At 38.9% G+C, this 140,240-nt stretch overlaps 8 protein-coding genes, 6 long non-coding RNA genes and 1 pseudogene across 15 annotated transcripts in view; 6 read left to right on the forward strand and 9 right to left on the reverse strand.

The window, feature by feature from the left end:
• Positions 1–686, forward strand: part of LOC121050801 — a 1,516-nt gene extending 830 nt beyond the window's left edge. Inside the window, exon 3 of the long non-coding RNA XR_005803936.1 lies at positions 640–686. This is a non-coding gene — a long non-coding RNA (uncharacterized LOC121050801). The remainder of the gene's footprint in view (positions 1–639) is intronic.
• On the reverse strand, positions 677–2,426 carry LOC112175557. 2 transcript variants are annotated; one of them, XR_005803935.1, is made up of 4 exons: positions 2,386–2,415; positions 2,152–2,320; positions 1,763–2,015; positions 677–989 (listed from the first exon to the last, which is right to left on the reverse strand). It is a non-coding gene; the product is annotated as an uncharacterized LOC112175557 (long non-coding RNA). The 2 variants fall into 2 exon arrangements; XR_002926514.2 differs by having other exon boundaries at positions 2,152–2,426.
• A 960-nt stretch (positions 2,427–3,386) lies between these two features.
• Positions 3,387–4,812, forward strand: LOC112178242 (WAT1-related protein At2g39510). Its single transcript, XM_024316418.2, has 6 exons — positions 3,387–3,553; positions 3,714–3,830; positions 3,902–3,993; positions 4,186–4,337; positions 4,426–4,562; positions 4,686–4,812. Exons 1-6 carry the CDS (start codon positions 3,387–3,389, stop codon positions 4,810–4,812), a joined length of 792 nt encoding a protein of 263 aa, XP_024172186.2.
• A 10,126-nt stretch (positions 4,813–14,938) lies between these two features.
• On the forward strand, positions 14,939–23,322 carry LOC112180259 (disease resistance-like protein DSC1). The gene is made up of 9 exons (XM_024318787.2): positions 14,939–15,517; positions 17,050–18,130; positions 18,293–18,664; positions 18,775–19,941; positions 20,036–20,769; positions 20,893–21,024; positions 21,306–21,551; positions 21,795–22,113; positions 22,871–23,322. Exons 1-9 carry the CDS (start codon positions 15,030–15,032, stop codon positions 23,156–23,158), a joined length of 4,827 nt encoding a protein of 1,608 aa, XP_024174555.1. The 5' UTR covers positions 14,939–15,029; the 3' UTR covers positions 23,159–23,322.
• Positions 21,666–24,094, reverse strand: LOC112180260. Its single transcript, XR_002928172.2, has 2 exons — positions 23,744–24,094; positions 21,666–22,060 (listed from the first exon to the last, which is right to left on the reverse strand). It is a non-coding gene; the product is annotated as an uncharacterized LOC112180260 (long non-coding RNA).
• A 23,340-nt stretch (positions 24,095–47,434) lies between these two features.
• On the reverse strand, positions 47,435–53,005 carry LOC112178243 (WAT1-related protein At2g39510). The gene is made up of 9 exons (XM_040511527.1): positions 52,918–53,005; positions 52,697–52,817; positions 52,489–52,555; positions 51,750–52,027; positions 51,560–51,670; positions 51,395–51,485; positions 48,012–48,173; positions 47,658–47,806; positions 47,435–47,561 (listed from the first exon to the last, which is right to left on the reverse strand). Exons 4-9 carry the CDS (start codon positions 51,998–52,000, stop codon positions 47,474–47,476), a joined length of 852 nt encoding a protein of 283 aa, XP_040367461.1. The 5' UTR covers positions 52,001–52,027; positions 52,489–52,555; positions 52,697–52,817; positions 52,918–53,005; the 3' UTR covers positions 47,435–47,473.
• Positions 53,006–54,139: 1,134 nt separating this feature from the next.
• LOC112179797 lies at positions 54,140–61,057 on the reverse strand. Its single transcript, XR_002927901.2, has 3 exons — positions 60,916–61,057; positions 60,478–60,551; positions 54,140–54,273 (listed from the first exon to the last, which is right to left on the reverse strand). It is a non-coding gene; the product is annotated as an uncharacterized LOC112179797 (long non-coding RNA).
• Positions 61,058–61,080: 23 nt separating this feature from the next.
• On the forward strand, positions 61,081–65,303 carry LOC112179796 (ubiquitin-fold modifier-conjugating enzyme 1). Its single transcript, XM_024318278.2, has 3 exons — positions 61,081–61,489; positions 61,585–61,646; positions 65,025–65,303. The coding sequence occupies exons 1-3, from the start codon at positions 61,157–61,159 to the stop codon at positions 65,152–65,154; spliced, it is 525 nt and encodes a 174-aa protein (XP_024174046.1). The 5' UTR covers positions 61,081–61,156; the 3' UTR covers positions 65,155–65,303.
• A 1,882-nt stretch (positions 65,304–67,185) lies between these two features.
• Positions 67,186–67,941, reverse strand: LOC112175804 (putative ripening-related protein 1). The gene has a single exon (XM_024313553.2). It carries the CDS (start codon positions 67,773–67,775, stop codon positions 67,215–67,217), a length of 561 nt encoding a protein of 186 aa, XP_024169321.1. The 5' UTR covers positions 67,776–67,941; the 3' UTR covers positions 67,186–67,214.
• A 6,597-nt stretch (positions 67,942–74,538) lies between these two features.
• On the reverse strand, positions 74,539–77,130 carry LOC112175806. Its single transcript, XR_002926649.2, has 4 exons — positions 76,369–77,130; positions 76,207–76,292; positions 75,351–75,429; positions 74,539–74,841 (listed from the first exon to the last, which is right to left on the reverse strand). It is a non-coding gene; the product is annotated as an uncharacterized LOC112175806 (long non-coding RNA).
• Positions 77,131–81,584: 4,454 nt separating this feature from the next.
• Positions 81,585–92,211, reverse strand: LOC112175805 (annotated as a pseudogene).
• A 1,928-nt stretch (positions 92,212–94,139) lies between these two features.
• LOC112175906 (putative disease resistance protein RGA4) lies at positions 94,140–99,697 on the reverse strand. The gene is made up of 2 exons (XM_024313646.2): positions 95,118–99,697; positions 94,140–95,026 (listed from the first exon to the last, which is right to left on the reverse strand). The coding sequence occupies exon 1, from the start codon at positions 99,003–99,005 to the stop codon at positions 95,118–95,120; it is 3,888 nt and encodes a 1,295-aa protein (XP_024169414.1). The 5' UTR covers positions 99,006–99,697; the 3' UTR covers positions 94,140–95,026.
• Positions 99,698–104,753: 5,056 nt separating this feature from the next.
• Positions 104,754–106,151, forward strand: LOC121050844. Its single transcript, XR_005804179.1, has 3 exons — positions 104,754–104,902; positions 105,146–105,190; positions 105,910–106,151. It is a non-coding gene; the product is annotated as an uncharacterized LOC121050844 (long non-coding RNA).
• An 8,683-nt stretch (positions 106,152–114,834) lies between these two features.
• On the forward strand, positions 114,835–116,329 carry LOC112178244. Its single transcript, XM_024316420.1, has 4 exons — positions 114,835–114,969; positions 115,111–115,399; positions 115,807–115,887; positions 116,034–116,329. The coding sequence occupies exons 1-4, from the start codon at positions 114,835–114,837 to the stop codon at positions 116,327–116,329; spliced, it is 801 nt and encodes a 266-aa protein (XP_024172188.1).
• Positions 116,330–132,992: 16,663 nt separating this feature from the next.
• LOC112180884 (putative disease resistance protein RGA3) lies at positions 132,993–137,922 on the reverse strand. The gene is made up of 2 exons (XM_024319457.2): positions 133,524–137,922; positions 132,993–133,404 (listed from the first exon to the last, which is right to left on the reverse strand). The coding sequence occupies exon 1, from the start codon at positions 137,220–137,222 to the stop codon at positions 133,524–133,526; it is 3,699 nt and encodes a 1,232-aa protein (XP_024175225.1). The 5' UTR covers positions 137,223–137,922; the 3' UTR covers positions 132,993–133,404.
• Positions 137,923–140,240: the final 2,318 nt, after the last annotated feature.

The following is a 140,240-nucleotide window of genomic DNA, read 5'->3' on the forward strand; positions in this document are numbered from 1 at the left end:
CTTTATTTTTGATGTGGATATATTCGAAATTTAATGAAGATAAGGAGTAGTTGCCAAAAAAAATTGAAGATAAGGAGGGATAAGAAATTAACCAAATATAATAAGATGATAAATATATTCTTGTTGTGCAGATTTAGCCAAATATAATAAGATGATAAGAAATTAGCCAAATATATCAATCACATATGTATTACTCTGTCTATAGGTTTATATTATGATCTTTTCTTGGTATTGTGTATGTTTTGGTTACCTTTGATTGTTGTAATCATGTCAGATTCTTTTCAAGTTTGCCATTTTGATTGTTGCATTAATTCGATGTTTGTTCTGTGAAGGTTCAATTTTGCTTTGTAATTTGTGTATCAGTGCTCTCAGATTTATTAGAGATTCACATGTATGTTGACATCTTTGGGATTTTGGTTGTTAGCTTTGTAATTTGTGTATCAGTGCTCTCAGATTTATTATTTGCTTCTGCAACAAAAACAGAGTAGAAGTTCAAAGTGACAGTTTAGTCATTAAAACTTTTTATTGGTTTTCATCCAAGAGGACTTCTAAGACACTTAGTAATTGTTCCAGAGGGAAGATGCAGGGAAATGAACAAATTATGCTTTGAATTCCAACTACCTTTATTCTGTTTTGCAGGTATTGGTATTGGACTTGGTCTAAGAAGATAATAGTGTTGATGAAAGTATGGTTTTAACCATTTTTTCGTACATGAAAAGGGAAGTTTGATACATCTTAGGAATATTGACATCTTCCCATGAATAACAAGGAAATATCAGAATAACTTGAACTATAAAAAGGACCCTTTAGAAAAGTTAACGTTTGCTAGTTCAATACAATATCAGTTGTTGACTGAATCTTCTATAGACGAATAAGCTTCAGCAGTATCCAAAAGCAAATAAGCTTCAGCAGGGTTGTCATCCAAAATCTGATCCTCTTTACTCAGCATCCACCCTACGTCCGAGGTCCCAAGTTCCAATCTCACCTTCCTAAACACAGTTTATCAAAGAAACAAATAGTCAACAACAATGTTCTCTGGACATAGCAGATGCATGTGTATCACCCATTCCTACTACTAATGAAGTTTAAAAGAACAAGTATTTTCTTCTTGTTTTTTTTTTATTTGGGTAGAAGATGTCATCTGCAACCTCCATATAGGCAAAATGGCAAACTTGAAAAGAATCTGACATGATTACAACAATCAAAGGTAACCAAAACATACACAATACCAAGAAAAGATCATAATATAAACCTACAGACAGAGTAATACATATGTGATTGATATATTTGGCTAATTTCTTATCATCTTATTATATTTGGCTAAATCTGCACAACAAGAATATATTTATCATCTTATTATATTTGGCTAATTTCTTATCCCTCCTTATCTTCAATTTTTTTGGCAACTACTCCTTATCTTCATTAAATTTCGAATATATCCACATCAAAAATAAAGCAGAATAGGAAAGTTAAACTGTCAAGCAAACATTTCCAGGGAGGCTGCAACAAGTCATTTTCCAATTAATGCAATACAGCTCCTGATTTGGCTACTCAAGGGATTCGTCCTTTTTTTTTTTTTTTTTTTTTAAAAAAAAAAAAAAAAAACCCCACACCATTCCCACTCTTGATGAGGCTCGAACTCCTGACCTCTTATATATGAGACCAAAGCCTTACCACCCCACCAAACACACACACCCTAAGGGATTCGTCCTTAATACAATAAGCCAGTCAAATTATAACGTTATAATATGAAGATTCTTACTTGAGTCAAAACAAAACACCAGATAGTTGAACATCATGTTCACTATTTTGTTGTGTTTCTGAACTGACACCGATGCTTTCAAATTCCTACAAATGGTTTGAAAATAGATGTAATTCATCAAAGTTATAAACCCACTATTTTGTAGAGACTCATTTGTTCTTCCATATAGTATCATATAGTTCTTCAATAGAGCCAGCCAGTACAATCTGTTCTTCGATAGAGCCAGCTTGTACAATTTTCACTATCCATTAACCTGCAACAGAGTATCCAATTAGAATCAAGTAATCAACTTTTGTCACCAAAAGAGGTTCAAGAAGCTAAACGAGAACACAATCGAAATCTAATTGATCGAACTCTTTGGATTAGAACAGTAAAACAAAATTATATACCGCCCAAATCAGAGATCCAGTACCCATCGTCGAATGCCTATGGGTACTGAAGAAATCCAGAACATCGCTTCGAATCCAATACCCATCGCTTGCTTCGAATCAAATACACATCGCTTGCTTCGAATCAAATACCCATCGCTTCTAATCAAATACCCATCGCTTCCAATCCCTATAATTCAGTAAAAGAATGCAGAAGGAAACCCGTATTGGAAGAGAGAGAGAGAGAGAGGAAACCTGTATTGGAAGAGAGAGAGAGGAACCCCGTATCGGAAGGAAGAGAGAGAGAGGGTAACCCTGTATTGGAAGGAAGAGAGAGAGAGAGAGGAAACCCGTATTGGAAGAGAGAGAGAGAGATGATTTGGATGTTAGACGGCTATGGTTTTCTCCCCGACGGGTTTCAACTAACCAAAATTTTTTTTTTTAAATGGACAGCTGTCAGTTTTTTATTGGCTGTGGTCAGCCCATCCTGACCAGCCCTGGTCAGCGAAGTTCTTTCCCGTACTTACCTGATCGATTCTGTTCATACCAGTAAGTTTCCTTCTCTATCTCGTAAATAATGGCTTAATTAATCAGTTGAAACTATTTCCTTTGACTGATCGTGAAAAAGCTCGCAACTAGCAGCATGAAACATTTCTCTGACGCTTTTCTTTTTATTTCCACAATTTTGTATAGCTTTTTTCTTTTTGAAAGGAAGGATGACCAAACAATTCTGTGTAGATTAGCTAGGTAATAGCTTTTTCACTGTAGAACAATAACAACAATATTAATAATTGATACGAAACTTCTACTATACATGCATGTATGATAAACAAAACCTGTTTTGACTTCACAAGGACATAACCAAATAGAGAAACTAAACAAGTAAGTGAGCTTTTTAATTAGCATTAGACTGTACAGGGATAACTAAAACAGATAAATCAAGAGCTGATGTTGCATGTGGAATAATCCGAACTCATAATGTGGAACCAACTTTTTTGACTAGTTACTTTAATTCGATACATTTACTCTTCAAGTTTGGTTGGTTAATATATGCATGTAAGTAAATACAGCTAGCTGCTAATTACTTCATTAACTCAGCAGTAGATTTTAGCTATGGCTTTTACCCAACTCAAGACACTTGACATTTCACTTTACCCTCTTCTAGCCTATATATACATAGTCAAGTACCAACATATACACACAGTCAATTACTCTCATGCTCACTAGTTTCTTACCAAAACCCTCCCTTGCTAAAAATGAGTTCCATGACTACAATTCTTGTCATTGCAATATGCTTTGTTCAAGCCTTGTATGCAGGCCTCTCCATCATTTCAATCCTTGCACTAAGGCAGGGCATGAGCCACTACACCTTTGTGGTGTATCGTATGGCCATTGCAACTGCCTTGGGAAGTCCACTGGCATGGTATCTAGAGAGACATTCTAGGCCTACAATGACCATCAAGGTCATGGAAAAGATCATGCTGCTAAGCTTGTTTGAGTGAGTATTTTTTCCTTCATTGCAACAATTTTTTCCTTTGTTTCAGTGAGCCTGTTTCTAATCCTCTGTTTTTAATAATTGGCAGCCCTGTACTGGACCAAAACTTGTACTATGTGGGCATGGAGAACTCCAATGCCACATTCACATCGGCCATGTGCAACATGCTTCCGGTGTTTGCATTTGTCATGGCCTGGATTTTCAGGTATATTCACACTCAACACTCTAACTCAATCTAACTCAGACTCTTACTCACCAATTGTTTTCCTAATGCAGGTTGGAGAATGTGGACTACAGACACCCGAGGGGATTGGCCAAGGTTCTAGGAACCTTGGTTTATGTGGTAGGAGCAATCCTCCTTACCATGGGCAAGGAACCATGAGAAAAATCATTCTTCACAGCCCAAAGTCAAGGGTGCTATCTTCCTAACACTAGCCTGCTTCTGCTGGTCCTGTTTCATAGTCCTACAAGTAAGTGTATGCAACTCTTAATCAATCAAAATTTATATTCGATATCTATTGTTAGTTATTGACACATGCATCTGATTTACACACATGCAGGCCAATGTACTCAAGTCCTACCCCTGCAAGCTCTCTCTCATGCTTTGATTTGCTTCTGGGGTATGGTGGAAGGAGCAGTGGTGGCTATTGTGGTTGAAAGGGAAAATTCAGAAGCATGGTCCATACACTTCGACTTCAAGTTGCTCGCAGCTGTTTATGGGATGAGGAAAACTTTTAATGGTCTTTTACTTCTTATGCTACACTTTATAAGTTTTAACTTGCGTTTGAAATAATTTGCAGGCTCTTCTATCAGGGGCTGTATATTATGTCATGGGGCTGGTTGTGACGAAGAAGGGAACAGTTTTCTACTCTGCCTTTAACCCCTTGGCCACCCTGCTTGTGGCGATTTTGGGATCATTTTTTCTGGCAAAACAATTGTATACTGGAATTTATGAATGTTTTCCCGCTCCTATGTATATGTTTTCATTACTGTTTTACTGAAGTAATTTTTCCCTCAACTACGTATTTATATCTATGATTTCATTACTCTATTACTGTAGTCTCATCGGAGCTGTAACCATTGTGGGAGGCCTCTATCTTGTTCTTTGGGGAAAAGCAAGAGATCAGCCTCCCTCTTTGAATGCCAATGTGGAAGAACCAACTGGAACCCCAACAATAGACGATTAAGTTTGAAGTTTGTTTAGCAAGACAAGGCGGATTCTGAATAGCAAGAACCACAGAGATTAACAGATATCGCAGTGCTAAAAGATTCCTAGCCACTTCACGAATATTATCAGCTCTTAGTCTTTTTTTTTTTTTTTTTTTGAAGTGTAAGGATCATCATTGTCCTGTTTTAAGTACTCATCAGCTAGCTTAAAGTATTAACTATTTGTCGAAAAATTAGACCACCACTGTTCTAGCCCCTTCAGCATTTTTCATATGATTGTGCCTAAAGAAATCTTGATTGCTTAACTATAACAAAATGATTAACCAATTTCCAGAGTTCTAGTTAGGTTTGGAGGGACCTGTTCAATAAGAACATGAATTCGGACATTTGAATTTGGCTTCTGAATGTTATGCAGCTTTTATAGAAATTTTTTTTAAAAAAAAAAGTTTGGGGTTTGGACATTTTAGACTCTATTGCAGAATATTGGTTTGATGAATCTCTGCTTTGCTCCCTGAAAATTCATTGAACCAGACTGGATAATCAAATCAGTAAGAACTTGACGCAAATATGGATAATCGGGTTGGGGATCATTAGTCGGATTTATTCTTATTCAACATCGATCATAATATTGCTCTATGTTGTGCAGTTTGACTAGATGAGCAATGTGATTAGTGCTGCATATAACTGTGCTTATCCATTGGCATGTCTGTGTAGAATTAGTGCATGTTTTTTTTTTTTTTTTTGGGCAATAGTTGCTACTTGCTAGCTAGATAATCAATCCATAAGGTGGACTATAGCCTGAAAAATTGGTGACTACTAGCTGGTGCATGTGTTAGTTTAGAAGAGAGCAAGCAAAGACCTCTCAAATATAAACCATTCAAATATTTGCAATAAGCCAATAACGAATTAATGAGAAATTCTAATAGATAGGAATCGAATAATGGACCTACATTTCTAGTCCAGTTTGTTCTTGAAACACACACACACACTTACCACAGAGGCCAGAGCCAGAGATCAATCATATTTGTACAAGGACACAACAACTTTTTATCTAAGGTTTGGCTTGTATGGAACTTGTTCGATATGAAAATTTCAAATACATTGTATACTTCTGAATATGGACATTTGAATTTGGCTTCTGAATATTATGCAGCTTTTATAGAAAATTAAAAAAAAAAATTGGACATTTTAGACTCTATTACAGAATATTGGTTTTATGAATCTGTGCTTTGCCCCCCTGAAAGTTCATTGAACCAGACTTGATAATCAAATATGTAGAAATTCTATTTCCTTGATTTGAACAATTACATTATGTACAATATATAGGAGTATGTATTGTCAGTTTTACATGAAGCAATAATGGTGAATTAACTATATTAATAACAATATCAAAATTGATGGAAGAAATCAAAATTGATGCAAAACGTTATAGCCAAATTATTGGCTATTCAATGGAGAAGATTGATTGTCTTTAACAGCCCCCCTAAAACTTGGTCTTTCTGGATGGACAAGTTTGCCAGAGAAAAGAAGATGGCAAGACTTGTGAAGCAGCTTTGTGAGTAAGTCAGTTGGCTGGTCTTTGGAAGGAATGAAGCAAACTCGGTGACTACCGTGAGCTACCTCTTCACGAACATAGTGGTAATCAAGTTCAATATGCTTGGTGCGGGCATGGAACACAGGATTGGAAGCCATATAGGTGGTGCTTAGATTATCACAATGTAACAAAATTGGAAATTGAATCCGGGCACCAAATTCATACAATAAATAACCCAACCAAGTTGTTTCGTCACTAGCATGGGCAAGAGACCTATACTTGGACTCAGCACAGCACTAGAGCGAGCGATTGTTGGTTGCTTTTTAGAACACCAAGATATGAGGTTGGAACCAAGATACGCAAGATAGCCAGATGTGGAGCGACGAGAATCAGGACAACTAGCCTAGTCAGCATCAGAGTAAGCCGAAAGAAGAATGGGTTGACGTTGGGGAGTAAACAACAAACCATGGCCAAGAGAGCCTTTGATGTAACAGAGAATGCGTTTCATAACAATAAGATGAGGTTCACGTGGTTGACTAAACTGGGATACCAAGTTAACTGAAAAGGCTATATCAGGGCGAGTGATAGTGAGGTACTATAAGGAACCAACAAGCTCACGGTACACCGTAGGATTTGCTAGCACAACCCCATTGGTAGAAGTAAGAAAAGACTTGGCGGACATGGGTGTATTCGATCACAGGCTTGTTGAACAAGAGATCATATTTGGACAGAAGATCATGAGCATATTTAATCTGGTTAAAGTGCAGGCCATGAGAGTGAGTAGTAACCTGCAACCCCAGAAAATAATGAAGAGGACCGAGATCCTTGATGTCCAAACCGCGCCCAAGAACATCAATAAAACTTTGGAGAATATGATCATTGCTACCAGTAACAACAATATCATCAACGTAGAGTAGAAAGTAAATTGTGTGCAGCCCATGACGATAAATAAACAAAGAAGAGTAAGCAATACTCTGAATGAACCCAACAGATAAAACAAATGTACTCATGCGAAGAAACCAGGCATGGGGTGCCTGTTTCAAGCCGTAAAGGGCTTTGTTGAGTTTGCAGACATGAGTGGGCCGGGACAGATCAACAAAACCAGGTGGTTGAACCATATATACTTCCTCCTTTAGAATGCCATGAAGAAAGGCATTCTTGACATCTAATTGACGAAGGGACCAACCCCAAGACACAGCAAGAGTAATCACAGTACGAATAGTAGAGTAATCACAGTACGAATAGTAGCAGGTTTAATTACGGGACTAAAAGTTCATCATAATCAATACGTTGCTGTTGATGGAAGCCTTTGGTAACGAGTTGAGCCTTGTAACGTTCAACCGAGCCATCAGACTTCCGCTTCACCCTAAACATCCATTTGCAAGCTACTGAATTGTGTGTGGGGGAGGAAGGCACCAGAGTCCATGTGTTGTTCTTCAACAGGGCACTGATTTCCTCTGTCATGGCTGCACGCCATTCCGGTTTCTGAGAAGCTTAAGAGTAGCAAGTGGGTTCAACCGTATCAACCAAGGTTAGGAGAACTCGAGGAATGGGATAGCGGACAATACCATCAGTGCGTTCCCGGAGTTGAAAAATGCCATCTCGAAAGCGGGTAACCATATGGTGGGATGGAGGAACAGTAGCTGGTGGAGAAGTCGGGACCGGCGGAGGAGGTGCAACCAACGGTGGATTGACAACTCGATTCGGAGGAGCGACTAGCTGCTGAGAAGATGGAATGTGGGATAGAGCAGCATCGTGGGACGCAGCGATCTGAGGAGGCGCTGAGGCCGGAGTAGGCGATCTGGGGAGGGAAGGCGCGATCACCGGCCAGGCGGGAATAGAGGGCTGAGATGCGGTCGTTGGTGGGGGAACAGAGTGACGGCGTGTGTATTGAAGCAGAGGAGCGACGCGGGTTGGAGTCGGCGATAGTGGTTGTGAGGCGCCGGAATGGCCAGCAGTGGGTGGCAAGTGGAGGTTGCAGACCAATGATGGTGGAGAGGGTGGTACTTGGGAAGAAGAGATCGGAGTTGGAGGTTGTGCGATCATTGTTGAAGAAGGGAGGGAGGACGCGGCTGATGTTGATGATGCATCTAATGTGGAGAGAGTGGGCCCTGCTTGGCCTGGGTCAGATGGGGATGATAATGGGCTCGGCAGTTGGGCCTGCAGAGGGAGTGGACTGGATAATGAGACAAAATCCAGTGGATCAGAATGGGAATTTACCTGTAACTCTTTGAAAGGAAAATGATTTTCGTTAAATAAAACATGATGGGAGACATATACTCGACCAGTGGTGGGATTTGGACACCAATAGCCCTTATGATTAGGACCATAACCAAGAAAGACACACTCCACACTTCGACTAGAGAGTTTGTTGGAGACATCCAAACATCACTATGAATAATATGAAAAAGAGTGGTAGCAGATACATTATTGGAAGGGAAAGGCAACTAAAGTGATTTGCTAAGGGAACAATCAAGACAAAAATTAAGAAAAGTAGATTGAGTGCCAAGAGTGGACTTTAACAAAGCTAAAACTAGAGATGAGAGGTGGCCTAACGATTATGCCAGAGAGAGGAATGAATGGTGGCAAGAGCATGAGGTGTGGTGGGGACGGAGGACAAAAGAAGTGGATAAATGCCATCTTTACAGGGGCCCTGAAACAATAGACAGCCAGTTAGTAAACAGCGGATTTGATACAAGTTAGGAGCAAAAAGAAAGTAGACAAGATTATCTTGAGTGAAACATGCGACAGACAATAGATTTTTACGAATGGAAGGAATATGTATGACATTGTCCAAGAAAAAATGAGAGTTGCCCAATGATAAAGGAAGGGTACTAGAATGAAAAACTGGCATTGAATCACCGTTACCCATATAACTGTTGTGTGGGTCACCATAAGGTTAAGAGTTATTGAGAGGCATGGCTGTCATGTGGTGAGTAGCTCAGGTATCGGGATACCAAACTCGGATCACCAAGAAAATGGGCTCCGGCAAATGGAGTGGCTGTGGTTGGACTGAAAAAGCGATGTAAGAAATGAGTTATCCCATGCTGATTGGTGTGGCAATTAGAACACCATTGTGGGCCGGGACCAAGAAGCCTGTTTGACCAAGTTGGGTGGGCTGGCCAATTAGCTGGAGAAAAGGACGCGTTTGCGTTCTGAGGAGCCGCGTGTTGCTGAAACGCATGATGAGGCCGCGCACCACCACTACGGAAACGTTGTGCGTTGCGGCTACCGTACTGCGGCCGACATCCGTCACGCTGAGTCTGAGAAGCACGAGGCTGGGTATCTTGTGCTGGCTGTGATAGAAAAGGGCGGTGGCTGTGGTTGGATCAGAAGAACAGGTCTGTTGAGCTTCAAAGGCAAGGATTCGAGCACGGAGGGCAGAGAAATCAGGTAGAGCTGAGGACTGAGCAAGAGCAGTACGAAGCATTAGGTAATCAGGACCAAGCCCATGAAGTGTGGCAAAAACCAAGTCAACATCATAGACAGGTTGGTTGATGGAGACCAAAGAATCAGCAATCGATTTGGCTTGTTGAAGGTATTCATCCACAAACTGCGAACCCTTTTGAAGATCAAAAAGTTGAAGCTTGAGGCTTGTGGCGCTGGCAACGGAATGTTGAGAGAAGTGACTGGCGAGGCAGTCCCAGATGCCCTTGGATGTATCAAACCCAATGGTAAGACGAGCCACATTTTCGGTCAAGGAGGTGGTGAGGATACTGACAATTTGCTGGTCGGTGGTGAACCACTTTTAATGCTCGGGATTAGGAGTGGTGGTAGCAGGTCAGCCTTCACTACCAGTGGTTGTGGTGGTGCGGGAAGGTTCAGGAATAGACCCATCAACATTAACGGGGATTGAGATGAGACATAGTGGGGACAGACTACGACAATTCCTGTCGTTCCTGCTGAACATCCTTGTTCTTATCTCCCCCCAGCGACGGGAAGACTATCTCATCAAAGTGACATCCGCAAATCTAGTGGTAAGGAGATCGCCTAGCAAGGGCTTTAAGTGGCGGACGATTGTTGGAATCTCAAATCTAACGTAGTTGCCTATTCGTCTGTAAGGACCCATCATAGAGCATTGTGGTGGTGCAATTGTCACATAAATGACACACTCAAATATGCGCAAGTACAATACTTGTACCCAGTCACTAGCTGTAACACAGAGGTACATTGAATGGCGGTGGGTCATAGAAGAATTAGCATAGCTGCATCCGATATTGCATCACCCCAAGCGGATATAAGGAGATTAGTGAGCATTACTAATGTCCGGACTACCATCGTAGTCGTTTCTGCGAGACCATTTGGGTGTGTACATGGGAATATGATGTCCAACATCAGTCCCATTGCAATAACCATCGAAAATCTTTGATGTAAACTCTTTAGCATCGTCAAGTCCAATTGACGGAATAGGATGATCCGAGGAGTGAGCTCGTTGTCATATGATATGTGCTAAGAGTGTAGCATAGGCAGCATCTATAGGTGGACAATGGCACAACACGTGACTAGCGTGTTTGAGTGTCAACCAACATTATGAGATATTTAAAAGTCCGCAAGTTGGTTGAATCAGTCCACGGAATCCCTACGGATTCTATATAAGAACAGAATGAGTATTGTCATATCTTTAGCATAGGACAGTCTCAGTCCTAATTTCCCTAAGGAACGAGCTTTGTAAAACGAGCGAGAGGCTTTAGAATCAACCAATGAGGATTTTGGTTAGGCATAAGCATTTGAAACGCTATTTCAAAGGAATGCACATAGAGTATGTAGAAATTATTCTGAACAGTTGTGGCTTCTTTGCCAGCAGTGGTTTGAGCGTTCTAATTGACAGAGCTCTTGTAAGTATCTCAAGGTTTGGTGAGCTCGAGATACATGATTTCCTACAGGAAATTGGTAGGGATATCGTTTGCAAAGAACCTTGGAAGCATAGTAGATTATGGAGTTATGAAGATGTTCAGGATACCTTAACACAAAATAAGGTGAGATGTACTATCCTGCAGGATTTCTTATATTCATCTATCTCATATATACTAATCTTAGCATACATCTTCAACTTTAACTTGACAAATTTCTTAAATAAGGCTCCTGGACATTAACTCTCACTTAAATTTATCTGTTGGTTATTCAGGCTATGGAAGTTGAAGGCGTAATGATTGAATTGTCTGACTCAAAAGATATACATGTAGATGCTGAAGCTTTTTTTAGTATGATGAACCTGAGATTGCTCAGAATCACTTACCCCCCATATGTGAACCCTTTAATTGAGATCTTCAGAAAATTTTTTGAAGGGGAATTATGGCCAGAGCGGATATACGGTTACCTACCAAATTTCGACTGTAAATTACACTTGAATAGGGACCTAAAGTTTCTTTCTCATAAGTTGAGGGTTCTCGCTTGGCATGGTTGCCCCCTAAAGTCTTTGCCGTCCAACTTTTACCCAAAGTGTGACCTTGACATGCGTCATAGCCACATCGAACAACTTTGGCAAGAACCCAAGGTACATATGAACAATACTTCCGTTCTGAAATTATTTCACATTTCAGAAGGAATGAAGTTCATTTCAGACAACATGGTGTGAAATAAAAAGAAGTCCTATAGACAAAGCTTTTAATGCTTTGTCCAATCTTTTTGTTTCTGTGGTAGAAATGGGGTTGTCATGAGAGCTTCCACCTTTGAAATCCATACATGTCAACCATGAACAGAGGTCAGAGGGAACACCGGGCTAGCCGGCCTTCGACCCTCCGATGCCTAAGTCAGTTACATGTAAGAATGTAGACTAGGTATGAGTAAATGGAGAGTGGTGGCTTATCTTGAATGTGTGAAGAGACATGTATTTATAGTGTGGGGATGGGCTTGTCACCCCTTTTATTTCCAATGTGCATGGGACTAACTGTGGTCCACCTGACACCACTAGTGTATGGTATCTGTATCGGTATCGGCATCGGTTTAAGTGGCTAATGAGCCTTGTGCTTCCGATACTTGTGCCTGAGAGGTATCTATACCGACACTTTTCTTGTGATGTGCCTATCTAAGAGTAAAATGCAATGGGGCATGTGTGTATATATATTTTGTAGGTTTCAATCATCCCATTATCCAAAAAAAAAAAAAGATAAAGAGAAATGATCGATATCTTTTCTCATATTTTATCATGGCATTAGAACACTGATACTTTTTTTTTTTTTTTTTTTTTTTGAGGGGGAAGACATCAAACTAACACTGATACTTTCTTAAATTCTGTGGGTATATAAAGAATAGAAAATGCTTAAGATCCCAAAAAATAATACAAAAAACCTATACCAAATGATTTGACATGTGCCACATCATCATCTTAATCTTAATACTTTCCGGCATGTTTTTCTATTAAATTCTATTTGATCTAAGATAAAATTTTGTATCTTATTTTATAATTTCAAAAAAAACAAAAATTGTATTTTATTTTATTTTGATATTTTGTTTATCAGAAAAGAGATGGTACGATAAATTTGTCTTAACTCTTAACTGTGCTACCTATGGATTTTCTGGGCATGCTATCATCGTGACTTGAATTCGATAGATAAGTTGATGATGAAAACAGATGCGCAATACATCATTATAGTTGAAAAGGCTTGGAAAGTGTTCTCTAAGATTATAATTCGATGCCTAAGAGCTTCTCATGTTTAAACATTGTTAATTTTGTTCGAATTAGGGTTTAATATATCAGCGGCTAGTTGAGGACAATTTCTCCAATCAAATTCCTATAATTCGTATCACTGCCAAAGGGTACCCAGGTACTGCCACAGGGTAAATTCTGAACAAGCCCACTACTTCCATTGTTTCCCAGAACAAGATTATAGATATCCTAATGACTCAATTAGATATGCCTCGATCATTACAAAATAATGAAGGCTGATTCTTCATCAATTGAGCCTTGTCTGGATTGCAAAGGTGTTTGTGCTTTGTATGATTTGGATACAAAGACAGAGAGCATTTTGCAGGAGCTTCCCAAATGTGGCTTTTTTGACCTCTGCTCACTAAATCTGGGGCGGCTCCCTCCTCAGTTTTCATAATCTTGTTCTGTCAATTCCATTGGAAAGTAGACATCTAGGGTTTTTCAACAAGATACAACACGTTCCATAATTCTAACTGAGTCCAAAGATATGGCCTTCTGAATTCAGATTCACCTTTGGCTACTCAAATAGCAATATCCGAAGTTGCAAGTGCCCAATGACAGTGATTCCAATTGGTATTAAACCAGACACTTCCATATTTGCATCCATATAATATTATCTCCCATATTCCATTAGAATCTTAAACTATGCTGCTCCAAAAGCAATTGGTCTTCAAGAAGCAGAGCACTTCCTCTTTTTTCTGTCAAATCACTGTATTGTCATGGATATGATTACTTGGGAAAGTTCATAGCAAAGAAAATTGTACAATTTGTTAGAGTAATAGAGAAGAAGACGCTGCATGACTCTGAATCCGTGAGGACTTTTGAGGCAAGCAAGAAGCAACAAGAGGACTAGTCTTGATGAGAAAAGTAGTTGTTCTGCAATTTAAAATACGCTTGGTTTTGGTAAAACCTTGATTATCAGTTTTCTGATTTTGTAAGTTAATCTTATCATGTCTTTTAATTAGATAAGGAAGTTATTTTATTATTATTATTATTATTATATTTTTACGCTAATTTAAAAATGAAGATAATTAGATATGTTGAAAATTATTCAATTGAAAGTGATGACATGGTAGATGCCACGTAGGACACCACGTAATTTGGTATTAGTTTTTGTATAACTTTTTGGTGTATGTAGCACTACTCGGTTACATTGTATCCCACTATCCCCCTTAAAAAAATAATAATAATAAATAAAAGAATACAATGTATACCACAGAGCCGCATAACCAAAACCTAGCACCACTCTATGTTAAATTTTAACCCAAAACAATCTCTGTTTGATCAAGCGGAGGATAAATAATAAGAGAGATAAAAAGAAGCAACAGGGGATTAAAAGTATGAGAGAACAAGTTTATGAAATCATGGCAAATGAATGTGAAAAAACAATATAGCTTCAATAGATTTAGTTTTATAGTAGAAAATGATCTTTTATGCTTCAATGATCTCATCAAGCGCGTCTGATGTCCTCTATTAATTTTTTGCTATTATGGTCTTCCAATAACTATATGTAATTAAATATTTATTGATTGTCTGAGGAAAAAGGAAAAGAAATGTTAACTTTCTAAAAGAAAATATAACCAAAGAAAAACCGGTGAAAATTGTTCAATGAGGTGGGGAAGGAAGATTGAAATTGAGATAGAAATTAAGCTAGGGACTCCCCTTCATTGTCTCGAAAAAAAAAAAAAATCTAAACAAGAACAAGGAAGCACATCACATGGGATAGGTTGAAAGGCTAGCGAAGAGAGTCATTATTTCACTTTCACTATTTCTTTTTCTTTTTGACCTCCTTGTTTACCGGCGGGTCTTTCATGGAATCTTCATGGGGACATTGATGGAACATCCCTTAAGCTTTCGGTGCATTGTAAGGCATCTTCGTGGAAATTGTCACTCATCCATGCTTTGGTTGATTTGCCTTGTAATATCTTGTCAAGTATTAATATCGACCCGCTTACTTTACTCATGTCTACCCAGCTGCCTTTTTCATCTTCTCACTACGTACTCTAGATTCAGTTGATTTCTTCCAAGCTTGAGTCAATCTTGTGCTTGTTAATATAATGGACCTTGCTTCCTCTTCTTCTTCTTCTTCATCTTCATTGACCTATGATGTCTTCCTCAGTTTTAGAGGCGAAGACACCCGAGAGAGCTTTGTCTGCCATCTTCCCAAAGCTCTGGAACTGAAGGCACTCAAAATCTACATTGATAAACAAGGTCTTAAGAAAGGCGACAACCTTTCGGATCTACTGAAAGCCATTGCCGAATCAAAGCTTTCGATTGTAGTTTTCTCTGAGAACTACGCGAGTTCCACATGGTGCTTGAAAGAACTGGTGCAGATTATGGAATGCAAGGAGAAGCAGAACCAGATTGTGATGCCCGTTTTCTACAAAGTAGATCCTTCCCACATTCGTAAACAGACGGGAAGTTTTGCCAAAGCTTTTGCCAAGCATGAAGGCGACCGCAAAAAGGATAAGAAGGAAGTGCAGAGCTGGAGATCCGCTTTAAGGAAAGCCGCCAACTTAAGTGGCTGGGATTCCAACAAATATGAGTAACTTATTCTTCCTCCTCTTAATTAATTATGAGTTTTTTTTTTTTTTGTCAAACAAAAAAATTTAATTAGGAGTAAATGGTCTTAACTCGAGTTGCTTATATTATTATTGTTGATGTTGCTAGTCTATTTTTTTTTTTTTTTTGAAGGGGTTTGGAACCCAGCCTTATTGGGAGGCTCAGTAATGTTTTAAAACACTGAGACGTAGGGTGAGGCATTTTCCGGTGAGCCACAGTAAGGCATTCGCCTTGAGGCGTAAGGCGTAAGGCGTAAGCCTTACGTATAAATGACATATATTTATGTAATTATTACTCGTATATATACCACAGTAAGAGTAACTAAAAGAACATTACTAATTGTCATTCACTCACATTACTAATTATTAAGCAAACAAAATGGTCACAATCGACAATCTGGGGATAACAATTAAACAACATTTAGTAGACTTTGTCTACATCAAGGAAACAAAATGGGCACAATAGAAGTAGTAAACTCGAGAAGTTTTTACTTTTTAACAAACAACCAGCCATTCTCTGGCTCCCACCCACAACACAACAACAATAGTAACCAAAAGCAAGCCTAATAAAGGCCTAAATTCTCAACATTTGGGCAAGGAGTCTGATGAAATCTGGGCAGCGAATTTGAACAATATCAACCAACATCTATGCATTCAGTTAATGATACAAAGCAATTCCGAATTAGTTGTAATAATCAACAATCTTATATTCACAAAGTCTTTAAAAAGCAGAGCCTAAACATTCAAAGTGCGAAAATCAATTGGAATCGTACCTTCAAATCTTGTCTGCAAGTCGAACTCCAGGTTTGCAAGTTAAGTCAAACTCCAAGTCTGCAAATCGAACTCCAATAATCAAAATCGAACTCCAATAATCAAAATCCAAGTCTGCAAATCGAACTCCAATAATCAAACTCGAAGTCTGCGAATCGAACTCCAATAATCGAACTCCAAGTATGCAAATCGAACTCTAATAATCGAACTCAAAGTCTGCAAATCGAACTCCAAGTCAGCAACTCGAACTCCAAGTTTGAAAATAGTCTCCTTTACAGCCAAATAATTAAGAAAGCTAATGGGTTCTAAGAGATTTGCATCAGCTTGCTGTCTTTTGGAACTTTGGAAGTGCGTAGGCTGAAATGGAGAGTCGAAGTGTCGAACGATGTCCTTTGCTCAATGTAGCGACCTAGATATATAGGTCTTTAAACCTCAAAAATAAAAAATGGCGTCGTCTCTGAAAAAGACCCCAAAAAAAAAAAACGCACTATCATCCGAAGCCTCGTCGCCTTATCATCAAAACTCACTCAATTTAAGGGCTGATTTCCTCTTTTTAAGCCTAAGGCGCGCTCCTGCCCCACATTCATCTGAGTCAGCTCAATAGTATCGGCAACATCTATAACATTCTTAATTTTAATTATGATGAATACCCCTCTTTTGGTAAGGTGTCGGTGATATTGTGTATTTTCTTAGCAACAGTGTCCTTCTCTGAGACTTGACTGCATTTGTTTTTTAATTTTTGAAGGGATGATGCCGACCTCATTGAGCGTATTGTAAATGATGTATTTGATAGAGTGAATTGGATCTCGCCACGTAGGGAGGGTGGCTTGGTTGCAATGGATTCTCATCTGCATCAGGTGGGACGACTATTATCCGCTGCTCCTGATGATGTTGCCTATGTTGGAATCTGGGGAATGGGGGGCTTGGGTAAAACAACCATTGCCAGGGCTGTTTATTACAAAATTTCTCATCAATTTGATCACCGTTGCTTTTTGGAAAATGTGAGGGAAGGCTTTAGCAGTTACGGTCAAGTACAAATGCAACTTCAATTTCTATCTGGAATCTTTAAGGGAATAGTCAACAGTTTCGATGGGGGTTACATGACTATGTTGGAAAGGCTAAGTCGGATAAAAATTCTAGTTGTTCTCGACGATGTATCCCGTTCCTTGGAAATTGATGCCTTACTCGGAAGCCCACAGGAACGTTCACTTGGTTGTGGTAGTAAAGTCATTGTAACAACTAGAGATGAACAAGTACTAGGTGGATTTAGGAAATACAAGCCCAAGCCATTAAGTGATCCTGACGCTCTTGAACTCTTCAACCAGAATGCCTTCAGAAAAATGCCACCCTCAGAAGAGTACGTTCATCTCTCAAGACGTGCAATCAAATATGCTCACGGTCTGCCTTTAGCACTTAAAACCTGGGGAGCTCATCTTCGTGACAGAAGTCCATCTGTGTGGAAAGATGAGTTGGAGAAAATAAAGAAAATCCCAGACCTAGATATTCACCACGTGCACCATGTGCTTAGAAGAAGCTTTGATGGACTAGATGAGTACCAAAAGAACATATTTCTAGATATCGCATGTTTTTTCAAAGGAATGCACATAGAGTATGTAGAAATTATTCTGAACAGTTGTGGCTTCTTTGCCAGCAGTGGTTTAAGCGTTCTAATTGACAGAGCTCTTGTAAGTATCTCAAGGTTTGGTGAGCTCGAGATACATGATTTCCTACAGGAAATTGGTAGGGATATCGTCTGCAAAGAACCTTGGAAGCATAGTAGATTATGGAGTTATGAAGATGTTCAGGATACCTTAACACAAAATAAGGTGAGATGTACGTACTATACTATCCTGCATGATTTCTTATATTCATCTATCTCATATATACTAATCTTAGTATACATGCATCTTCAACTTTAACTTGACAAATTTCTTAAATAAGGCTCCTGGACATTAACTCTCACTTAAATTTATCTATTCGTTATTCAGGCTATGGAAGTTGAAGGCGTAATGATTGAATTGTCTGACTCAAAAGATATACGTGTAGATGCTCAAGCTTTTTTTCGTATGATGAACCTGAGATTGCTCAGAATCACTTACCCCCCATATGTGAACCCTTTAATTGAGATCAGAAAACTTTTTGAAGGGGAATTATGGCCGGAGCGGATATACGGTTACCTACCAAATTTCGACGGTAAATTACACTTGAATGGGGACCTAAAGTTTCTTTCTCATAAGTTGAGGGTTCTCGCTTGGCATGGTTGCCCCGTAAAAACTTTGCCGTCCAACTTTTACCCAAAGTGTCTTGTTGACCTTGACATGCGTCATAGCCACATCGAACAGCTTTGGCAAGAACCCAAGGTGCTTCCGTTCTGAAATTATATTCTAGTTTCTTTCAAATGCTAATTTATGAATTTCAGATGCGCGCCTTTGATATTAATGCATGTCTTGCTGGTTTTTGTGACATGCAGGCTGCGAAAGAATTGATAAGCATCAATTTAAGTTCCTGTAAAAATCTTAAGGAAATCCCCCTCTGCACTGAGGCGCCGAAGCTTCAGAAACTAATTCTTAACTATTGTACAAGTTTAGTGGAGGTTTCCCCATCCATTTCAGCTCTTACAGGCCTTGTTTTCTTGAGTTTATATGGTTGCACTGAACTTAAGAGTCTTCCAAGCAACATTCATATGATGAAATTTCTCAAGACCCTTGTTCTTTCCGGCTGCTCAAATCTTGAGATGTTTCCCGAGATTTCAGAAGATATGGAGGCACTATCGGAGCTTAGGTTAGATCGCACTGCGATTAAGAAACTACCATCCTCAATTGAACGGCTTCGGGGACTTAAATCCCTTGATCTTTACGGCTGCTCAAATCTTGAGATGTTTCCCGAGATTTCAGAAGATATGGGGGCACTATCGGAGCTTATGTTAGATGGCAGTGCAATTAAGGAAATACCATCCTCAATTGAACGGCTTCGGGGACTTAAATCATTAAGTATGAAAAACTGCACAAGCCTTGTCTGTCTTCCCGACAGTATCTGTAATTTGGCAGACCTTACATATCTCTACCTCGAAGGGTGCTCAAAACTTTGCAACTTGCCTGAGAATTTGGGGAATTTAAAATCTCTGTGTGAACTTAAAGTAGAGGATACTGGTATAAAACGACTCCCGGCCTGTATCTTGCATTTGAAGCTTGGAAGATTAAAGTTTCATTATTGCAAACAAATGGAAGCCCCCCTTTCATCATGGCCATCATCGATTGAAGATCGTTGTACTGTTGTGGTGCATCTTGATTTTAGTTATTGCAATCTGAAGGTGTTATCGGATGCCATTGCTTATTTTCGTTCATTAAAAGTATTGAATTTATCAAGAAATAACAATCTGAAGAGCTTGCCTGCAGCCATGAATCAACTGGGTTACTTAGAACGGCTTCAATTGGAAGATTGCAAGAGACTGAGATCAATACCAGAGCTTTCATCAAGAATAAGTTGCATAAATGCGCATAATTGCACAGCTTTGGAAGCTGTTTCAACACCACAGTCTCCCTACGATATCGGTCGATGCTTCATATTTTCTAATTGCAGTCAGCTGATACAGAGAGATTTTTTCAGAGATATTGTAGAAACTCATTTCCCTCCTCAGGTATAGACATAAAGCTGACCATGCCACTTTCTTTTCTTTTGATATTTTGGCCTTTGCGAAATAAGTTAATCTGTTTTTTTCTTTGTTGTTGTAGGGTAATTGTTCCCGACCCTTTTATTTCTCCATTCCTGGAACTGAAATTCCAGAGCAGTTCATCCATCAGGGTAGGGGGTCTTCCGTAACTGCCCAGCTACCACAAAATTGGTTTCACAGCAACAAGTTTTTGGGGTTCGCTATTTGCGCGGTTACTAATCAGCCCCAGGGTGTTGATTATTGGAAACTGTCTGCTCGATGTTTCTGTACCTTCAAAGGAGATCATTGCGAGTACCGTTTCAGTTTCTCTTTGTTCAATATTTATTTTGACGGTTTCTACCGCGACTGGCTTGTGTCAAATCACATGTTAGTGGGATATGTGCCATGGTCTGAATTTGGCATTAATGGAGAGGAAGTGAATGAACGCCATTACACTGAGGCCAAATTTGAGATAGAATTATTGCACCGTGAAACATTGGAGGAAGACGGGGTACTATTCGACCCTTGCATCGAAAGGTGTGACCCTTGCATCGAAAGGTGTGGAGTTCGATTCGTTTTTGCCAACAACGAGGATGAGGAAGTTGCCCATCAAGATTTTGGGGAACCAATGGTACAAGGTGATAATTCTGAGATCAGGAGCCTTGAGGGCTGCTCAGCTGAACGCAGTGGTAGTGACATCACAAGTGACACCTCTGATGAGGAGGAGCAATACCTTAAATTATCGGAAGTTTTTGAAGGTGCAAACAGAGAACCGAGTTACATCAGAAATGAGGACAATGAATCATCTCGGAAGAGGTTAAATATCTATGTCTATAAGCTGATTATAAGATTGACCATTTTTTTGCATGATAACTTCATATATAATTATATATGAATGAATTCAGTGGCTATTTATAAGAATTTTGACGTATGTTGCAGGAAAACTCTGGAAAGTTGGACACAAGAAGTCAGAGTTACATCGGGTCTGATGCAAGGGGACCTGGATGATGGTTTTAACTGGTTCTGCCATAACAGACATTTAATCCCTGACAAAGGAACTACGGATTTAAGGTACAAGGACTTTTTCATCATATCAAATCCATCTGATTTTTTCTTTTTATCAAACACCAGAACTTGACTTGAGCTTACCCATACAAAGAAGTTTTTAACCTGTTACCTATTTGGATGAAGTGTCTCTTTTCATCACTGGAGCTCGTAAGTTAACGCTTTATGACTCAACAGTTCTTCATGTAGCTTAAGGTCCCACATGAAAAATTATGTCACAGAAGCCGAGCACTTACAAATCAGATCCATTTCTTCTCTCCTATAACATTAAATTACTATGTTGGCAGATGCGGGTATGTTTGTACACATCGACCCGGCTGTTGGGCCAGAGCTAATGTGCGATCTTTCATTGACGACCTAACAATCCTTGAAATTACTTACATTGGGAGGCACACTTGTTGGAAAACTCTTCCAATGCCAATGTTGACACACCAAGTAAGAGTTACAACAGGTATGGAGACTGAAGGTCCTTCTGATGGCTTTAGGTGGGTGAAGTATGCCCAAACAGACATACCAGGAGCTAAATCCCCAAGGTACATATTTCGGACATTTCATTATATCAAATCTGGCTACACTACATAAAACTATCATGTAAGTAGGTCGTATTGTAACAGCTTCTAAGTAAATGTAGTAATGCACGAACAATATAATTCATTTTTGACTTTGTACTTTTTGATGTTGCTTAAGGTCTCGTATGAAACTAATGTCACACAAAGTGAATATTTACAAGCTTGATCTATTTTATTTTGTAACATTAGATTGTTTGTATTTAGCAGAGTCTATTATGTATGTTCTCCTCAAAATGTCGGAGGCTGCATGGCAATAAAGGAAGTACAGCGCTCCAATGATAAAGAAATCCTTCAAATTACTTACATAGGAAGGCACACATGTACACTAGCCTCCACCAGCAATGGAGGAAGGGTTGATAGCAGTACCTCCGCGGCCAATGGTGCATCGAGTGTTCATGACCAAGTTGTCCAATCACCAAGTTCACCAGGAGCCAATGGTCATGGAGGAAATGTAACCAGAGTAGCCGACAATCCTGTTAATGACAACAATATGATCGTGTTACAAGATGCAAGCTCACAGGATATGGTACGTTTTTCATTACCATATTTTGATAAGTTCAGCCAACTTTCTTATTATATATGATCCTAACACTGACAAGTTGAAATGCTAACTCTTTTACTTTGAATGAATTCTGCAGCAAATAGAAGCATGCTACACTACTGCACTTGATCATGTTGATGTTGATAGTAGTTCATGTTGATATGCATTCTGGATATGTTGCTGCTTAAACTATTTTTCTGTTTTCTCCTCAAAACTATTGCACTTGATAATTACTGTTCTTCTAGATCATGTTGATTTAGTTCTGTAGCAAAAACAAGCATACTACACTACAACTTCTTGTTACTGCTTAGTTCTCATCACTCATTTGCTCTGTTTTTTAACTGTGACTTAAATTCAATGGAATCACATAGAAAATTGGTCTTTGTCTGACAATATTAAGTCGAAAATTCCACATCAGTAGAAATAGCAATTAACAAAGGTCAAAGGGGAGTCTTACACAGGATATGAGGTTCTGAGGAGAATGCAAAGAGCTAACATTATTGTACTTTACACTTTATTCTCAAAATGCATCATTACCTTTTTTATTTGCTCTGCTTTGCTTGCGGATGGTTTTTAAAATTATTTTTTCTTTCATCAAGCAATAGAAGTAGTTACAACATATTATTACAAGCCAGGATACTGCATGGATGAAGCATGTAGCACATTTGAACCGGACAGTAAATGGGACTGAAATAGATATGAAGACCGCAGTAAACTGAAAATGTTAGTGTGGTTTGTGCAGGAACCGACACCCTCAAATGTTGCAAGTGTTTCATCTCAACCAGTGATCTCATCACCATCTCTGACTCAAGTTAACCTTCAACCTCAGTCTTGTTCGCAGCCCATTGTTATAAGATCATCTCCTAATTCCAGAACAATTGTATCTCCCAACACAGGGATGTTAATGAAGACCAAGTCAGTAGCACAGAAGGCTAAACCCATGCCTAAACCTGTGACAAAAACCAGCACAAGAGCAAGAGCCCAACAAGGACCAAAGGAGGATTCCGACAACAAAATGTGGAAGCCCTGAACTAAACTTCAATTTTGGATTTGTTTTGTTCATTTTTGTCAATTAAAGCTGGTCTCAGCAACAATGCAGCTATTATGATATATTTCTTTGTAAACATGTCTCTGTTTGCATGTATTTAATTTATTTTGATACAGCTTCAAATACTAGACTGAATCTCCCAACTTAAATGCATGTTCGTTTTAATATGCAGCTTCAAATTGATTTTTTATTTATTTTTATGATTTACAGAGAAATGAGTGAGAATTATTGAGTTTGTTTTATTTTTATGATTTAAGGAGAAACATATGAGAATCTGTAGATTGAGTTTTTTTTTTTTTTTTTTTCTGATTGGGAAAATCTACCGTACAGACTGTACAGAACCCATATTGAAACCAAGACCAGAAATTCAATACTTCAAACAAAATCGAAGATTACAACAACCCAAGATTACAAATCAATATCACAACAAAAACCCAGAAATCTATCACAACAAAAACTCCATCATTCAAACCCACACACTCAGATATCAGATTATAAAATGCAATAACCAGATACAAAAACTGCACGGAATCGAAGAAAACCCAAAGCAAAAGACAGATCCAATACCTTGAGAAATTGGGCGCGCAGAGAGAGATGAGAGAGAGAGAGTTGGGATTTGGGTGACGGAAATGAATGGGAGGCTGCTGTGCTCGCTGCTCAGATTCAGGGTTGCGTTCCAGAGAGAGAGAGAGAGTTGCGTTTTTTGTCGTTGCTGAATGACGGAAAGGGTCGGAGTGGGTTTGTTTGGAAGTAAACGGGTTCCAATGGGTTCCAGTGGGCTTAGCACGCAAGGCCCATTAATTTGTGGGTTTTTTGCGTGCGGGCTTTCTTAGCACGAATTTAATAAATGGACGGGTTCGTGCGGGCTTTTACCGTGCTGGTTTCGGGCGGGTTTGCGGGTCACGGGCTCAAATGCCAGGCCTACGTACAGTATCTGACGTTTTACCCATTATAAACTTTTGTACCTCAAGTTTCAAAAACTTTAGAACGATACTTTAGGTTCTAAACCTAACCGAAGATTTGTACCTGGAGACGTTGGCTCCATTACAGAGGCTGCCAAACGGCATATTGAAGGGTATTTTTGTCCCTTAAGTTATTCCCTCCATTTGAGTCCTTATACGTTGGCGCCAAATTTTATTCATGGATCCAATCACTCGTTTACCGCCAAATTTGAAGAGAATGGTTATTCCCTCCATCAGATGTCCAAACTATATATAATTGATACCTTATGTTTTTAACTATACTCAAAATTAGTACGTATAATGATTTATTGTCTAGAGGGATTCGGCAAAACGGTGGGAATAACTTGATCAGACAAATATAGCCCTCAATATATTGCACTTGATCAATTATTTAACGATCAAGTAGACGGTAGTGAGTTATGTGAAAAACAGGTTCAGAACTGAGTGAGTCAAGTGATATTGTTGAAAATACAGTGAGTTAAGTGTTGAACATGTTATAACTCAGTAATCACTCCTGATTTTTCCCCTATTATATATAATCCAAACACTGGCAAGTTGAAATGCTAACCCTTTACTTCGAATGAATTCTTTTACGGTCTTGCTTCTAATTGTTTCAATAGAATTATACAATCATCAGGTTTTAAACACTTTCAGAAGGTCAATGATATGGAAGATAAAGACATGGCTAGCTGTTTATGCAAATTATGGTGGTGTTGGAGGCTTGGGACTTCAATAACCTCAAGAAAAGGACCCGAGAAATTAATAATGGATTCTGATCAACCAAATGAATCCAACTCCATTCCAAGCCATAATCCATGAAGATCCTCACCAAGAATGCTAGTGATGTGCTGGGAAGAGCCTACACTTGTGTTTTATTTAAGATACTAGAGCTACTAATAAGGATCAATCTAAGCTATATGGCAATATATGTGGCGGTCTTGACTTTGCTGGCATTTAAGAATAATTAATCTTAATGTTTTTTTTTTTTTTGAAGGAAAATCTTAATCTTGATGTTTTATCCAGTCATGATCGTTTTATTCACTCCCTTGTTCAACATTTTGATTCTTTAATCTAGAATAACCGAGTCTCTTGCCTTTCTCCTACATATCCAACAGGATCATTTTCAGAAAAGCAGCACAAATTAAAGTTAATTATGTGTTTTTTCATTTTACTTTAAATTTCAAAGGGATAGAAAGCCTATAGCTTTTTCAACCTGGATCAGTTTTGGACATGTGGCCTTGTCCGTTCAATTCAATTTTTTTTTCCCCTTTCCTTTTGGACCATTGGAGGGTTGTTTACTTAGTGAGACGTTACAACTTTGCTATGACTGCTGCACAAGCTTCAGGTTGATGGAAATGAAATTAGTTCAAGCTTTATTGCAATATTATTGAAAAATGTCCAACGATCGAATCAAATAGAACTAAATGTATTCAAGAAATCTTCTATTGTATTCGAATTGCGGCCTCAAGAGAGTGAAGGTTCCCACTTTAGTGGCCAAATTCTAAAGTCCTTGCTTTTTTTTTCTTTGATGCGTTGAACTAGTGAAGGGAGGGACCAAAATGATCGAATTGATCGACTTCTTACTGGATTCTAGCCATCAAAAAAAGGAAGCAATAAAAACCACCAGGCACAATATTTGAAACTATTTTTCGCAACTCTCATGCTTTTTTATGTATAAAATCATTTTTCGGACCGTGTCATTTTTCCCATGTAGTTATTGGTATGGCTGAAAGGGATTGCAATTTTCGGTTCCTCTCTCTTTCTACTTTCTCTCCCGTTATCTATAGCCCATCCTTGTGGGTTCTTGAATTCGATTAGAGACGGACATGATTTGCCCACTATATTGACTGATGAGGTTTAAATATATTATAAGTAAATAATGTTAATTACTCATCAAATATATCATACAACCTGCCAATCTATTAACAACACAAAATTGATGACATGTGATCAACTTCAATACTCAGAGAACAAAGATAGACAAACTACTGTCACGGACTCCATATGAATTATTCGTGCCTGAAGTTATTGAAACATGTTTGAAACAAGAACATCGATGTTTATAAATGAACATATGTAAAGCCACTCAAATTATCACTCTCACATGCAACGTCACTTAACATTCTGTAACATATTTCAAACTTCAATATGACGACCGCAATTCTTTGCTTTTTTTTTTTTTTTCTCTTTGATGGGTGGAACCCTAGGTGGGTGCCGCTCGAGATCGCTCCGAAAAACTCAGAGGTCCTGGCTGTTTTTTTTTTTTTTTTTTTTTTTTTAAAATTTTGTTTTATAAAAACTGCCTACTTAACCACATTGAACGATGATATATGAAGAAAGAGATTTATTATATAGTAAATTGTTACCTCATCACCACTTGAGTCAGTATTTTCTTCATCGTTTCCTCATCTATGTGTATCACCGGCCTTCATCATAATTATGAGATTAAGTTAAATTTATAGGGCTGGTCTTGAGAAATCGAGGGCTCAAGTAAATCCATGGTAGTGATGGTACTCGAGATTTTTTTTTTTTTTTTGGTTATAATGGGAGGAAATCTAACCTCTGATTTAGCTTAATGCGAATGCAATTCTCAATGAGAAATGTTATTCACACATTGCTAAATGATAGATACATATCTCCTACTTAATACACAATCTATTAACTTTTTTGTTTTAATATTTTACTAGAAACACAACCCCAAACTTCCTAAACTAACCTCATTCACAATACACAATATCTTTTCACTAAATACATATCCTTTTTTTTTTTTTTTTGCTGAAATAAATTGAGATAAATATCTGGTAAGAGACTATCTATTTTTTTTCTTATACAAGAGAGACTACCTATTGCATTGTTGCAGTTGAAAAAAAAAAACGATGGGCATATTACACTAGAAGACTCAGCATCAATTCCTCAATGGCTCAATGTGAAAGTTTCGGTAAATCATCACATGGTCATCACTAAAGTTAATACAACGACACCCAAAGAATGTTTTAATTGGTTTTCACTTGTTGGGTTGAACATACTCAGATGCCAATGGGGAATTGCTTGTCATTGAAGACTTGACCAAGACAATACTCATATGCCAATTGTTGAGATTTGTGAACTATTGATGATGAAATTGGAGCGAAACAAAACAATACATCACAAGAGTTCTTGAGGAATTTTTCAACAGTTTTCACTTGCTCTTGTTTGTCCATATCATTTGGACAGTTAATACATTTTTGAAACTAGATTGATAAGAAGGCTCAATCCCATGCATACTAAATTATTGAGAATCAAATTCATGATATCCATCTGCGGTAGACCTGGAAACAAAAACAAAAAACAAAAAACTGCAGATGTTTCTTAATTCCAACTATATATGTTTCTTTATTGTTAATATAAATATCTCTTTTGGTAATTTAACTTACCCATAAAATGTGATGTTAGGTGTGTGAAAAAAGGGGTGTGTATTTAGTATTTAGAGGTGTGTGAATAAAATTTCTCATTCTCAACCTGCCCTCACTACTTGAACAAGTTTTTGTTAACTGACCTATATCAAAGAATATTAAAAGAATATGAAATAAAGATTTCATGTCATAGTAGATGAATGCATTTCAATTTAAAGCTTTTTCTATAATTATGAAAAATCCCATAATGGAAAACCAAATTCATAAAATACATATAGCAATAAAATTGCATATGAAAAAACTTTAAACTTGAGTATCAACTAATTACAAAAAAGAGACAGAATTGAAGAAATTGGAGCAGTGAGTGAAATGGGTGGAAAAGTTGCTAATTTCCTCTTTACTTTAATTATTTTTTTAGGAGGTTTCATCATTTTTTTTTGGGGAGGTTTTCATTGGCAAAGGTTTATCCATTTTTATTATTTTATTTTTATGCTGGGCATTTTCTTATGAATAGAGATGGTAAACGGGTCGGCCTGGCCTGGGCCGGCCCACTTAATTAGGATTCGAGTCATGTTCGGGCCGGCTCGTTTCTCATCGGGCTCAAGGTCGGGGGCCCATATACTCAAACATTAGGCCTAACCCGGCCTAATGCCCACAACATGCTGGGCCGTGCTGGTGCTAGGCCAATAGGCAGGTCGTGCTGTGCTCGTATCGTGACAAAAAATAAAATTAGTCGAAGCCAATATTATAAATATAAGTTGCAACTCATGTACCACCGAAAACTATTCATTAAAATTTAATGTTATAAGTGTTGTAGAGAAACTGAAATTGAGTGGAAATTGCTGCATATTCTCATTGATAATAGGGGACTCTTTATATAGAGGATTACAATGTATAGAATTTCAATCATACAAGGAAAGTAATCGTACATTGAATAGGAATCTAGATCCTTCTAATTTAACCATATTACCACTAGGTCAAGTAACCTAGAGTTTGGGCCAAACACAAATTAGGGTTTACTTGAACACTCCCACTTGTGTTGCCCAAAAGCGGTGCTTCTCTCGTTGCCTCGTTAAAAACCTTGCCGAGTAACAAAAACCTAGTGGGACAAAAATAACCTCGGTCGAAGGGAAAAAAGAGCACAACACACCCTTCATGTTTCAAGGTGAACATGTAGACATCTCCCCCTAATGTCTGCGTCTCCCCTTGATGACTACGATCATGGGAGTTCAGATAATTTCCGCAAGCCAATTCTTGCCACATGTTTCTCGAACGTGTATTTGGGCAATGACTTAGTAAAAAAATCTACCACATTATCCTCAGATCGAACCTAGTTCACTTTGGTATTTGAGGAGAGTTTGTGTTGCTGATTATGCTTGGTGTTGTCGTTTTTGATGTAGCCTTGCTTCATTTGTTCAAAACGAACAGCATTATCCTAAATGCTCATAGGCTCATCTTGTGGTAGACTTCAAACCACAATTGTTCGAACATGCGTGATTATGGATCCAATCCATAAACATTCACGAACCACTTACGAACCACTTCGTGAAGAGTAATAATCTCTGCATGGTTCGAAGATATAGCAACTACGGTCTGTTCTGTAGACCTCCAAGATATCACGGTCTTTTCCCATGGTGAACACTTAACCAGTTTGGGAGCAACCTTTGTGTGGGTCAGAGAGGTACCTAGCATCAGCAAAACCTTCCAAAACACTTGTATCGTTTTGGGATGGGGATAGAGAACACAGGCCAGCATTGGCGGAGTTTCTGGTGTGTGATGGGTCCGAATCCATCTTCTCTTTGTAGGGATAAAACAAGCCCATATCAATCGTACATCTCAAGTACTGAAAGATATCTTTTACACCAATTAAAATGGTGTCGCGTTGGCGCAGAGCTATACCTTAGCTAACAAGTTCACTGCAAACGAGATGTCCGGTCTTGTGCATTGACCTAAGTACAATAATGCGCCTATTGTACTCAAGTAAGACACTTCTGCCTCTAGCACATCTTCGTCATCATCCTTCAGACGAAGAGGATCCTTTTCAGGATCAAGACTACGGACGATCATGGGGGTTCTTGAAGGTTTGACCTTGTGAAAATGCCTAAGCATCTATCGACACGATGCTCAAGTTCCAAACTGAGACATAATCGTGTTCATCCATAATCCTTCATCTCAAACTCTGATTTCAAGTGTTCAGCGGTTTCCCTTAACTCTTTAAGGGCGTCTAATGAAGATCATGTCCAACATGAACCGCGATGGAATCCGAAACTTGTTATGGAAATGCGTGGGCATATCTCTTCCCAATCAAGTAGTCATTTTAGCGAGCGTTTCAACCTCTCTGTAAAAGCGCTCCGTGGTCTAGAGCCACTTGACTTGGGTAAATGAAGTTCACCATGAACCTTTATGTATATACCGTATCTAGATCCCCATAGAGATACGTACTGACCATATTTGTAAGCTGCATGTTCAGTTATTCGGAAACTACCAAACTGACAGGGTAGTGGAGTGCAATGACATCCAATACGAGAGAATATGTCTTATCATAGTTGATTTCAGGGCGTTTTATGAGAAGCCTTGCGCCATAAGGCGAGATTACCATATCTTTTTCTCACTACGCTTTCTAACGAAGACCCATTAGTCAACAGGTTTTATGTTAGGAGGTGTTGGCATCACTAGCTTGAAAATCTTCCTCTTCGTTAGAGAATCCATCTTAACCTGGATCGCATCTTTCCATTTAGGCTAAATCTCTCTACGTTGGCATTCATTCATCAATGGAGCATGGTTCGATATCATCTGACTCAACAAACTCATGCGCAACAAAATGCGCAGCTACATCATCAATTATGATGGAGTTTCTATCCCACGTCTCAAGTACACTAGTGTAATTTTTATAGAGCTCTATATTCTTATGAATAGGTTCTGACGTTGAGGCGTCTCCCAACGATAACCGTAACTCGGAAGATTCTCATGAGACAGATTTTGAGTCTTGATGATCAAAGGATTGGAATGTGCCAAAGTGTCCTTCGAACCTACGGGCCTCCCACGCATCCTAGCTGGGGCCATGGCCTGTAACGCTAGAGTGCCACTCTCTTTGGTGTTGGCGCCATGCCTACCTCCTTGTAGGGTGGCGCTACGTCCTCTCACAGGGACGTCCTTCCTTGCAGGCTTGTTTGCAGCATATTTGTGTGATCTAGTCACTTTAACTGGGATCGAGATGAGACATAGTGGAGACAGGCCACGACAATTCCTGTCGTTCCTGCTGAACATCCGTGTTCTTATCTCCCCCTAACGACGGGAAGACTGTCTCATCAAAGTGACAACCCGCAAATCTAGCGGTAATGAGATCGCCTTGCAAGGGTATTAAGTGGCGGACGATTGTTGGAGTCTCAAATCCAATGTAGTTGCCCATTCGTCTGTAAGGACCTATCATAGAGCGCTGTGGTGGTGCAATTGGCACATAAATGCCTCACTCAAATATGCATAAGTACGATACTTATACCCAGTCACTAACTGTAACGCAGTGGTACATTAAGTGGCGGTGGGTCGTAGACGAATTAGTATAGTTCCATGGGATATTGCATCACCCCAAGCAGATATAAGGAGATTGGTGAGCATTACCGATGTCCGGACTATCATCGTAGTCATTTCCGCAAGACTATTTGGGTGTGTACATGGGAATATGATGTCTAACATCAGTCCCATTGCAATATCCATCGAAAGTCTTTAGATGTAAACTCTCTAGCATAGTCAAATCCAATTGACTGAATAGGATGATCTGGGGAGTGAGCCCATTGTCATATGATATGTGCTAGGAGTGTAGCATAAGTAGCATTTATAGGTTGACAATGGCACAACACGTGACCAACGTGTTTGCGTGTCAACCAACATCATGAAATATTTAAGCGTCCGCAAGTTGGTTGAATCAATCCCCAGAATCCCCATGGATTCTATGTAAGAACAGAATGAGTATGTTCATTTCCTTTGCAGAGGACGGTCTTAGTCCCAATTTCCCTAAGGAACGGGCTTTTAAAATGAGCGAGAGGCTTTAGAAGCAACCAATGAGTATTTTGGTTAAACCTGAGCATCTGAAACGCTATTTGAAGCAAGTTGGTGATTGCAACATCACCTGGGGCGCCATCACCATGATGGACGCTATCCATGGCATTATGGATAGGGAATGCACCAGCCCTAGGCTGGTGGTGGACGGATGCGGTGCCCTAGGCAGCTGCGTCGGTCACACTTAGTCCAGAAATCAACTTTTGATTCATGCTTCTTTTCACTCAAAGGAAATTATGTCCATGTGAAGTCTTTAGTAGACGGATCATCATATCATGACCAGGATGACCTATCCTGTCGTGACAAAGCCAATATGTGTCTAAATCCAAGAGATCTTCTCTCGTAACTTTATTGGATTTAATAGCTCGAATAGTGACATAAAATCCACTAGAGAGACACATAAACTTCTCTAAGATGCGCCTTTATTCGCAATCATTAGAGGTATTGCAAAGGAACTCATTTCCATTCTCTACATGTGTTTTCGCATGGAATCCGTTAGCTATTTATAATGTGATTCGCCCTAGAAGCGTAGAGAGTCTCTGTGACAGTAATTAAGGTGTCATTTGGCAAGTGGAACTTGGGCTATTCCATGTCCTTGAATTAATACTGATGGCCCAGCCATCGTAGTCACAAAAGTCATATGCTCATAATCAAAATGCAGTCATAAAGAACTCTAAATTTTATTCATAAGCCAACGGAGTTACATCATTGTCTCTTTGACTAAACAAAATCTAATCCAAAATGATAGCTAATGCAAAACAATGGTAGTCGTCTAACTTCTTTCGGTAATTCCAAAATAAATGTGACCAGGTGAGTAGAGAGATGTCGGTAGAGCAAGGCTCGCTTAAGTACCACTAATCTCAGAACCTTCCTAGTCATCACACTTACTTTGAGTGAGCCTACTTTGAAGAAAAGCTAAACCATTGGCATTTACTACAAAAATATATGGCAATTGCCTATTACATCTCTTGGAAAAATAAAGACTTAAACAGAATTGACGATCTATTGATTCCAACCAGATTTGTAGTCTTCAACCCTTCACTCTAGATCATCTTCTTGATCTTCTTGTTCCATATTGTGAGCTTCCCTTACTTCACAATATGCTTTGTAGGCGGTGACAATTTCTCCACGAACTCTACAAATGTGTGCCCAATGATCAGACAGTCCACATCGAGAACATACATCTCTTTGCTCAAACTCCATTGATTGAGGCGCTTTGAAAGCGTCATTTAGATGGCTCTTAGTTTTGGTGGCGCCACCAACATGGCCAGAGGCGTTGCCTCCCTCTCTCTTTCCACATTTACCTCTTCAGTTCCGTGTTTGCCTATTTTGGCGATTACCTTCCCAAGTAGAGCGATTATATGGAAAAGAACATCCGAATATATTCCTAAGATTAGGGTTTCGCTCTTGGCGCCCTCTCTTTGGGCCGCAACTATAATTGGATTCAGGAATATGCTCTGTTCCCACTGATCTCTAATTATAGTTCTTCACAAGGATGTTGTCATGCTTTTCAGCAGCATTCATAGCTCCAATGAGCTCATGAAACCTTGTGATCCGTCCTGCGACAACATCGATTCGATAGTTCTTAGCAACCATCAATGCAAAGACGGGGAAGGTAGAGAGAGTCTTCTCAATCAACATCGCATATGTGATCTCTTTACCACAAATTTTCATTAAGGATTTAATGTGAAGTGCTTCCAAGTTGTAGTCAAGAACTGAATTGAAATCATAGAAATGGAGGCTATGCCATCTCACTTCTAGGTCAAGAAGTAGGGAGTCACGGACGTTGCCAAATCTATCTTTTAGTGAGACCCACAGCCTTCGGGGGTCTTCTTCATTCATACACTCATACTGGAGCGAATCATCCATATGACGAGTCATTAGGATGATGGCTTTCGCCTTATTTGTCTATAAGGCTGCTCTATTTGCTTCCAAAGCTTGAGCTTGCTCAACAGTTAGCAAGTCTTGGCTAGGCTCAAGAATCGTATCCTAGATTCCATCGGCCTTGAGATGCTGGCGGATATCACGAACCCACATATGATATTCAGAGCCAGTTGTTCCCAATGGAGCAAAGTCTAATTTGTTCAGGTTACTCATCCTGAAAAAGAACAAGAAATTATGGTTAGTTTTCGAGCGAAAAAGGCTACCACGAAAACAAATAAAATTTCTAACCGTAGTCACTTCCAAGAAATTAGGAATTTCCGAGCGTAGTCGCTTCCAAGAAATTCAATTCCAAGAGGGGTTGGATTAAATCGAAACAATGATGTTTGCGGTCGATCATTTTATCTCAACAAACTTTAAGTTTGGAGAACTCCACAAGATTCAAGCTTGGAGTGAGCACGAACCCCTACAGTTCGGCTTAATTTGGTCTCCCCTATGATAAAGAAAAGGGGGTAGAAAAAGGGAGGTTACAAGTCCCTGAGAAAAAGAAGCAAAAAAGAATAAAAAAACTTCAAAAAGAGGAACTTTTAGTTAACCATACCTCTTAGGATGGCAGAGCGTATTCGATCCTCGTTGTAGGATTGCAGACGAACTTCAGTCCTAGGCGAATCAAACTTGTTGAAATTCGGAGCAAATTCGCTTCTGAACAGCTCCCACTCCGATTGGTGTACAGGTCTCAAAACGACTCCAATGGGCTTAAATTTGGAGATTAGATAGAAGAGACAGACATGAACAACTTTGATGAAGGAAGAATTGTGATATGAAGTTCTAAACTAGGCGTTTCAGGGCTTGCAAACTGACTGATATGCACAGGAACGAGCATGCTGAATAGCTCCCACCTCGAATAGTGTACAAGTCTCAAAACGACTCCAATAGGGCTGAAATTTGGAGGTCAGATAGAAGAGACAGAGATGAACAACTTTGATGAAGAAAGTATTTTGATAAGAGGTTCCAAACAAGATGTTTCGGCGCGTGAAAGCAGGATGATCTGCACAGAAACGAGTGAGCTGCTGTGTTGCAGGGGCAGCAGGCGTGCGGTAATGCTGCAGGGGCAGTAGGCGGCACACGGGTGCGCAAGGGCTGCAGGGGCAACATAGGGCATGGCTAACAAGGGCTAGGAGCTTGTGGCAGTTTTGGTGAGAAGAGTTTTCGGGTTTTTTGTTTTTAGGGCTAGGGTTAGGGCTCGTGCTAATAACTTGTTGTAGAGAAACTGAAATTGAGTGGAAATTGCTGTATATTCTCATTGATAATAGGGGCCTCTTTATATAGAGGATTACAATATATAGAATCTCAATCATATAAGGAAAGTAATCGTACATTGAATAGGAATCTAGATCATTCTAATTTAACCCTATTACCACTAGATCAAGTAACCTAGAGTTTGGGCCAAACATAAATTAGGGTTTACTTGAACAATAAGTTTATTCTTTCTAAATTATAAATTATCTTTGTATCATAAAAAAAAATTAATATTATATTCTAGAAACATAAACTATTCATTAAATAGTTGCAACTCATGTACCGTGGGAAACTATTCGTTAAAATTTAATGTTATAAGTTTATTGTTTATAAATTATATATTATCTTTATATTTAAAAATATATAAGTTGCAACTCATATAAATTTTTTCATTTATATTATTCATAAATTATATATTGTCTTATATTATTTAAAAATTTTATATTATAAAAATGAGTCAGGCCGCGGCCTCAATATGCCATACTCGAGCCGTGCTGTATCGGGCCTTTGTGCCAATATTTTTCGGCCCAGATGGCAACCTGAAAATGCTCCTCGAACACAATAATGCCAGTACCATATATGTAGTCAGAGCACTAGGTGAACTAATACCACTTATGTACTTAACTGATACAACCAGCCCAAATGGCAACCTGAAAATGCTCCTCATGCTTAAGAACACAATAATACCACATATGTTAGCGTCACTCGTTTACTCGTTTGCAAAGGTTCTTCTTGATTGATGTGAATCTTATAGAGAATCTATCCCACGTTCGCAGTTCATTATAATAATAGGTTTACTATGTCAATTGCCAAATTCCTAGAATCGTTACTTATATACGAACACGTACGACCATGTTATGATGTTATGTAGTATACAAGTTTAGAATTTGGTGTGCAAAATGAATTCAAACTGATACAAGTTTAGACTTTAGAATTTGGTGTGTAAAATGAATTCAAGCCGAGTGGAAACCTGAAAGTGCTCTTGATCATGCTAACAAGCGAAATGCATGTGATGTTAAAAGAAATGTTAGTGTCAATCGTTCATACATACAGTGGATCGTCGTGAACTGCTGAGTGAATTTGATGCAAATCAATCAATTATTAACAATTGCCATTAGAGTAAAAATAAACTGCCCATATACAGTGGACATACTTAACAAAATCCCAGGAGGGTCAATTCAAGCAATCCATACGGAACCAAATGACTTGATTCTTAAGAAACCAGTCTTGCTGACAAGTTAAAGCAGGCATATACCTAACTCATCTCATGAGTGTCCAAATGGGAAGCCAAAATTGAGGTCTTCAAATAATCAGAAGGGTGAACCCAGGCGGCATCTCCACATAACAAAATGACAGGCAATAAAAGTCTAATAGAAAAATTGAAGCAACTCCACATATATAAAACATGTTAGACTCATTCAAAAAAAAAAAAAAAAAAGACTTAAAAGACAAGGACAAAATAGCAACCAGTTGAAAATTTCCCAGCTCCATGTCACTGTCAAAAACCAGAGACAAAGAGGAAGACCACCTTTACAAATCAGCAGGCTTGCCATGGTGTATACTCTGGCATCAAATTCTGCCTGAACTTCCTGAGGCATCATGTTCTGTCTAAAATAATCACGATGATTCAATTGCCCTGCAACTTACCCTCCATCAAGAATTCAAGATGCAAACTAATACCTTATTGTAGAGTGCATTCTTCTTTTCTGGAATTAATTAACTTGCAGAGCACGAATTTGAATATAAGAAATAAAATAAAAAAAATCGCAATTAAAAGCAAAGCAAGTGCTGTGCAGGGGCTATACCACTTATGCAGCCTATGAGTCTTCAGTTACTAAACAAAGACACCATATAGTTTTCCAAAACTACACAAGAAAGGAAATGTGGGTCAGAAAGGAACAAGAGAATTATTAGGCAGTAGCAACATAATTGCCAAAAAGGTTTTTCAAAGGCACAGGAAGGAGCAAAAATAGAAAGGTAAATTCTGTGCACTTTAACAGAGGAAATTGGAGATAGAAAGGAAGTTACACAAAAAAATTTTTGGATCGTTAAACTTATCATTTGGTGTCAGAAGTGCCCATAACAAACTATATTCGGAATTGGACGTTGCTAAAATAGTGGTGAATTGTGGGTAGTCTAATTGGAAAGTTTTTGCTTTTCAACTACTTCCACTGTCATTGCCTTGCATAATTTGAATAAAGGCAAAATGGGGAGAAAACAAAATGCTAGAGAGATATTCACCAGAGCAAAACTTTAGAAGTGCTTTGCTTTCTATGTCATTTAGGGTATAGTCTTGGGTGATCCTAAGCCCCTATAGGAAAAGAAAAGAGAGAAAAAGAAAACACATATAAACAATTCTAATTATGACATAGAAAGGCAACTTATCCTGGGCTTATAGGGCTTAGGATCACCCCTATCTTCCTCTAATTTATTATTAATTTTTAACTTTGTGGATGGCGCTTTCAATATTTTGTTACACATTATGAAAGTATACTTGTCTCCTGATTTGAGGAAACTTTGAATTCTTTGAAGTTCTAATGAAGTTGCCTTCATGGTGTTGCAAATAGAAATAACTCAATGGGGTCGGAAATTGGAAGGACAAGGTGTGCAGATGTTTCTTTGTGCTAGTTGCTCTCAAGTTCCCTACACACAAGTGGCCTATAGAAGCAAATTATGTGCATATCAAATTCTTGTTAGGAGCCACAAAACAAAATAATGTATTGTCGTTTTCTCTGTGTGCCAACTACAGAGACTAATTTGCACATCATGAGTTTTGAGTAAATATGTGTAAATCTCATTCTTGTCGATGACAATTTGTGGAATAGTTAATTATGATTCTTACAATAAGTGTATTATCTAACTTCTAATAAACCTTCTCTTCACTTTGGTGGTCTGGCCATACTCTTTACTATCATCACCCAGAACCTTTCTTATACATGTACGTCTAGGAACTGGTAATATGAATACCTCTATTTCGTCCCATTTCGTCACAAGCACTAAAAGGCTAGAAACTCTCCAAAATCTTGTTATGAACCCAAATGCAATAGAAACATAAAACCATGGAAATTGATGCTCCATCTCTGCATCTTAGGTGTTCATATATATCAGATGCGTCAGTGCCCTTAGGCCCCGTTTGGAATTGTTTTGCTTTAGAAAAAATCAGCTTTTGTTTAAAATTTTAGATTTTATTGTGTTTGGTAAATAAATAAAAATCAACTTTAATTAAAGTTATAGGTCACTAGCAGCAGATTTTAGAAGCAGCCTAAAGGTTGCTTTTAAAAGCTGATGTAGATCAAAACACACTCTGCAGTTGTTTTATGTACTGACAATACTTTTAAAAATATTATTTACCAAACACGAAACTGTTTTAATTCATAGCTGATTATTCTCACAACATAGCAGCAGCATTTTTTTTTTTTAAAGTCACAGCAATCCCAAATTAGCCCTTAGTTGTTTGATACTTTTGGAAGTGTGTTCATGCGTCAGTGCCCTTAGTTGTCTGACACTTTTGGAAGTGCTGCACCACAAAGTTTCAGATCTTCCTCAAACGTAGAAACATTGAAACTCTGGAGATGAGTACTTGATGAGTTGATGGTATTGGCCCTTCATGATTTTTTTTTTCAAGTCATAATAATTATTGTATTATTTTTTGTCCAAAAAAATAATTTATAGTATTATATTATTTTGATCTTTATTTGGACAGTCCATGCACTTATTAAAATCTAAACAAATCTCTCTAATAATTTGTTCAACTCCATATGGAATTAAAACAATCCGTGGATTATGTAGAATTCACTAAAATTCACGGATTATAAAAAATCAGACGGAATCATTTAAAATCTAGATTGAATATACCCCCTTAATGATGTCGGTATTATATCTTAAGTTCCTACTTTATTTATACCGGAATCTATTATCTATCCCATCTTCTTTTTGCTATATAATATATTGGGTTCTTGACCCAAAACATCAAAATTGGCTAAAATTGTTCCACTTACCCCAGCAACATATTTTTATTTTCACTAACCCAATTTAAAATGAAATGACAATTTTGCCCATAGCTTAATTAAGAAATCGCATAATGCCACTCTCTCCTATGTATCCAAATTCTTATCAAAGCCAAACCGATTAGACCGTGCGGTCAAGATTTGGTCTGAATTGAGGTCCGCCGATGCCGGAGGGTACCAGACCGTACTCTCTCTCTCTCTCTCTCTCTCTCTCTCTCTCTCTCCTCTGTATCCAAATTCTTATCAAAGCCAAACCAATCAGACCGTGAGGCCAAGATTTGGTCTAAATTGAGGTCCGTTGATGCCGGAGGGTACCAGACCGTACCAGGCGATTGTCGATGTCGGTCTGCCCTCGTCGACGACGCTAAGTCGTCGTTGCTACTTCGGGAGAGAGGTCAGTTCAACCGACTCGCTACTTCGTCGAGGAGGTCATCACCGGCTTCGATGAGACTGATCTCTACCGCTCGACCCTTGGACCGGATCTGGCAAGGACCTCAGCCCCTCCGCAGGCGTAGGGGCGGCGAGGTCTTCGTTGGTGAGCTTGGAGAAGTGGTTGGTGGCAAAGAGAGAGAGGAGGATGTAGATGGTGGAGTAAAGTGAGCTAAAGAACCCATTTAAGGTGAAGGTGGAGGTTGAAATGGCGGTGGCAGTTATAGTGGAGGTGGGTCGGTGCTCGAGGATTTCAAGGTAGTTGTTTTGACAGAGCCATGAGTCGAAGAAAAGGTCGGAGACGCTGAGGGATAATAGGTTGGCTGAGAATACCATGATGAGCAGAATCTTCTCTTTCTGTCTTTGTTTTTTTTTTGATGAGAAATCTTCTCTTTCTGTTGGGTTTGTTCTTTCCTTGGAACCATAAATCTTGGTAAAAAACCAAGTACATTTTTATTTTATTTTATTTTTTAAAATTTGGATGGAGCTTATTCGTTGCAAATCAACATGGTGCTTCTCCTATTATGCAACAGAATGCTCAGAAGGAAAGAAAAAAAGAAAAAAAAAGTTTTATTAGAGGGCAATAGACATCTATTGAGGGGCAATAGGCGTCTATTGGGGGGCAATTCATGATTTGAATTGATATAATCTCTTCGTTTTTTTTTTCTTTAATCAAAGTTTTATTTGTCTAATTTTAGGAATATTAGTTTCCATTTCAGCCACCGAAAGTTCTATTAGGGGGCAATAGGTGTCTATTGGGGGGCAATAGAAGTTTATTGCCCCTCTATTGGGGTGGGCAATAGACGTCTATTACGGGGCTATTGCCTTTCTATTGGGGGCAATAGATACTTTCAAAAAAATCTGGTGGGTAGCGGCCGATAACCGGATTCCGGCAAAAGTTACCCGAAATCCAGCAACCAGTAACCAGACTCAAGCGGCCGATGACCGGCTCCGGCAAAGTCTCATATGGTTTCTTCCATTTTTTTTTCTCTCTCTTTCTAAATAACAAAGGGGTGAGGATAAAATGTTATTAAAAAAAAAAAAAAAAAAACCTTAATGGGGTATAAGGGAATACCTCCTTAGAGTGTTTTGGATAAGTGAAAATTAAAAAAACTAAATGGAATAAGTGGGAAAAAGATCCCTAGAAATGGGGTAAATGGACAAAAACCCTAATATATTCTTTTGGGATAGTTCGAGTGAATTAATAAGATGAAGAAAAGATCAAATATGCAATATATTCTTTCAAATTCCAATATCATAGTTCAAGTGAGCTGATAAGATGAAGAAAGATCAATTATGTAATTTGGTGTCACATCAAATTGACAATAGCAATATCATGTTAATTATACAGAACACAACTAGCTAAGTGTGATGAGTTCATTGCAATGTTGCTTGAATGATACAAATTTCAACTTGAAATTCCAATGTGATCCTTAGCAAAAGCTCATCAAAACTTGAAAGTAAAATCCAAAATCATAGTTTTATTTTTACTGATCAAAATTCAAACTTATACTGCATAAACACAACTAAAATAGTAGAATCAACCAGAAAATTTGATTTCATAAAAAAAAAACCAGAAAATTTGATATCCTAATTCAAAAAGTTCACCATTAATTTTCTGACTCAATCTTCTGAAGAACAAACAAAAACCTAAAAATCAGAGCACTGACCATTTTTTTCCCAATCTCCGAACCGGGTCGGCTCAGGCCCTTTCGGCCCGCCGATCTCACCCATTTCTTTATTCAAATCCAACTTTTCTCTGTCACCTTCACCATCCTCATCTCGCTTTTCACTCTTTTCGTCGTCAGGTTCGGCGCTTCCGGCGTATTTTACCTGGGCGTTTTCGCTCTCCGGTTGAGACTGCCGGGTCGAGGAGGGCAAGAACCGACTCACTGAGTTGTAGCTGAGCGAGTCAGAGGCTCGGCTTTCGTCATCGTTGTTGATGAGAACAGACGGCTCAGATTCGTCGCCATGTTTCTTCTCTTTTCTTTGCAAAAACAAAAGAAATAGAGGAGGAGGAGAAGAATACCAGGACGAACTCGAACCAAGAAATTTTTGGTTAGTGGTACGAGTTCGTGTTTATGAATAATGAACTTTGAATGAAATCAAAGGAAATGTAAAACTTACACTTACAAAGGACTATGGTCTTGATAGTTTGGATTCTAGTTCAATAAATACAGGATTCATTTACAAAGCATTCATTTAATCACAATTAAATCAAGATCAAAACTGCAGAATAACAGACCAACAAGGAAAACACACTAATTTTGATGTCTTACTAAGTCACAGGATAGACGGGGTATTAGCAAGGAGTTCATCTAGGTGCCATAGGCCCAAACGCACTCAAAATATCAGCCTGTATAAGTTTTTGGGATGGTTTGATTTATGTTTTAATAATGGGATGGGACATGTTGTATTCGGTTTTGATTTTTATATGTGTAGTAAGAATTTATGTTTTTGAATTGTTTCTAGTTCAGCTGGGAGAGGGTGACCAAATTAGGGCTGGGCACGGTCCCAGACCGGCACCCTTTTTTCAGGGACCGGGACCGGAACCGGCATTACTAATTTGGGCCGGGCCTTCACTTTTAGGCATTAGGAACCAAACTAAGCCCAGACTGTCGTCAAACCGGCCGGATTTTCGGGCTTTCGGGCCCAACCCGTCCTTAGGGAAAAAAAAACACAGACGTGCAGATCCCAAATTCCCAATTCTCCATCACGCTCTCATCCTCTACGCATTGAGATCTTCGGCTTTGAAACACAGATGTGAGAGAGGAGGGGTGGGAGTAAGAATGAGAGTAGTGAAGCATATGTGAGAGACAAAGAGTTTTGAGGCGTCGCTTTGAGAGTTGGGAGATTCGAAGACAGTGACTCAACCCTTTACATCTGGATCCTCAACCAATTTTCGATCTGGGTTGGGTTTGGAGCCTTGGAGGCTGCTCCCAGCAAGAGAGAAGAGGAACTGATGAAGAAGAGGGAAAAAAAAATGCAGTCGAACTCGCTGAAGAAGAAGATCGTGTAAAGAGAAAAACTAATAGATAATAATCTGAAGATTTTTCTTTGATGACAAATAGGAATATGAGGATGAGTATTGACGAGAAGAAGAAAGAGAGAGAAGAATACAGGGAAGAGAAGAAAATCTGGAGAAGACCCGTGGAGAGAGAAGGAGGAAAAGGATGGTTAATGATTCAAGAAAAAAAGTAAGATGAGAAGAATATTTTAACAATATATTGACCCCATGGCAGATTTTCAAAAAGAAACACGTTTGGGAGGATTAGTATTATATAAAAATTGATTGATGTCACCATCAATCAAAATGTTGGGGTAAAATGATATCTAAAGCCACTAGTGCTGTGAAGTTCGGGTTTTTCGGTCCAAGTGGTCGGCAGAAGTCAAGGACCGGGACCGGACAGCCATATCTGAGTCTGGGACCGAACCGGACCGAATACAGTCATTTTCAGAGTAAAACCCGACCCGGACCGGCCGGTCCGGATCGGTTTCTTCTTTTTTTTCGGTCTTTCGGTCATTTATGCCCACCCCTAGACCTAATTGGTATTTGCTATGGTTTGTTGTTAGCAGGAAGGAAGTGATTGAATGTCGTGTGCAGGGTACAACAGGGGAAGGTGTTGGAAAGCCATCAGTTGTGAGACCTCATGTCAGGGGTCCTTGTTGTACAGTCACTTTGGTATTATGTCTGAAAACAGAAAATGAGAAAGAGGATACTTATCACAAGTAATCCCAAACTTGAAGAAAGCATATCAACATAAGCTATCAAGGAATGAGACTTGACCATTATAATAACAATTCGGAAACTCAGAAAATCATTTGTACCCACCACCTAAATTGGCTCCCGTTCCTCCCTAAATGAAAACCCAATAATTCCAATAACTAGTAGGAGAATTATACATAGCACACAAATTAATGAAAGGTTTCATATTGCCAAAGATCAGAACCATACCTTGAAACCGTTCCAATCAATCACCCAGATCCCAAACTGCAGGACAAACAAAACCCCTAAAACGTGAAAAGTGAAAATCCATATCAGTTGAAAACCAACGACAGCAAAAAACTCAATAAAAATCAAAGCACACAAAGATCAGAACAATAGTAGAAGGAGACTTGCAGACCTTCAATGTTCAGCCTCCCAAACCCACAAAAAGGGGGAATCGGGTATTATCCAAACCAAACTCGAACCAATTCTTTTTAGGGTTGATTACATATAAGTGCATATTTGAATGTTTTTTTACCCATAAGGCCACCAACTAGCTTTCTTCCTCATAAGGCTACTAGATTAAAAAAGGTGTTATATTTTGGATATTAAAAATCAACATATTTACATAAATGCCACTAGAGTAAAAAGTCAACAATCATTCTCTTTCTCTCTTCTCTCCGGCGAGGCCTCCGGTCAACTCCGGCGGGTCTCCGGCCGACATTCGGCGAACTCCGGCAAATTTCCGGTGAACTCCGGCGGGTTTTCGACCAACTTCCGGCGACCACAAAAGCTACTTTCACTAGCACCAAAAGCTACTGTGGCTAGTAACAAAAGCTACTCTTATGAGATTTCCGGCAACCTTCGGCGAGGTCACAAAAGCTACTATCACTAGCAACAAAAGCTACTGTCACTAGCAATAAAAACTACTCTTGTGAGATTTCCGGCAACCTAAGCGAACTAACAAAAGATACTATCACCAACAACAAAAGCTACTCCTTACTAAAAAACCTATGCTCCCCAAAACGAAAAGATATTATCCCCACCAACAAAAGTTACGTTCCTCAAAACTAAAAGCTATTGTCACCAACACCAGAAAATTACTCTTACCAGTAACAATAGCTGTTCACACCATCACCAAAATCTAATCTCATCAACACCAAAAGCTATAACCAAACAGAGAACAAAAACTACTACCACACAGAACAAAAACTACTCCTAGAGACTGAGATCTCAGATACTAACAAACCTATAGAAATGTAAAATATACAACAAAAAGAAAAATGCTACTGCAATAGAGAAAAAAAATCATATTCAATGATGCAAAAAATATGTAGGGTTCAGCAATATAAATATGTACAGAACTACTTCCATAGTTGTAAAAAGTCACTACAATAGTTGTGAAAATCTATTAGTTATATAAAGCTACTGTCAATGTTGTAATGTTATTGTCATTTTTCAAATGGCCTCCGTTGAAGTTTCTTGTTGTCAAGCTCTACCGCACTACACGAACCATAAGCATTATTTTGCCACCTATAGCACCAAACTTAATTTCAACACTTCTTGGTTGGCTGGATGATCTAGGTCAATAGAGGCTTCACTACTCAAATTCACATGATTTTCGGAATCAACCACTGCCAATGCAAAGGGGAAGAATTCTGCAAGAACAAATATACAACAAAATATTAATATTTTAAATGCAAACTAAAAACAGCAGCGTGCCGCTGCACATTAAACATGACACTCTTTATCAACCAGATAATCAAAATCAAACAATCTAAAATGCTACTGACATAGGTACAGAAAGCTACTATGACACATGTACAAAGCTACCGGACCAGTAATAAAATGACACTGACATAGATTCCGATTGCAAAAAAATTTGTTGATTATCCATGTTGACAGTGTAACACGAACCTCAAACAAGAAATGCTAGAGATACAAAATCACAAACAAAAAGAAAACTGAATTTCATACAAAATCCTGATTTTTCGATTTGATATGCTATTGGCAAAAGATAACATGAAATCAATCAAAATGCAAATAGAAAAGCTACTAACATCAACTTTGAAAGATACTAACATAGGTATAGAAAGCTACTATCACTGTTTTTGAAAACCACTAGAACAGTTATAGAAAGCTACTGACTTGAAATCAATTAAAATGCAAATAGAAAAGTTACTGGCATCAGCTTGAAAGGGTACTAACAGAGGTATAGAAAGATACTACCACTATTTTGAAAAACAACTCTAGGATTAATGCAATTATAATCGGAGATTACAAATCGAGAAAGCCAAATTATGTAATACAGGAAGAGAGAGAGAGAGAGAGAGAGAGCAACAGAGCAATTACATCAGAGGAATTACATCGCCAAGGTCCCCCCTAGGGAGACATAGAGTCCTTCAGGTTCTCGATCAGTTTGGAAGCCCCCTGGCGGCGGCTTAAGTTCACCTGCCCGCTGCAACCTTGGCGCTTCACATACACCAACTCGTAGAAATGTAACACCTCCGCCACTGTTGGGCCCTCACAACCGGACAAGCGCCACAACGAGTTGAGCGCCATCAACAACCACCACATGTTAGGGCAAATTTGCCCAAAGGGGAGACTAAACTCGCAAACCAAAATTTGGAGATTTGGCAGTAGCGGAAATGTAACTCCCTGGGGGAAGATCGCCTCGTGCACGGCGACGTGCCCCGCTGGCAGGATCGACGCTCTCTCGTCCTTTAGCGGTGGCAGCAGCTTCACTATGCCTGGCAAGCGGAACACCCGCTTCAGACGAGTGACGGCGGCCACAGTCATCCGCCCTCCTGCCTCATCCACTGCGGTACCATCACTCAGAACCCAAGAGGACTCTATCTCTTCACCGATAACTTCTCCCCCGCCAGCAGAACCACTAACGGCGCTATTGCTCGTTAACCTCTCCTCACGCCTATTATGAGTGGCAACTTCCTCCCTTGCCCTAGAGCTCTCTGGACGCTCGGCACGACCCATTGCTACCTCCCAAGGTATTGTCTGTAGCGGCACGATATCTAGCGGTTCGGACAGTGAGGTTCCTGCACGGGCAGAGGAACGCAACGAGTCAATAAAAATCCTATCTGCCACGCTGAACGACACGTCATAAGCACAAAACAGTGCAAAATAGACTTTACAATTTGTCAATTGCAATATATAATTTTCAAAATATAATTTCTCTATTTTTGAAAGGAAAAAAGAAGAAGAAAAGAATATAGAAAAAGCGAACAAAAGAAAAAAGATGAGGCCAAATTTAAGTAGCAAAAGAATATTGTCACATCTTTTGAGCGGAAATGAAGCACTCGACAGCCACTTCCTCATCTGCCATATACCTTGTCCGGATATCATTGTTTTAGTAGATGTCGTTAACAAAATACAAGATCGTTTAGTCTCTCTGGTCTCCTTATGCTATATCTTAATGGGGTAGAATGTTTTAGTGTATTGACTGTGAGCATGGGAACCCTGTATTAATTATATGGTCATATGAATTAGAATGCTATTTAGTTAATCAAAACTTATGGAATGATGTGTTTTTATGTATGTGTATGTATAAGGACAATCTAGAATAAAGACTACATACTCTAGTCAAAGGCCCTCCTCTGAGTTTACCATGGACCGTGCATGAAGCAACACCCTCATCATCATCATCAACAATCACAAAGTCACTCAGACGACACGGACCTTGTTAAGGGTGCTTTATTCAGGTCAGCAGCTTGTCTCTCCTAGTCTGTTTTCATTCTTTTGCAAGTAAGACTTCCCTAGCTAGTGGTTCGATTCTCATGATTTTACTGTGAAAAGTAATTTTCTGCAGGTGAATTTCGATATACACAAACATACAATAAGATCATACTTCATACCCTTGTCAGCTCTCCCTATCAGTTTTGATATGTTTCTTGCGTACGGTGGAAGCAACAGTTCTAGCTCTTGTAATGGAATGGAGAAACAGTGCAGCATGATCTTTACACTGGGATGTCAAACTCTTAATAGCTGCATACCAAAACCATAGACAAGCCTCTAATTTATGTACATGTTTCTAAGAAGAAATTGAAAGTAATGTGTCCAGTCCTGGAGATCATAATACAGGCCTAAAATATAACGCCAAAAAATTAATTTAGGCCAAAATTGGAATCATTGATATTTGAAGTCTTTGCCTGCAGTTTTCAACAAGCAATAACCACAAATTTTCAGGCCAGATTGACATTATGCGGTATGCACCAACTCTTCTCAAGTCACCAAAGTTACCAAACAACAGTTCTTGACTATCCATATATGCCTCGCATTCTTACTGATTTTACAATCCAGTCTGGTTTAATGAATTTTTAGGGCGCAATGTAAAGATCCAAAAAATTAATATCTTGTAACAGAGTATAAAATGTCCAAAATCCAAAGTATAGTCTTTTATTTATTAAGCTGCATAATATTCAGAAGCCAAAAACATCCAGCAGGCCAAATTCATGTTTGTATTGAACAGATTACTCCACAAATCACACAACTAGAACTGGAAATTGCTTAATTATATATCTTTGTGTTTATGGTGCTACTTCATCGATAATTCAGCACTGTGATGGAGGAGACTGGTCCTTTGCTTTTCCCCAGAGAATGAGATACAGACCAATGATGATTACAGCAGCTCCGATAACACTACAAACAAGAGTGAAAGAGACTAGTCAATCAACTGTCATGCATATATAGGCATGGATGAATCAATCAGAGAGAAATCAATACATATGAGCCTACCTCCCAAGGTACAATTGTTCTGCTAAAACAAAGGAACCCAGGATTGCAACCATTACTGTGGCCAAGGGATTAAAAGCCGAGTAAAAAACAGGTCCCTTTTCCTTCACTACCATTCCCATCACATAATAAGCAACAACAGATTGCATTGCCTGCAGTATGAAATATTAATACAAAGTTCATTAAACTGGGATTGCAGTGTTAATTCCAATTATGCAAGTACTTGGGACGACCAAGAGATCTAAGGCTCCAGACTCGTTTTGGGCCCTCTAGCAAGGGCGTCGTTTCAAATCTAGTTATTATAGTACAAATATTTACCTATTTAAACATACAATTGAAACTTTTGGGATTACCTACCCCATAAAATGCTGCTACAAGTTTGATGTTGAATTGTATGGACCAGACTCCACTTTGTCCCCTTTCAACTACAAAAGCCAGTATTGCTCCTTCCACCATACCCCAAAAGCATATCATTGCTGTGAGAGAGAGCTGACAAGGGTAGGATCTTAAGATAATTGCCTGTGTAGACAAAATCCAAATTCACCATTACATATAATCATGTTTTACTTTTTTTTTTTCGTGCTGTAATCAAATTCAAATCATTAGAAGTTTAGGACCATTTCCAAATGACAAAGGATTCGAGTGCAACGTTCACTTCTGCAATGTGCAATATGCTGCCTGCTTTTGCATTTTGTGTGGCCTGGATTTTTAGGTATAACTCATAATAATACATACTCATGCCCTTGGTCACACACTGATTTACAGAGACAGCACATTGATTTGTAGGTTTGAGAAGTTTAGCCTTAAGAAACTACACAGCATAGCAAAGGTGATGGGGACGGTCATCACAGTCGGGGGAGCAATTGTCTTGACTCTAGTTAGAGGTCCCTCTTTGTGTCTACCATGGGCCAATGAAGAAGAAATAAATCCTCATCAATCTGCGCAATACTATTCGCGTACAATGAAGTGAATAGAGCTCCCCCGACTGTAAAATGAAGTGAAGTGATTTGAGAGACCAATACTTGCAAAATGACAAACCAAGATCAGCAGAAGCAAGCTCCTGAGATAAATAGAGCTACTTTCACAAGATTAGGCCTCATCAACGGGCCGGGCCAAACTGAGCCCGGCCCATTGGTAGCGGGCTTGGGCCGGGCCGAGCTGGGTCTTACTCCATTTTTAAATAGTAGCGGGCCGGGCCGGGCCGGGCTTTATTATAAAGTAAAGGATCCAAGCCCATCCATTTAATGCGGGCCTCGCGGGCTTTTTTAGGCAGGGCCGGGCTATGTCTTGCTGGCTTTTTTGGGGCGGGCCTTGCGAGCTTTATTTACAAATAAATATTTAAAGATAATATTTTTTATAAACTTATATTAATATATCATACACTACAAAGAGAAACCTCTATCAACTTAAATAAAGTGGAAAAACCGACCGTTGGATGAGATTATTATAATAAATTATGAGTGTGGTAAAAAATTTATCCAATTTCACCATATTTTCAAATCCGATCGAATTGGTCAACCGTCGTTACTTGTATGTTTTCTTGGTTGATCGATGGCATGACGACCTCGAAACGTGCTTATTTTTTCACATCATGTCTGTAAATATTCCATCGATGGATGTGCGTGGACATAAGATAAAAATTTCAATTTTAATTGCAAAGATGTTGGCCTATATCAATTTGCCTCCTAAAGTCGTATGACTTGTATATTGCATTTAAATTGTTGAGGTACATTCTAAAGCAACCATGAAGTGGAAAATGAATTTAGAGAAATCAACCGCTTGATTGAGAGATTGTAATGTTTTATGGTGATTGTAAAAAATTCAGCTAATTTGATTCTCGTTTCGAATTCGATCAATAAGGTCAAATTTAGTTACTCTTATAAACCTATGTCTATAAATCATACACTCCAAAGAGCAACCCCTATCAATTCAAAGAAAATGGAAAAATGGACCGTTAGATGAGATTATTACAATAAATTATGAGTGTGGTAACAAATTTAGCCAATTTCACCATATTTTCGAATCCGATCGAATTGGTCAACTGTTATCACTTGTATGTTTTCTTGGTTGACCGATGGCATGACGACCGCGAAACGTGCTTATTTTTTCACATCACGTCTGTAAATATTTCATCGATGGATGTGCGTGGACATAAGATAAAAATTTCAATTTTAATTACAAAGATGTTGGCCTATATTAATTTGCCTCCTAAAGTTGTATGACTTGTATATTGCATTTAAATCGTTGAGATTCATTTTAAAGCAACCATGAAGTGGAAAATGAATTTAGAGAAATCAACCGCTCGATTGAGAGATTGTAATGTTTTATGGTGATTGTAACAAATTCAGCTAATTTGATTCTCGTTTCGAATTCGATTAACTAAGTCAAATTTAGTTACTCTTATAAATCTATATTTATATATCATACACTCCAAAGAGCAACCCCTATCAATTCAAAGAAAATGGAAAAATGGACCGTTGGATGACATTATTACAATAAATTATGAGTGTGGTAAAAAATTTAGCCAATTTTACCATATTTTTGAATCCGATCCAATTGGTCAACCATCGTCACTTGTATGTTTTCTTGGTTGACCGATGGCATGACGACCGCAAAACGTGTTTATTTTTTCATATCACGTTTGTAAATATTCCATCGATGGATGTGTGTGGACATGAGATAAAAAAAAAAAAATTTAATTACAAACACATTGGCCTATACCAATTTTATTCCTAAAGTTGTATGACTTATACATTACATTTAAATTGTTGAGGTTCATTCTAAAGCAACCATGAAGTGGAAAATAAATTCGGAAAAACCAACTGCTCGATGGAGAGATTGTAATGTTTTATGGTGGTTGTAGAAAATTCAGCCAATTTGGTTCTCGTTTCGAATTCGATCCACTAGGTCAAACTTAGTTACTCTTATAAACTTATATTTATATATCATACACTCCAAAGAGCAACCCCTATCAATTCAAAGAAAATAGAAAAACCGATCGTTGAATGAGTTTATAACAATAAATTATAAGTGTGGTAAAAAATTTAGTCAATTTCACCATATTTTAGAATCCGATCGAATTGGTCAACCGATATGTAGAATATATATATGCACTAATGCACATATTCTATATAGAAGTATAAGAACTTCCACACACACACACACACACATAGATACATACATATATATATATATATATATCTATATATATATCTCTATATATATCCATATCTGTATATATATATATATATATATATATATATATAGATACATATATCTCTATATATATATATATAATATAGAGATATATATATCTCTATATTATATATATTTATAAACACACACACAAATATAAATCTATATGTGTGTGTGTGTGTGTGTGTGTGTGTATATATTTATAAACACACACACAAATATCTACATATATATCCATATAAAAAATATTTTACGGGCTTTTACGGGCCGAGCTTAGCGGGCCTTTGTCGGGCCAGGCCGGGTTTTTGTGGGGCTTTTGGCGGGCCGGCCCACTACGCACCGAGGCGGGCTTTTGCGGGTTTTTTAACGGGCCGGGCCGGGCTTTTAGCCCTCAGGGCCGGCGGGCCTCCATAGGCCCACTTGATCCGCGGACTTTTTGATGAGGCCTACACAAGGTCTCTCTGACCCGAATAGTATTACGCAGATTGATGAGGATTTATTTCTTCTTCATTGGCCCATGGTAGACACAAAGAGGGACCTCTAACTAGAGTCAAGACAATTGCTCCCCCGACTGTGATGACCGGCCCCATCACCTTTGCTATGCTGTGCAGTTTCTTAAGGCTAACCTTCTCAAACCTACAAATCAATGTGCTGTCTCTGTAAATCAGTGTGTGACCAAGGGCATGAGTATGTATTATTATGAGTTATACCTAAAACTCCAGGCCAGACAATATTCAGGCAGCATATTGCACATTGCAGAAGTGAATGTTGCACTCGAATTCTTCATTCCCATGTAGTACAGGTTCTGGTCAAGCACAGGGCTACAATGCATGAATAGATAAAATCAGAATACATCATAAGTTGAACAAATGAATTAGATTATCCTATTTGGATTCTTACTCGAAAAGGCTCAGCAACATTATCTTTGCAATGATGGACCAAGTCATCGGAGGTCTTGAATTCCTCTCCAAAATGAATGCAAATGGAGCTAGAACAATAGTAGCAATGGCCATTCGGTACACGATGAATGTGGAAGGACTCATTCCCTTCTTTAGAGAAAACATTGAGATTATCGAAAGCCCAGCATACCCGAGCTGCACCAAAATCACTGCTAACACAAGCTTTGCCCGGCGGATCAACCCCATAAACATTTTTACTGCGTCTATGTATTGTTGTCACTAAAAAGCCAACAATCACTGTGTTAAAAAGCCACTAAAATAGTTATAGAAAGCTAATGACTTGAAATCAATAAAAATGAAAACAAAAGAGGTTACTGATATCAGATTGAAAAGCTACTAACATAGAAATAGAAAGCTACTATCACTGTGTTGAAAAGTCACTAGTTATAGAAAGCTATTGACTTGAAATCAATTAAAATGAAAACAGAAGCTACTAACAATATCTTAAAAAGAGACTAACATAGACATAGAAACACTGCATAATATAGTCTAGAAGAATCGCCTTCAAAGACAATAATCAAGCAGATGAATGGATTGGAGCAGAGTGTCACACCCATTTGTTGCAACATTTTTGGACCATATATTATCTAGATTTCAATAACAAAAATTAAAGGAGAGCCGTCCTTAGAGAAAAGAAAAGAAAAGGAAAACGTAATAAGAAGAAGACATGTTTAGATCACCTTCACGCTACTTCCACTCTAATCTCGCCTTTTCTTGTTGCATCTTCAGTAGATCACTTCTATTACCCTGCATATGAGGAAACAATATTCAGGGAATCAATGGTATAACGTATAAGAGCAAACAATATCCTAAGCAGTTAATCTAAAATGCTGCAAACCAATGCATCCAACAGAACTTGCATGATCTTTTATCAAAAAAGAAGCTTACTTGATCAAGTAGACTTTTCTGTTGAGCTTTCAGAATAGTATCCGCAAAGTACTCTTCAGCATTGCAGCACGGACAACCTTTTTTGGTGATAGTGGAACATTAAGGTTAGGAGTACTCCATTCTAGACAAAATTGACGACAATGAATTAATAATATGTAAAATGCCAAGTTGAAGGGTTAAAGAAAACAAGACTCAATCCAGGCATTGCTAAGGAAACTGACCTTCTCCAAAAGCAACATCTATGACTGGGGTTGTAAGCTCAGATCTGGGACATATGGTTTCCTCATCCAACGCCAACCAAACCAAAACCCAATCATATCAGACATTTAGAGTTACTCCAACTCAACAAAATAATGCAAATATATAATGTGATCTTCGAGACCAGCTTAAAATACCTCAACCACATAACCTAATCTACTCTAAGTTCAATTGTCCAAAATACAATGAAACCTTTCCATCACTAATTGCTATAATTGAAACTCCAAAGCTTACCGGAAGAGTGATCCAATGCTCTGCCTCAATAGAAACTTGAATGCCCAATCCCACTGCAATTTTGGCAACACAAATTTTACAAAATTTACAAATTAGAAACCCTAAATCAACACCAATTTCAATCAATTCAGAATAAACAAAAGAAGATTCAACTTATAGGAAAGGGACGGTGACGTCCATCGCCGTGAGACGGAGGAGCGACCAACATTTGATTGTGTTGACTTGGAGTACAATGATGACAACGGCTGCAGAGGTCCGTACATCGGCTGTGATGACGAGGACAGGTGGTAGGGCGGGATCTTTGCGCCATAGGCTGAGGTTTTCCGGTAGTCGTAATCCATTACTCGGAAATCGAAGATGAAATCACTAAGACGAAGGAGAGGGTTTTCAATTTTGCCCTGAACAGGCTCTGCTTGCCGTCGCCGGGGCCTCGCCACGGCCACTGGAGGATAAGAGGAGAGGTCGGACTCAGGCTCCAGTTTCGGCGCGAGTCACCAATGCATCGGCTCCTGAATCGCCGACGAGAGAGAGAGAGAGAGAGAGAGAGAGAGAGAGAGAGAGAGAGAGAGAGAGATCTGTAATGATGCAATTGGTTTTGTCAGTTGAAAGGGTAAAATTGTCAGAGACGAAATAATTTGAACATCTAAGTGGCCTTGTGTGTACAAAAAAGGTTAGGTGGCCTTATGGCTAATTAAAGTTTTAAAATGACACTTATGAGTAATTTTCTATTCTTTCTATTAGAGCACTGCGGTGTCCTCTACTGCGTCAAGATGGAGATACCAGCAATCTAGCTTCTCATTAAAGCATCAAGTTCAAACTATAGAAGATGTACAACATAAAGTGGAGAAGGCTTTTCATACATTTTTTAATCACATTAGAGTGTTCAAAATGATTGGCCAAGGCTGGTGGGAGTGATACTTGATCAGTTGAAGTCTATTAAAAACATAGTTAGCCTAGCTAAACTTGTTGCTAGAGCTTTACCCGTCAGAAGAACGTAGGAGACCCTAAAGAACTGATTAAAATGATGTTGCAGCAGTTGAACTAATGCACATAACAAATCCAAAAAAGCGGAAACTCGGCTTACCCTGCCATGTATTGTGTAAGCCCCCTTTAGAATCTTTGTGTTTTACTTGAGCAAAATCAGAAAATAGATGAACTGAAAACAGAAACAACACAGCAGATTTTAGAGTGGTTCAGCCAAAACTTTAGCCTACGTCCACTTCGTGATCTCTCTTGAGAGATTCACTAGCACTATGAAGAATTTAGGTGTTTACAAGTACTTATTGCAGATCCCTCAAACCCCTATGACTAGTTCTTATCTCTCTATCACCTTGACTCTCAGTTTTCTGCACTTTCTGTCTTCCATTCTCAGAAAACCCCCTGCAGCTCCTATTTATAGCAAATAGAGCTGCTGATACAACATGGGATTAGGATTCCTAATCCTAATAGACTAAGACTTTAATACAAATCCTAATAGAACTTGAAAGACTAACTTTCCTAGAACTTATAGAAAAGCTGCGCGCAAACCTCTTTCCTTTCTAGACTTGGATTTGAATTCTGCATCCTAATTTTCAGATTGTATCAATGAGCCAAAAACACAACAATCTCCACCTTGGTGAGTTGATACCAAAATGATTGCTGCAACCTTCAGGATGTCTTGAACTTCTTGAAGTAATCCCGAACAAACCTTCAAGAACCCTTACCTTGGCAAGACTCTTTTTGCCTCAGCGCACCTCAAGTGAGGAGGTGCTCCACCACAACTCAACATGTTGTGACACTGAGCAAGTTCAAGCAATGCTTGAACTTCTCTACAACAACGGGCTTGGTAAGACAATCTGCAGCATTGTCATTTGTGTGAACCTTCTCCACAAAGATATTTCCAGATTCTACCCAATCTCTGATCCTGTGATAGCGAACATCAATGTGTTTCGTCCTTGCATGAAACACTTGATTCTTTGCCAAATGAATGGCACTTTGACTATCACACCTCACTACCACGCCTTCTTGGTGAATTCCAAATTCACTTGCCAGCCCATTCAACCAAATAGCTTCCTTTGAAGCTTATGTTAATGCCATATATTCTGCCTCAGTAGTAGATAGAGCTGTGACTCCTTGAAGAGTTGATTTCCAGCTCACAGGTCCTCCTCCACAAGTAAAAACATAACCTGTTGTGGACCTCCCTCTATCTAAGTCTCCTGCATAATCAGCATCCACAAAACTAGCCACACATGCTACTTCTTGTTTCCTCTCAAACATGATTCCAAACTGCCTAGCCCCTTTTAAATACCTCAAAATCCACTTCACTGCTTCCCAGTGGGGCTTACCTGGATTTGACATGTACTTAGAGGCAACACTCAATGCTTGAGCTAAATCTGGTCTTGTGCAAATTATCGCATACATGAGACACCCTACTGCACTTGCATATGGAACATCCTTCATCACATCAATCTCTTTTTGACTTGATGGCCTTTGCTTTGCACTTAACTAATAATGTGCAGCTAATGGGATAGAAACAACCTTAGCTCCATCCATGTTGAAGCATTCAAGTACCCTCAGAATGTACTTTTCTTGTGACAGCCAAATTTTCCCAGCTTTTCTATCCCGCCTTATTTCAATTCCAAGGATCTTTTGTGCAGCTCCTAGATCCTTCATGTCGAATTCAGCTCCCAATTTCTTCTTAAGCTCTTGAATTTTTGACATATCCTTGCATGCAATTAGCATGTCATCTACATACAAAAGTAGTAGAATAATTTCCCAATCTTTGAATACATGGTAGTAAACGCAGCAGTCATATAGACACCTTGTGTAGCCTATTTTCAGCATGTATGTGTCGAAACGCTTATACCACTGCCTCGGTGATTGCTTAAGTCCATATAGGGACTTCCTTAACTAACAAACCAGATCCTCTTTTCCTGTTTCAACAAAACCCTCCGGCTAAGACATATAAATGTCTTCTTTGAGGTCCCCATGAAGAAACGCAGTTTTCACATCCATCTGCTCAATCTCCATATCATATTGAGCTGCTATAGACAACAATAACCGAATTGAAGTGTGTTTGACGACCGGAGAGAAAATCTAGTCATAATCCACTCCCTTTTTCTGCGAATACCCTTTTGCCACCGAACGTGCTTTGTACTTTATGGCATCAGCATCATGTATTCCTTCTTTCTTCCTAAACTCCCACTTGCAGCCAACAAGTTTTCTTTCTTTGGGTTTAGGAACCAACTCCCACACGGAATTCTTATGCAAAGATTCCATCTCTTCTATCATAGCACCAATCCAACCTGCCCGTTCTTCGCTTTTTATGGCATCTTGATAAGTAGTTGGATCTCCTTGACTTATACTCAGAGCATGACACATCTTCTTCCAGTTCGAACCCAAACCTTTGTATCTTTCTTGGATTCCTCTTAGGTTTGTCAAGTGCTATGCTTCTTTTAAATGACTCAGGTGCTTGTGGGATAGGGGAATTTCAACCCCTCTGTGGGGATTGCTCCACCTAAGCCCTAACTAGTGACTGTTGCTGTTGCTTTGTTTCTTCAATAGCTCCTTGATCATTCCCTACTTGCTCAATTTGCTCCACCTGAACTTGGGAATCTTCATCCGATGGTTTAGCTAATGAAATCTTGATTGCTTCTTCCTCAACAACAGCCATCTTCTCCTTCTTGCTATTAACCTCCTTATTCAATGGCATAGTCTTCTCATCAAAGATTACAAACCTGCTGATCACCTTTTTGTCGTTGACTATATCCCACAACTTATAACCTTTCACCCCTTTCTCAAAGCAGATGAACAAGCACTCATGGGACTTTGGTTTCAGTTTGGTTCTTTCATCGCTAGGAATATGTGCATAAGCACTGCAACCAAACACTCTCAAGTTGGAATAATCAATTGGCTTTCCAGACCATACCTCCTCTGCACACTTGAAGTTAATAGCCCTAGAAGGTGATCGATTAATCAAATAACATGCATGATTAACTGCTTCTGCCCAAAAAGTTTCAGGCAACCCCGCATGAAGTCTCATGCTTCTTTCTCTCTCCATGAGAGTTCTGTTCATCCTTTCTGCAACACCGTTTTGTTGAGGAGTCTTCTTAACAGTAAAGTGTCTTGTGATGCCTGCATCTTTGCACAGTTGTAAGAACTGATTATCTCTATATTCACCCCCATTGTTGCTTCTCAAACACTTGATTTTTCTGCCTGTTTGGTTTTCAATCTTAGCTTTCCACTCCTTGAACTTAGTGAAAACCTGGTCTTTAGTTTTCATAAAGTATACCCAAACCTTCCTTGAAAAATCATCTATGAAAGAGACAAAGTATCTGGCTCCACCCTTTGATTTTGTTGGTGTAGGCCCCCAAACATCTGTGTGAATATAGTCCAATACTCCTTTGGGTTTGTTCTCACTGCTGCCCACATTGAACGTCACCTTGGTCTGCTTCCAAGTGTGCAATACTTGCAAAATTCAAGTTTGCAGCTCATTACACCTTCCAGCTGATCCCTTTTGTGTAATTCCTGCAACCCTCTCTGACTCATGTGCCCTAGCCGTTTATGTCAAAGCTCAGTCTTGTCTTCCTCTGTACAAACTGCAGCTCCACCAACCACCGTAGAACCCATAAGTTTATACATGTTATTTGGTTGCATCACACTCCTCATGTAGACCATTTGTCCCTTTCCTACCTTGAGCTGTCCTTTTTCATATTTATACCAAAATCCAGCCCTATCCAAAGTGCTCAATGAAATCAGATTTCTGCTCAATTTTGGGACATGTCGGATGTTTCCCAGCGTTCGGACAATTCCATCATGCATCTTGATTTTTACTGTTCCGATTCCCATGATCCTACAAGGTGAATCATCTCCCATCAACACTTCCCCAGTGTTCCTCTCTTCATATGTGTCGTACCAATCTCTGTATGCACACATATGAAATGTGCAGGCTGTATCCAAGGTTCAATATTTAAGTGCGCTGGAGCTGGTTGTTACTGCGAGAAGTTCTCCATTGTCACTATAATTTCCAGCAACGACATTGGCTGACTTGGAGCTTTCTCCTAACATCTGCGCCTTTTTCTCCTTCCATTGTTTGCAATTCCTGTTCCAGTGGTCGAGTGAACCACATTCGAAGCAACCACTCTTCTTTTCTTTGCCTTTTCCCTTGGATTTTGACCAGCCTCTTTCTTCAAATCCACCACCTTTATTCCTGGACCTTCCTCTCTCCTTGCCTCTGACATGAAGTCCCTGTGCTTGAGAACTTTCTTCATCTTTGTCCATTTTGACATATGATTCCAAGTTCTCACACACTTTAGAAGTGTGATAGTATCTTTGAATATCATGGTGGTTTTGAAGTGCTTGAATGAAGGTGGAAGCGAATGAAGTAACATGACAGCCGTGTCTTTGTCATCCATCTTTGCTCCAACCTTCTCCAAGTTTGATATGCAATTCTGAAAATTGCATATGTGATCGTTAAGATCATCCCCTTCCTCCATCTTGAGGCCAAAGAGCTGTTCCTTCAAGAGCAACTTGCTGCTAATAGTTTTACCCCTGTAGACGCTTTCAAGCTTCTCCCATGCTTCCTTTGCAGTCATATTCTCACCAATATGAAGCAAGACATTATCAGCAAGATGCAGCTCAATGGAGCTCTTATAATCTGCTTCAGTCATTGTTGCAGGCTTATCTCCAATTGCCTCATCAACCTCTTGCTGAACTAGAACGTTTTTCATCTTTCTCTGCCAAAGCGTGAAGTTGTCCTTGCCATTAAAGGGCTTAATGGACGATTTCACATCTCCTGCTTCGACAATGACTTTGCCGTTCACCATTGCAAAACACCTTGAGCCTAAACTCTGATACCACTTATTGTGTAAGCCCCCTTTAGGATATTTGTGTTTTACTTGAGCAAAATCAGAAAATAGATGAACTGAAAACAGAAACAACACAGCAGATTTTAGAGTGGTTCAGCCAAAACTTTAGCCTACGTCCACTTCGTGATCTCTCTTGAGAGATTCACTAGCAATATGAAGAATTTAGGTGTTTACAAGTACTTATTGCAGATCCCTCAAACCCCTATGACTAGTTCTTATCTCTCTATCACCTTGACTCTCAGTTTTCTGCACTTTCTGTCTTCCATTCTTAGAAAACCCCCTGCAGCTCCTAGTTATAGCAAATAGAGCTGCTAATACAACATGGGATTAGGATTCCTAATAGACTAATCCTAATAGACTAAGCCTTTAATACAAATCCTCATAGAACTTGAAAGACTAACTTTCCTAGAACTTATATAAAAGCTGCGCGCAAACCTCTTTCCTTTCTGGACTTGAATTTGAATTCTGCATCCTAATTTTCAGATTGTATCAATGAGCCAAAAACACAACACCATGAACCAAGTTTTTCCTATAATTCCACTGAAATTAAAAGAGAAAAACACATTGCATTTGCAAAAATGAAAGAACAAAAGAAAAAAAGATCAAACACCTTACATTAGGCAAGCTAACAATCCATAGCAGTCAATAAGTGGAACAGTTTTTGTTTTTTACTCTCCTTTGTCAATATATTTTGTACTTGTATGGTTGACAAAACAGAAAGGCATTGATAAGAAAAACTAAGAAGCAGGCTGTTATATTCAATCTGAGGTAGTCGCATGCCAACACATAAATTAATATAAAACGTTGAATCACTACATTACCCAAACACGGTTTTGTTTAGGGCCAACACATAGTTGATTCGATTGTTCTTCTTTGCTAATGTTCTCATATTTGATCAGTTTACATGGAAGAAAGCAATCGGTAAGATAAAGTAAAAAGCAGACTGTTATTGTTCAATGAGATGAGTAAGTTGCATTCCAGCACAAATATTAGACACCAGCCTTGCATCAGTACTTTAGCTAGGCATGGGATAGGCCATTAATGCCCTGCACATAATAAAAAAAAGGCCCTTGGTCCTTTTTTCATTCAAGCACTTGCTCTCTGGTAGTTTCTTAACTCGAAATCAATCTCCATAAGTCTAAGTCACACAGAGATCATAGCATATAAGAATTTAAAGTTGACTAACCATTTAGTAAAAGCTTGGGCTCTGCCAAACTGTTAAATCCATTTCCAGTTAGTTGTAGGTTTCAATTTCTATGTTTATTTCAAAACAAACATATATAGATCATGAAGGTCTCAATTATTTTTCTGAAATCACAACATCAGTGAATAAAAATAAATGAGAAAACACACTGATTCAGACAAAGAAATTTAAGTTATTGAAATTGTTTAGTAGTTAATCAGATTCAAAATTGCAAAGCATCATAGATTCAAAAAAATTACCAGGCAAGAAATGCTTTCCCTCTTTGTCAAACTACAATTAATTTCCTTCTAACCAGCTCCAAGCTCTCAGCTACCTGCAAAAGCAAGAACTTGATTAAGGTATAGCACCAAGCATGATCAAGTCATGAGATAGTCCTACTTTTAAAAAAGAGAATAGTAAATTTATAGTAATTAAATCATACATATCAGCTTATTGTTTAGGAATCAAAACCAGCTTAGAGTAAGCAAAGAAGAACATCATCTTATCCCCACAGACGAAATAAGGAAAAACACAACTTTAATCAACTGACTATTGATTCCACCTTTGATCCTAACCAAACCAAAACAATCAAGACTAAGCTCCAGAGCAGTACAAATCAATGCCACCTTTTCAAAAAAAAAAAAAAAAAGTAGCAAGGAATTCAAGAAAAGTAACATAATCTAACATATAAACCATACCCAAGTCTCTGTTAGCTTGAAATTGAAATTGGATACGTTTCCCAAAGTTCAGAGCGAGGAGAGAAAAAGAACATAGGTGAATGGCAGAGTTGTAAAAATTTTACAATGGGGGGCCAAAACCGTCTTTCCAATTATGCCTAAATAGGAGAGAGAGAGAGAGAGAGAGAGAGAGAGAGAGAGAGGTACATATTTACAGAGCTCAATCCCCAAATTGGTGAGAGAGTTAGGGTTTTTGCGAACAATGGAGGGTTGGGACCCGAACACGAAGTCGACGCTGACCCAGATCCCTCTCCTGACCACCAAGGCCGGGCCGCGAGATGGGCCGGCGTGGACCCAGAGGCTCAAAGAGGAGTACAAGTCGCTGATCGCCTACACCCAGATGAACAAGTCCAACGACAACGATTGGTTCCGAATCTCCGCCGCCAATCCCGAAGGGACACGTTGGACCGGCAAGTGCTGGTACGTCCACAACCTCCTCAAGTACGAGTTCGACCTCCAGTTCGATATTCCGGTCACTTACCCTGCCACCGCGCCGGAGCTCGAGCTCCCTCAGCTCGATGGGAAAACCCAAAAGGTCCGGGCTTTTGTTTTGATTTTACGGTTTTGCCATTGGTTGTTTGTGTGTGTGGTTTTTTTTTTTTTTTTTGAATGGTTTTGTGATTGGTGCAGATGTATAGAGGAGGGAAGATTTGCTTGACCGTGCATTTCAAGCCGCTTTGGGCCAAAAACTGGTACTTTTGCTGTTTCATTGTTCCTGTTACTTTGTGTGTTTGTTAAGTTATTGTGATTTGATGATATGTTTAGCACCCCGGAAAAGGAATTGTATAAATTGATAAAGTATCAGGGATTTCAGAGTTAGCTGCGAATTACGGCTTAATTGTTTGATTAGTGTATGTCTAATAGAGTGGTAGCGTAGCCATGTGTGAAGTATGTTTTTACTGATGATTTGATGTTGAATCATGAAAAACTGTTAGATTGCACTGTCTGAGCTTATTAAAGCCCGTGGAAAAGGGAGGTGTAAGCTCATAGTTTTTTTATAGAAGAAACAGCTTTTTATTAAAAAAGCAAAAATCGAGTTACAGGGAGGCGGACAAGGATTCCGCTTTAAAGATCTAAAGAGGGCAGCTAGGGCAATAGGCCTAACATCTCGTCTAGTAATACTAATCAAGGCTTGGGGGCTTGTACTACAGCTGCTTGCCAGTTAAGAATAATGGAAGAAAGATTATAATCCTTGAATTCCTTAGAGATAGAAACCCATAAGGATGCCCAGAACTTGACTCTCTCCCACAGGTCTTCCTTCTCCACCCCTCCATAGTTTTCAAATAATCTTTTATTTCTTTCCATCCAGACCACCCAGACTACAGCTAGCACCCCACAACCCCAAAGGGTTCTGGCCTTTTTACCTTTACCAAAAGCTATGGGGTTTTCTCTTAGCAAGTCACTTCTCTCTAATGGAGTTGTCCAGTCCACTCTTGCCTCCCTAAATAATTTTTTCCATAAGAAATTATCCACTCCACAATGCATGAAGACATGATCAGCACTTTCCCCTTGAGCTTTGCATAAAATGCACCAGTGAGGAGAAAAACAACTTCCCGGTCTTCTCCTTTGAAGAACATCACATGTATTACCACAAGCCATCCCAAAATCTTCACCTTGGTAGGGACCTTGACCTTCCAAATAAACTTTGCAGGAGCAAAAATTGGACCTGATCCACCACTGATTAAGAAGCTCTGGAAAGATTTGCAAGAGAATTTCCCATTAGGCTCAAGCTTCCACCTCCTTTCATCTGGTTTAGACTCCACTAATCGGACATTTTCTAGCTTAACCATCAGCAAGGCAAACTCCTCAATCTCTTGGTCATTTAAGTTTCTTCTGAACCCAAAGTCCCAGCTCATCGGAAAATTGAGAGGGATAGCTAACCTTTCTACTGAATAGTTGGTGTGTCTTGATAGTCTGAACAACCTTGGAAAGTAGAATTTCAAGGGTTGATCCTCTAGCCAAGAGTCTTCCCAGAACCTCACTCTTTTGCCATTGCCTACAATTAGTTTATGACAGAGAGAATATTGACTTATTCCTGCTGAAATAGTAAGGATACAAACTACTTGAACTTCTTGGATTTATGAAGTTCAAATTGAAACTATAGTAAAATGTAGGCTAGCAAATTGGCTATTAAGCAATTTCAAAATTTCATGAAGGTAAGTTACAAGCTTAGATTCGTACAATGTAGACCAGGAGCTCTTAGGTTTGAAAGTATGTGGCTTGAGCACCAAGAGACTTATTAAAGACTCGGTAAGTAACAAGGAAATTTACCCCCTAAATGTATGGTAAGCAGTTAAAGACTCAGTAGATCGATGTGCGTTGCTATTTTCCTCAATGATATGTGAGCAAGATGTTTGTTAAATGACTGAAAGAAGCGTACACAGTGGCAAGGGATACTGATGTGGTGAGGGGTATGCCAAGAGACTAAGGCAAGGAGTTCAATTAATTGCCCCAAAGAACTTAGGACCAGGGCAATCGTCAAGCAATGATAGCTGGGGTGAGAGCTTCTGTCTCTTGCTTGTAGGAAGAAAAGTATCTGGGTCCGTCACTTGTTAGAAATAACAAATATGAGCTTATAGAAAAATGGTGGCGTGCAAATTTGGTGTTGAAGGCTCTAATCAAAGTCCATAGAAGGATATATCCACCCAGAGTGTGATCTTTTCATTTGGTGCTGTCAGCTCGTAGTTGGCAAGGGTGAATATGCTAAGGTTGAGGAAGAATCCTATAGTGGAAGCGATGCTTTAAAGCTTCTGTGTCCTACCCTATATAACCTGTCCAGCTTCAAGAATTAGCCACTGTTAATCCCCCTGCTTGATCCATCGAGCTGGGACTATGGGTTTAGGAGGAACTAAATGATGTGGAGGTGTAGTATCTTACATATTATTGCTGATGGAAAGTGTTGGTTTATACTCTTTCTAGAAGTGATGCAAGGAGATGGAAGCTATAATCTTCTTGGAATTTCTTAATTATAATTTAGCAGATTTTTAAGCAATTCTACTTAATATTTAATTTTGGAACTCTAAGGCCAGATATTGAAATTGAAAGCTCATTCTGTTAAGGTTATTGCTTGGGTAGTTGGCCAGGGGAACTTGGAGAGGTTAACACCTATTACATAACATGGTTCAAAGTAAAAGACTGGGTACTTGTCTACATTGCCAAAATGTGGATCACATCTTTCTACATTGCGAAAATGCTCTTAATCTGTGGTTTAAGTTATCTAGTGAGGTGAATGTCAGTTGTGTGGTGGGGCTTGTTTTCTTTCTCAAGTTAAAAGAACAAGATATTAACAGGTTGGAAGAAGGCCTGTAGACAAAAATTGAGGGTGGCCAGGATGATTTAGGGGACAATTATATTTTAGTCCTCATTTTGGACATCAGTTTTTATAGAATTTGGGGACCTTCGCTATTCGGCTATATTGATTAATTGGAAGGTTGCTCTGTATTTTATTTTTACTTTTTAAAGTTATTTAAATTCTTTACTGGTAGTAATGCATGTAGTTTTCTGTTTTGCTAATCAAACACAAATTGACAGTTACAGTAGCTGCAAATTGGAGCCATCAGTTTACCATATTTTTGCCATTGTTAGAATTAGATTTCCCAAGTGAACATGTAGGATGAATTCTTCTAGGTAACTTTGCTTTATAATCAGAAATGGTACCTGGTAGGAGTAAGGCTTACATTCAATATGGTCATTAACAAGGCATGTGCATCATATGGATTTTGGATGACATCATAGTGACGCACAAGAGAATTATTTCAGAGATGCAACAATAAAGCTTTAAAAGCAATTGTAACAAATAGAAAACATTGAGTGATGGAACTTTGGTTTTTCATGTCGTTCTCATGGTGATTGATTACTAGGAACTTTTCAGTCTTTTTTTTTAACCAATAAACAGGAAGAATTGATGGAAATAAAAGCATTGCATGTTCCTCAACTTAGTTACTCATTTCCTTTTCACATACAAACTGCAGACCTATAGTAATGATTATAAGTGCCTTAGCTTTTTCACTTTATTGGAGTGCTTATAGGTTTGAGTACTTAAGAACTAAAATCTTTCTTATGTAATGCAGCCCTAGATTTGGTATAGCGCATGCTCTCTGTTTGGGTCTTGCTCCATGGCTTGCAGCAGAGATACCCATTCTTGTCGATTCTGGTATGGTCAAGCACAAAGATGATGCAGCAACATCGGCTGAATCTTAGTTGTAAAATGTAATACTAAAAAAGTTGTAAGAATTGTTTTGCCATAAATAGCAATTTACTGCAACTGAGTTGTGAGGATTATAACTTTTATCTTCGGATAAATTACATTTTTGAGATAATATACATACTCTTGAATTATCCGCCTTCAGTTTTGAAATGCTATATAAATCTACTGATATGAGATTGATATTTCTTCATGTATGTTTGATGCGATGTTGTGGCTCCTCTCTCTTTAGAGACCTTTCGGTTTTTTGTTTGTTTTCATTTTTAATGTCAATTATATTTCCAATTGTTTGTGGGCTCCAATTGTGTTGAGATACCAACACCACACGACTGGGTCTTGTTTTATAGTAATGAATTCTCTTCTCCTACAGCTTCAGATTTTGCTAGATGTAAAGGAACTGCTGACAAATACCGATCCATTTACCTTTTTATTTATTTTTTACTATTACTTTTCGTTTGCATTTTGACTTTAGAGGGTGGAAGTCCACATTATATTCTTCCTCAGTTCTTCCAACATTTCTTCCAGCCCACAATGTAGCTCAGGCACTCATTGTGGTGGGAGATCATGGTTCATGTAGGGAGTCGAGGAACAGGTCTTGGTAACCTTTGGCAAGCCCAGAATGCAAGTATCTTCCATGCTCAATGGTTGCTGATGTATCTGTTATTTTCCTTTGGAGGACACCACAATGCAATGGTTTTGCCTTGGAGTTGAGAAAAGCAAATATTTCTGTTGGTCTGGGAGGTGCGGTGTTGCGTTTTTCACCTTTTAATGAGTCATCCTTCTCTTGTAAATCTTGAAGAGCAGTGGGATCGATCTTTGATCCTTTTCATAAGTTTTAGGTAATTTTTTTCATGTTCTGCACCTGTTCCATTGGAAAGATGGGTGACCTGAATAGCTAGATTTGCCTTGCAGCTCGGCAGTCGGCAGCTAGGCTGTCATGTGATGGTGGTTTGAGAAAAGACAGAGACAATTGCTTTATTAATATCAGAACTTGTAAGCATATACAGAGCTATCATAAAAAAAAAAAAGCATATACAGAGCCACAAACTGAATGACAGAAATCCAGAGCATCACAGCACAAAGTAATTGTAAAGTCAATATATGAAACCCACCAAGACCGAACAAAGGAACCTCAAAGAAGCACAAGAGGTTGTGGAGACAACATTCTCAGAATTTAACACATTTAGGGTTGGGGCTTGCTCGATATAACTTTTAAGGACTCCTGTGAGAAGCTATATATACTTATATAGTTGACATTCTGCTTGTATCAGCAGTACAACCAATTGATTTCTCTATGCAACAGATGGGACATTGTACATCAACCAACAATGCTGTGCTGATTCTTGGGCATGGATTACCAAACTGATGGCATATCCCTTCTTACCTAAACAAGCTTTCTTTGCAATTGCGGTAGAGTCATCTGAGTCAAAGCTTCCAGTGACATAATCTTACAATCATGAGAAGGTTTGCTAAAGCTTGCAAAAATGGAGATGTAGCTGACTGGAGGACATCTGAGTAACATAAAAGATAAAGTTACCATATCAAAGTTATACTGGTTTTGCTAACTTGAATCTTCTCCATATTATTACTTGCTCTCTTCATGCCATTATACTATTGTGGACTTCTAGTTGTGGCTAAGAATTGAATTTGAAATAAGATAAACTTATAATTTGATATTACTGCATGATCAGTTAACATGATATCAAGGTGAACTCAACTCAATACTGGCCAAAAGTGTGGAACACAATTCCAGTTTTCAGAGCTATTTCTTTGTCAATATTTTTTGGTTACAGATTTCTTGTGTCAAATTACATGTATCTGTTTTATCAGATGTATTAAGGTTGGGAAAAAACAAGCATATATAAGAATATAAGATAACAAAAGCTATAGCATTGTTCATATAAACACAGAAGTCTATGTTCCATATTGACTTTTTATAATGTACATATAACAGATTCCATATACATAGATGCACATAAAACAACAAAATCAAGCAACATCAAACCCTGAAAAAGAAACAAAAATAAGCAACAACTTAGATAGAAATATAATGATACTAAGCGTCGGTCCATGTGATATCTAAGCCACCCCAATTGTCTTCGGATACACCTAAGGCTTTCCAGACAGCCTTGGAGGCATCAACAATGTTGTTGGGACAAGGAGGCTGATAATCATGGTCCGCATCACATCCCTCAGTCGAGTCACACTCATCCACCACCTTGGCCACTACACTGCGCCCATTACCATTAATTCTGATGTTGTTAAGGCACCTTGATCCTCCATTGTACCATCCGGTGGATAATGCCACAACTGGAGTGTTGTCATTGTGGTACTTGCCATCACATTCAGATGGGCCTCCTCCGTCACCACCTGCCTCAAAGCTGTTGAGAGTGAGGTATGCCTGGGTTTTATCTGACATTGGTGGTGAGCATGTGTATGTTGGGTACATTTTTCCAGCTTTGCAGCAGTCAGAGTCATCTTCTCGGTTGCATTGTCCAGGAGGGGGCTTCTTTCCTCTAATCCTTCCACTTGGACGACATTGCTGTGCTTCACTAACCAAGCAAATTGCTAAAAGGAGAATGACTAGAAAAGACCCTTTTGAGAAGAAGCAAGTCATTTTCTATCTGTTTGCCTTTGCCTCTATCTATCTCTCTGCTTGTAGATGTTTGGGATGCTTGATGCATGAAAGCAATTGAGGATAGGTATTTATAGCTTCAGAGTACTAGAAGATAACGATCACAAGTTCAGCATATCATTTGCTACGCAGTTACAGTCACACTCCATCAACGTAACGAAGACCCCAATTGTAAATATGTTGTGAAACAATGTGTCAGCTTCTACTAATTAAGGCTACAATGGTGCCCTCACCTTTTGTTTATTAAGAATTTGTATAGATAGTGAGGTTCAGCATCGGGATGGTTACTACTTTTGAATAGTCTTATGGACTGTTGTGAAACTCTTGTTTTGTTTTCATCTTAATGTGACTTCTGCTTTGTTTTCCTTCTATAATGTCGTTTCATTGCACTTTCTTTTATCTAAACACAGTTGAAACAAATGTCTTGTTATCGTTTTTGTTGACTTATTCCTTGTCCTTCTTGGCCTCAAGTCAGTCTTCCTTTTAGGGTATTTGGAGACGTACTGTGTGGTTTTTTTAACTTCAAAATCTGGTATTTCCGAGGTCCTATTCAGATCACATGTTTCCAAACAACTATAGCTTGCGGTTTAGCAGAACTTTACTTCATAGACCTGATATTGATCACTTGAATTTATATCGGCCGAGATTTTGAAATTTACTTCTAATTTGTGACTTAAAACAGATGAACTGTGTTGACTAGGTATGCAAGTGTGCTTAACTCCAGGTGTGGTCCATATAAGTTTTCAAACCTAATCTACGTGTAGTATATACTCATCTTAATTACTTTTAGAATTGAAGCATGGTACCACTTGCCTAGTATGAAGACCCCAATGTCACAAGGCAATTTGAACTTCGGATGTGGTTCATCAATGACAAGTGGTTCATCAATGATAAGTTCAAATTTTACTATTCCAGTGCAACAAGTTTCATACACAAAACTGGGTTATGTCAGAAAGGTAGCTGAAGCTCCTTGCCAAGTGGTTTTATGCAGTCTCACTTTTAGTCCTCGTTTTTGGTATCGTTTTCTATAGATCAAATTTGGGGACCTCCCCTATTCCGCTATACATTGATTAATTGGAAGCTTACTCTGAATTTTTTTATATTTTTTAAGTTTTAAACTCTTTACTGTTAGTAATGCTTGTAGTTTTCTATTTTGCTAATCGAACACAAATTAATCCAACTGGAGCTGCAAATTGGAGCCATCAATTTACCATATTTTTGCCATTGTTAGAATTAGATTTAATGAACATGTAGGATGAATTCTTGTAGGTAACTTTGCTTTACTAATCAGAACTGGTACCTGGTAGGAGTAGGGCTTACATTCAATAACAAAAGCACTCTTGAGTCATGGACAAGGCATGTGCATCGTACGGATTTTGGATGACATCATAGTGACGGACAAAAAGGTTACTTTCAGAGAGATGCAACAATGAAGCTGCAAAAGCATTTGAAACATATAGAAAACATTGAGCAGTGGAACTTTGGTATTTCGTGTCATTCTCATGGTGATTGATTTGTAGGAAATTTTCAATCTTTTTTATCTAATAAACAGGTAGCATTGATGGAAACAAAAGCATTGCATGTTCCTCAACTTAATTACTAACTGTGTTAAAACAAAAGCCAAAGTTACTAAATGTGTTAAAACAAAACCCATTTCCTTTTCACCCCAAAAAGCAAGTATCTTCCATGCTTTATAACAGCTGATGTATTCTCCTTAGGAGGACAGAAAGTTTATAACCCCAAGGCACTCCGTTGATTTTGCCTTGGAGTTGATAAAAACAGATATTTTCTGTTTGGTCTGGGAGGCGCAGTGTTGTGTTTTCCACCTTTTATTGAGTTATCATTCTCTTGTAAATCTAGTGTGGTGGGATCGATGTTTGGTCCTTTTCATAAGTTTTAGGTAATTTTGTCATGTTTTGCATCTGTTCCATTGGAAAGATGGGTGACCTGAATAGCTAGATTTGCCTTGCATGCAGCTCGGCACCTAGGCTGTCATGAGATGGTGGTTTCAGAAAAGACAGACAATTGCTTTATTAATATCAGAACTTATAAGCATATACAGAGCCAAAAAATGAGGGCTTTAACTAAGAACTGAATGACAGAAAGCCAGAACTTCACAGCACAAAACTGTAAAGTCACCAAGAGCGAACAAAGGAACCTTAAAGAAGCACAATAGGTTGTGGAGACAATATTCTCAGAATTTACACGGAGTTAAGGTTGGGGATTGTTCGATATAGCTTTAAGGACTCTTCTGTGAGAAGCTATATCTAGGTAACATTCTGCATGTATCAGCAGAACAACCAATTGATTTCTCTAGGCAATAGATGGCGCATTGTGCATCAACCGATAATGCTTTGCTGATTCTTGGTTCTGGATTACCAAACTGATGGTGTATCCCTTCTTAGCTAAACAAGCCTTCTTTGCAATTGCGGTATAGTCATCTGAGTCGAAGCTTCCAGTGACATAATACTACAATCACAAGGTGTGCTAAAGCTTGCAAATCTGGAGATGTAGCTGATTGGAGGACATCTGAGCTTCACGGTTAACCTTCTGCCAGGATTCTATCTTGTGTTAATTCCCTTCCAAGTCTTCTGATCCATCCATGTGCTCACTGTGTGTGACTGTGTTTCAGACACAAGAGCACATACTTGTGTTAGTGAAACTTTGTCCGACAAAATATTTGAGGTGGTCTCCAGTTTCTTCTTCAGTGAGGACTAGGTTGCAAGTAGGCATGATGAAGGATCGAGGTATGTGGTACCATGTCTCAAGGTGTCTCTTCCGAGGGGAGGAAGGAAACCCAATGTCAACTAGTTCTTTGACTATTGACCACCCTACCCTTCCCCATGGAGCCATGATTTAATGCAACAGTGTCATTTCCTGCTGGTGCATGAAATACAGTCTTACACCATGTGAGTGGATGATTAGCGGTGCTTGCCAACCTGCCGCTTCCAATTTAACTTGTATCTGTACAGATTTGTCATTTGTAAGTTCTCTTCTTGAAACCGTACACTCTAATCCATAGTCTCTATGCTCTAGATATGCTCCTGAATCCTTGGCAGTCCTACCATTGCATAAGGAGATCGATGTGGTTCATCCCTTATTCAGAATAACCTTGTTCTCCAATCAGGACTTTGTATTCCTACAGGTACTCCATTTGTGAAAGTATGCATGACATGACCGCATGATTGCATGTTTAACGTGGATTTCAGATTAGGAGAATCATGTTTAAAGCTGAAAGTGGACCAAAGATAATGAGATCTATCTTTTGTTTTCCTTTGTTACTGTATAATATGCTTTCTCTCAGTAAGGCGTGATATCCTGATTGGGAATGGCTTCTCTGTACTCTCTCAATTTTGTGGTTTGGAGTTGCTATCCATCATCTTGTGGCATGTTGACTGTTGAAAGATACTTTTTTTTTCAGTCTGCTTGGATACTAACTGACTTTTGGGACAATTGATATGAAAATTTTAGAAGACAATAGCACTTTTAGGGGCAGTCTGAAATTGGCCAAAAGGGACAATGGTTTGATCTCCAGAAAGTAAAGGATTGAAGGAGAACTTCATTCCAGCATGCAATTCCTTAAGATTACCCCATTTTGGTTCCTTTTATTAAACTGTAGTCATCAAGAGTAGCTTCATTGTAGTAACTTGTTACCGCAAATTCTAAATGCTGTTCCTCTATGTTTCATGTAGTAATTTACATACTTTTCTTCTTTGCAATAAAACAGTGCAACTTCACAGGCAATATGTTCAGCTTATCTGATGTGTCGTTCTTCACCATATACTCAGTTGTCCAAAAGCCAGAAAAAGTTTCTCCACTTTTCATCCCGGCCATTACACGCGTCAACAGATCTCAAAGTCTGCAATACTTCTCTAATTTGAGTACAATTTTCACAGATGGGCATGCTTTTACATGCATGAGACAGTTTTGCTCGGAAATTTAGCACTTCCTTATGTACAAGGAAATATAGTTTTGCTTGGCTCTGTCAATGTTGTAGTATTTCCCTATGAAATTTGAGGTGTTGCAATATGATAATATGATTAGTTCATGATACAGATTTGTCTGAAGTGCAATTGTAGTAAATTCTGTGTAACATAAAAGATAGTTACCATATCAAAGTTATACTGATTTTGCTAACTTGAATCTTATCCATATTATTACTTGCTCTCTTTAGGCCATTATACTATTCTGGACTTCTAGTTGTGGTTAAGAATTTAATTTGAATAAGATAAACTTGTTTAAGGAAAATATGATTCGAGAATTGTAGAGAGAATTGTGCGTATTCTATTATTGATAATAGGAGCCCTTTGTATAGGGATTTACAAAGTACATAATCTTGTCATACAAGGAAATATAATCCGAATATAATTAGGGAATCTATAACCTTCTCTCCTATTACAACTCTAGAACTAAACCCTAGTTTGAAGAGGCACAGTAAATGTCGATATCCTTCAACACTCCCCCTTATGCCGCTCAAATTTGGTAATGACGCTTTGATCGTTGCCTCGTTAAAAACCTTGCCAGATAACAAAAACCCTGGGGGACAAAAATAACCCTGGTCGAAGGACAAAAAGAGCACAACACGTCATTCACTCTTCGAGATTGATTGTGTAGACATCATTCCTCCCCCTGATGTCGACATCTCCCCCTGATTGCTACAATCATGGGAGTTCGGATAATTTTCTCAATCCAAGGCTCTTCACATGTTTCTCGAATGTGGATTTAGGTAACGACTTAGTGAATAAGTCCGCTACATTATCCTCTGATCGGATTTGATTCACTTCAATCTTTAGAAGTGATTAATGTTGTTGCTGATTGTAAAAGAACTTAGGCGATATATGCTTGGTGTTGTTGCCCTTGATGAAACCTAATTTCATTTGCTCAATTCATAAATGCATGTAGGTTCATCTATGGTAGACTTCAAACCACAAGCTCCTCGAATGTGTCTAATTACAGACCTTAGCCATATGCATTCATGCATGGCTTTATGTAGAGCAATAATCTTTGCATGATTTGAGGAAGTAGCAACAAGGGTCTACTTTATAGACCTCCAAGATATCGCAGTGCTTCCCATGGTAAAGACATAACCGGTCTAGGAACGAAATTTGTGAGGGTCAGAGAGATACCCTACATCAACAAAATCCATCAAAACATCATCATCGTTTTGATGTAAGGGAGGAGGATGGGTGGCCAGCGGTTTTTGCCTATCACAACGTCTTGGACGGTGCCACTTGGGCTAATGAGATCCGTTCTCATTCTTCCGTCATTCTTTTCTCTTTGCAGGGATAGAATAAGCCCATATCTAACGAAAGATTGTCTTTATACCAGTCCAATGGCGTTGCATTGGTGCGGGGCAATATGTAGCCAACAAGTTCGTAACAAATGAGGTGTCCAGTCTTGTATTGTGTTTAGTACAATAATGCGCCTATTGCACTTAGGTAAGATATTTCTGCCAATTAACACGTCTTTGTCATCATCCCTGGGACGAAACGTATCCCTCTTAGGGCTAAGACTACGAACGACCATGGGAGTGCATCTTTGACTTTATCAAAATGCAAAGCATTTATTGACACGGTATACAAGTTCTAAATGTAGACAAAACCGTGTTCTCCCAAAGTCCTTCATCTCAAACTCGGATTTCAGGTGTTCAGCGGTTTCCCTTAACTCTCAAGGGTTCCAATTATGTTTATCAACATAAACCTTGACAATTGTAAATCCAGAACTTGTCATGAAAACCCAGGGGCATAGTTCATTATATCCCTTCCCAATCAAGTAGTCACTTTAGTGAGCGTTTCAACCTCATTACAAACACGCTCTGTGGTCTAGAGCCACTTGACTTGGGTAAATGAAGTTCGCAAGAACCTTCATTATATTCTGTATCTAGATCCCCATAGAGATATGTAGTGACCATATTCGTAAGCTGCATGTTCAGTTATTCGGAAACTACCAAACTAACAAGGTAGTGGAGTGCAATGACATCCATTATGAGAGAATATGTCTTCTCGTAGTCGATTCTAGGGCGTTTTGTGAGAGGCCTTGCGCCATAAGGCGAGATTACCATCTCTTTTTTCTCATCACGCTATCTAATGAAGACCTATTAATGTCAACAGGTTTTATGTTAGGAGGTGTTGGCATCTCAGGCCCGAAATCCTTCCTCTTCGTTAGTGAATCCAATTCAACCTGGATCGCATCTTTCCATTTAGGTCAATTTTCCCTACGTTGGCATTCTTCAACTGAGTATGGTTCGATGTCATTGGTCTCAATAATTTCACGTCTTCATGTACACTAGTGTAATTCGTAGAGATCTCTATATTCTCAGGAATTGGTTCTAACATTGAGGCGTCCCCCAACGATGTCTCTTGGACATAACCACAATCCAGAATATTCTCATGAGATGGATTTTGAGTATCAATGATCAATGGATCAAGTTGTGCCAAACTCGTTCTCTTCCTAGGGCGAGAATCAATCGAACCTATGGGTCTCCTACGCTCTCTAGCGGAACCCATGACCTATAACGCCATTATGCCACCTTTGTGGCGTCACCATACCACCATCCACGGTAGTGGTGCCATACCTGTAACGCCCCGATTTTCACCTCTTCAAATCGAGTACATTACAGTGCCGCGTGCCCTTAGAACCTAAGCTAAGATACTTAACTCAAGCCCTAAGAACCCGCAAGGCAACACAAGGAAGTTAAAAGTGCTTTAGTAAATACACTAGGAAAACTTGAGCACGAAAGCAGTTGTTTAGGTTAGGTGAAAACTATAAAACCATCGGAAATCCTTTAAAGAAAACAAATACAAGTCATTTCAAAACAACTATCGAATATTAGTCCGGTTCAAGATCACCATCCGAAAAATCTACAAGAGGGGTACTTTACGAACAATTACAAACTCGATAAACAAATTGTGAGGGAGTAAAGGAAACAAGAAAACCTGTCATGCGGATCTAACTCCGTCGATGACATAATTTGAAATATAATGTAACTAAGCCACACCCAGCATCGTCCAGCTATCCCGTCTTCATACACAGTACCTGCATCCACAAACTGTTGTAGGGGTGAGCTTTCGTCCTCGCTGCTCAATAAGACTCTACCCCAGCTAGGTGTAAAAACAATTAAACAATGGTGCCGACAAAGTAAGTGAGAAAACAATGCATATAGATAAAGATGTTCGAAACCACAAACCGTAGTTTGTTTATAAAAGTACAATAGGGCCCAGAAGAATGAAACAGACCTGATGACTGATCACTATGCCTACTACAACCTTACCACGATTAATATCGTTTACATCAGCAAGGTGTAGCGAAAGTGTCCACTTACGCTGTATCACCTAGAAGCAGTGCCACACCTCAAAGGATGTCAGACACTCTTCAGTCCATACAGCCCCTCTGGAGGTTTAGGGGATCGAAGCCCGAGGAAGTCGCTATGCTCCTCTCACTCTCAGGTCATCAAATATTAACTCATAGAAAAATCGAAATACATTTTTCATGCATCAATAAATTCCTTAAAATATATGCATCAAAATTACTAACTGAGGCGAGTCCAAAATCCCCTACCTGGAATATTGTAGCTTTGATTCCATTCGCTCTTCTAGGCCAACACCACAATCTTTCATGTTCCGAGTAACTGGAGTCCCTAAGTCCGACAACAATTCATTGTCATTTGAATATTTGAAATTGACGACAGTAATATGATCATACCAATTTCACTTTACCAAGATATTCGAATAGTCATTTTTCCTAAACTTTTGAGGTTCCAATGTATCACAGACATGTCCAAATTTACTATGGACACCCATATTCAAATTAAAATTCGATCAAATTCATGATTAGATACCATCCCAGAAAGGCATCCAAATTGAATATCTCTACAATTGGTTTGGTCCATATATATCAATTAACCTCATATCTTGGAAAACACTTGACAGTACGTCAAGTTCTTAGCTTTATAATCACTTCTATATATATTCAGTGCACTTCCAACATTCACAAATGTCAAGAAACCCAAATCCTTTAAATGTATGTAAACGACATAGTTATCGATAAATTATAGAATTCACAAGCCCATCACTAGCACAAAGCTTCACCAAGGTCAATTATATCTTGAAATTGTTCAATACGATTTATAATATGTAAGCCCAGATTTCTACTTCTAGCATCTAATCACAAACAACTTGTAACCAATAATTAACTCAAAACTGCAGCCACTTAATGTGCATGGTAACATGAGCTTTGACAATTTCTTTCTTTAATTTCCAACTATCAAACCACAACAGCAGCTTTGCAACTAATAAGGCTAATCTCACTGTTCACAACTTACTCCCAAACAAATGTCACTTTTCATCCTCAATCACGTTACTACTTTTCTTAAATTTAACTTAAATATAGGATTACATACAAACTCCCAACTTACCATGAATACCTCTTCCATTGCAATTGTTGGAGTTCTTAGCCCACCGAGGTTCTGCATCCTTTATACATTTCGCCATCACTCCGGTTCTAAATCCAGAAGACAAGTTTCAGAACCAAACTTAATTAACACAACGCAATAGAACCAATTTGAGTAATTCCTTACCTTCACCGTGGAACTCAAAATGAACTTGGACAGCCCTCGTCCAATTATACAATCCGTCTTTAAAACCTCCAAGTTGAAATCCTATGCTATAAGCATTACAAAAGATCAGTGCACAGCCAACTGGGATTAAGAATTGATCGAGGAATACTCAAACCCAGTTACCAACTCTGGCAAGCTTCTGAATCTCTCTCCCTTTGCATGTCTATGTCTTGTTCCAATTAGAACAAAACCAGACTTTTCACTATCAAACTTCACAGACTTTCGAACTCTTTGTTCTGCTACCCGATTGTGCTCCACCACACCAATTCTGAATTTCAATGCAACCCACCTCTCGCTGCTCGTTCTAGGACCAGAATTATCATCAAAATTGAATCAAAGAACTCTGGAACACTCTGCCGGAACAGTAGCCTCGACATCAGCCGACAACACCCGAAACACCAATCCAACAAAACTCTATCAATTCCAAAATCCATTTACACCAACATGTAGAGCACGAAGAGAAGAGCATGTTTCATACCTCATGCATCAACAAACGATCGCCGGAAAATGCTGCGGAACCGCCAGAAAGTTAGAAACTTTCGAGCCTCGATTTTCTCTCCTCGTTCCCTGCATGGACGATCCGTGACAAGAGGCACGTCGGCGTCGTCAAGAAGAACCGAACGGTACCGGTGCACCGCCCTATCGTCGCCGAATGGAGAGGTTCTGGTCGATCACTACGCAGTTCGTCAGGTCGGGTAAACGGGTCGAGAGCTCTAACTTGGAATGGGGCTTTTTGCGTCGCTGATCCAATCTCGATCCTTTATATATTTAAAATCAATTATCCAGATTGACAAGATTACAATGAACGGCTCAGATCGCTCCACATATTTTCTTTTATTCCAAATGAATTTGTTAATTCCTGAACTTCCGAGATTCGTAATAAATGGTTTCGACGTCCGAAAAATTCCAAGAAAATTACCACGAGCTCGTCATGTCACGTACTTTACACTCGAGTCAATAAATTGAAGATTCAATTCTGTAAAGTTTGTCCGGAAAGTTTTCCAAATATCGTTATCACTTATCGATAAATAAAATTAAACTCGTCTTAATTCCTTAAATATTTCCCGGGGCTCACAATACCCATCTCCTCTGGGTGGCACTATGTCCTCTTGTGGGGACATCATTCCTTGCAAACATGTTTGCAGCAGGTACATGTGCTCTCGTCACTTTTAGGGGATCAAGATGAGGCATAGTGGGGACAGACCACGACAATTCCTGTCGTTCATGTTGAACATTGACGTTCTAATCTCCCCCTAACAAAGTGACAATTCGCAAATCCAGCGAAAAAAAAAAGATCACATGTCAAGGGTTCTACATAACGGACTTATAGTTGGAGACTTAGGTCCAACACAAATATATATATATGCATTCGTTGCAATGACTCATGTTGATACGCTGTGGCGGCGCAATTGACACATAAACCGCACACTCAAATATGCATAAGTACGAGATATTAGACTCGAACTCAGTCACTAGCTGTAACGCAAATAAAAGTTGAGTAGCTGCTATGAGTCGTAGACAAATTAGCATAGCTGCATGCGATATTGCATAACCCAAGCGGAAATATTGGTGCACATTACCAAAGTCCGGGAAACCATCGTAGTCTTTTAATGGTGGCTTTTCCACGAGACCAATTGGGTGTGTACATGGGAATATGATACTTGATATCAATACCCAATGATATGCAATAGTCATCGAAAATTTTCGATGTAAACTCTCTAGCATTATCAAGTCAAATTGACTGAATGGGATGATCTGGGTAGTGAGCCCGTAGCCATATGTTCTGGGCTAGGAGTTCATCATAAACAGCATTACGAGTGGATAATAGCGCGACACGTGACCAGCGTGTCCGCACATTAACCAACACCATAAAACATCTAAGCAGTCCGCAAGTTAGTTGAATCGATCCACAAAATCCCCTTGGATTCTATGTAAGAATGGAATTATTTCTTTAGTGTCCTTTGCATAGGATGGTCTTGATCATAAAAAAACAGGTTTTACAGAACGAATGGTTGGCCTTATAATCAACCAATGAAGGTTTTGGTTGAGCCACAATGTCACAATTTACTTTGAGAAGTAGAGATTGGAGTCAAGTCTCCATACATGGCGTCAAAGCCATGATTTTGCCGCAGGGGGATCATGGAGCCGGCGTTGGCCAGCCGTGGTGCATGGAGGCGGCGCCCCGAGGCACGGCGGTGGTGCAATGCTCTCTTTGAATCGACTTTTGATTCTTACTTCTCTTCGTTCTGAAGAAGAGATGTCTGTGTGAAGTCTTTAGTATCACAGATCATCATATCATGACCTGGGTGTACCAAACGGTCGTGTCAAAGCCTATATGTGTCAGAATCCCATAAGTCATCTCTCATGACATGGTTGGATTCAATGACTCGAATAGTGGTTGCATACAACCCACTAGAGCGACACATAAGTTTCTCTAATACTCGTTTATGTCCGTAGTCATTAGAGGTGATGCAAAGGAACTTTTGTCCATTCTCACAATGTGTTTCCACATGAAAACCATTGACTTTTATAACTTTCAAATAAAGTTCGAATTAAGGTATGTCCAAGACATTAAGTAAAAGAATCGACACTTTATTAATAGCCAATGATTACATCAAAGTTTCTTAACCAAAGTTTAATCCAAAATAAAAATCAAACTTAGAGAAATCATAGTTACTCAATCCGTTTGGTAACTCCAATCAAATATGACCAGGCAAGTAGAGAGAGATGTCGGTGGAGCGAGACTCTCTTAAGTACCACTAATCTCAATCACTTTCCTAGACATCATACTTCATTGGATGCGCCACTTGAGAAAGAGTTAATACAAAATTGTCATTTATTGATTAAGGCATAATTGCCATTACATAATTCTTGGAAAAATAAAAGACTATTCAAAATAAAAATCTGCGACATTTTGTCTTCATCGCTAGATTTAAAGTCTTTTTGAACTCGATGTCTTGATCACCATTGATCAAATACTCCATAAAACATAATATAGAGGATGCTCTCTTGATTGAGGCGTATTGACGTAATATAAATGGTCCCTAGGACCATTGGTGTTGGAATAGTGTTACCATGGCCAAAAGTGGTGCCATGGTGTCCAACCCCCAACCCTCAACGTCATGACTCCTTTGGTCATGTATTTGCCAACTTTGGAAATTATCTTCATGAGCATGTTGATCATATCATCCATGGAGACTTCTTCTAGCCATTGAACGGTGCTCATGGTAGCCATCCTTGAGGCCTACCATATTTTCCATTCACAAAGTTCGTGGTTGTGCCTTTCAACACATGCCATAGCTCCAATTAGCTGATGGAAATTTGTGATCCGTCTTGCGTTTACATGAGTCCGGAATAAATCAGAGGACCTCATGACAGGGAAGGTATTGAGGGTTTTCTCAATCAATTGTTCTTCTGTGATAGTTTTTCACAAGCATGCATCAATGTCTGATGCGGAGAGCTTCTGAACAATATTCCATAACTTTGTCAAAGTTAGAGAAGCAGAGATAATTCCATTATGCTTCTAAGTTCGGAAAATTGTGAATGTTGTTAAAACATTCACGAAGCGCTACCCAAAGGTTTCTAGCGCTATCCTCATTCATGTACTCAAACTGGAGTGCCATCTCCATGTGGCGCTTCATCAGGGTAAGTGCCCTGGAATTATCTATCTCAGTGTTGAGCGGTTCCTTTAAAACATGGCTCTTGGATTGTAGGCAATAAATATCACGTGCCCGTAGAATCCAATGAAGTAAAATCGAGCTTGTTCAAGTTTGATATCCAAAAAGGAGAAACAAGAACGGATTAGTTTCGGAGTCAATGCTTCCACGAAAACTAATATTAAGATTTCCAAGCCTTAATGCTACCAAGAAATCGATTTCCAAGAAATTTGGATTAGACCGAAACAATGATGTTTAATATGGTCAAAAATAGATGCTTGTGGACGCTCTTAGTCCGAAGATTATGAACACGCTTAGTTCATTGATTACAAATGCTCTTAGTTTGTTTAGCGTGAATCCCCACAATTCCGCTTATTAAATAATTGAACCCATGTTTGTATATTGCAAATCCTGCAGCAAATAAAGAAATTTAAAAGACAAGAAAGCAGGAACTTTAATCACAAAAACTTACTTGATGATTCGGGGCGTGAGAACACACGCGTGTTGATGCAGGAGTGTTGGAACAGCAGTAGCAACGATTAGCAGTAGCGGTAACAGTGTGCCACAATAGCAAGCAACAGCTGCGGGGCAGGCAGCAGCGTGCGCGTGAAGCATGTAGGCTGGTTGAGGAAGGCAGGCGCTCGGGTTGCTACTGGGTAGACTGTGCTCGCGGAGGGCAGGCTGCAGGGATGCGGGTTGTAGGAGAGCAGACGCTAGCGTGGGCTGCAGGAGAGCAGACGCTAGCGTGGGCTAGAAGGTGGTGCGCAAGGGTTGCGGGGGCAGCAGGCACGCGGGTGCCCAGACGGGGAGCAATGAGCGCAGGAGCGCGGGGCTGCAGGGCTGGGTGGTTAGCTCGGCTAGGGCTTGCGGCAGTTTTGGTGAGGAGGCTTTTTAGGGTTTTGTTTTTCTTTTCTTTTTCTTTTAGGCTAGGGTTAGGGCTCGTGCTGATAACGTGTTTAAGGAAAATATGATTCGAGAATTGTAGAGAGGATTGTGTGTATTCTATTATTGATAATAGGAGCCCTTTATATAGGGATTTACAAAGTACATAATCTTGTGATACAAGGAAATAGAATCCGAATATAATTAGGGAATCTAGAACCTTCTCTTCTATTACAACTCTAGAACTAAACCCTAATTTGAAGAGGCACACTCAATGTCGATATCCTTCAACAAAACTTATAATTTGACATTACTGCATGATCAGTTAACTCGATATCAAGGTGAACTCAACTCCATAATGGCCAAAGGGGTGGAACACAATTCCAGTTTTCAGAGCTATTTCTTTGTCAATTTTTTATTTTGGTTACAAATTTCTTGTGTCAAATTACATGTATCTGTTTTATCAGATGTATTAAGGTTGGGAAAAAACAAGCATAAGATAACAAAAGCTTTAGCATTGTTCATATAAACACAGAAGCCTATATTCCATATTGACTTTTTATAATGTACATATAACAGATTCCATATACATAGATGCACATAAAACAACAAAATCAAGCAACATCAAACCCTGAAAAAGAAACAAAAATAAGCAACAACTTTGATAGATATATAATGCAACTAAGCGTTAGTCCATGTGATATCTAAGCCACCCCAATTGTCTTCAGATACACCTAAGGCTTTCCAGATAGCCTTGGAGGCATCACCAATGTTGTTGGGACAAGGAGTCACACTCATCCACCACCATAGCCACTACACTGCGCCCATTTCCATTAATTCTGATGTTGTTAAGGCATCTTGATCCACCATTATACCATCCGGTAGATAATGCCACAACTGGAATTTTGTCATTGTGGTACTTGCCATCACATTCAGATGGGCCTCCTCCGTCACCACCTTCCTCAAAGCTGTTGAGAGTGAGGTATGGCTGGGTGTTACCAGACATTGGTGGTGAGCACGTGTATGTTGGGTACATTTTTCCAGCTTTGCAGCAGTCAGAGTCATCCTCTTGGTTACATTGTCCAGGAGGGGGCTTCTTTCCTCTTGTTTGCCACGAAAATCCAGTATGGTACAAGCTGTCTCTTTTGAATGCGCGAGCGTGCCAGCACCGTGGGGGGCAGTCGTCGGGGCGTCCCTTGACCTGACTTCTTCTCAAACGATGTGGACGAGGAGAGTACCAACCTCGTCACAAGGTTCTTTTCTCTGGCTTCTGGAAAAAGACTTCTTGCCTTACAGGTAAGGGCTTTGGTTGTGGTCTCTTGCGTTCACCGAATCGATACTTAGTGTTGTAGACTAAGCAGAGCAATCACTGGGAAGTTGGAGAAAGCACGGGTTTTGCTAAAGCGTGACTTTAGCTTCGCTGGGTTGCGAGGGCGTTACCCTTGCTTTGCTGGTAGTATCGATGGCAGTAGCACTAACAGTAGGCTCTTGGAGAGACTAGGACTGGAAGCACGGTTGCCGGGTTGGTTTGGTGGCGCTGACAGTCGGCTCTCGAGGAGATTGGGACTAGAACGTGGTCACCGGTAAGAGAGGTTGCTTCGGGGAGGCTTTGATAATCGTAGAGATTAATTGGAGAAAGTTCCATTCGTATATCGTCTTTAGCCTCTATATATAGGCTGCTCGTAGATTCACTTTCCAAATATGAATGAAATACTATATTTTAGGCCACAGTTATTGGCCTTGAATCAAATCAAAACTCTTAATAGTTTTGATATTATCGTAGTCAATGAAAGATTAACTCTGTCGTCGCTAGAATGCAGGCAAAGATTAATTGCCTCTTAGAGTCCTGGACGTAATCTTCCTCTTGGATGTGGTAGGATATGCATTAATTGCAAATATATCGTCGCGAGGACTCTGTAGCTCGCGGCATGCAATTATCTTGTATATATATCTTTTTGTTGACGTTCGCGAGCAAACTTGATTGTATAGCACCATGATGCCTTGCATCTTACTGACAGCTAATTGTTGATGGGCCATCCTTCCTTAATTGTCTCACCATGCATGAACCACTATATATATATATATATATATATACTCACATAATTAAGGTTGATAGCTTCCTCCAACTGCTCCACGTCCATTATGGCTATGTGGGACCCCTTGATTTCTTGCTTAATTGCCCCTTGATTTCTTGTATTTATAGGACTATATATATATATATATATATATAATATGTAGTCACGTGTTGGCCTCTTCTTGTTGAATGGAATTAAAGGATAATTAAACCCTTCCATATATGTTGCACGTCCAGCACACCCCTTAATTGCATGGGCTCTTGGTTACTTGTATTTATAGGACAATGGAGGGTAATTGAATCCTTCTTGAATTGTTCCATGTCCACCATAATAGCTTGATTGCAAATATGGGAATCCATGATTCCTTGCATGGCTAGGTCACGTACTCTACTCCTACATGCTGCCATCTTCCCTCTTGCAAATACTTGGTAATCCAGCAAATCACTTATTTAATTATCAGGTATTTGATAATTAATAATAAATCAAGGAATATCCAGATTTGCTTGGTCTTCAAGTAAGTTTTATTTAGCCTCTAAACAATATATTCCGAGTTTATCAAAAATATATGCTTGGGCCACGGATATTGGCCCGGATTTCTTCGAGTCCCCCTTGTCAGGAAAAAATGTTAATTTTGGGTTCAAACATTGCCCCCCAAACCTCGAAGTCAAAGTTCCCCGTCTTGATTGAAGAGGTCTTGAGTCAGCACTAGTCTTGTAACAACGTTGCTTTAAAGTCACTTGCATTGGCTCAACTGATATAATTGGATTGATCCCAGATAGGCCTCCAAATAGGCCATGAAGACTTGGTCTGATATGTTAAGATAGAATGGATGCTTCCAAAAATAACAGGCCACCGATATTGGCCTTGTTGGTATTAAAACACTTAAACAAGTCAAAACTTGTAGAGTTTGGCATTAAACTAATGCCACAAAGTTTTGGAAATACTGCCCCATCTATGCCGGTGTGATAGTCACTTTGCTGACTAGATTAATTCCAATGAAGGCTCAAAGCATTTAGCGAAGTAAGATGCAGCTTCACAATATATATATATATATATATATATATATATATGCGTGCTTTCCAAACATTCTTAGTTTTACATTGAGGCCATTGGATTTGGCCCTTACAAAAAACTCTAAACTAGTTTTAAGCAGAATTTCGCCAATAATGTGGCGGATCTTTCGCATAAGTGAGTTTCGCTACACTCCAAGATGTATCATCAACTTGAATGAAAAATTTACTCCATTTAATGGTCCTGAGCTGCATATGAATTTTGCCATCATGTTCAACAGTATGCTACTACATGTCTAGCAAAATGATCAATTTTTGATATGTTAGAAAGGCCACAAGTATTGGCCTTGAACGTTAATGACCAAACTCATGTACTTTGGCTGAACTAGCTTAACCACAATTAGCTTTGATAATTTCCAGCTAAGCTTATTAAGCCCACTTTTCTTTGTCTTCAATCAGAAACAATTGGTTTGCACCAACCTAGTCATGAACTCATGACTTTGGACGAACAGCTCAAATCATTGCTCTTTCTTCATGATCTGAATTGTATGAACTTCACTTAGACTAGCACGACAAAATAGGCATCATTGCTCAAGGCCATAAAGAAACATTCTCTCAGACCTTGCTAGCCTTGAATTGTACTTCAAAAATTGACCATTTTGCTGAAACCTTTTCGAAGATGCATGCAAGCTAATGACCTTCTTATCTCAAAAGATCAAGGCCCATGAATCCTAACCTTTCATGAAGGACCACAAAAATCTAGAAGCATTCCCCATGTTGGTTTCAGATACAATGGACCATGTTTAGTTCAGGTCTTTCCCAAAGAAAATGGAGAAACCCCACTTTCTTCCTGGGCGCTTTTATCTTGTACCAAAGCCTCTCAAAACAACAAGTTGACAGTTCACCAACCTTTAGCTTCACGCTCCAAAGAATCTTGAATCATTTTCAGCGAGCATGTAACAATGCTTTCTCCACAGGCTTTGTTGCTTCCAACCAGTATATACAAAGTATATATAACACTCAATCATATTCTTTTCACCACTTCATATGTAGCTCTCAAGAAGGGATGGTGACCAAGCAACTTAATTAATTATCCCTTTCTCCATAATGCTGACGCTAACCAGTAGCCATTCCAATAAATATGCAAATGAAAAGCCACAAGTTGGCTCTGCAACTCTGAAACCTGCAAGAGGGTTAGAGCTATGCAGTGTCCTTCTCTGCAAATCAATGTGCACTGCCACTATTATTGGCATTAAATCATCAAAAAGTAAAATCTTTGTAAAATTTCGTGGCCACAAGTATTGGCCTGGGTGATACTAAGACACTTAGACCAGTCTTGATGCCATAGAATTTTGAAATCCCTCCCTCATATATATATACACACAAGTGTATAATATTCGAATGTATGTTTCCAGAAATTTAAAATCACAGTAACCATGATTGAAGAACATTTATAGAGTGTGAAGCTGCAGATAAAGAAACCTGGGAATTGGTTTGCCCTCCCAAGAAAGCAGACTTCAATCATGAGAGACTTCCATGTTGGCCGGAGTTTTCATGCTTTGAAGAATCCAGAGCTTTGTCAATGTTCATACTTTGATGGAAAGAATGCTTCTGACAATGAAAACACAGAAACATGTTTCAGCATTTAAGCCACTGGCATTGGTCCTTACTGAACCTAAGACATCTGATAAGCCTTGGTCACATATTTTCTGGCATAAACCAAGCTGCCACTCAATGAGTAAAATACTTGGAAAAGATTTAAGGCCACAAGTCTTGGCCTACGTGATACTAAGACTACTTCAATATCCAAAAAAAGAAGAATACTAAACTGATGAGATTGGTATCTAGAGCCATAACACTGCTCATCATGCTTCTCTACATGCTTCACCATCAGGCTAACCAACTAAAAATTTGGTTTTAATCCTCTGTTATTCTTAATGAACGAGAACATGCTGCAACCAGTTTATCATTGCAGAAAGTATGCTGCAAACAACCATATGCCTTATGGCCACATGAATTTGGCCAAGAAATGAACCTGCTAGCATTTTCTTCATGACAATATCCTGCATTATGATCATGGTTTTTGCTTCATAGAAAACACCAACTCATGCCTCTGAGATACCATATCCATATTTACTTCATAGCAGTATATTTTCTCTTTACTCCTGATATCTTTGTTTAATAACAAAGAGCATGATGACTTTGATTGAGGCTTTTAGCCAACAGCTAACCCACACCACATATGCACATTCTTTTGACAAAGAAGAAATATCAATCAATAATGCTTTCCTCCCCTGCAAGAACAGTTCTCCATCATGTCTATTGATAATTTATATATAATTAGCTGCTCTACCTTTCATCTTGCACCAAAGCCTCGCAAGACAATAAGTTGCCAGATCACCAAGCTTTAACTTTCATGTTCCTGAATCTAGGAAACTGCTGCTATACATGGGATTATACTTTTCTTTACCTCTGATAACAATAGAGTTTCATGCTTCCCTGAAGATGAGTCCCTCACTGATCTAACCATTCACCTCTGTATTCAGAGCTCTTTATGGAATAAAGAATCTGAAGCCCTGTAGTATTGAAAGCAAAACAACAAAACCATGGAAAGGAAGTCCTGATATTTACGCGACCACATAATTTGGGTCAAGTGAAGATGGTGCTGGTACTCTCTTCATGTAGGCATATGATAATGATTCCTCGATAACACAAGCAATATCTTGCATGCCATAAATTAATCATACATATATGAGACCAAAATCCACCTCTTCACCGCTGTATATGTGAATCTCAAGATATGATGATAATCACTCTGCTCTAGCCGATTGTTTATTCTTCCACTGCCATCTTAATTAGTTCAGTAAAACGAATCCTTTTTCAACTCCAAAGAGCTTAATTGGTGCCAGCTCTTCATTCTCACAGCAGATTCTTCTTGAAGTTCCAGAAATCGGCTCGTTCTTCCTCACACACTTACTGCACATGACTTCTTTGAATAAATATTCAAAATAATTCAATTGTTGCCAAGAACTCCTATCAACTTCTTCTTTGCTCAGAAGATGGCGGTTTGCTTTGGTATTTCTTGGAACCACAGAGTAGGCTTTCATAAATTTTTTGAACAACTCATTTAAGGCCACAGGGATTGGCACTAGGCAATATTAAGACACTCAAAGCCTTAATCTCGTCAACCTTGGTGTTGAGAACACTGCCTCAAAAAGACCAGCTGAAAATACCTGTCCCCCAGTCTTGACTTCTCTGGAATGAAGCATGTCAAGTGTGCGCCCCCCCCCCCCCCCCCCCCCCCCCAAGTATCTTTGTTGGTTGGTGAAACATGATCTTCAATTGTACTTTTGGAAATAATGATGTCCCAATATCGGCTTTGTTGCCAACTACCATGTCATAGAACATGGTATCTTCATAATAAGCCACAGATTGGCTATTGGATTTGACCACTTGTTGGTTTGAATTATGCATACCAAGAGCTTCAAAGGACTCGAACCCCTGCATATGATATTTGGAACCAATAATTAAATTGTAATTGTTATCGTATTCATCATATATTGGCTCTGCATCAAGATCATATTTAGAGTCACCAAAATTTAATGACTCGATCTTTTCTTTAAAAATAGGCATATCAAATATTTGTTTGCCTATATTTTCTTTCCAGGCATCATATTGAGACGCCTCTATGGACTGTATAGTATCATCAACAAATTTTTCTTGCAAGAAATTTGATGTAAAATAATTGTAAACAAGAATTAACTTGTATTGATGATACTCAAATTTACAGTCGCGAAGGACAAATTGGCCACTAGAATAATTATTCTGGCCATTCTTGCAAGGTGGGTTGCAGATGTATCCTTCATGTATATCAAAGCCACCACTTGGCCTTGAAACACAGATGAAGAAATTCAACTTGAATTGATCAATAAAGTCACAAATTGGCTTCTCTAGACCAAAGCTTAATTGATAATTAAGTTGGCCATGATTGTGGCCACCTTCACCATGACGTCCAGTAGCATGGCCAAGGCTTAATTGATGATTATAAAGTGGGTCATGCCTTAATTGATAATTAAGTGGATCATGCTCTTGACCCTTTGCATGGCCATGACGTCCAGTAGCAGAGTCATAATTAAATTGATTATGCACTTGCTGTTGGTTATCAACGGGGTGAATCTGGGCAATATCTTACCCCCCATGCATCTGGTCGGTAGCCACATATTTGGCCTGATCAGTGGAGAAATCACATATTTGCTCTGAGATAATTATATTGTCAGAAGAACAATCTCGTGAATCATCTTCTCCATGCATAGCCTCTGTGTAAGGCTGTGACTCACCAGTGAGACCCTTGGATTGATTTCCACCTATAGGCAATTCAGTCTCAGAAACAACCTCCTCGCGTGCTGATTCTTGATTGCGCAAGGTCGCGAACTCTGATGAGGTCTGCTTGTTTTGGTTTGGGATGACCTCCATGGCTTGCTTTTGTCGCAAACTCTGCTGATCAACGATACCTCTAGCATGAGCTCCTACCGCATTCTCTGACTGTGCAATTTGTCGCTTAGTATCCTCAGCACACTGGGTGATGCGCTGGTCTAGTTCGCGTATGAGTTGGTCTGTTTTCGCGGTTTCCCTGTCAAAGTGAGCAGCTACCTTCTTACGATGGTTCTTGATATTCTCCATGATGATCGTGAGCTTTTCCTCGAAGGTCGCTTCCTCCGGAATAGGCTTCGGAACGAAAGCCTCTCTTGTCGTAGTGTCGCCAATGGTGGTAACATTGATCATCATTTCACTTTAGGATTTCCTTAAGTAAAGATATTCCCCTGGCATCCCAATGATGGTGAACACAAAAGACTCTAGCGTGGTCCCACTGGGCGTGCCAAAATGTTTGCTACGAAAATCCAATACGGTACAAACTGTCTCTTTTGAATGCACGAGCATGCCAGCACCGTGGGGTGCAGTCGTCGGGGTGTCCCTTGATCTAACTTCTTCTCAAACGATGTGGATGAAGAGAGCACCAACCTCGTCATAAGGTTCTTTTCTCTGCCTTCCGGAAAAGGACTTCTTGTTGGAAATTTTGATTGTATATTTCAAAATACTTTGTGTAACTCCCAATGCTTTGAAAAACTATTTACTATACATTTATGCTTAAACGTTACTTCTTCATTATGATCATAATATTATGGCATATTAAGGTTATGGGAGTTACAATATTCCAATAATTATCTTATTAAATTTGCATCATATCTCTAAGTATTTTCATCTACTATATATACTTGTCACTTCTTGCTCTTACATACACAATGAAATTCATTATCTTCTATAGTTCTCTCCTAGCCATTTCTCTAGTGAGTTCATACATATTCTAGAGTGTGCTTTGTTCTGGCTCTTCCATAACGCCAAAGGGAAAAATCAAGCATTTCTAGGATCTAAGTTTGCGAGTGTACGCTTACAAGGATTAATGGTTGTTGTACCCTGGAGGGTAGGGCGCCACAAACCTGCTACACTGAGACATTGTCTCCGAGGGGCGAAATCTACTCTTAAGGGCAGTGTTTACACGCCTCAACCTTAAACTCTTTTTGAAGTGTAATCATTTGGTGGCGACTCGCAAATCTAAAAGATAAGTGTTGATTTTCTATTTTCAGCTTATTATGACGTTAATGTGATTATATTTATTTACTAATAAAATATTGTATTTGTGGAATTTTGTAGGAAACGAAATCTGATGACGAAAATACCATCAATCGACCAAATTTTCCAACACTTCTTGCCTTACGGGTAAGGGCTTTGGTTGTGGTCTCTTGCGTTCACCGAATTGATACTTAGTGTTGTAGACTAAGCAGAGCAATCACTGGGAAGTTGGAGAAAGCACGGGTTTCGCTAAAGCGTGACTTTAGCTTCGCTGGGTTGCGAGGGCGTTACCCTTGCTTTGCTGGTAGTATCAGTGGCAGTAGCACTAACAGTCGGCTCTTGGAGAGACTAGGACTGGAAGCACAGTTGCCAGGTTGGTTTGGTGGCGCTGACAGTTGGCTCTCGAGGAGATTGGGACTGGAACGTGGTCACCGATAAGAGAGGTTGCTCCAAGGAGGCTTTGATAATCGTAGAGATTAATTGGAGAAAGTTCCCTTCGTATATCGTCTTTAGCCTCTATATATAGGCTGCTCGTAAATTCACTTTCCAAATATGAATGAAATACTATATTTTAGGCCACAGTTATTGGCCTTGAATCAAATCAAAACTCTTAATAGTTTTGACATTATCGTAGTCAATGAAAGATTAACTCTGTCGTCGCTAGAATGTAGGCAAAGATTAATTGCCTCTTAGAGTCCTGGACGTAATCTTCCTCTTGGATGTGGTAGGATATGCATTAATTGCAAATATATCGTCGCGAGGACTCTGTAGCTCGCGACATGCAATTATCTTGTATATATATCTTTTTGTTGACGTTCGCGAGCAAACTTGATTGTATAGCACCATGATTCCTTGCATCTTACCGACAGCTAATAGTTGATGGGCCATCCTTCCTTAATTGTCTCACCATGCATGAACCACCATATATATATATATATATATATATATATACTCACACAATTAAGGTTGATAGCTTCCTCCAACTACTCCACGTCCATTATGGCTATGTGGGACCCCTTGATTTCTTGCTTAATTGACCCATGCATGAGCCACTATATATATAATATGTTAGCCACGTGTTGGCCTCTTCTTGTTGAATGGAATTAAAGGATAATTAAACCCTTCCATATATGTTGCACGTCCAGCACACCCCTTAATTGCATGGGCTCTTGGTTACTTGTATATATAGGACAATGGAGGGTAATTGAATCCTTCCTGAATTGTTCCATGTCCACCATAATAGCTTGATTGCAAATATGGGAATCCATGATTCCTTGCATGGCTAGGTCACGTACTCTACTCCTACATGCTGCCATCTTCCCTCTTGCAAACAGTGGCGGATCCTTATAGGGGCGGGTGAGGGCCATGGCCCCCCAATGTTTTCAAATTTCCTTAACAAGCCGTGTATAACATCAATAAAGTCAGCAATTTTGTATATATATGGCCCCCCCATTGCCCCAATTTACTAAATTAGTAATTTTTAAACCTTTTATTTGCTTTGCTTTTTAGGCATGGCCAGCCTTTGCTGTTCACGTTGTTGGTTTTTGTCATACAAGAACCTCATGCTTAGTTTTTGTCAGAAAAGAATCTCATGCTTATTCATATTTTATTATTATAAGTGACTAAGTAGTCATTAAAGAGCAACAGTCAGTCACCCTATTTCAACTTCAACACATCATCTTCTAAACTTCTACAAAACAACTCTGCAAGGTCATCTACTACTGGTACAGACTACAGTCTACAGTGATCAATTATCAGTTCAATTTCAAACCACAGAGAGCTGAAGGTGAGTACAGACTTTTATTTATTGATTTCAGTTTTAATTTTTTATCGTATTCATTATTGATTTGGGTATGAATTATGATCATGTTTGGAAACTAGGCTCATGAAATCATGCCCAAACTGAAAACAATTGATTCATTCTATACTTGATGGCTTTAGTTCTATAAAAGAGCATAGAGTACTATTTAAATAATTTTTATACTTCTGAGTTCTGAAATTAGTTGTATTGTGATTTTATGGACGGGGTTTAGGTTTCAAGTCCCCCGGTTGTACTTAATTTATGCAACTAATAAAATAGGCGTGGGGATGAGCCTCTCAGCTTGACTGGGTTCCAAACCCCCAAAAAAAAATGTTATTGTAGTCTTCTTTTTTTTTTTTTTTTTTTTTTCCGGCCCCTCCAAGATTCGGCTCCAAGTTCCGCCACTGCTTGCAAATACTTGGTAATCCAGCAAATCACTTATTTAATTATCAGGTATTTGATAATTAATAATAAATCAAGGAATATCCAGATTTGCTTCAGGATTGCTTGGTCTTCAAGTAAGCTTTATTTAGCTTCTAAACAATATATTCCTAGTTTATCGAAAATATATGCTTGGGCCACGGATATTGGTCCGGATTTCTTCGAGTCCCTCTTGTCAGGAAAAATTGTTGATTTTGGGTTCAAACACCTCTGATCCTTCCACTTGGATGACATTGCTGAGCTTCACTAACCAAGCAAATTGCTAAAAGGAGAATGACTAGAATAGACCCTTTTGAGAAGAAGCAAGTCATTTTCTATCTGTAATTCTGTATGCATTTGCCTCTATTTCTCTCTCAGCTGCCTGTAGATCGTATGGGATGCTTGATGCATATAAGCATTTGAGGATGGGTATTTATAGCTACCAGAATACCAGAAGATACCAATCAAGCGTTCAACACATCTTTTTCTACACAGTTGGGATTACACATCAAGTTATCAGAGACCCCAATTGTAAATATGCTGCAAGACTATGCAGCTGCCACTTAAGACTACAATGGTGTCCTTACCTTTTGTTTGATAAGAATATGTATAATAGTGAGGTTTAGCTTCGAGGGCTGTTGCATGTTTTGAATATTGAAATGGAAGCTATGGTTTTTCCAAAGCATTGCTAAGGGAGAAACATATTGTACCTGAAGCTATTGGAGGCATATCGTAGGGAGGAACATGATATGTTTTGAATATTGTAATAGAAGCTCTCTCTCTCTCTCTCTCTCAAACCTAGATATATGTTGTGAAAAAGCTGTACTTAACAAAGCATTGCTCTTGTTTTGCTTTCATCCAAATGTGACATTGGCTTTGTTTCCCTTCTTTTGAAAATAATGCATTTTTTTCTTTCTCTAAAGACAGTTGAAACAAATTCCTTGTTATCATTTTTGTTAAATTATTCCTTTTCGTTGGCTTTCAAGTCGGTCTTCCTTTGGGGGTCTTTGGAGATGTGGTGCGCGGTCTTTACTTGAGAATCTGGTATTGCAGAGGTTCCTATACACATCACAATTTTCCTAGCTTGGGGTTTAGCAAAATTCACTTCATAGAACTGATTGTGATGACTTGAATCCATATCGGCGGTATTCAACACTTCTAATTGGTCATTGAAAAAAATGATGAACTGAATTGACGAGGTATGCAGGTGTGCTCAACTCCAATACTCAAAATGACCAATAGGGTGAAAAAACCTCGTAATATTCATAAATTTGAAAATTTTCTCAAGTCATTAAACCCAATGCAGAGCACACCAATAAATGTAGCCTTTCCTGACTACTCAGACCCTAAATAAGTAAATATAGTTCGTACCTCACCGTAAAAATTTTTATAGAAACTAAAGCTGAAAACTAATTGAAGAAATACCGGCAATGGTGAAGACTGCAAACCAGAAGACTAGTACGAGGATCCCTACCACGTAAAGCCACGGTACTATTGGATGAAACTCCGAAGGCTAAGAAGGCAAAGCATCGGAGAATGCAATTATATGGCACGACTCAAAGCAACTATAGAGATAACCTTTCTGGCAGATGAGTATTCACTGTTTCTCTTTTTGAAAAGAAAAGGGTGCTAATCTTGCACTGACCCAATATTACCTCTAATAATCAAATAGACTACATATCATCACCCAGACCAAATGAAAGACTACAGATGTGGCAGTAAGACACCAAGTTGAAAGCTAAAATCTCCACTGGATGAGAATTGTTGCTCAGGGAACAAAAACTAAGGGATTGGTAATATAAGCCAGAAGCGATACAATAAACATCAACATACAAAATCAGCCACCGGCAAAAGGAAGAAAATTATGATTTATGAAAACTTACTTTTATAGACTCACTTATGAAAACTAACTTTTAAAGATTCACCTATGACATCTGCAACCTCTTTCAACCCCACATGGAGAAGGTAAAGTAACGACTGTAATTGAAAAGCTACATACATCAAAAAAGCAATTTAACTCTTATCTTTGACTGCTAGCCAGGTGATGAAGATGCTGGAATGTATACTACCTTTGAAAGATGCTGGTGGAATAATAGGATAAAGAAATTTAATACTAGTGCAGCACACCAAGATATAATTTAATCCAATCTTCATTTCAACAAGTAAATACAAAGAAATTAAATCACACAAATTTTATATCTTTAAGCTTAAAAGAAAAGTTAAAATGTTCCAATCCTAAATCAGCCACTAGATAGTCTGACATTCATGGGTCTGATCACCGGTCAGTCCGGCATGTGAGCCACCATGACCTTGGTGAGAAGGGGGATGAGTGCCTGAGCAGGTGATGGAAGAGTCTTTTTTCATAAAATTACTTAAAAGAATACAGAAATACATTACCTTATAAAATGTGGCAAAAAGAGACTAAGGTGGGAGACTGGGAGTGTTCACTTGGTAGTTGACCTAAAAAAAAAAAAGGAAAAAGAGAGCCCTTATCGGTGCAAAGCTCTTTTTTGAACAAATAAAAGGAAAGTCCATGCTTGCAAGACACTATTTTGCAGAGTCAGTTAAGCTGTTCTTTTGGTAAATTGGCTTTACTGAACCAAATAGGAGCTACAAAGAGGCAAGTCTCCCAACACAAAAACAACTAAACAAGCAACAAAAAACCATAAAGGGATTTAATAACAGAACTGACCAACAGTCCAACACAAACGCAGAACTGAAAAATATAAACCAACAAAGTAACCTCAGAGATGCACAAGACAGCTTGAGTGGATGACTTAGCCATTACCCAGGCCACCTTCCATTTCTTTCAACTTTTGTCCCAGGACTTGACTAGTGATAAAACGACCAGTGAGTTTCGCCACAATCAGATCTACAGAAGTCATGGCAACCACTTGGCCATGAAAATCCTTCTACTCTCCCTCATTTTCACATGGCAGCACCAGATCAAGCAAAATCCAATGTTTATCTGAATTGCTTCCTCCAAGCTAAGGGAAAATACACATGATTTTTCAGAAAAAAAGGCGAAGATGTAACTGGAAACAAAGACTCTCTTATCTTGATGTAGCTAATCTTCATGAATCTGTTGTCAAGTGATGCAACATATTGGCTTCCTTTGTATGTCAGCCACCAATAATGCAAAGGCCACTAGAAACAAAAGAAAAGAATGTAAGCATTGTTAGATTCTGCACAGCAACATCCTCAAGTATAATTCACTGTTATAGTTATTCAACTTTACCTAAGGATTCTGTGTGGTGGATGCAATGTCTTGCCTGTGCTGCACTGCTGATGATCCAAAATGTTTATATGGAATATGAGATATCTTCTGCCAGTCCTCACCAGTTTTCATCTCGCAGCGCTTCTCAAGGACAGGACAGTCAATTATGGACAGGTGATGGAGCGCTCCAAGACATTGTAGACCTTTTGGCAAGAACTTTATTTCTCGGCAGTCTAAGATTTTCAAGGAACGAAGTGAAACAAGATGCTCCACCCACTCAGGCAATTCCATCAGTTTCGGGCAGCGATGAATTTCCAAGAATTGTAAATTCTGGACATGTTGCAGTCCCACCGGCAGACTTGTAAGCTCTTCACAGCTTCTAATCGTCAGGCTTCTAAGTGCCAAGAGGTATTGAAAAATCTCTGGTAGATGAACCAGATTTAAACACATAAGCATGAGGTTCTCAAGGGATGTGAGGTTTTTCATCCCCATAGGCAAAGAGGTTAAGTTCAAACAGTTCTCAATTGAAAATGACCGAAGTGAGCACAAGCCTTCCATGCCTTCCTCTGGCAAACAGATTAAACCACGACAATCAACTATTTCCAAGTTCTCCAGTGAAGTGAGGTACTTTAGTCCACTTGGCAAAGTATCTAGCCCGTGACACCATTCAATTTTCAGCGATTTCAGAGCAGTGAGGTTTCCCAGATTTTCAGGTAGTGAGCTAATATTGGGGCAGGAAGTAACAGTTAATGATATCAGATGTGAATTGTTTTGCACCAATTTTTTTGGTAGAAAGCTCAACTGTGGAAAGGAGTCAATAACAAGAGTAGAGAGTGTGGTAAGCTTTGATACTGACCATACTAAGTCAAGCTGCATGCACTTGCTCAGCTTCAAGTCTCGGAGATGTGGAAACCATGGCATGGTTGTCAAAAAAGGACAATTTGTGATAATAAGTTTTTCCAGGCAAGTAAATACTTCTCCGGAATCAATACTACGCCAAGTTCTTAATTCAGGAAAGTCTTTGAGGGATAGCTCTTTAAGAGAACTAAACGGTCTGTCACCTTCACCAGAGAATTCGACACCAATGCGCACAACAGAATCCATTCCTTGGATGTTGAGGATCTTCAGGACAGGAAGTTGACCGAGTGGAGGAAGACTTTCACATCTTCTGCAATTAATTATATTTAGCTCAGTCAAGTTCCGAGGCCAACTCATCTCCTCTGGGAACTTGGTTCCAGAATAACCATTTATTGACAACTTTTTTATAGAGGGCGATACAGTCAAAGAATCCACCAGAATAAGATCAGTTTGACCATCAACTTGCCTGCCAGCTTGCCTAGATCTGTTATGATCTAGCTTGCACCCGTCATTTTGCCACAACAGTTCCAATGAAGAAAATTCTCTCGTTTTCATCCATACTTTAATCATGTTGTTCCCAGACGGAATTTTAGCATCCTCCAGACATTTGAGTTTTAACTTCCCTCGTAGATTCATTGATGAGAGCTGAAAAATAGAAGTTTCAAAGTTGGGGCCGACGATATATACCGGCAAAGTTTGAAGTCGTCGTAAAATTCCCATGGATGGGGGCATGCCAGCAAGTCTTGGACAATCATCTATGTTCAGATGTCTCAGATTTATTAACTTGGTAGTACCACTTGGTAACTCCTTGAGCTCAATACAACTTGAGAGATTCAGGGTCTGCAAATTGCACAGACCACAGATAGTCGCTGGCATCGTCTCTAGGAGAGTATTTGATAGATCAAGATACCGCAAGGACAGTAGCCCACCAATCTCTTGGTGGAGACTCTTAATTCCAGATCCACTGAAATTCAGCATTCTGAGATGTTTGAAAGTTGCTAGTACGGTTGGAATGGCTTCCATATAATCCTCTCTTGGTGACAGGAAATTGAGGGTTTGCAATCTCTTTGCTTCACACAAGGCTTCAGGGGTCAAAATAGAGCTAGAACTGCAAACAACTGATGCATGACATGTCTTTGAGAGAATATCCTGTCCTAGAGTCGAGGATTCCTCTCCCAGAGTCAAGAATTCCTCACCAGCTACTGATTTTGCAAGATCATTAATAAGATCATGCATCTTAAATTCTGCCATACCTCTGTCATCAGGTTTTCTTACTTCTTGGAAGAAAGACATCATTAGTAAATCCTTAAAATACTCATTGCCAATGTCCTCCAGCTCAAATGAAGACCCTGAATTATAAGGAATTAAGCCATGTGCGAGCCATTGATGGATCAACTTTTCCTTATTAATCTCATAATTCTTTGGGAATATTGAACAATATGCAAAGCAAGCTATCAGATGCAATGGCAAATGATTGTAAATCAGCCTGTAGATGGATAGAATTCTGTTTTCACCTGCATCAATACTCCATAGTTCACTTTCTTGCACATGTAACCAATCGTTTGCTTCTCTTTTAAAGCGCAGCATGATTCCAAGCATATTTGCAACAAATGGGACACCTTGGCACTTGTCTACTATTTTCTCACCGATCTGCAGTAGCCTCGGAAAATCATCCTCTGTTCCATCTGCAAAGGCTCGGTGCTTGAACAACTTCCAGCACTCTTCTTTTCTTAGTGGTTCCAAACGAAAAGAGGGAAATGTCCTAGTTATGTCTGCAACCGCCTCATTCCAGGTGGTTAATATAATTTTACTTCCACCCTCGGAGCCTTTCAATGGATTCATTACTTTATCCCATTCATCTTCATCCACATTCCACACATCATCAAGCACTATTAAGTATCTTCTTCCCAGTAAGGACTCTCTCAATTGAGATTGCAGCAACCCAATCTGAAACAGGTCATGGCTGCCCTCTCTGACATAACTCAACATTTGATTTATGATCTCTGCCGGGTTAAACTTACCATTGACAGACACCCACATCAAAGATTGAAAGTGGCTTGTAACCCTCGGATCATTGTAGACTAACTGAGCAAGTGTTGTTTTCCCCATCCCTCCAATTCCAACAATGGGAATTACTGCAACTTCAGGACCACTACTGGAAGACAATAGCATCCGCACAATCTTATTCACATCCTCTTCTCTGCCATAGACCATTGACTCATTGGGAAAGGGTCCAGTTTCTCGTCTCTCCCTGGTAGTTGACCGTCTATAAGACTCAGTTTTTTTGAACTGGAACCTAGACATTTCCTTGTCTACATCATTCCATCTTGCGTTAAGCTCCTTTAGTCTGCGTGACTTCTTACGGTAAGTAGAAATCGACTCAAGAGTTAAGCAAGTTTTCCTTACCTCATATTTTGTACGCTCTCCAATCTCTCTCATTATCACACCAATCCTGTCCTTCGGACGTGAAAGATAAAGCTCATAATAAACTACCCTCGTTAGATACATCTGCTTACTTCCCTTTCCACTGGCAAGTGGGGCACTTTGAAAGTCTGCCAGTATTTTAGTACTCTGCAGCTCACCAATTCCTAGATGAAGCAGTATCCCTTGAATAATGTCGTTGTCAAACTCTTCTTGTGCTTCAAAAAGCTTGAATATGAGATATCTGGTCTGAGCACCTGGTGTGTGAATAACCCTGGACATGTTGCATTGGTAACGTAGTCTAAATAAGTCTTTCTTAGTGGCAGCACGTAGTCCGTGAGATTCCTCTTTCATCAATTGCTTTCGCAGAACTAGGGTGGCAACCTCATCAAGCAGATTACCAGCATCGACTGCGATTGCTTTGAGATTTATCAGCAAATCCTTCACCCTATCACTTTTCCTCTGCCGCTCCTCTGCATCTTCTATCGCCGCTCTAATCCGCTGCAACGTCTGCTGCATCTTCTCGATCTCCACCCTGAACTCTCTGCGAGTTCGCACTTCACCAGAAACAGCCTCAGTCAACCTTCCAAAGAGCTTATCTACCAGCGCAGATACAATCAAAGACTCCATAATCAATGGAGCTCACAAATTCAGGAAAAGTTGTAAAAATGGAGGTGAGAGATTCGCAACCCTACACTCGATCTGCAGATAACAACTAGCAGAGACAACTTTGACTGATGACTCTCTGTCAATGAGTCAACGACGACTTTGACTGGCCGTGTACATTCGAACAATGAAAGAGTAAATTGTGGCCGCGAAGGAAACAACTTTTGGAATTAAGAGTAAAGGCAGCTCACAAGTCCATATCTTCCATCTGCAGCTTCTCCAACAAATCAGCCAGGCGAGTGGTCTGAGCTGGGATCTCAGTGGAGGAATTATGATCGACGGTGGTCGATCGTCTCAGGTTCAGTGATTTTGTGGATTTAAAACAAATGCGTACGTAGAACACGAATCCACGCGGTAGATCTGGAGAAACATGGAGACAGTAGAAGCTATGAAGAAGAAGAGAAGATGGCCAGATGGGCTCTAATCTCTGAAACAGTAGCTGCGAAGAAGAAGAAGTAGATGATGAAGAAGAAGAGAAGATGGCCAAATGTGTTCTAATCTCTAATACAGTAGCTGCGAAGAACAAGAAGAGAAGAAGAAGATGATGGAAGAATTGGTTTGCAGCAGAGAGTTTGTTTGATTAAAGAGAGATATGAGAGAAAACGCGGCCGAGAGAGAGATGTGAATGGGAGCAAGACTGCAAGAGCAACAAAGAATAAAGTGCACAGAGAAAAGGCATAAAGTGCACAGAGAAAAGGAAAGGTGAATTCAAAGGATTCCGTACAATCATTCCGAATTAATAATTATAAGCTAATTGGCTATTGCCATACAAGTGATACAACTGGCATGACTGAAACGTGTCCGTAGGACTGTGGAGGATATTTTATGATCTACTCTGGATTTTCGTTTTTTTGGTCTGACTACTCTGGCTGGTATAGTGGGTTGTGATAAGTTGACGGGACTGGGTGTGTGAATGGAAGTCGGTTTTAGGTCAAGGATATAGGTGTGGTGCTGTGAGTTGTGACCGCTCTCAGTGAACCCTAAACACTATGTTTGTTTTTGTTAGAGAAGATGATACCATGTGGGCAAGTCTATCATGAAACTGCCAGCCAATTCAATAAATATATACAAATACTGCATATATAATTACCTCGTTTCAAGTAAACAAAAAAAATTAAGGACGAGAATCGCTACTTGCTACACAAGATTCGAGCCCAAACCGGACAACAACACTCAACCGAACCAAACTGGCCCATTCGAGTTGGTTCTTCAGTTCTTTAATCCCAGTCCTAAAATTATCAGTCTAAATTTTCTTTAGTCAATTGTCTAAAGTCATGGGGAAGAGCATGTTCCTGCGCGTAACCTTTTCAATTCTTGTACTGATGGCTTTCTTTCATGTATCTCTTGTTTTTTATCCCAAGTGGGTTGAAAGAATCTCCCCATAAAAATAGTTCGGGACAAAGAGTGATTGATGGCGATCCTCACAGTACTTCTTCACCATCGGTCAACCGAAGTATTTAGCCTTACAAGATGGTATACAACAAAGGATCCATTCATTCAACAAAAAACCACTTGACATGTCAAGATCCAAATTCGAATTGGTTCCGACTTTTTAAAAAAACTAATCTTATATTTGTGCATCACACGGGTTATTGGTGAATGAATGAATAAAATGGAGGTTTCCTTGTTATCCACTTTGTCAATTTTTCATATTCATGTTTTCCTACTGAGTGTTGTTATTGGGACCTCCAAATCTGCTCACTTAACCTCATTCTATTATGAATTATTACATGACATATATAACTTACTATAAAATGACTATTAAGGACAATAATTATACCAAAAAAATATTACATTGATTTTCTATAGACTTTCCAATTCAATAATATTAGATTGCATTCTTTATTATTTCCCTTATCTATTTTAATTTTCTAATTTCACTACATACTCATTAAAGCATTCATATATATATATATATATATATATATATATATATTTAATAAGAGTTAAAACTATGATTATGTTACATAAAAATATATGATATAGTTCAAAGTCATCTCGGTAAGACACCTCCAGCCGCTCTAAAGAAACCAAAACCCTAGAACCAGTTCTCGTCCGGCGGCTCCTGCTTGAGGCAAGCCACTGGCCTCGCAATGGTGCGTGGTCCTGCCAGGCAAGGAGTTTCGCTACTATTGCTTGGAAGGGCTGCCCGGGATTTGTTGATCCAGACTCTGGTGCAGTGGTTTTGGCATGCAGTCTGGGGCGATGTCTCCATGGCACGGTGAGGTGTTGGGCAGTGGCGGCGCTCCATCAATGATGCAGGTCTCGTGGGTGAATGGGTTGCAGGATGTTGGATCTTGGCGGTGCAGGTCGAGGTGCCACAGGTCGTGGCGTTGTCATGGCGACCTAGTTGGGTGGAGGGGTTGTGCGCGCATCCTTGGCGTGATGGAGATGACGACTAGGCTTGGACCAAGCTTTCCTAGCTGGGTTTGGGTTGGCTTTTCTTTGGGTTGTTCCTTTAGGGCTCCCATTTGTTTAGTTGTTTTACTTTCTCACTATTTCCTACCTAGGCAACTCTATTGTGCAACTATGAGTTTTATCTTTGGGCTTGCTTATTTACTATGTTATTTCATAGTGTATAGGCTTGCTTAAATAAGTGAGCATGAGTACCGTCAAATGATATGACCTAATCTATGTATCACTGTGGTTTACCACAAACTCTTTATCTACCCATAGATGGTAGAGGGAGGATATATAATGGTCATTTCTGGCCTGAGTTAATGATATATCGACATGTTATTATTTAAAAAAAAATAAAAATATTGATATACATGTTGAACGCATATTGGTGAGGGAAAACAAAACAAATCTTAGGTCATCTAAGTCTATCCATTATATTTACAAAAAAAAAAAATGAGCTAGCAATTTTTTAAAACAAATATTAAAATTTTTTTTTTGAATAGAAATTGATATCAATAGCCAAAATAAGGCCAGAGTCTACAAACCCTCAAATAAGAAACCCGGCAAGTAACAACTGGTACAACCTATTTAAGAAATTGCAAACAATTAAGTTCTAAGAAGCGCTTGCTTTACGCAAGCCTACACAAGAAAGGATTACCTCGTCTTCTAAGAAAAGGAAATCATTCAACTGGTCCCTACTTGCCAATCACACAATTGTGGTACAAGCAAATAACTAGAAACGTCTTGGAAAAACTTATAGAAGCTCTCCTAACTCACACAGGCTTGAAACCCAGAAAAAAATAGAGACTATGCCACAACTAGCTCCTTTCCTTTCAGATTAGAGCTTGCAGGAGCATCTGCACCATTCAGATTGGTCAACAAACTCTTCTTAGCAGACTTGTGCTTCCCTGCACCATCTACCTTCACAGCTTTCTTCTTTTCAACAGTTCCAAGTGGGAGTTTATTTTTGCTCCCTACCGGCCTCCCTCTCTTCTTCTTCACCATGCCTTGATCATTCTGTGGCATAGCAACCAAACCCATATCTGCAGGTTCGAGGATTTTTTTACCCACTGCCAAGCTCAATTTGAGTTTCTTTGGAGAGATGGTGAGCTCAGCCTCAACCCTAGATCGACGCTTACCTGTCAAAGTCTCCACCATACTGTCAGAATCTCCAATCTCTCTAATGCTTACCTTACGACGTGGTTTCTACACCAAGTAAGTAGGGTTACACAAAAGCTGCTCCGGGATCATTTTTGGGAGTTGAGATTTGAATATCAAGCTATGCCCATTGAATGAAACCCTAGGAGTGAAAGCAGCATCATGGCTGCAACCTTCAGAGCCCGACCCCGTACCCAGGCCACCAGCCCCAACCTACACCGCCGCCGACGTGCCCAACACTGTACGCTCCACATCATCATCTTCCTCATTCAGCGGCGGCCCCGAACACGGTAAGCCAACATGTGTGACCAAGCCACACACCTCACATCTTCCAAACAACTTTTCATACTTAAATTTGCATAAGAACTCAATCGTATCCTCCACCCAATACCATCGTTGAAAAGATATTGGTCAGATCAAAGGAATCTCAACCTGGATACGATACTTACCAACCTTCTTTCCTTGCTTATCAATCTCCTGAAAGTCCCCCAAGGTATACCCAATCATCGTCATCACCCTTTCGGATCTGAAAGCAGGTGGAATACCTTGCAACGTGATCCAATAAGAGGACTTCACCAGCGGTACCTTCTCAATTGGCATAACCCATCATACTCAGCCAAAGCCACAAGAGCACGGTTAAAACCCCATGGCGCACCTCTCCAAACCCTCGCCCAGTCTGTAGGATCCGAAAAAGTAAACAAAACCCTACCCCCTTCAGCCTCTTCAACTTGCAACGTTCCATTGATCCTCCATGCAGATCGAAACATACCTAGGAAGGAGCGGACCTTGAACTCCCTGGCAGTAAGGAGTTTCCCAACCATGAAAACTTCAGATTGTCGTAATCCCTTGCCTTGCGACGGACGGAGATCTACCTTCTTCTTCCCCTCAGCGAGAGCGAGAGAGGAGGCAAGTCGAGCAGCCATAGCATCAACGGAGCTCATGATGTGGCAGTTGAAAATTGCACAGAATGCAAAACCCTAACCCTAGAAAATAGAGAGACAGAGCGGCGTTCTTCTTTTTTTATAAATACAAATATTTAAATAATTAATCATGAGGTACATAAAATAAACATTAAGAGAAAATGATTAATCTTCATATTTTTTTGCAAAGCTAAAACAGAAAAAAAAAAAAATAGTTCATGTTATTTTCTTGTTGATTAGAAATTATACCTTGTGTTTAATTTTTTTTTATCAAAAAAAACTTTTATGTTGTCTGATTAAGGAATGGATATGTAATTAAGATTCATAGAGTAATTAATTCATTGAATTAACTAATTTTTTTTTTAAAAGATAATAGTTTGTTTGCAAATTACATGAGTGAGGTTATTTGAGGAAATTCAGTGAGGTTTATTTGAAAGTTATCAACATAACTGTTATTTATCGACCGGAACTTCTACAGCCTTGTTGTTTGATCGTGTAAACTCTGGATGCCCCAGAGGTTTTAGCATTTAATGGTATTTTCTCTTTCAAAAAAAACATAACTGTTATTTATTTATTATTATTATTATTATTATTATTATTATTATTATTATTATTATTATTATTTTGTAAAAATATGAATACACTACAAGATATAGTCAGTGCATTTATGGTCGTTCATAAAAAAATTGGCAAACACCTTTGAAGCTAATTTATAACTTACACCTTTCTGCTGCCTTTATCAATTGTGATCTCTTGTACGTTCTAAAGGAAGAGAGGTGGTTTTTTTTATAATAAAAGTAGCTGCCTAATAATATTGAGATTGGAGTTTTGAGGTTTTTAGTTGTCTTTGAGTTAATAAGGTTTGGGATTTTGGCTGCATGTGAGTTAATTGGTTATAGTTTTTTCATCTTATACCTAATATATATATATATATATATATATATATATATATTAATAAAGCGAAGAGGACTTTACTGTTCATCTTGGGGAAACTTTCGAACTTCCAATTTTGCCCATGGTTTGGTTGAGGTGGAAGACAGCAAGGAGGGTTAGAAACGTAAATGCAGAAAGCATGGTAAGGAGAGTAGTGAATTCCACTATCTCTGAGGATTTCTCCGACATAGAGAAAACTTGGGGAAACTTTCGAACTTCCAATTTTGACCATGGTTTGGTTGAGGTGGAAGACAGCAAGGAGGGTTAGAAATGTAAATGCAGAAAGCATGGTAAGGAGAGTAGTGAATTTCACTATCTCTGAGGATTTCTCCGACATAGAGAAAACGAGGAGGCGAAAAAAAAAAAAAAAACAAAGAGAGAAGAGAACGTACTGCAGAAGAGGGAAGAAAGGAAAGAGGAATCGAGAGGAGACGAAGATATCAAGGCTGGGTTTTATTTTCTTCCTTTTGATTTCTGTTTCTTTTCATTCCTGCATGGGTCTTTGTTCTAGAATTTCGGAGTTGGATTTGAGTGGGCTCTGGAATTAATTTTGGTTTAGGATTATAGAGATATGAAGAAGTAGGGAATTGGTTTTGGTTTTGGTTTTGGTTTTGATTTTGATTTTGATCGAGATTAAGATTTTATTGATTTGGATAGGTCATTGAAAGGGTTTTCATGATTTTGTTTTTACAGGCAGTGGAAGAGGCGAGTTTTGCAGTAGAATCTCAACCAAAACAGGTTAGATTTCTAATCCCTAATGTTGTTTCTGTGATCTGTTTATGTGATGTGATGTGATTTGTGAGGTACAAGTTTATTTGTGATTGGTCTTTCGAAGACCTTGAGAATTTAAGATGATGTAGTACTATTTTGGCTTTGAAGAATCCAGTCTTTTTATGAACAAAAGAAACTGCTGCTAAGATGATTGTTGTTTTCATATAGTACTTTATTTGTTTTGTGGCTTCATTAGGTGAGAAAAAGTTTTGGCCAAGGAAAGGGATTTGAGCCATTTTCAGATTTTCTGGAATTTCGACCCAGTCACTTACTTTTGCAAAACTGTACTGATCTACTGGGATTTTGAGGTCGGTTCCTTCTAAAGAGTTTTAGTAGACATCTTAAAGAGTCATATCGAACTAGAATCACCCAAAATGGAATTTTCTGGAATTAGTTATGAATTTTCAAATGGTATATGATGGTGTGTAAAAATGGATAATTTGAGCAGAAAAGCATAAAACATTGAGCTAGGCATCCAATGCTACACACAGACAGTCGTTAGAGTTTGCTGACATGGTTATTTAAGTTATTGAATTTGAGCAGATAAGCATTACTAATTAAAGAGGATGGTGTTCATGAGAGTGTAGTTACTGTTTTGGAACATAATATGTAAAATTTGATGGGGTTTAGTTAAGGCAGTGTTTTCCATTTTGAATGCTTGATATTGTCAATTGTGTGTTTTGCAGGAAGTTCTTAATAGGAAGTTGCGATACAAAGCTCCTAGAACTGTTGGATTGTAGAAATTGCTGAACATCGATGCTCTTTCAAATAAAGTTCATGTATGCCGTTATTGATTTAAAAAAAATTTGTATTAGTACAAGCATATTGTGCTTCATTACATATATATATGGAACAACTGCAAGTTCATTCAACCATTTTTCAAAAATCAGAATGAAGAGGTGTGCGAGCACCGCACTTCCGCACTCGCGGAAGCGCGAGCAGGAAGGCTAGTATATTTTAATAGATGATCGTTTCACATTAGAAATTCACCACGGCGGTAGATTTTTTAGGTTGGGCAGTGGCAGTCGACATTATAAGGGAGGAGAAGTGGTCTGGATTGACGGAAATGATCCAGACACCATATCATGGCCATGCCTCAATTGCATGGCAGAAGACTTGGGCTACAGAGAGCCCCTAATGACGTACTGGTTCAAGATTCCTAGAAGTAAAGATGGTGAAGACTTTCTGCCAATTAGGGATGAAAAAGAAGTTAAACAAATGTTGGCATTTGTTCAAAGTTCCATGGTGCTGCAATTATATATTGTAGGAGGAGGGGTGAGAAGAAGAAAAAAGAAGCAGAACTTGAAGATGAACCTGGGAATAAAGTTGCACCTATTTGTCATGACAAGTACATTGGGAATGTGATTGAAGACATAGTAGAGGAGGATGGTATGAGTAGTCATGGGGTAAAAGATAAAGGAAAAATAACTAAGGCTGGTGAGAAAAGAAAGGCAATTAAGAAGGGAAAGAGTAGTGGTTTGAACGACAACTCCAACCATTTTGCAAAGGTGGCTATGAACAATGATGTTGAGGTTACAAGTAGAGGTACTGCACAGTCACCTAGGTTGCTCCTTTCATTGCAAAAGTTTATGTAGATCAGATTATAGCTGATAGAAACTGGTCTAGAGAGGGGATGCAAGCTACTGTTGGTAGAGACTATGAGATGAGAATAGGGTATCAGATGTGTTTTAGGGTAAAGAAATGGGCTCTCAAGCTTGCAGAGGGGACTGTTGAAGACCAATATAACCTACTAGAAACATAAGTTGATGTTATTAAAAAGGCAAATGATAATACATCAGTATGGATTGAAGGAGATGTGGTGGGTGAGAGCAGAAGATTTAAGAGGATGTACATATGTTATGGTGCTCTGAAAAAGGGTTGGATAGAGGGACGTAGGCTAATTATAGGTCTAGATGGGTGTCATTTGAAGACTGTGTATAAAGGTATACTTTTAACAGTTGTAGGAATCTATAGCAATAATGGTATGTATCCGATTGCCTTTGCCATTGTTGAGAAGGAAAAAAAAAGAAGCATGGACATGGTTTGTGGAGTTCTTGAAGCAAGACTTGGAGTTGAACAATTGCTACTCATATACATTCATCAGCGACAAGCAAAAAGTGTTGTTAGATGCTGTGAAGGATGTAATGCCTAATGCGGAGCATAGACATTGTGCAAGACATTTGTATAATAACTTCAAGGATGAAGGACATATCGGAACTGAATTGAGAGATCTTTTTTGGGGTATAGCAAGATCAACAACCAAGACATGGTTTTTGAAGAACATGGACATCATATGTGAAAAGTCACCTAGTGCATGGAATTGGTTGAGAGAGAGACTGGCTGAACATTGGAGCAGGTCTCACTTTAGGATTGAGCACAAGTGTGACATTTTATTAAACAACCATTGTGAAGCCTTCAACTTCAAGCTACTTAAAGCTAGGGAAATGCCTATTTTATGGTTTTGGGAAGAATTAAGGCTGAACTTGATGAAAAGGTTGGCTAATACGAGATGTGCAGGTTCAAGGTGGAAGTGCAAAGTTGGTCCAAGGATTGAAAAACTGTTAAAGAAGAATGCAGAAAGAAGTCAAGATTATAGTCCTGAGGAGTCATCGAACAAGAGATTTCAAGTGAAAGGGAGAGGGGTTACTTGTGCTTCTGGTGTGAATTCCCTACATGATGTGAACCTTGTTGCAAGGACATGCACATGTCGGAGGTGAGATCTTTGTGGATTGCCCTGTCCACATGCAATAGCATGCATTTTCTCAAAAGGTTACAATCCTGAAGACTTTGTTGATGAGTGTTATTCTAAAAAAAAGTACATGGAAGCTTATGAACCGGCAATCAACCCAATTCTAGGAGTTGCTGGATGGGAAGTGATTAACAAGCCCATCATGCCTCTGATAGGGGACCTGGCAGACCAAAATTGTCAAGAAATAAAGAACGAGCACTACTAAAAAAAACATCATTTGCGACGCCTATTTTGCGAAGGCAAATTGAGCTTTTGCGACGGCAAAAACTTTTCGCGACGGCAAATTAAACTTTTTGCAACGGAAATGTTAGCATTGCAATAGGTGGCGTCACAAGATCCATTTGCGAATACAACTCTCCCAAACATCAAAACTGTGACTTGCGAATACAAATGTTAGCATTGCAATAGGTGGCGTCACAAGATCCATTTGCGAATACAACTCTCCCAAACATCAAAACTGTGACTTGCGAATACAAATTCCATTCTTCTATATATCTGTAATGTGAAAATAACATATGATTTTAATCCCAAACACGAATCGGCATTTAAAGTTCCAGGTCAGCTTATGCAAAATTGTTACATCACAAAAACTTCCTGGAATGAGAAATCAATAAAACAATGCTTATGGGGTCTAGTTGAACCATGCAGAAATCAAAATATTACCTGCAATTACTTTCCACCAGCAGCAAAAGATCGCAAACCAATTCCTCTTTCTAATGGAGAAGAAGCTACATTAGTAAGCAAGACCAGTACTTTTGTACTCCACTATATCCAAACATTTCCAATCCTCTCATTTCAACTTGTTTATGTAATGTTCTACTTAAATCACTAAGCTTTATCCATACAAGATACTAAGCTCTAGACTACACTATTATCAGCAAAACCACATAATCCACAATTTCCAATCCTTTTCCTTAACTCAACTTCTACCCAACAAATTGGCAAACCATATAAGCAAGTAAATACACAAATTACAATAGTTAACCAATAAATTAGACATAAAAACTCACTCGTAGTCGTCGTTCTTAATGAACTTGATGACGATTTCCTTCTTTGGTTGCATCTGAAGCATCTTCATAAATGAACGGTGTGGGTTTTCGATTACCTCCAAAGGTCCCTGACTTGATACACATTTACGCAAGCGTACGTATCGTTGTCAAGATAGAGAAATATTGTGCCCAAAGTTATCGTACCACGGGGATTAGTGGCTAACCCACAATCCTTGGGTATTCCGAACTAAAGTCACTAAGCAAACAAAAGAAAAATAAAGAAAATAAAATAAATAAAAATGCTACTCTAAGGCACCAAGCCTTAGCAATGCTCGGCTTTGGTTTTCACGAAAGCCTAATCAAAACTAAAAGCCTAGTGATGACTATTTACAATGAGATAGAAATTGTCATTCGAAATTGTAATTGTGATTTTCTAAAAGACTAAGCCAAAAACAAAATGAATAACAACAATAAAAAATGAATAAAAAAATAAAAGAGAGATAGATTTGGGTATTAGGGCTACCAAAACATGAACTAAAGGCGTAGAGCTCTAGAAATTAGGGATTTAAGCATGCAATAGTTACAACCTAGAATGTAACGATTACTTAGTTCTCTACCTAATGCCGGTTAAGGCCACTAAGTCAATTTCTCTCATTTGGTATCCATTCTTCCGACTAAGGCAAGAATGAACTCTCTAACCCTAATCATCATGCCTTGTTAGGGCCACAACGTCTAGGATTAAAGGCGAAGGGCACAAGAAAATAGAAACTTAGGCAATCATTAATTCTCGATTAAGCAACTACTTGACACACCACACTAATTATATGAAGCTAGTGAACAAAAGAACCACCAATTGTATCACACAATACAAATCTCAAAACATAACAAAGAGAGTGGTCAATTCCCTAAATTTATGCATCAAGAACCAATTAGCATTGTAATTAGAGTGCACCCATATGAAAATACATTATTTATCACTTGAAAAATATATGAATTACATCAAAATTGAGCTAGAGTTAGAAACCCTAGCCTCCAAAAGTAACTACTCACAACCCATATTCATGAACATCAAAATTACAAAATTCAAATAGCAAAGAGTACAGAAGTGTAGGAGAAAATAAGGATAGTCACAAATAGCTAAGAAGCTAGCATGACTAGCCTTGAATTACAACTCCCACAAAATACCCAAATATTGAATCTTGTAGAGATTGAGCCCCTTGATGGATCCTTGAAGCTTTGGGTGAGTAGCCCTCTAAATATCCAAAAGAAAACTAAACAAAATAAGAAAAATGGGAGGGAAGGAGGGAGAGGGCAGCAACCCTCCCCAAAGTTTGCCGTGCGACGCTGCTCGGTGTGAGAGACTCCCTTTAGGTTGACGGGAAGGAATGAATATATATGGCTACTTTCGTGTGAAGGAGGAAGGATAATTAAGGTAGTGGAGAGAGATAAGGAATTAACTGCTGGGATTGAAGAAGTAAGGGAATGGCTCGTGTAAGTGATTGGAATTGAAGAGGACAAATGCCACGTGTCACATGGTGCATTGAGGTGCCTTGCCTTCATTTCATCCTAATTGCTTCAGAGCCCACGTGCTGCAGCCTTAAACCAAACCACTCATTCATTTGCTTAATTAATTAATCATGCCAAACCATGATTGATTAATTAATTAAACAGCCACTTCTTTTCTTTCTTTTTTTTCTTTTCCTTATTTTTCTTTGCTCAATGCATTTCCGCATATATTATCAGAGACAATTGGATTCCACTCCCTTGATGCCATCGATAACGGTTGACTTGACATTGACTTTTTGTTCTTTTATCGAAAACTCCGAATTGCTCCATTTTTGGATCATTTTCTCTTAATTTCCGCAACTCCGCTTATTTCCTACACAATAAATAAAAATGGATCAATTACATAATAATTGGCTAGAGGATTAACTAATTCCTAGTGTTTTAGATACAATTACATGCATAGAAATGCGTGTAATCAGTCCCGCCGATGTGGTCGAGCTCCATGGCCTTGTCCACCAGAGTCTCCATCGCAAACCGAAGCACTGCTCCTTCCAATTGGTGTTGTTGTATATCTTCGTCTGTACGATCTTCTCGATCAAATTTGTTGTGTATCTGGGGTTGGGTTGGTGTGAGAGAATTGTTGTTACAGTTTGGTGAAGGAGGAGCTTTCGGTCTCGACTGTAAGGAAGAGCTGTCGATCTCGGCGGTAAGTTCCGGTGCAGACCTCGTCGATGTAGAAGGTAGGTTTCTGTTCCGGTTCTGGTTCGAGGCGCTGCAGAGCTTGGTCCAGAGAGAGAGAGAGAGTAAATTGGGGCTGTAGATTAGGGCTGCAGATCGATGTTAGTGGGAAATAAGGCTTAGAAACCAAAAGAAAAAATTGAGGGAAAAAGTATTCTTCCTACGGCAAGACGAGATTGAGTCGCAATTGATAAAAAGCTTACTACGATAAACATTTGCCATTGCAAATGAGAAGGCTTATTTGCGACGGAACATTTTCCATAGCAATAGGGTCTCAATTGCTACTGCAATTGATGCCGAAGTAAAAAGGAGAAGCTATTGAAGTTTTTTTTAGTAGTGCAGGTTTGCTGTTTATTATGCATTTGTCATTTGAAAACGGTAGAAATTTAAACTATGAATATTATCTTTTCAAAAGAAAAAAACTATGAACATTATAATTGACAACTTTTGTTTCTATTGTTAAGGTGAGATGCCACCAGCTGCTGGAACAACTAAATTACCCAATATATATTACAGTAAGATTAGTTGTGGAAAATGTCACAAGCAAGGGCATAACACGAGGACTTGTGATAGGCGCAATCAACAAGGAAGTACCTCTCAAGTTGTAAGTAATTTAATTTTTATTTGATTATAAATTTGGAGGCATTTTGTATTGCTGCAAGTGTAAATGTACTAGATGTTAAATTATAGTAATGTAAAGGCTGAACATATGGTAATGCAAATGGATAGAGTTCTACTATGAAGCAAGGCGATGCAAATGAAAAAGGTTCTCAAAATGTTCAGCACAATGGCAATGCAAATGATGAACATAGAATGCAGAATGCTTAGCAATGTGGCAATTCTAATGGACATAGTTCTGAAAATGTTCACGATGAGGTAATCATTCATAAAATGAGAATGTCAAAGCTTAAATGTAAAATCAGGTTTTTGGGCCATTGCACGAAATTAAATGGGTCTTTTGTTTTACTTGAAATCATAATATCAAAGCTTAAATGCCAATGAATGATGCTTCTTTTGTGATATTTGACTTGTTTTTATTTTACATCATGCCAATGAACTATAGTTTTTGTTCTAAATGGGATTGCTCTTTGAGTCAGGAGTTAATTATGGAATATTAACCTTTCCTCCATGCTTATTTGTGGAATATGGGAGAGCCCAGTGGACCTTAATAGATAGTTAATTCATACACTACTCTCTTTGTCTGCAACCAATGGCAATACCTAATTTAATTAGGGAATTGAATTGTCCCTTACTGTTGGATTTGTTTCTTGCCTTGTTTCTTTATGTGAATGTTATTCTGACTACTTTGTCATGATTTGAATTGTATTCATACATGTGAGAGTGTTAATTATGGATTGATTAAATTATCGTATGTGTTTTTCTATTAACAGAAGCATCATGAGATTCCATCTCAACAATCACTTGCGAAAGCACCTTTTGTTTCATCGCAACCACTTCCATCACCTCTAAATTTCTCACAAGAAATTCCTCCAGTTCAAAGAAGTTCTCAACCTATTGGATCATTCTTAGCTTCCTTCTCCATCATGCACAATGATCCTGTAACAGGGAGGCCAAAGAAGCAAGTTGCATTCAGAAATCCTAAGAATTATATGTCAACTGAGAATGCAAGCAAGCCTATTTGGAGACCTTACAAGTGTTGTTTTTTGCCATAAACTCTGTCTTCAGGTTCTTTGATCAAAATAGGGCATTTTGTGATAACTCTTTGAACAATTAGGATTGAATATTTTCTGAAAATTTGACAGGTCATTTTGGTACAGTAGTGTTTTATGTTAGTATGGAATGCTTATGTAATTTGTAGTTGGGATATGCAGTTTTGAACTATGTTAGCTTTACCGTTATTCTAAGCATTTACATGACCATTATTCATGCATTCATCATCAGTAATCAAAGCATACAATGGTGAAAATGATTGATTAAGAGATTGATTCAAAATGAGGGAATGTAAGAGGAAGAAAAAGATTGATTTAATAAATTGAGGAATTATAAAAGGAGGGAAAAGTTGGCAAAATTGGATGAAATTTTATATTTAGGAGGAAAAAATTGGATTAAGTTATAAAAATGGCGGGCAAAACTTTTCATCGCCAAAATACCCTTGGAGTTAACAAATTTAAACGGAGAAAACAAACGGAAAGACCAAAGTGATATACAATGATATAGTTCGATAACCAAAGTGAAGTTTTTAAAAGTTAGATGACCAAAGTGATATTTCTGCCTAATTAAATATATCAATATAGGGAAATGACAAAAAATGTCACTTTAGAGAGTGAAATGATAAAAAGGTCACCTAGTTTCCCACTCGATAAAAAGGTCCATTGTGAATTGTTATTAATATTAATTTAGTCCATATGAATAATGAGGTCATGTTAAAAAAAGGTCAGTTTTTAATTTTTTTGATTCTGATTCTGCCCCTAAGGTAATAAACCTTTATAACCTTCCATTTCAAAATCTGTGAGCTCAAATTTTCTCTCCTTTGATCAGAAAGCTTCCGATTCGATTTGATTGGAGATCTCTTTCCGAGTTTCTTTCTTCGCCGCCCTCTCCACCGGCAGCTTCCGATTTCGCTTTGTGCCCCTGCGACGATCTAAAATCTCACTTTTGAGTGGTTTTGAGCTTTCGCAGCTCTCTTCTCTTTTTCTTGATCTCTGGCTTCGTCGGTCTTCGTCTTGATCACGTTACTGTCTTCTTCTTCTTCATCGACTCAATCGTTAGTTACAGTTTCTCTATTTCTTCGTCTCTCTGGTTTTCTCTGATTTGATTGGTTAGCCTTCTCTCTGTGAATTTGTTCGTTTTGGTTTTTGTAGTGTATTTTTTTTGTTTTGTGTTAACTTTTATGTTCATAATGTCATGTGCTATTGCGGTACTATATTTGTTCTATACTATGATTCTTTTATTAGTGACATGGCCAGTTACATTTTTAATACTGCTGTTTTGTTCATGAATTATCATTTATTTTGCGAGTATGATGTTGTTCTTCTGTTCAGGCATTAACAGTGACTTTGGCGGTGATCGGTTTGTGTTATTTTGTTGATTCCTTAGTAGTGACATGGCCAGTTACATTTATAATAGTGTTCTTTTGTTCAAGAATTATCAGTTACTTTGCTAGTAACACGTTGAATATTGTTCTTCTGTTCAAGCATTAACAGTTACTTTGGCAGTGACTTGTTTGTGTTGATTCTGTTGATTTCCTTAGTAGTGACATGGATAGTGATTTGTTTTATTTTTGTGCAGTTTTTATGGATACTAGCAATGTTGTCAAGTTTATTTATTCTGGTGAAGCAGCAACAGTTCCATTGTTGCAGAATTGGTCGTTTCTTGACCTATGCGATTCCATACGCTCTCGTTTTATGGATTTGATTCAAGGCAAGTTCATGTCGAGGTACATTATTCCTTCGGGTTCTACTTCATGCTTTCTAGAGAGTGAAGTTGATATGAGAATGATTTTTAGGAATTTGGTTCGTTACAATTCTGATTTTGTTGAAGTGTTTGTGACTGATTTGCCTTCGAGTAGTGAAAGTGTGGTGAGTAATACAGTGTGTGAGGGTTCTAATACCATGCTTGAGGAGAATGATTATTTGGGGTGTTAAGGGGCAGAGGCACCGAAGAGTTATATGACGAAAGGTTGGGAGAGTTATATTCATTCTGAAGGCCAAAAGTTTGAGGGTGGGGTTGTTGAGTTTAGGGATAAGCTGCGTAAATATGCGATAGAAATTGGCTTTTCATATGAGTTTGTTAGAAATGACAAGGTTCGTATTATTGCTTAGTGTTCTAAGAAACATTCTCAGGGCTGCAATTGGCTTGTGAAGGCTCATTTATGCAGGGCTAATGGTTTCTTTATGATTAAAAGGTTGGTTAATGTTCACACATATGGTGTGATTCGTTTGCAGAAGAGTAAGATGATGGGATCCAAGGTTGTCAAGTCTATTATGGTTGATAAGATTCGTGCCAATCTAAACAAAAAGGCAATTGATATAGCTGATGAGATCAAGAGTGATTATGGTTTGGATGTTACTTATCGAACAATTTGGTATGGTACGGAGTTGGCAAAAATAGCCCTACATGGTGATGAAGCTAATTCTTATGCTCAGCTATTTTGGTTCAGTGAGTGTGTTATGAAGTCAAACCCTGACTCTAAGATAGTGATTGAGTTTCAACGAGAAACACACAGATTTCAGCGTATGTTTGTTACCTATGGTGCATGGATGAAGAGTTTTCAATCTTGTAGACCTATTCTTTTTATTGATGCTACATTCATTACAAACAAGTTCAAGGGGCAGATTATTGCAGTATCGGCAAAGGACGCAAATCAAGGTTGAATCTAGTTTTGTATTTTTCTTGTTTCTCTATTTTCCTGCCATGTTCTGTTTTTTGTAATGTAAGTGACATGGTCAGTTCCATAGCTACTGACATGGTCAGTTACATGTTTATTGACAGTGACATGTGCAGTGACTTAAATGTGCTGTGATTTGAATGACTTGTCCCTGACTATGTCACTATCAAGTAATGTTCGGTTATGTTAGCGACATGGTCAGTGACATTTACAATTACATGACAGTTACATCATTTTTTTTTTTCTGTTTCAGGTTTGTATCTAGTTGCTTATGCTATTGTGGATTCTGAAAATGAGAGTAATTGGAGATTTTTCTTGAGGAATTGGCTGAAGAGTTGGCAGAACACCCTATGAGGAGGGTGACGTTCATTTCTGATCGTCATGTTGGGCTTGTTAGTGCTTTCCCTAGAGTGTTTCCTAATAATCCACATGGGTTTTGTTTTAGACACCTGATGTCTAACCTGTCTGACAAATTTCCAGCTGGTTCTTACCTCAAGGATCAGATTCCTTACTTGTTTATGTGTTGTGCTTATTCTCGCACACCAGAGATGTATGAGTTCAACATGGAAATCTTGAGGAGTGAAGGCAGTGACATAGTTGCTCAATTTCTGGAGGATCTTCCGAAGGAGAACTGGTGTATGACTTACTTTAATGGCGAAAGATTTGGTGAAATGACAAACAACTTGGCTGAGTCTTTCAACAATTGGGTGTTGCCTTTAAAGAGTCTTCCTATTCTTGATATTAATGATGGGATTAGAATGAAGTCCATGGCTTGAATTGCTGCTCGGAAGGAGGATGAGCAGGAATGGTCCTCTGAGTTGTGCCCGGTGATTGAAAAGAAACTGAAGGATAATTTTGAAGTCGGAAGACATTGGAGAGTGAGCAGGTCTGATACCTATGTGTATGAAGTTCACTGCCAGAAGTACAATAGCATGGTAAATTTGGAAACTCGCTTTTGTTCGTGTGGAGAATGGTAGCTGTACGGCTTTCCATGTTCCCATGCCCTTGTAGTGATCCAACAACATGGTTCTTCCCTGTATTCGTATGTCAATGAGCTGTACAAGGTGGAGAAATATCGAGAAACTTATTCTTTCCCAATTAATCCTCTTCCCTCTATTTCAAAGCCAGTGCGTGATTTTGGTAGAGATGTGGTGATATTGCAGCCGCTTTTGACTAGAAGACCATCGGGAAGGCCTAGAAAGAAGAGGTTCAGAAAAATGAGCGAGAAAACCAGGGTGATCAAGTGTGGTAGGTGCGGAAAATGTGATGGTCACAACAGAAAGAGTTGTACAACTTCGATATAGGTTAAACTCTGCCTACATGCCTTTAATAGTGACATAGACAATGACATATCAAGTGACTCCAATATAGTTTGAAATTTTGTTTTGATTTTTCATTTTTTTTTTTCAATAAATGCTAAGAAGTGCTTGTAAGGTGCTTACTCATTGGATTTTTTTTTTTTGACTATGAGATAGTGTATCTGCTTCCTTCTTTTATAAATCATTCAGTATTCTTTGTGTCTACAGGTTTTTAATAGTTACATGTGCAGTGACATAATCATTTTTTTTTAGATTTACAATGACTTGTCCATTGATATTAGTTTTTAGTCATATTGGCAGTGACTTGTAGTTGGATGGCTACATATTGATTTCGTCATTGGCAGCGGAACACTGCCGTTGCGGTGCAGCAGCACACTGCAAACTAAAATAGAAATATCATTTTGGCTGTGACTTCTCTAGTGACTTAGAGTTTTAAAGTTTCTTGGCCAGTAACTTTACTTGAATTTTATAGTGACTTGGTCAGTTACTTGAGTTTTACAAGAACTTGCATAGTGACTTGACCAATGACATTCAGTTTTTCTGTTACTTGTCCAGTGACTTAAGTAGTTGCATAAGTCTTATAGTAGTGACTTGGCCTATGAATTCAGAAGATGCATTAAACTTGAATAAAAAGATCCATACAAGTCATGTTTCATTAATTAAAATTTTGAATTCTGAACTAAACAGAAAATTTCTAAAATTCTGGACTAAACAAACAAATTTCTAAAATTTTTAATTTGCCGGGTTCCAGCTCTGTCTATGTTGGGCAAATTTTTTGAATATTTGAGCTTTGAATTTCAGCATCTGAGCTTTGGTGACTTTGTTTGCTTCTTCTCCTCTTTCGCGATTCTGTCCAAGTAATATATTACAAAAGGTCCACAATCTAATCTGTTGGCAAATAAAAATTTCAAGTTAATGATTTTGACAAACTTAGTAACAATAAAGTTATCATTTAAAATTTTTGAATATAGACTTACAATCCTTCCTCTTGTTGGGGGCAGATTCTGGCGTGGTTCAAAGGGATCCTTCCACCCTCATAATTTTCCTTTATCCAACTTATTGTTTTTATCTCATCATCCCTCAAAATACTTTCAACCATCTTCAATTTTGTGTGAGTGCTTTGATTCTTGTCAAATTGCATTCTGCAGCCGTGACGCAGCATATCGTTTGCTTGATCTTTGACTGCTCTCATCCATAGCTCGACCATTTCAACTTGTATTTTTAACAGACCAACATTATGAGCATAATGCATTTTCTTTGAATTAATTATAGAGATAAAAGGAAGTGACATTGCCAGTGACCTCGCCTGCCAGTGAATGTCACTGGTTATGTCTCTGTTCAGTACAGGTCAGTGAGTGATAGTTACATGGTAAGTAAGAAGTTTCTTACAATTTTTTTTTTATATTTTTGAAGCACTCCCCTATTCCTGCTCTTCTTGGTTTCATCGAATCAAAATGCCGCCATTGCGGTACGTCCTTGTCGAAGACCAAGAGTGTGTGGTGAAATTCTTCATTATGGGTAATTAGGAAGAAAAGCATGCTGCATTTCCCCAGGTTTTGGAACAGCAGCTCACACAAGTATTGATGCAGGTTTCTCACAGTTAAATGTATTGTCGAATACTATTAAAAAAAATAAATAAATAAACAAAACAGAGAACGAGTTATAAATAAACAAAGAATGAGATATAAGCATTCAATGTTTATAGAAAGTGCTTGTCATACTTACCCAACACATGCTATGCATCAAAACTGATCTTAGCAAACTTTGTGAATTTTCATTTTGCAATTCATCCTTCAACACTTCCCTATAGCAATCAATCCAGTTGTTTGCTATTGATTGATCGCTGATGAACATTTTGACATCCGCCCTTGTGATTTCGCTTCCAGGCTCTTTTCCCTCCCAGAATAATACCCTGCCTAATATAGAACAGTGTTAGTCCAATGACTTAGCCAGTGACTTTCACTTGCCAATGATCTGGTCAGTGACTTTTCCAGTGACTAACTAAACCAGCTACATGGCTAGTGAAGTTACTAGCCGGTGAGCTGTAACATGAAACATTACCTTTGTTCTGCCTTATTCCAGTACTTCTCTAATTTGCTTTTAGTTGGGCTGTCAAGTAGCTTGTACAGTTGTAGCTTTTGCCAATCTATCACTTCAATTTCGTTTTTCTCTGTTTCTTCCTCGTCATCCACACGAATCGTCAAATCATGTATCACTTCCTCCTCTGGTTGCTGTTCAGCTGTCTGTCCTTTTTTCTTTTTCACTGTTGTGGTTCTGGTCATTTTTGCCCTCTGCCTTTTGTCTTTCACCTCGTCCCACCAGAAAATATCATTTTTTTTTGCACTCTCTCCTTTCTCTTCATCCTAACTACATAAGAATAGAGGCCAATAGATTCTGAGTTCTGCCCTGATATGCCCTCTAAAATTGGCATGGTGAACTCAGCTCTTGTCATCTGTTCCGTAGCAGAAATGTAATTGACTGGTTCAATGTCAAAAATAGGCTGAACCTCTGGTGATATAATGATCTGATACTTCTGCGGCTCTGCTTGCATATCTTTCGAACTGACTTTTCGTGGAGGTGGAGATCGTAATGCGGCCGCAGGTGGAAACTCAAACAATGCATTAATCCAAGCAGTATTTGGTGTGCAAGCATCTTCTGTTGTTCCCAATTTAACCTCAGGAGAGGTTGGTGAATGAATATGTGCAGCTGCTTGGGCAAGGCATTGAAGTGGTGATTGATGTCCTCGGTCAGTTGAGTGTGGTGCAGCAGATGTCATCTCAGATGCGCTTGCTATAGAGTAGGTAGGTTGTGATTGAGTCCCTTGAATACCACCTTGAGATTTCGTGTTTTTGGAGTTCTTGCTGTCAGTTGGCTTGTCCAGAGGGGCCTTTGATTTTGGCGGAGGGAAACTAGGCAGTGGGGGAGGAGGAGTTGAGTCGTTATCATCACCTGGATGTGCTATTGGCGACTCATACTTCTCAGTTAGTGCCATCACTATGCCCTCCAATTTCTTCACTCTTGAATTCAGGGAGGCTCTCTCAATTTTCAGCACCTGATTTTCCAATAACACATCCTCCTTCTCTTCGTTTATTCTGCCAATTTCCTTTTCTTTCTCGTCAACTTCTTTTTTCAAATCACTTAGCTCTTCTTCCATTCTCCCAGCTTTCTCTGTAATTCATTCTTCTCTTCATCGTTCTCCCTATGTCTATCTCCATCTTCTCATTGTTAATGTGGTCAGCTTTCTTTTCTCTTGTTTCCAGTTCTTTCTCCAATTTCCTTATTTTTTCTTCTAGGCCCTTTTTCTCTATTTCCACATCTCTTAGCTCTTCTTCCTTTTTTTGAAGATTTTTCTCTAATTCTTTCTTTTGTATATCATTCCATGCAGTCTCCTTCTCCATGTTTCCACTGGTTCTCTTTTCAACATTTTCTTCTTGCCCATTATTCTGTTTTTCTTGAGTTTCTGTATCTGTATTAGACTCAGAATCATCTTCCTTTGCATCTTCTTTAACTTTATTAAAGATTTTCTGAAACAAAATTACAAAAACTTGTCAGTGACATGGGAAGTTACATGCACTGTGACATGACCATATAACAGTAACATGGGCAGTGACATAGTCAATGACTTGCTCAGTGACCTGACCAGTTGGAACGCTACAACAATAACGTTGAACATGATAGTGACATAAATAATGACAAGACCAGTGACCCAGTTTTTCTACAACAAATTAACATACCTCCAACTTCCCCATTGTGTTGAAATCCCCTTTTTTTGCTATCAGGATCTTTAATTGCCACTTTCTGATTCCGTGATTTTCGGTTTCCTTTCTAGCGATTGGCGGCACTACACCCGTCTTGTGGCAAAACTAGTACTGTTTAGAAAATAAAAAATTAAAATAGAGAACTAGTTATTTTTCAAACAGCTGCTTAAGAATATGAATATCACAAACATAACCCATGACATAGGTAAATACATAGACAATGACATTGCTAGTGACATAAACTTAACAGTAACATAAACAGTGACTTGGCCAGTGACCTGACTAATGACATGACACTGATCTAGTTTTTGTACTCACAACAGCATACGTAGTTATTTATGGGACAGTAAAATGATGGATACACAAATTTTTAACAAGGTACGGGAACTTACCATCACCAATATCACGCAACCTGCCATGTTTTGGGATTCTTTTGCCTTTCTTTTAATTGATTTTTTAAGGAAGTCGCCAACTTCCTTTGCCCAGCTATATTTTCCCAGACTTTCCACTTCTTCACATACTCTTACATAGTCCCAAGATATTGTTCCTCCAGAGTTTGGGAACAGGAGTTTGATGAAAAGGTTCAAGAGTACTTATATGGCAACATTTCTGTCCCGTTTCTTTTTTTCTTCCCCTGTTTATGGAGTTTCTGCCAATGCCTTCTTCAAAGCTTGCTCTGCACTCGCCTTGTCGATCCTCTTCTTTTTGTCAAAGTATTTAGTCACGAACTCAGAACTGTATGCCCCTTCTTTGGTCTTTGGTACTGATAACCCGCATCCCAGCATTCCTAAAATCATAGATATATCACTTGTTGACATTCTGAATTTCCTGTTCCCAAACACAAAAAGGTCTCTGTCGCTGTCGTATGCTTGTAGTAGAAGTGTGATTAAATCATCTGATTTCTTTGCATCCTTTTCTTTAATTGAACCTCCATGGAATGCATCTATCAGTGTTGCAATGGGTGTTTTGTGCAGTAGCTCTAAAGTCCCTTCAGTCAGCTTATTTTTGTTTTCTGAAATTGTTTTCAGAAAAGCAACCATTGTGCAGCGATACTGCATATAACCCTCTTTTACATATCTTTTCCTTTTCCCTGGGACTTTTTCCTCTTCATCATCCTTTATATCTTCTTCGTCGTCGATCAGTTTCTTCCTTCTTCTTTCTACTCTCTTTTTTTGTCTTCCATTTATCCATTTTCTTCTTCTTCTTGGCACGAACTTCTTCTTCATCAGATTCTTCTTCATCTTCAGTTTCTTCCCTATTTCTTAATTTCTACTTTCCAGTTTTCTTCTTTTCATCCTTAATCTTTTTCTTACCGCGGACTTGTTTTTCATCATATTCTTCTTCATCTTCACTTGTTTCCTCTTCATCTTCCATTGTTTTTTCTACATCTTCAGTTGTTTCTTCTTCATTTTCAGTTGATTCTTCTTCCTCGTTTCTTCTTCATCTTCCATTGTTTTTTCTTCATCTTCAATTGTTTCTTCTTCATTTTCAGTTGATTCTTCTTCCTCGTTTCTTCTTTTCTCCTTTCTAGTTTTCTTCTTTTTATCCTTCTTCTTCTTCTTACAACGGACTTGTTTTTCATCAGATTCTTCTTCATCTTCAGTTGTTTGCTTTCTTTCTTTTTTTCTCTCTTTTGCTTTCTTCCATTTTATATGTTTCAACTTTTCCCCAATTGTTTCTTCTAGACTTTGTTCTTCAGATTGTTCTTCTTTGGATTCGTCTCTTTGTTTTGTTTTTTGTTGTCCCATTTCTTCGAACTTTTATAAAAATCCTGTAAACAGTTAAGAAAATGAGAAGTCAATAGTGATTTTGATAGTTACATAATCAGTGACATAGTTACTCACATGTTAATGATAGTGATATAAACAGTGACATGAACACTGACTTGGCCAGTGACTTGATCATAGCTAGTGACTAGTGCAGCGACATGGGCAGTTACAAAGACATTGAAGAATGACAAAATACTGAAATGTTCTCGCATCAGATTCCACATGTAATTAAAACTAAACTCACAAGAAAATTCATTTTCTCATCAGATTCCACATCAAATTGAAACAGAACTCACCATTTTCTCTTCGGATTCCACAAGTAATTCAAACAAATCTCACCATTTTCTTATCCGATTCCACATGTAATTCAAAAAAATTTCACACGGAAATTCATTTTCTCATCCGATTCCACATGAAATTCAAACAAATCTCGCATGCAAATTCTTTTTCTCATGAGACTCCACATGCAATTGAAATATCTTTCCTAGTTCAAACAAAACCCAAGCTATTCAAATCAAAATTATATGAAAGGAGGAGGAGGAGTTCACCGTCGTCTGTCTGACGAGGACAGATTTTCAAAGATTTTAGGTAAATTTGTAAAACCCTAGAATTTGGGGTGTAGTCGGTGAATCACTCTTGCTTAGCCACCGGTTAACAGAGTATGAAAATAAGTCATTTTTTGCTGTTTTCGCCGAAGAGAAAATCTTGAGCGGTTTCTGTGAGTTTTGAAATTGTGAAAACTCACAGAAAATGGTCATTATAGTCATGCTCGGGTTAGATAACTGCCACTGGTAGTTATCGTAAATTTTTGTAGTTCTGGGGTTAGATAGGTAATTTGAAACAGACACAATTAGTTGTTCTATGTTTTCACTCATGACGTTAGTTTTTACAGTCACTTTGTCAAATAATGGCTGGTTAATTTTTCAGTGTCTTCCACTAAGATTCATAGAGATTGATTTTCTGAATTGTGCAGCGGAACACTGCAGTTGCGGTGCAGCGGCACGCTACAAATATTAATGAAAATTAAAAAAAAAAAGAAATAGCCACAACAACTTTGGTTGATTAATGGGCAGCGGAACGCTGCTATTGCGGTGCAGCGGCATGCTGCAAACTAAAATAGAAATATCATTTTGGCTGTGATTTCTCTAGTGACTTAGAGTTCTAAAGTTTCTTGGCTAGTGATTTGACTAATGATTTGGCTAGTGACTTGGCCAGTTAATTTCAGTCTACAGTAATTTGACCAGTGACCTGGTCCATGACATTCAGGTTGCCAGTTCTAGTGACATTTAGTTTCTCTATAACTTGGTCAGTTACTTTAGAAGGTGCCTAAGCACATAAATTTCTTTCAAAAGATCATTGCAAAAAAACTTTAATATACTAAAGCAATCTCTGTAATTTGGTCAGTGACTTCACTTGACCAACTACATGGACAGTGACTTCGCCAGCAACTTCACACGGCTAGCTACACTGATAGTGACTTGGCCAACGACTTCACTTGGTCAGTTACATACATTGTAAGTGACATTATCAGTTTCAAATTTAGCTACATACTCAGTTACATGTTCAGTTACATACATTGTAAGTTACATGATCAGCTACATTATAAGTTACTTAATCAGTGACATGAGGTTAACACACGTTGGCAAGAGTTGGCATTTTCCAGTGACTTCTCTTGCCAATGACTTGTCTAGAGACCTAGACAGTGACCTCACTGGCTTGGTCAGTTACATACATTGTAATTGACCTGATCAGTTACATATTCAGCTCCATGCTCAGTTACATGGTCAATTACATACACTATAAGTGACATAGTTAGTTACATGGCCAGTTATATAATCTGTGACATGAGGATAATTTGGCCAGCGACTTCACTTGACCAACTACATGGACAGTGACTTCGCCAGCGACTTCACATGGCCAGCTACACTGACAGTGACTTGGCCAGCTACATGAACAGTGACTTGACCACTTCACATGGACAGCTACACTGACAACGACTTGGCCAGCGACTTCACTTGGGCTGCTACACATGGCCAGCTACACTAACAGTGACTTGCCCAGCGACTTCACTTGTCCAGCGACATGGACAGTGACTTGAACAGCTACATAGACAGTAGCTAAGCACATAAATTTCTTTCAAAAGATCATTGCAAACAAAATTATATATAGTAAAGCAATCCAAAAACTACATAACATGTACTTAAGAAGCTCTCCAAAAACTGCATAACATGTACTGAAGGAGCTCTCCAACGTATCTTATTCCCTAAACATATTTCTAAAATTCGTTGTGTGTTGAGTTCCAGCTGTGCCTACTTTCTGCAAATGACTTTACAACATGAGCTCTAAATTTCAAAATATCATCCTTTGTTAGTTTGCTTTGAACTGTCTCCCTTTTCCAAATTTTCTCTATGTTGTACATCACAAAAAGCCCACAATCCAATATGTTCGTCACATAAAAATTGAAGTCAATGAATTTGAACTTTATAATGTTATATCAAAATTTTTAAACGGCTGTGTACTTACGAGTCTTCTCCTTGTTAAGGGCAGGTTTTGATGTCTTTCACTTTCATTTTTCCATTATAGTTATCCCTGATCCATTTTATGCTTTCTATCTCACTTTCAGTCAGTGGAACTTTGATCAGTTTCAATTCTTCTTCTGAGCTGTTCTTTTCATCGAATTTCATTATGCATCCTTGGTCTAGCATCTCATCTGCTTGGTTTTTGACTGTTGTCATCCAAAGCCCTACCATTTCAATTTGCATTTCCAATATCACAGCCAAATCAATAATATGTTCTCTCTTTAAATTAAATATAAAAAATTAGTATGACGCAAGATTTCCATACCATTTTTTTGACATTTTGAAAGCAACTTCCAGTTAATGGTTTTTTCGGTTTCTTTGAATCACAGTGGAACCAGCTCTTTAAACTCTTGTCAAAAATCAGCAGTGTTTGATGAAATCCGGATTCATGTGTAATTGGGAAGAATATATAGTTTGACCTTGCTAGATTCTGGAACAGTGGTTCGCAGAGGTAAAGATGTACGAAATACACCGTTAAATTTTCTGCGGAATGCTGTTTCAAAGAAAAATAGAACAGAAGACAAGTTGTTACCAATTACAAATGATTTGATTTGAATGTAGATTAATCGTTCCAGTACTTACCCAGCATAAGGGATGCATAAAAGATGGCACCTCCAGACCTTGTGATTCTTTGTCTGATAGTTGATCAGTCAACAGAATCCCATAGCATTCTATGCAGTTGCTTGCTATAGGTTCATCCATTATCATGTCCTTCAGATCCTTTCTGGATACCTCTGCTCCATAGCCCTTGCCTACCCAGAAGAACACTCTACACAGAATGAATAGTATAACTACCATGTATTGTGATATGCAGTTACTTTAACAATGATATGGCCAGTGACTTCACTTGCCCAGCTACTTAGTCAGTTACTTGGCCAGCTACTTAGCCAGTTACTTGGCTAGCTACATGGACAGTTATATGGCCAGTTACTTCAGACGGCCAGCTACATGGACAGTTTCATGTACAGTGACTTCACATGGCCAGCTACATGTACAGTTACATAGACAGTGACCTCGCCAGCTACTAGAACAATTACTTGGCCAGCGACTTCACATGGCTAGTTACTTATCCAGTTACATGAACAGTGACTTGCCCAGTGACAATAAGTTTTAAAAAGAATTTTAACTTAATTAAATTATTACCCTAATGGTGCATTTTGCCAGTATCTCTGCACTCTCCTCTTGGTGTCCTGGTCCATATAATTGTAGACTTTGCTCTTCTCCCAGTCTACGACTGACAGGACTCGACCCAAGAACACCCAGAAGTCCTGGATACGAGCCTGCGGGGCCCACGATAAGCGAAATTCTACCGAAAATTCGGCCGAACCTGCCCTAAATATGGGCTACCCAAAAGTTCACAAACTGGACATGATTAAAACTTTAACTTCTACTCAACCCACAATACCATATTTACATTCCAAGCACATATATTACATTCGGAAAGTTCAAATCTCAACATAACCTCCGTAAACAACATCAATCCGAACAAAAACATCCATTAAATTAAAAAGGGTTATCAGAGCAACACTAATAACTAAGCCGATATCATACAAGGTAGGTTAAGTAATAACCTACGGACAAAAACGGAAGCGCTGATTCCACAGTCTCTAGAGTCTGGACGCGATCTCGGCAAATCTGAAATCTGAGCATTTGAAAACGAAGGGCCCAGGGGAAAACATATAAAATCCATTAGAGTGAGTGGACAAAACCGAAACAAAAATCTGAAACAATTAATGGAATGCTTCCCCATTTTATCTTTTTAACAAAACCATCATGCAGCGAGACTCCATAAAATTCCAACTCAATCCTTTTTCCAAGAAAACTCATTTGATGACTAGGAAGGACTGCTTCCTAGGCATCTCATGCCATCTGGGAGGGACTGCCACCCAGATGACGCATCGGAAGGGACTGCCAACCGGAATAGGAGGCGGTGGTTAGTTGGGACTGCCAACTAGCCAGAGGTAGTAGACGGGACTGCCGACTAACTACCTTATGTCATCTGGAAGGGACTGCCAACCAGATGACGCATCGGATGGGACTGCCAACGAGCTGTAGTCTGGAAGGGACTGCCAACCAGACTATTACCTAGAAGGGACTGCCAACTAGGTAAGATACGCATGCGCCAAAACTGGCCTCCTTGTCAACTGCTTTCTTTTTAAATCCTTTACTTTCCACAGAGTCACATTTTCTCAAATAATAAACCAACTGAAAACTTATTTCCATGTTGCATGCATTATTTAAACAAAATAAAAGTCCACTCACAAGTAAGTCCCGCAGCTAATCCTGCTGCCTGCCCGTGACCTCCTCGCTCGAGGGCTCAGTACGTCCTGTAATAAATGGACATAATAATTAACCTTAATAAGGAAACAATCTCAAGATCAAAACTCATTCTTTCGAGAAATTAGTATTCATTCTACAAAACAAATCTCACTCTTCAACTTGGAATTTACATTCTTGAATACGGAAATCTCCTTACAATTTAACGTCCACGCTTAATCTTTAACCTTCACAAGGATCGTCCAATAATCTAATCAATTTAAACTCGATTCCTTGACCAAAATTGATCACCAAGTTAAACATAATATCCTTTATAATATCCTTTCCAAAATTTCCAAATTCATTCTTACTTTCCCTATTTCCAATCACAAATCCATCTCTATATTTTTCTTTTCCAACCCACAATCTCAACTCCAAATTCCTCAACAAAATAGAACAATTCCGCAATAACATTAATAGTAATTATCAAGAGATTAAGCCAAAAGATTCATCAACTATAAAATTCAAAACATCCAAATCCCACATTTAATTTCCACGAAACTCCAAACGAATCGAGGCTGAAAGATTACCCGGTCGAGGTAGACGACTGAAGGTCTGCAATTCTTCAAAACCCTAAAATTTGGGGCTTTTTCTGTGAAGTACTTTTGCAGAGGCAGCGCTGCTTCACCGTGGAGGAAAACAGTTGTCGGAGAATGTACGTGTCTCAGAATGTGGCCACCGGAGGTGAAGAGGATTGTGAATTCTCTATTTCGGAGTAGGTTTGAGCGGTTTTTTGACGTTTGAAATTCTGAAATAATGTGGAGAAGATGAACAATAGTGCCGTTTTAGTTTACCTCCCACAAACTGCCAAAGAAAACTGACGGTGGCAGTTTTGTAATTAAGTTGAATTGTTGTGGTAAGTTCTGAACATGTGACCTTAATTATCATGGGGACATTTGTGGTGTTTAAATTATAATAAGACACTTCAAAATGACTTTTTTTTTTTTTATCATTATCCCTATAAATATACTGCATATAATTACCTCGTTTGAAGTAAACAAAAAAATTAAAGACGAGGATTGCTACATGTTACACAAGAATCAAGCCCAAACTGAACAAAAAAATGAAGAAAGAAAACTGAACCAAACTAGCCTATTCGGGTTGGTTCAAACTGATTCTTCAGTTCTTTTATCCCAGTCCTAAAATTATTAGTTTAAACTTTCTCTAGTCAATTGTCTTAGTTCTGAACAATAACCTTAAACCCGTGCATCACATGGATTATTGGTGAATGGATGAATAAAATGAAGGTTTCCTTCTTATCCACTTCGTCAATTTTTCATATTCTGTTAAAGGAAAAGTACATTATGTGCCTTCGTTAAAGTGACTGACAGAGAGAGAATCAAGGAATTAGCGATTACCATCAATCAGCAGAAATTACGGATCAATTAGCATTTAATGTCATCATTGTAATTGATATTTCCGTTGTAATTCTCTCTCTATATAAAGGGACTATGAAATGAAATGAGTAGACCAATTCCAATTCTCTTTTTACTTTTACATATTCATGTTTTTCTACTTGTTTATTTTACCATAGTAAACATTTTAGATGATTTTATCATGAATAATTTTTCTTTTAAATTTTGAAGTATATTTTGGGTAAATCAAAATTTGGTGAATCCTTTGACACCAAATTTAAGCTTCCCTTCATAGATAGACTAGCATTGCGATGCACATGTTATTGGTGAAGGGAGGAATAACATTGAAGTTTCCTCATATTGTAGGCCAAATTTCTCAATAGTTCAAGCAGAATACTTTCAAACATAACTTTCTTGTATGCTTTCACATCAATTGCAACAATACAGCAGAAAGTAATAACTTAATCAAATTGATAGCAATAACATATGTTTGAAATGGTTTAATGCCTCGAATTCTTTTGCTTAGTGAAGCATATTAAATGCATTTCTCCTGTAAACACCCTACAATCACAATTCTGATAAATTGCTGTTGCGTAGAAAAGTTGTAGAAGAGATTTCAATTGGTGTTCAAAGAATTGAAAAATGAACTCCAAAATAAATGGCTCAATAACTTTTCTTCTCTTGATCTTTGCTTATTGAAACATTAAAATTGGTTTGTATAGTGCTCTAAACTTCTAAAGCATGGAAACTGATTCGAACGTGTTTAGGTCTGATTACACGCATTAAAAGCGTGTAATTATATCTAAAACACTTGGAACAAACTAATCCTCAAGTTAATTAATATGTAATTAATATATTTTTATTTATTTTGTAGAAAATAAGCGGAGTCGGAAACAAGATAAAATGACGTGAAATTGGAGCAAAATGAAGTTTCTGAGAAAATAACGACATAATTTATGCGAGTCAACCGTGATCAATTCTATCAACGAAGTGGAATGCAATTGTCTTTGATAGAATGTGCCAAAGTGCATGGAGAAGAGAAAAAAAATGAGAACAAACTCAGAAAGTAAAAGGAAAAAAAAAATGAAAAAGTGAGGAAAAAAAAATTGTGACATCAAGACCACGTCAAATTCTCAAAGAGTACTGGTAGAAAGACACAATGCACAACAATTACAAATTTCTTAATGTCGTATAATGACCCAATGCAGATATCTAAATCAAGCACACCAATAATTTTAAAGCCTTTCCTGATTATTGATATTAGATTATTCTACTAGAAATTGAATTCAATCATACTCTAAAGGGAAAAATGCACCAATAGTGTCTGGAGACTCTGAGGACTGTCAAAATGATACTTGGACTTTTAAACGTATCAATGTGATACCTGGACTTCTATTTTGTTATCAATGTAGCACCTATGCCAACTTTTCGTCACGGTGCCGTTAATTCTGACCACGTGTGACGCACGTGGGGTGCAAAATGAGAGCAAACATGACTTTTTCTCTCCATCAAATTCTGAATGAATTAATTCAAAATTAAAAATAAAAATTGAATAATTATTACATTAAAAATAAAAGTTGAATAAATTTTTATGCTTTGTTCTATTACCCAATCCAATACACTCTGACCATGAATCAAAAACTAAAAATCAAAACTTCCCTGACCATGAAATTCAAAGAAACCTATTCATTATGATCTTCTTCAATTTGGATTTGGATTCTTTAGGAATATATTAGAGCTAATTCAAATTTCATTTGGATTTGGATACCCACTGAATCTCCTCCCGAAACTCCATCTCCAAATCTAGCTTAGCCACCTTTCCTCCTCCACGACCACTCCCACCTTAGTGACAGCGATCACGATGAAGTATTTGAACCTAGCAATTCTTCATGTTCATCCTCTTAAACCCAGCAAAAATGCCAAAAAAAAAAAAAAAATCCCAGCAATTGTTCATGTTCTTCAACCCATTCATGTTCATCTTCTTAAACCCAGCAAACCATTTGAGCTTTCGAAAGAAGAGAGACTGATGATGGGATTGAGCTTCAATTTGGAAGAAACCCATTCCGGCTATTAATCTCAAATTGAACCAACAATCAAGAGGGTGATTTTGGTGCCCTTCTCTGTGTGCAGAACGTGGCTGAGGGAGAATAGAGGGGAGAGAGACCAACAGGAGGCCTCTTGAATCACTCTCACCCACCTACCTAAATTCAGATCCGGACAGTCTGATCCAAACCAAGGTCGGTGAACAAGAACTATCACTCAGCCCCAAATTCGAACTCCATTCGAAATCCGACTTCAATCCTGCCGTCGCCCAACATGCCGCTTTAGCCCAATCCAACGCCAAGCCAGCGAATATGATTAGAACCCCGGGCGGTAGTCGGAGCCGCAATCCCGCTTTGAGTACCATCAAAGTTTACAGAGAACCCAATCCATATCCAAATCCCAATCCCAATCCCAATCCCAATTTCAATTTCAATTTCAATTTCGTCCTCCAAAATGAAGGACAGAGTCTTCTCGAAGTTTCGTTTGTCGAAGATCTGAAATCGGAAATGGAGTGTGTCGCCGATCCTTTTGTCGAGGTCAACTGCGTTGACGCCGTGTGCCTGAAATCGAGGAGTACTAAGGTGTAGTTGCGGGAGGAATCGGCGAGAGAAGTCACTCTTTTTAGAGAGTGGTTGATCGAGGGGAGAGGGAGAAGACGAGAGGTGGAGGGGTAAAAAAAATTAATTAAAAAAATTAAAGGTAAATAGATCCTTTTTATTAAAAATATTTAAAATGTTTTTACCCAAAATAAATAAATAAATTAAAATGTCAATTATATGGGCAAATCAGTATTTTTATCTTCATTTTGTACCTCACGTGCCTCGCATGTAGTAAATTTAACGGAGCCGTGACGGAAACTTGACGTGGGTACAACATTAACAACAAAATAGAAGTCCATGTATCACATTGATACGTTTGAAAGTCCATGTATCATTTTGACAGTCCTCAGAGTCTTCAGACACTAACCGTGCATTTTTCCCTACTCTAAATAAGTAAATATAGCAGAAGAACCTCCACCAAAACATTATCATACATACACACTAAAGCTAAAAATTGAAAAAATACTGGCAGTGTTGAAGACTGCAAACCATAAGACTAGTAGAAAGATCCCTGCCATGTCCTCCAACTCGACCCCCAGTCCCATGTAAAGCTTAGGTACTAGAGAATGCAGGTCTGAAGGCTAAAAAGGCAAAGCATTACAGAATCCAAGTAAATACTAAATAGTGTGACTCAGAATAACTGCTGGCATAACCATTTATGCATATCTCGAGTCTTCACTCTTCACCGTTCCTCTGTTCCTCTGTTCTGAAAGAAAAAGGTGCTAATATTTGATTGACCCACCCAAAGTAACCCCTAATTATCAAATAGAGTACAGAATGGCACCCAGACCCAAAAAAAGAAAAAGAAAAAGGACTGCATAATGGCAGCAGGTCACCAAGTTGAATGCTAAGTTTTTTAAAGAATGAGAATTGTTCCTCCGGAAACAAATACCAAGGATTTGGTAATACCAGCCAAAAGCAATACAGCAAACAGCAAACATCAACATACAAAATCAACCACTAGTAAGAGGAAGCAAATTCAGAAAACTTCTAACAACTTACTACATTAGATCTTCATTGTTGATATTTCTACCTAGGACATCTGGAACCTGTTTCCACCCCACAAGAGAAAGGTAAAGTAACCTCTGCAATTATGAAACCACATATATCAAGGAACCGATCTTTGATTGCTAGCCAGGTGATGAAGATGTTGGAATGTATATATACTACCATAATTGATTAGTAAAATCTATTCAGGTTGAAAAATACTGGTCAACCCTTACAAATCAAAGAAGAAGAAGACTAATGGAGGGCCGGTCTGGTGCAGCACGCTATAATCTAAACCAATGTTCATTTTCACTAGTTAATGTAGGAAAAAAAAAAAATCAAACCAGAGAAATTTTTTTTGATATCTTTTAAGCTTAAAAATCATAAAATGTATTATTCAAAAAAAAAAAATCATAAGATGTTTCGATCTTAAATCAGCCAAAGTCCTCATTCACCATTCCGATCACCAGTCAGTCTGGCATGTGAGCTGCAATGACCTAGGTGGGAAGGGGAAAGAGGTGATGGGAGAGATTTTTTAAAATAATAAAAGAACACAGAAATATATATGAATGAAATTACATTATCTTACAAAATGTGGCAAAAGAAATTAAGCTGAGAGAATACTAGGTAATTGACCAAAGAAAGGAAATAAAGGGTTAGTGCAAAGCTCAAGACAGTATTTTGCAGTAACCAATACTAACCAGTAAGCTGCTCTTTTGGTAAATTAGATTTATTGAATCAAACAGGAGCTACAAGGAGGCAGGCCTTCCAACACAAAAACAACTAAACAAGCAACCGAAAACCATAAAGTGCTTAATGTAACAAAACGTATACTGACTAACACAAAGCCAGAGCAACAGCCAAATCAGCTGAAAAATATAAACCAAACAAAGGAATCTAAAGATGCAAGACAGCTTGAGCAGATGACAAGCAGAGCTGCAGAAGTCATAGCAATGCAAGCATAAAAATTTCACTGTGGAACCACCTGGAAAAACCAGAACATGCAAAACCAGTCCAATATTTATCTGAATTGGCTCCTCCTCTGAATTGGTTTCCTACGATATCAAGAAACCAAGATTTTGTTTTCTTGATATAGCTAGGCTTCGTGCTCTCTAGGGGACGTCACCTAGGTGACAGAAAAAGCCACAAGAAAAGAAAGAAAAGAAGAAAGATTTGTTAGATTCCAAATTACAATATTCTCAAGAATAAGAATATTCAATTAAACTGGCAATGAGATTTATCTACCTAAGGATTTTGGGATGTGGATGCACTGTCTTGCCTCTGCTGCAATGCTGATGATCCAACATGGACATGTGGGATATGAGATATCTTGTGCCAGTCCTCACCAGTTCCCCTCTCACAACGCTTCTCAAGGTTAGGACAGTCTCTGATGGACAGGTGTTGGAGAGCTCTGAGACATTGTAGACCTTTTGGCAACAATTTTATCTCTGGACAATCAGAAATTGCCAAAGACCGGAGTGAAACAATATGCTCCACCCACTCTGGAAATTCCATGAGTTTTGAGCAGCTACCAATTTCCAGGACTTGTAAGTTGTTGCTGTATTGCAGTCCCTCTGGCAGTGATGTAAGCTCTGGACAGCCAAAAAGGGTCAGGCTTCTAAGTTCTGAGAGGTTTTCAAAGGAATCTGGCAGATGAACTAGATTCAAACCCATAATAGTGAGGCTTTCAAGAGCTGTGAGGTGTTTCATCCCCATAGGCAAACAAGTTAAGCGGGGACAATTCTCAATTGAGAATGAACGAAGTGAGTACAAGCCACCAAAGCCTTCCTCCGGCAAACAGATTAAGTTAGGACACTCGATGATTTCCAAGTTCTCCAATGAAGTGAGGTTTTTTAATCCTCCTGGCAAAGTATCTAGATCATTGCACCACCCAATTTTCAGTGATTTGAGAGCAGTGAGGTACTCCAGATCTTCAGGGATATAACGAAGCACTGGACAAGACGTAACCGTCAACGACATCAAACGCGAATTGTTTTGCAGCAACTTATATGGTACAAAGCTCAACTCTTGAAAGAAGTCAATAACAAGAGTCAACAGTGACTTCAGCTCTGATGCTGACCTCATTACCAATTTGTGGCATTTCTTCAGCTCCAAGTATTGAACGAATGGAAGCCATGGCATGGCTTTTAACGATGGACAATTTCTTATGGATACTTTGCCAAGGCCTGTAAATGCTTCTGTAGAATTCATGTTATCCCAAGTAGTCAACTCAGGAAAATCTATAAGGGATAGCTCTGTAAGAGAAGCAAATGGTCTGTCACTTCGACCTAGAAATTCATCACCAATGCAGACTACATTATGCATTCCTTGGATGTTGAGGATCTTGAGGACAGGGAGTTGACCGAGCGGAGGAAGACTTTCACATCTTCTGCAATTTATTATGTTTAGCTCGGTCAAGTTCTGAGAGCAACTCATCTCATCTGGGAACTTGGTTCCTGAATAACCATTTATTGACAACATCCTTACAAAGGGAGATAAAGTTAAAGAATCTACCAGAATAAAATCAATTTTATCATCAATTTGCCTGCGAGCTTGCCTAGATCTGTTATGATCTAGCTTGCACTCATCATCATTTTGCCACAACAGTTCCAATGAATAGAATTCTTTCGTTTTCATCCATTCTGTTATCATGACAACGTCACGTGGACTTTTAGCCTCCTCCAGACATTTGAGTTTTAACTTCCCTCGTAGATTTGTCATTGATACAAGCTGAGCAATAGAAGTTTCAGGGTTGCGGCCGATGATATATACCGGCAAAGTTTGAAGTTGTCGTAGCATACTCATTGATGGGGGCATGCTAGCAAGTCTTGGACAATCATCTATGTTAAGATGTCTCAGATTTATTAACTTGGTAGTACCACTCGGTAACTCCCTGAGCTCACTACAACTTGAGAGATTTAATGTCTGCAAATTGCATAGATCACAGATAGTCGCTGGCAATGTCTCTAGGAGAGTATTTGAAAGATCAAGATACCGCAAGGATAGTAGCCCACCAATCTCTGGGTGAAGCCTCTTAATTCCAAATCCACTGAAATTCAGCATTCTGAGGTGTTTAAAAGTTGCTTGTATGGTTGGAATGGCTTCCACATAATCCTCTCTTGGTGAAAGGAAATTAAGGGTTCGCAATCTCTTTGCTTTACACAAGGCTTCAGGGATCAAAGCAGAGCTAGAACTGCAAACAACTGATATATGACATGTCTTTGAGAGACTACAGTGCACATTTTCCTGTTCTAGAGTCAAGGATTCCTCTCCAGCAACAGATTTTGCAAGATCATTAATATGATCATGCATTTTAAATTCTGTCATACCTCTGCCATCATATTTTTTTATTTCTTGGAAGAAGAACATCATCAACAAATTGTTAAAATACTCATTGCCAGTGTCCTCTGGCCTAATTGAAGACTCCACAATATGAGGAATTAAGCCATGTGCGAGCCATTGATGGATCAACATTTCCTTATTAATCTCATAATTCTTTGGGAATATTGAACAATATGCAAAGCAAGCTTTCAGATGCGATGGCAAATGATTGTAACTCAGCCTGAAGATGGATAGAATTCTGTTCTCACCTGCATCAATACTCCATAGTTCACTCCTTTGCACATGTAACCACTCGCTTTCTTCTCTTTTAAAGCGCAGCATGATTCCAAGAATATTTGCAACCAACGGGACACCTTTGCACTTGTCTACTATTTTCTCACCAATCTGCAGTAGTCTCGGAAAATCACCCTCTGTTCCATCTGCAAAGGCTCGGTGCTTGAACAACTTCCAGCACTCTTCTTTTCTCAGTGGTTCCAAATGAAATGGGGGAAATGTGCTAGTTATGGCTGCAACTGGCTTATTCCGGGTGGTTAGTATAATTTTACTTCCACCTGGGGAGCCTTTCAATGGATTCATTACTTTATCCCATTCATCTGGATCCTCATTCCACACATCATCGAGCACTATCAAGTACCTTTTTCCCAGTAACGATTCTCTCAATTGAGATTGCAGTACCCCAATCTGAAACGAGTCATGGCAGCCCTTTCCGACATAACTCAACATTTGATTTATGATCCTTGCCGGGTTAAAATTATCATTGACAGACACCCATATTGAAGATTGAAAGTGGCTTGTAACCCTCAGATCATTGTAGACTAACTGAGCAAGTGTTGTTTTCCCCATCCCTGCAAGTCCAACAATGGGAATTACTGCAACTTCAGGACCACTACTGGAAGACAATAGCATCCCCACAATTTTATCCACATCCTCTTCTCTGCCATAAACCTTTGAATCATTGACAGAGGGTCCAGTTTGGCGTCTCTCCATTGTACTTGACCGTCCATAAGACTGAGTTTCTTTGAAGTGGAAACTAGACATCTCCTTGGCTACATCATCCAATCTTGCACGAAGCTCCTTTAGTTTGCGTGACTTCTTACGGTAAGTAGAAATCAATTCAAGAGTTAAGCAAGTTTTCCTTACCTCATATCTTGTCCGCTTTCCAATCTTTCTCACCATCATGCCAATCCTGTCCTTGCTGTTCAGATTCGTACGTGAAGAAAGAAATTCACGATGTTGGCAATCATACAGTATTCTGGAGCACGAAGATGGATGTCGAGAGCGATATCGGTCGGAAGCATATAAACGGCAAAATTCCTCTTTCATCAAATGCTTGCGCAGAACTAGGGTGGCAACCTCATCAAGCAGATTATCAGCATCGACTGCGACGTCTTTGAGCTTTACCAGCCAAGCCTTCACCCTCTGATTTTTCCTCTGCTGCTCCTCTGCATCTTCTATCACCGCCTTAATCATCGGTAACGTCTCCTGCATCTTCTCGATCTCCGTCCTGAACTCTCTGCGAGTTCGCACTTGACCAACAACAACAGTGTCAGTCAACCTTCTAAAGAGCAGCTGCAGCAGCGGGGATACAATCAAAGACTCCATGATCAATCGAGCTCACAAATTCAGGGAAAGTTGTAAAAATGGAGTTGAGAGATTCTCAACTCTACACTGCGGATAACAACTAGCAGAGACAACTTTGACTGATGGCTCGGGCCGTCAAAATAAACAATTAACATTCAAACAGTGAAAGAACCAATTTTGGCCGCCGCTAAAAGGAAACACCTTTGCAATTAAGATTAAAGGCAGATCACAAGTTTAAGCTCGGCCAGCAAAGTCCATATCTTCTAATCTTCCATCTGCAGCTTCTCCAACAAATCAGCCAGCCGAGATCTCAGTGTAGGAATTATGATCGTCCCTGGTTCAGTGATATTGTGGATTTAAAACAAATGCGTATAACACGAATCCATCTCCACGTGGTGGATCCGGAGAAACATCAAGACTGTAGCTATGAAGAGAAGATGGCCTGATGGGCTCTAATCTCTAAAGCAGTAGCTGCGAAGAAGAAGAAGTAGATGAAGAAGAGGAAGAATTGGTTTGCAGCAAAGAGTTTGTTTGATTAAAGAGACAGATGAGAGAAAACCTCATCTAGAAAGAAAGTATGGTCTTTGCTCTAGGTTCACTTGTTATGAAGATGTAATTGGTTTGCAGCTCACAATTTCAGGGCAAAAGTTGCGAATGGAGGCGAGAGATGGGAGATACTCAACTAATAACAGGAGGAGGCTGGAATACGCAGGCTGACAAGAGGAGACGCGGCGTTAGGAGAGCCACAATTTCGTACAATTTAAGGGCATTTGGTAATTTCGCTTCCACGGACAACTCCTAACCCAAAACAAATCTCATTTGAAAAAAAAAAAAAAAAAAAAAAACAGAGAAGACAATGAACACCCACAACTTCAAACACAAAAACACTCGAGGGTAGCAAAAACCAAATCAGAATCACTCCAGAAATTGCCAGTTTTGAAAGAGAAATTCAGGAAAACCCCTCACAAATGAGAAACCAAAGCACCCACTTGTAATCTGAATCGCTTTGGGTGGACTCAAAGCTAAATCCTAATAAGCTGCTTTGTGTTTAAGGATATCTCTATTTGTGTTTGGCCCAAACTTTAGGTTACTTGACCTAGTGGTAATAGGGTTAAATTAGAAGGATCTAGATTCCTATTCAATGTACGATTACTTTCCTTGTACGATTGAGATTCTATGTATTGTAATCCTCTATATAAATAGGCCCCTATTATCAATGAGAAGACACAGTAAATTCCTCTCAAATTCAGTTTCTCTAAAACACGTTATCAGCACGAAGCCCTAACCCTGAAAACCCTAATTTCGTAACCTCCAAAATCCTGCAACCACCGCCCCACATATCGAAGCCCTATTCCCAAGGAGCCCAGAACCGGCGGCAGAACCACCGGAACCGGCAGGAAAACCCCTGAACCGGCCGTCGGAAAAATCGAACCGGCCCCTGCCCTGTGACTGCCTTGTGCCTGCCCCTGCGAGCCCTGCCGAGCAGCTGCCGAGAGCTGCCGAGCCTTGTGCCTGCATCTGCCGAGATACCTGCCGAACCCTGCGCACCCCTGTGCCTGCCCCTGTCGACATCTGCCGAAAGCTCCGCATAGCCCCCGCCGACACCTGCCGACACCTGTCGAGCACCTGTCGAGACCTGCGCACCCTTGTGCCTGCATCTGCCGACAGCTGCCTAGCACTTGCCGAGCATCTGCCTGCCAGCCCTGCACAGCCCCTGCACAGCCTCCGCACACCTCCTGCACAGCCCCTGCAGCAACCCTGCCTAGCTCCGGCCACCAGTTTCCGGCCACTTTTCAGGCGACCTCCGGCCACCAGTTTCCGGCCACTTTTCCGGCCATCTTCAACGACTTTTCCGGTCAAGATTTCCGGCTATTTTTCAAGGTAAACTTTTCTAAAAGTTCCCGTTTTTGAAGTTTTTTTTAATTTCTTCTTCTTTTCTCGGGGACTTCCAACATCCCTTCATCTACCCCCCTTTCTTCTTCATAGGGGAGACCAAAAGCCGAACTGTGGGGGTTTGTGCTCACTCCGAGCTTAGAGCTTGTAGAGTCCTCCAAACTTTAAGTTTGTTGAGAAGAAAACGATCGACCACATACATCGTCGTTTCGATCTAATCCAAAACCCCTCTTGGAATCGGATTTTCTTGGAAGCGACTACGCTCAGAAAATCCCTAATTTCTTGGAAGCGACTACGCTCAGAAATTATATAGTTTTTCGTGGTAGCCTTATTCGCTCCGAAACTAACCCTATTTTCTTGTTGTTTTTCAAGATGAGTAACCTGAACAAGTTGAGCTTCGCTCCACTAGAGACAACAGGCGCAGGATACCATAAGTGGGTCCGTGATGTGCGCCAGCATCTTAAGGCTGATGGGATCCTGAGTACGATCCAAGAGCCAAGTCAGGACGTGCGTACTCCTCAACAAGCTGCTGCTTATGAAGCAAATAGAGCTACGAGAGAGGCGAATGAAGCTAAAGCCATCATTCTCATGACAAGGCACATGAATGACGCGCTCCAAAATGAGTACCTCAATGAGGAAGACCTAAGAAAACTATGGGTAGAACTCGAGCAGCGTTTTGGCAACGTCCGTGATTCCCTGCTTCCAGACTTAGAAGTGAGATGGCATAGCCTCCGCTTATGTGATTTCAAGTCTGTACTTGACTACAATTCAGAAGCACTTCGTATCAAGTCTATGATGGAATTCTGTGGACAAAACATCACTGATATGATGTTGATCGAGAAGACTCTCTCCACCTTCCCCGTCTCTGCATTGATGATAGCCAAAAACTATCGAATAGATGTCAATGCTAGACGCATCACAAGATTTCATGAGCTTATTGGAGCCATGAACGTAGTTGAAAAGCACGACAACATACTTGTGAAGAACTATAACTCTAGACCCGTGGGAACCAAGTCAATTCCGGAGTCTAATTATAGTCGCGCCCCCAAGGGAGGGCGCAAGGAGCGAAACCCTAAGAGTAGGGATAATTCTGGACGTTCTGGTCCATATTCTCGCCCTAAAGAGGAAGGAAATCGCCAAGATAGG

Source organism: Rosa chinensis, chromosome 7, assembly GCF_002994745.2.
Source record: "Rosa chinensis cultivar Old Blush chromosome 7, RchiOBHm-V2, whole genome shotgun sequence".
Classification (NCBI taxonomy): Eukaryota; Viridiplantae; Streptophyta; class Magnoliopsida; order Rosales; family Rosaceae; genus Rosa; species Rosa chinensis.

What these genes read in the sequence shown, in the direction of transcription:
- LOC112178242 (XM_024316418.2), top strand. Translation starts at nt 3,387, where the DNA reads ATGAGTTCCATGACTACAATTCTTGTCATTGCAATATGCTTTGTTCAA. An exon ending in ACTTCAAGTTGCTCGCAGCT is followed by an intron (nt 4,338 to 4,425) that starts GTTTATGGGATG and finishes AATAATTTGCAG; the next exon opens with GCTCTTCTATCAGGGGCTGT. An exon ending in TTTTTTCTGGCAAAACAATT is followed by an intron (nt 4,563 to 4,685) that starts GTATACTGGAAT and finishes CTATTACTGTAG; the next exon opens with TCTCATCGGAGCTGTAACCA.
- LOC112180259 (XM_024318787.2), top strand. Translation starts at nt 15,030, where the DNA reads ATGGACCTTGCTTCCTCTTCTTCTTCTTCTTCATCTTCATTGACCTAT. An exon ending in AATGAATCATCTCGGAAGAG is followed by an intron (nt 20,770 to 20,892) that starts GTTAAATATCTA and finishes CGTATGTTGCAG; the next exon opens with GAAAACTCTGGAAAGTTGGA. An exon ending in AAAGGAACTACGGATTTAAG is followed by an intron (nt 21,025 to 21,305) that starts GTACAAGGACTT and finishes CTATGTTGGCAG; the next exon opens with ATGCGGGTATGTTTGTACAC.
- LOC112178243 (XM_040511527.1), bottom strand. Translation starts at nt 52,000, where the DNA reads ATGTTTATGGGGTTGATCCGCCGGGCAAAGCTTGTGTTAGCAGTGATT. An exon ending in ATGTTGCTGAGCCTTTTCGA is followed by an intron (nt 51,671 to 51,749) that starts GTAAGAATCCAA and finishes CATGCATTGTAG; the next exon opens with CCCTGTGCTTGACCAGAACC. An exon ending in TGTCTGGCCTGGAGTTTTAG is followed by an intron (nt 51,486 to 51,559) that starts GTATAACTCATA and finishes ATTGATTTGTAG; the next exon opens with GTTTGAGAAGGTTAGCCTTA.
- LOC112179796 (XM_024318278.2), top strand. Translation starts at nt 61,157, where the DNA reads ATGGAGGGTTGGGACCCGAACACGAAGTCGACGCTGACCCAGATCCCT. An exon ending in TCGATGGGAAAACCCAAAAG is followed by an intron (nt 61,490 to 61,584) that starts GTCCGGGCTTTT and finishes TGATTGGTGCAG; the next exon opens with ATGTATAGAGGAGGGAAGAT. An exon ending in CCGCTTTGGGCCAAAAACTG is followed by an intron (nt 61,647 to 65,024) that starts GTACTTTTGCTG and finishes TATGTAATGCAG; the next exon opens with CCCTAGATTTGGTATAGCGC.
- LOC112175804 (XM_024313553.2), bottom strand. Translation starts at nt 67,775, where the DNA reads ATGACTTGCTTCTTCTCAAAAGGGTCTTTTCTAGTCATTCTCCTTTTA.
- LOC112175906 (XM_024313646.2), bottom strand. Translation starts at nt 99,005, where the DNA reads ATGGAGTCTTTGATTGTATCTGCGCTGGTAGATAAGCTCTTTGGAAGG.
- LOC112178244 (XM_024316420.1), top strand. Translation starts at nt 114,835, where the DNA reads ATGACGAAAGGTTGGGAGAGTTATATTCATTCTGAAGGCCAAAAGTTT. An exon ending in AGTTTGTTAGAAATGACAAG is followed by an intron (nt 114,970 to 115,110) that starts GTTCGTATTATT and finishes ATTCGTTTGCAG; the next exon opens with AAGAGTAAGATGATGGGATC. An exon ending in AGAAACACACAGATTTCAGC is followed by an intron (nt 115,400 to 115,806) that starts GTATGTTTGTTA and finishes TTTCTGTTTCAG; the next exon opens with GTTTGTATCTAGTTGCTTAT.
- LOC112180884 (XM_024319457.2), bottom strand. Translation starts at nt 137,222, where the DNA reads ATGGAGTCTTTGATTGTATCCCCGCTGCTGCAGCTGCTCTTTAGAAGG.